Source organism: Dendrobates tinctorius, unplaced genomic scaffold (genome assembly GCF_039654945.1).
Source record: "Dendrobates tinctorius isolate UK_male_01 unplaced genomic scaffold, ASM3965494v1 ptg000022l, whole genome shotgun sequence".
Taxonomy (NCBI): Eukaryota; Metazoa; Chordata; class Amphibia; order Anura; family Dendrobatidae; genus Dendrobates; species Dendrobates tinctorius.
This window is the reverse complement of record NW_027361690.1, coordinates 13701436-13845614: the sequence shown is the minus strand read 5'-3', so window position 1 is coordinate 13845614 and position 144179 is coordinate 13701436. Positions and strand designations below refer to the sequence as shown.

The following is a 144179-nucleotide window of genomic DNA, read 5'->3' as shown; positions in this document are numbered from 1 at the left end:
TCTTGTTATGAATGAGTCACCGTAGGAGGCGAAAACAGAAATACTAGCTAAGTCCAGAAAACCAGAGAAGTTGGCAGCTGTCGGACTGCAGACCCCTGAACCTATCAACAACAACTAGCAGTAGCCGTGGGGGTTCCTACGGTGACCTAGACCCCTCGATCACAGCCGGAGAACTACATAGCCTAAAGACAGAAAGGGAAATCTAAACTGCCCCAGAGCAGACCCCAAAGCAATAGGCAGCCCCCAACATATAACGACGGTGAAGCAAGATGAAAAAACACTCACACAGATAGAAAGATAGGCTGAGCAAATGATGGGGCCCAAGCTAACTAAATAGGACAGGACAGAAAAGCTGCTGTCTGCAATCAGCCAAAACCCTATCAAAACAAGAGCCAACAGCTGATAGGGAAAAAAGCCCTGAAGACGCTAGGCTTCAAAAAGACTATATCAGTACTCAGGTATTTTCTGAAGACAGAGCAAAAAGGAATTCAGCTCACCCCAGCAGAGAATGGCAGAAATCCAGAAAAACAAGGCAAAACAAAACCAAAACACAAATGCAAAAAGCAGAGCAGAAAACTTAGCTTTTGAGGAGCAGGAATCAGACTGGTCTCCTAGAATCCCTCAGAGAGATCACCAGCAAGGCAGAAGGGCGTCGGCTGCCTTATATCCAGTCAGCAATTCCCGTCACCCAGTCATCATCATCCTGCCCAGGTGCTTGGTAATCAGCCTCACTACCTTCCTTCACCAGAAGAGGGAGTTCATCAGACCTCAATGGTGAAGGGGAAAATGAACTCACAACAGCTCTAGTCAGTATGTACAGCAAGGGTGGGGTGATGCAGAGCAGGCAGAGATGACGCCTCAAGCAGGGGACAGCGTTTCTTGTGCAGTTGGGAGTCTGCAGCACATGGTTGATTTCATGCTGCAGTGCCTGAGAAACGACCGCCGCATCGCCCCCATTCTCAACACTGCTGATTATTGGGTGTACACCCTCCTAGATCCTCGCTACCGGGACAACTTACAAAGCCTCATAACACCGTTGAACCGGGAGCGTAAAATGCGGGAGTACCAAGACGCACTGGTGCAGTCCATCATGTTCTCCATTCCACCCGAGAGCAGTGCTGCTAGTGCTTTACAAAGCAGCTCTGTGCGTCGAAGCAGTGGAGGAAGCTCTGCACATAGAGGGAGCAGAGGCAGCGCCTCAGCACAAGGCAAGACCAGTACGTCCCAAATGTGGCAAAGTTTTGTGTGCCCGCCACAAATGTCTACACCATCACAGATGGCTCAAGTCAGCAGGAGCCAACGTCTCCGTCAGATGGTGACAGACTACATGTCTTGCCCTGTCAGTGTACTCCCAGACGGCTCTTCCCCCATCAAGTTTTGGGTCTCTAAGCTGGATACATTGCCAGAGCTTAGCCAGTATGCATTGGAGGTGCTGGCTTGCCCTGCTGCCAGTGTATTATCGGAATGCGTCGTTAGCGCTGCAGGTGGTGTACTAACAGACCGTCGCACGCGACTATCCTCCGATAACGTTGACCGGCTTACTTTTCTGAAAATGAACAAGTCCTGGATCTCGCCAGAATTTGCCAGTCCTCTTCCAGAATAAATAATTGGTTGGCAACAGAATCCAGGTCTCCTGTTGTTTTCATGATTCTACCACCTGAGCTGTAATCCCTGGGCTTCAGCACAGCCAGTTGTTGCTCAGAAGTGCCATCTGCACAGAGAAAAACACTAGCTCCTGTGTTAGTAGGGTTCAGTAACACAAGCTGCTCCCCTGCTGTGTGGACAGCAAAGTCTCCTGCTGCCTCCACATTCAAACTACTACTGATTTTTAACCGTGCTCCACTTAGGCCTCTGGCTCCACTGTCTCTAGTATTTCCCCTGGCCTCCAACCCTTCCAGTTGCTGCTCAGAAGTGGCGTCTGCACAATCCACACTTGTTCCTGTGTTACTGGGGCTCAGTCACGTCAGTTGATCCCCTGCAATGGGAATGTGGACAGAGCAGGAGACATTGCCGGACACACATCAGGGGATCAACTGACGTGACTGAGCCCCAGTAACACAGGAACGAGTGTGGATTGTGCAGACGCCAATTCTGAGCAGCAACTGGCGGGGTTGGAGGCCAGGGGAAATACTAGAGACAGTGGAGCCAGAGGCCTAAGTGGAGCAAGGTTACAATCAGTAGTAGTCTACAACCTATATAAAACTTGCTGCAATTAGGGCTCAGCCTGCTGCATAATTGATCCTAGGCTTCAACACAGCCAGTTGTCGCTCGAAAGTGCCGTCCGCACAGATAAAAACACCAGCTCCTGTGTTAGTGGGGTTCAGTAACGTCAGCAGCTCCCCTGCTGTGTGGACGGCAAAATCTCCTGCTGCCTCCACATTCACACTACATCCGATTTTCTACTTGTTCCAAGTAGGCCTCAGCCTGCTGCATGATTGATCCTGGACTTCAACACAGCCAGTTGTCGCTCGGAAGTGCTGTCCGCACAGAGAAAAACACCAGCTCCTGTGTTAGTGTGGTTCCGTAACGTCAGCTGCTCCCCTGCTGTGTGGACGGCAAAGTCTCCTGCTGCCTCCACATTCACACTACATCCGATTTTCTACTTGTTCCAGGTAGGCCTCAGCCTGCTGCATGATTGATCCTGGGCTTCAACACAGCCAGTTGTCGCTCGGATGTGCTGTCCACACAGAGAAAAACACTAGGTCCTGTGTTAGTGGGGTTCAGTAACGTCAGCTGCTCCCCTGCTGTGTGGACGGCAAAGTCTCCTTCTGCCTCCACATTCACCCTACATCCGATTTTCTACTTGTTCCAAGTAGGCCTCAGCCTGCTGCTTGATTGATCCTGGGCTACAACATAGCCAGTTGTCGCTCGGAAGTGCTGTCCGCACAGAGAAAAACACTAGCTCCTGTGTTAGTGGGGTTCAGTAACGTCAGCTGCTCCCCTGCTGTGTGGATGGCAAAGTCTCCTGCTGCCTCCACATTCACACTACATCCGATTTTCTACTTGCTGCAATTAGGCCTCAGCCTGCTGCATGATTGATCCTGGGCTTCAACACAGCCAGTTGTTGCTCGGAAGTGACGTCTGCACAGAGAGAAACACATGCTCCAGTGTTAGTGGGTTTCGGTAATGCCAGCTGCTCCCCTGCTGTGTGGATGGCAATATCTCCTGCTGCCTCCACATTCAAACTACATCACCTATAAAACTTGCTGCAATTAGGCCTCAGCCTGCTGCATGATTGATCCTGGGCTTCAACACAGCCAGTTGTTGCTCGCAAGGGCCGTCTGCACAGAGAGAAGCACATGCTCCAGTGTTGGTGGAATTCAGTAATGCCAGCTGCTCCCCTGCTGTGTGGATGGCAATATCTCCTGCTGCCTCCACATTCAAACTACATTACCTATAAAACTTGCTGCAATTAGGACTCAGCCTGCTCTATGTCTGATCCTGGGCTTCAACACAGCCAGTTGTTGCTCGGAAGTGCCGTCTGCACAGAGAGAAACACATGCTCCAGTGTTAGTGGGGTTCGGTAATGCCAGCTGCTCCCCTGCTGTGTGGACGGCAATATCTCCTGCTGCCTCCACATTCAAACTACATCACCTATAAAACTTGCTGCAATTAGGCCTCAGCCTGCTGCATGATTGATGCTGGGCTTCAACACAACCAGTTGTTGCTCGGAAGTGTTGTCTGCACAGAGAGAAACACATGCTCCAGTGTTAGTGGGGTTCAGTAATGCCAGCTGCTCCTCTGCTGTGTGGACGGCAATATCTCCTGCTGCCTCCACATTCAAACTAAATCACCTATAAAGCTTGCTGCAATTAGGCCTCAGCCTGCTGCATGATTGATCCTGGGCTTCAACACAGCCAGTTGTTGCTCGGAAGTGCCGTCTGCACAGAGAGAAACACATGCTCCAGTGTTAGTGGGGCTCAGTAATGCCAGCTGCTCCCCTGCTGTGAGGATGGCAATATCTCCTGCTGCCTCCACTTTCACACTACTACTGATTTCAAACTTGCTCCAATTAGGCCACTGGCTCCACTCTGTCTCTAGTATTTCCCCTGGCCTCCAACCCCACCAGTTGCTGCTCAGAAGTGGCGTCTGCACAATCAACACTTGTAACTGTGTTACTGGGGTTCAGTAACGTCAGCTGAACCCCTGATGTGTGTCCGGCAATGTCTCCTGCTCTGTCCACATTCCCACTACCCTGAAGACGACGACCCTGAAGATCTCACCGAAGAAGACCAAAAAGATGACCCTGAAGAAGATGACCAAGAGGACAAAGAACATGAAGACTACCACCAAGATGCAGAACAACAAGACACAGAAGACCAAGAAGCAGAAAAACCAAAAGCAGAAGAACATTAAGCATAAGACTAAAAATCAGAGCAAATGATATTATCTAAATTATAAGCAGAAGAAGACTAAGCAGTGTATGGGGGTGAGTCCGTTCCTCCTCGTGGTGCCCCTGGAAAATGCCTGCTGCTGCAGGCCAAACTGAACGCGGACAAATCCTGTTGTAAATCTTTTGTGACAGGCAGAATGGAAGGTGTAATCTTCAAACTTTTATAGATAACAACTACAGGAATAACTGTCACAAATAAGAATATGATGAAGAAGAAGAATACGAAGAAGATGAAGAAGTAGAATATGAAGAAGAATAATAGTTGAATAAGAAGAATATGAAGAATGTAAAAAAAAAGGAAGAAGGTGAAGAAGAAGATGAATAAGGTGAAGAAGAAGTTGATGAAAAAGATGCTGCTGCTGCTGCTGCTGCTGAGGATCATGAAGGAGAAAGTGTGGGAGAAGTAAAAAAGAAGGTGAAGAGCATGGAAGTAGTGAAACATGCATATCTGACAAAATATAAAAGAGGTTAACATAGTCAATATCTTTGTAACTCTGAACGTCTTAAAAAAAAAATTATTCCTGCTATTCCATTTGATTGGGCTAAACCTCTATGCCTTTAATGTCTCATCCACCTCCCCCAATACATTCTACATTATTCTTAGTTGTTTTTCTTCATGTAGAATTAATCTACAAGGAAAGAAAGGTTTTTTTTTAATTCCGATATTTCGGTCCCATTGACTTGAATGGGACTTCCGGGATCGGAATCGGCGATACCCTATACTTTTTGGATATCGGCCGATTCAATCCGATATTTCTCAATATCGGATGGTATCGCTCAACGCTGGTGAAGAGGTGACTCCGGGATGCTGGCCTTCAGGGCAGAGTGGCAGAGAAAAAGCCATATCTGAGACTGGCTAATAAAAGGAAAAGATTAGTATGGGCAAAGCACCCGATACTTTTTGGACATAGGCCGATCCGATCCGATATTTCTCAATATCGGATGGTATCGCTCAACACTACTAATGATATTTGATGGAACACTGCTGATGACAGATTTTTTTTATTGACAGAATCTGTCAGTGAAAAAAAAATAACTCTGAAATCAGATGCCACTCTCCCCTTAAAGTCTTTCATCTAAAAGAATCGGATCACACTATGCGGACATAATGATCAGGGTTTGATCAGAGTTTAATCAGAATGTAATTTGCAAAATCAACCTGTTTCTCTGTGTTGAGAGAATCTACGTTTGTGTGACTCCGGCCTTACATTGAAAAAAGAAAAAAAATACAAACAGTTAACATAATCATAGAAATAGTCCTGTAAGATATGAATTGTGGCTTTCATGGACCAGACTTGTTTTTGTATTATACCCACAGATTAGATTGCAATCTTGGGAATTTGGAGGCCAAGGAAACAGACAAATACTTTGCATGTTCTTTTATAAATTCCTGATTTTTTTCTATAAACTGACAGAATACATTTCACACTGAAAAAGGCCACTGTCATTAGTAAATTGTTCAAACAAGTGGTTCTGTTTCAAAGTAGCATCCACATTAATGCCAAAACCCAAGATCTCATAGCAGATCATTGTTCACAACACCTCATTTCCCCCATTTCCCACTGCTATAGTGCATCAAGTGCAAATTTCTGCATCAACTGTTGCACATTTAATCATCCTAAATGAATGCCTTCAGGGGTATTTCAGAGTATTGGTACAAAAGGGTATATATGAGCACATCATGTCACCATAAAACCATTCCAGCAAAATACATGCTTCTTTCCTTCTGAGCCCCGTCATGCATCTTGAAAGAAGACATCTACCAACATTGTGGGCATAATCATACTCAAAAGAACCTTCAATAGCACAAACTGAGCACATTATATTGTGTATTATAATAGTATAATTGTAAAAAAAGTGGACATTTTCCAGATTTATAAAGCAAGAGTAGTGAATACCCTCCTAATTATCATGGGCCAATTACATTAAATTCCAGATATTATGTATAAGAGAAGTGCAGACTGATAAGCAGAGGATCGAGTTTGAATAGAATTTCATGCAATTCACAATTTCATGTGAATTTGAACATTTAGAACTTTGATTTGCAGTTTTCAAAATAAAAAAAAATCCCAGCACCAACTCCCTCACTGCTGAATCATCAGAGAAAGAGCTAACGTCATATGGCTTTGGCATTTTTTGTGTGGGTCTCATCATAAGGTCTTGCACTTATGCCATTTTACTGGTTTCATACCTGTCCAGTGATGGTCAATACCTGGGATATCACACCGATTTCCAGTGATGCAGAATTTGCAAGGCCGAGTCATTTACATCTTTAAAATCACAGTTTTTGCCTGGACAGTCTAAGCATAATAAGGGACTTTCAATGTTAGGAGATTAAATTAGCTGCAAATCTAACTTCACAACTTTACTAAAAAAGACCCTTCTACTATTTTCAACATTTTTATTAATAATATTCAGGGTGAGGGGTTGAGTCTAGCCCTATTAAGGCCTCACACACTTCCCTACCTTGATGCGGAGATGGGCACTCTAATATTGCGATATGGTGACCCGCTTCTCATTGACTATCCCTCTCTGACACTATTGGGTAAAATTTATCACCATACAGTATTCCTTTGTCTGGGGTACATAACTGTGATAGCTATCACTCCAAAAAGTGTTTAAAAATGTTTCTGGATTAAATTTCTCAGTCATACAGTATTTCTTTGTCTTGGGTACATTATTTGAATATATAAAATTCAAAATAAAGAGTAAAACATTTTTTGCTGGATTAAATTTATTAGCCATACTTAGTGTTGAGCGAAACCATCCGATACCCTAAAATATCGGATCGGATGGTATCGGCCCGATACGAAAAAAGTATCGGGTATCGCCGATTCCGATACCGGAAGTCCCATTCAAGTCTATGGGACTTCCGGTATCGGAATAAGAAAAACCCTTTTATGTCCTTGTACAGCCTCTCGGGGGTGTGTACGGACCTTCCAGGGGTCTGTGCCGGCCTGCCGGGGGTCTGTGCCGACTGCCCGGGGGTCTGTGCGGACTGCCGGGGGTCTGTACCGGCCTGCCGGGGGGCTGTGCCGGCCTGCCGGTGGTCTGTACCGACTGTCCGGGGGTCTGTGCAGGCTGCGGGGGTCTGTGCAGGCATCGTCCAATGGGACTACAAGTCCCATCGGGCGATGCCTGCTACCATGACGGTGATTGACACATTAGCCAATGATGGGACAGTAGTAGTCCCATCATCCGGCTAATGTGTTGAATGTAAAAAAAAAAAAAAAACATGCTACATACATACTACATGCTACATACATACTACATACATGCTACATACATGTCCCATCATTGGCTAATGTGTCAATCACCATCATGGTAGCAGGCATCGCCCGATGGGACTTGTAGTCCCATCGGACGATGCCTGCACAGACCCCCGCAGCCTGCACAGACCCCCGGACAGTCGACACAGACTACTGGCAGGCCGTCACAGCCCCCCGGCAGGCCGGTACAGACCCCCGGGCAGGCCGGTACAGACCCCCGGGCAGTCGGCACAGACCCCCCGGAAGGCCCGAACTGACATCGCATCATGATGCGCACAGACCGCGCATCATGATGACGTCATTTCGGCAGCCAATCAGAGCCACAACAGTGGCTCATTGCATTATGGGAACTTCTGATTCCGATATCCGATATTGAAAAAATATCGGTACTCGGTATCGGAATTCCGATACAGCGAATATCGTCCGATACCCGATATTTGCAGTATCGGAATGCTCAACACTAGCCATACAGTATTCCGTGATCTGGGGTACATTTTTGTGGTATATAACTGTTAGGGCTGGCGGAATGCACAAAATAATAACATAATAGTAAGGTGCGTTCGCAGCCCGGGGTCCACCGTGAAGGGGTGGTAAACTGCTGCTTAGTAATGACGGAAGTATAAAGCGGTATACAAAAGGTCACACGTGGGCTAATGTCACCCAGTGTGAACAGGGCAAACTCTGTTAACTCACAGAGACGCACTACCGCAGAACATAAATGCCGGAGCCTGTTTAGCTCACAGAGCTCGGCAATGGAGCGCACAGAATGCGGTCACAGAACTCTGCCCCAAGGACACAGGGTCAGAGTCCTTCTAGACCTTCTGAGCTTGCGGCGTCGCACCTGCAGACGCCACTATATACGCTGAATATGGTGGAGTGTCGAGCACGTGCACCGTGGCGTGCAGAGCCACTGCTGGACACTGATGCCAGTCTCAGACTCTGCCTCTATCTACACCTAAGCCTGGGCGCTTAACAGGCTAGGCTGCACAACACATGCATACCAAGGGTAGGGGTTTCTTAAGGAGTCATTCACCAGAGACATTCATACATTCATACATGCATACAACACTCACTCTTCATAGTCTGGTAATGCAGTCTATACTAGTGCATGGCTGAGCGGCCATGCAAACCTTTTATAGCAGCGTCCTTCCGGGACCTTCCTGACCTTCCTGATGGTCCAATCCGAGCTGGAGAAGGACCTGAGCATGTGACCTCCAATCTCCATTGAGAGATCGTCCCACGGGCATGCTCAGTGGACCGAAAGGAGGACTTAGTCCCTGGAGTAGCTCGCTGCTGACCAGCATGCGTTGCTATAGCTGGACCAGAGGTGGCAGAGAGGAATGGGAGACTGCCGAATGCAAGGCTCGGGATTCCTGCTATGCAGCAACAGGAACCCAATGACTAACATATAAGACTCCAAAAAAAGTGATTAAACATTTTGCTAGATTCCATTTTTTACCCATAGAGAATTCCAATGTCTGGGGTACATTACCGTGATATCTATCGCTACAAAAAAGTGTTCAAAACTTTTACAGGGTTACATTTCTTAGCCATATAGTATTCCGTGAACATTTTTGTTATATAAAACATTACAGAAAAAGCATTTAAAAATTTTGTTGGGTTAAATTTCTCACCCCTACAGTATTTGGTTGTCTGGGGTACATTATTGTGATGTCTATCACTCCAAAAAAAGCATTTAAAATTTTTTCTGGGGTACATTTCTGCCGTATATAACACTACAAGAAGTGTTGCATTTTTAATACTTTATTCAATTAGTCAGGAAATGTGCTTAGTGAGCAACAAAGATGGCAGGAGAACACGAGACTCCCGAGGGAGTGACCGGAGATTTATTCGAACTAGATGAACCTGACGCAACAGCAGAGATTGCAGGAGCATGTGATCTGGCCAATTACCTGGAAACACCAATGCCCAAAACCAGGTCACATCCTTTACTGCTGGAGTTCTTGCTGACTGTGGACAGTAAAGCCAGGAACTGGTGAGCAGACTGCGGGACCTAGGCTGGTTGGAAGAGACAAGGAAGTGAGCCAGGACCTGGTGTTATTAGCGGCAGCAGGTGTAGGCTGATGGGGATAGTATTCCCATCTGGTACCCACATTAAATGTGGTCTGGAAAATATCCTATTATAAAGGCTTAGGTGACCACAAAATTCATAAAGTGTTGTTTCTAGAGGAGATCTATGTCTATATCAAGTATCATTCCAGGGTCACATATTGGATATTTCTAAAACCTACAGAAACAAGCCTTTTTCATTTTTCGGACTCACCAATTCAAGTCAATGAGTACTTTAGAATAATCAGATTACAAACAGGATAATACATAGAGCATCCCATTTTTATGGATAAATTGCAATTTTTTAACATCTTGAACTGTATTTTGTCTTGAAACTTTTAATAGCTGCTGATATCTGAAAACCGATGGCACATAAATTGCATACGTATGACAGTACAGATGAAAAATCGTTAATTTTTTCTGGATAAAAATTGGATGATTTTTTTATATTCTTGTGTGAACTAAGCCTTACAAGAATTGTTCAGTTTTTTTTTAAGATTATATGTAATATTATGATTTATTTTTCTAAATCACCCTGAATCATTTAGCAAAATGTCATCAATTTGTCTATATAGGTAAAATGTTTACTAAAGTTGTTAAGCCTGATTCCATGCAAGAGTTTTTTTTTTAGGGTTTTTAGACAATAATAACACGCAAGTACGTATCATTAAGCATTCAAGAATAGAACATGGAAAAGCAATGATGTTGTCTGAGAACAGAATTAATAATTTACTATTGAGGGAATTAAGAGTGAATGAGTTGCACACATAAAAGGCAAATGAAAATGGGAAAAATGAAATAGGACAGGCACTATGAAAGCAGCAAAGAATATTGGTAGGCAAATTTAATTACATAACATCAATATTTTCATTGCAGGATTCAGAATTATAACAATATTATGAATACAAATAATTAGTAAGTGAAAATCCTACATATGAGAGTGTGAATAGGAAGGAAATTTGTAAGATAAAGTTATCACAGATAATTTTTTAAAGGTGTGCATTGTTTTGAGGATGCCAACACGGGAGACATACAATGGAGACAGCTGCTATGGAGTTTAGATAGAGATGTCAGAATCTTAATTTTTGCTATTGGGCTATAGAAACCTGATCGAATACCCATGCAAGACTCTTCTTTATTACTGCATTCCCTTTTAGACAATGACATTTTTCACAGGCAGCATTTGAATGGTTGAACACATACTTCATGAACAACAAGGGCAGATATCGTATATACTCAAGTATAAGCCGAGACACCTTATTTTACCTAAAAAAACTGGGAAAACTTATTGACTCATGTATAAGCCTGGTGTTGTGAGTTCATTTTCCCCTTCATTACTGAGGCCCGAGGAACTCCCTCTTCTGGTAAAGAAAGGTAGTGAGCCTGATTGTCAAACACCTGAGGCTGATGATTGTGACTGGCTGAGTGGAGTTACAGACTGGATATAATGCTGCCGACGCCCTTCTGCCCTGCGGGTGATTTCTCTGTGGGATCCTTGGAGACCAGTCTGAATTCTTGCTCCTCCAAAGCTAAGTTTGCTGCTCGGCCTTTTGCTTTTGTGCTTTGACTTTGTTTTTGCTTTGTTTTTCTGGATTTCTGCCATTCCCTGCTGGGGTGTGCTGAATTCATTTAGCTCTGTCTTCTGAAAATACCTGAGTGCTGATTCAGTTTTTGAAGCCTAGCTGCTTCAGGGCCTTTTTCATATCAGCTGGTTGGCTTTGTCTTTGATAGGGTTTTGGCAGATTGCAGACAGCAGCCTTCCTGTCCTTTCCTATCTAGGTAGTTTTGGGGCCCCGTCTTTGCTCAGTCTATCTTTCTGTCTGTGTTAGTATTTTCATCTTGCTTCACCATCATTATATGTTGGGGGCTGCCTTTTGCTTTGGGGTCTGCTCTGGGGCAGTTTAGATTTCCCCTTTCTTTCTTTAGGCCTATGTATTTCTCCGGCTGTGATCGAGGGGTCTAGGGCATCATAGGAACCCCCCACGGCTACTGCTAGTTGTGTTGATAGGTTCAGGGGTCTGCAATCTGATAGTTGCCAACTTCTCTGGTTTTCTGGACTTAGCTTGTATTTCTGCTTTTGCCTCCTACGGTGACTCATTCATAACAGCCTGGTATGCATTGTCCCCTCATCCCTATCCTGGTATGCATGGCCTCCTCATCCCTATCCTTCTATGCATGGATCCTCAACCCTATCCGTGAATGCATGGCTTCATCCTTATCCTGGTATGCATGACATCATTCTTTTCCTTGTATGCATGGCTCCATCCCTATCCATGTATGCATGGCTCCATCCCTACCCTTGTATGGATGGCTCCATCCCTATCCTTGTATTCATGGCCAATCCCTATTCTCTAATGCATGGCTATCCTGGTTTGATTGGACCCCATCAAAAAACATTAAAAAAATAAACCATTACACTTACCTTCCTGCTCTCCCTCGCAACGTCTTGTTCCGGTGCCAGCAGCTGCTTAATGCTTGTAAGCAGCGCATGGCAAGGACGTCATGCACTGCTCACAAGCAGAGAAAAGCTGCCGGAATGCTCACCACTATTCACGCCGAAACTATGTGCGTGGAGGGCAGTGAATATTAAATAGTGCACACAGTGTCAGCCGCTGGTGGGTCACGTATGCTGCAACTTAAGAGAAATGAATATTCACCTCTCTCCATTCTTTTTATTTGACCCACCCCTCAATGCTAAAGTCCTTGTGTCACAGTGTAAGTTTACATCCTTAAAAGGGTTCCCCTGGTACCTGTTAGTTGGACAGGTTAGCACAAAGCCATTTTTCAAGTAACACGTGATTACAGGGTGGGCCATTTATATGGATACACTTGGGTGGGCCATTTATATGGATAAACCTAAATAAAATGGGAATGGTTAGTGATATCAATTTCCTGTTTGTGGCACATCAGTATATGGGAGGGGAAAACTTTTCAAGATGTGTGGTTACCATGGCAACCATTTTGAAGTCAGCCATTCTGAATTCTAACTTTATAAATGGCCCACCCAGGTGTATCCATATAAATGGCCCACCCTGTACAAGCAAATCCTCAGCACATGGAGCTGTTACATAGTAACATAGTGATGATTCTGTCACACTAAGGTGCGACCCGTCTTAATTGTCTGTGGCCGAATTGTAGCTTTGGCACAAGGTATACGTATACTCGAGAAAAGAATACACAAGACAAGAGGGTATCGTGTCAGTATGATTCTTCTCTGTCTTTAATCAAACGTGTACAGCTTTTATAACAGAATTTGAGCTACATCATCAGTTACATCATGGACATGTTTCCAGTTACTATTTGCTTTTCCCAGGTCGCTACACAATTATTATGTACATTTCTGGGTTACCGTTTACTGCTCCCATATTGCTAAACAATACTTATATACACAAGTATTGTTTTCTAGCTTGGCTTACCCTGGTCCACCCAGTTTATTCAATATTTGATGAAGCTTAGGTGAGTGATACCATACAGAAACAACTCTAAGAAAATATAAGAAAATCAGAAGTATCTTAAAGAAACATGATCCCAATATCCAGCAAAGCGTCCATATAGTGGTACAGTTTTGATTCTTGTATATATTCATGTGCCATATATTCTTCCCTTAACAGTCCCTCCTTTGGAGATATGCAAAATCAAAATCCTAATCTCGTCGAACCTATCGATCTGTCCTCCCGGCCTACCTATCTCAACAATGCTGGAACCTAACTAACTAATCTTCACCGTATATACGAGACGACCCATCTCTAGTAGATGGACCCCCTCCTAACGGACTTTGCACAGGAGGAAGTCAGATCCTGGACTTTCCCTCATTGGCTTGCTTCAAGCAGGCATATTCCGGAGGTGGTGCTTGCATGTTTTCATTGGGACATCTTTCATACAGGGGATCTTCAAAATCGGCATGCATGGTCATCACTGTGGGGTCATCACTGTGGTTTCCATAGTTTTCATCATCATTTTCTTAAGGCATGGCACTATGCAGCATAGAATTAAAGAAAATATGATCAAAGGACATAAAATAACTTTTGCAAACTTAATGGGTCAATAATTGCCTTTATGGCATCCCCAGTGTATTTTATAAACCGTTGTTGATTATTGTATAAATAGTTTATCCGCTTTGCATTCTTATTTGCGGGGATGGTGGGTTTAAACACAACTATTGTCTCGTTCTCGACTTTGAATTTGTCAGGTGCTCCCTGTGTGCCCCCACTGGTATCTATGCTTCTTAGCCAAAATTTACCTTTTGTGTCACCATTTTCCCTCCCAAGTTTAGTACTTGAGCCTAGTACATATAACCCTTGCTCATACTCTGAAGGGTTGTCAATAGTAAGGTACAGAACTATGCATCCCTCCCTGGGGCAGTGGGTGGCAGGGATTGGTAAGCCTGGAAAGGCTCTCTGGCCTTTGAAAGGGGCTTTAGTTAGAGTCATGCGGGATAATAGGCTGGCTCCCCATTTGTCCCTTCGCTCTAAGGCTGGGAGTGGTCGATAACCCCAATCATGTTCACCGGTGTTCCATCCAACAAGAGCCCAATCCTCACAGTTTGACCCTTCCCCCCTTTCAGCAGTAGTGACACAGATGAATTGTGTATTAAACCTGATATGAAACTGTGCCATGGGGCCTGGACATTCTTATTGTGAGACAGTAGTCAAATTGATATGTTACTCTTGGGGTGGAGACATTATACCAGAAAGTCAGTATGCCCTTCTCATGAGTGACTACCCCTTGGTGACTGACTACCCCTTGAGCTAGGAAAAAGGATAAGTGCCAGATGGATGAAGAGTGGCAGCCGCTACTGGACTCTGGATCCGGCATCTCCTTGCAGTGGGAAGCGAGGACCCATGGACTGCTGCGATAGTTGACAGGACTTGGAACAGGCTGTCATCTCTAGGTTCAAGGGTACGTCTGTTGAACCTCTTGGTGATGAGGACTCAGTCACCGGGCAGGATCTGGTGGGCTCCTATGTCCTCAGGATCTGGGATGGATGAAAAGACTCGAAAATGCATTTTAGTCACATGTTTTTAAACTTAGTCTACATATAGGCAATTATACTTGTGCGTGTATGTGACCCAAGGGAAAGACTAAACTCTTATGCTATGACCCCTGTTTCCTGTATAGCATCAAGTATGTAGAGTTTTGTTCGAGGCCTTAAATTTTCCTTGTTCATCCTTAGGCGTATTTCATCCTGTATAACTTCATCTTAGGTCCATTTCTTCTTTTCTTCCTTGGATACTTGTTTCTGGAGTGTTATTCCTTTTCCTCTGTTTCCGTGTAAACCGGTATTACTGCTGCTTCTTTTGCTGTTACTTCAGCTAGTCTGTTGCCCACTGCTTCCCTTGAAGTGTCTCCAGTGTGTGTGCTTTTACTTTTACCACCGCAACTCTTCCTGGCATCAACAAGGACTCCATTAATTCTTAATTCTTGTATGGCTTTGTGGTGTCAGACTGGCGTTCCGTTAGCCGTGATGAAGCCTCTTTCCCTCCAGATTGATCTTGACAGCTTCATGTTGAGTGGACCTCTCGTATGCTTCTGTCAAGGCCCGCAGTCCTGCCTTTGGATGTAGGCAGTGGTTTTGCTGGCAGCAAGTTACTTCTGTGGCTACTGCTATACCAGTGTGCGAACGGCCTTCTTGGTCTGCATACCTTGGTCTAGCCACAAAGAGCATCAGGTCAGGATCTTCCAGGTGTTCTCTTGCCTCATGACAGCAAGACAATCGCGTTCAGCCATTTCAGAGTCGACTACCTCTTCCACTAATGTGTCAGAGATGTGGTTTTCATCCTCCATCTTCCTCCCCCCTTTGGCAGAGGTAGAAGAGTAGCTGGATTATGGACAGCACATCTGGAGATGGTGACGTTGTCCGGGAGCAGAGTAGGGCATTGCAGGCAGAAATATCAGAAGCTTTATCCAGCACAGGTGGGTTGCAAACACGGTTCTCATGCAGGTTTGGACTTCACGAGTCACTTGGTCAGGTTTTGGAGAGTAGAAGCCAGGAGGGCATTGTCTTCCTCCGGGAAGCTGTGTTAGGACTAGAGTTGAGCGATACCAGCCGATACTTGAAAATATCGGATCGGAATGGATCGGCCGATCTTAAAAAAAAGTATCGGTATCGCCGATTCCGATACCGGGAACCAATGCAAGTCAATGGGGCCAAAATATCGGAATTAAAAAAAACCCTTTCTTTCCTTGTAGGTTAATTCTACATGAAGAAAAACAACTAAGAATAATGTAGAATGTATTGTGGGAGGTGGAGGAGACATTAAAGCCATAGAGGTTTAGCCCAATCAAATGGAATAGCAGGAATTAAACTTTTTTTTTTAAAGATGTTAGGAGTTACAAAGATATTGACTATGTTAGCCTCATTTATATTTTGCCAGACATGTATGTCTTCTTCTTCTACTTCCTTTTTTTACATTCTTCTTCTTCTTCTTCTACTTCCTTTTTTTACATTCTTCTTCTTCTTCTACTACTTCCTTTTTTTACATTCTTCTTCTTATTCCTTTTTTTACATTCTTCTTCTTCTTCTTCTACTTCCTTTTTTTACATTCTTCTTCTTCTTCTTCTTCTTCTTCTTCTTCTTCTTCCTTTTCTTACATTCTTCATATTCTTCTTATTCAACAATTATTATTCTACATATTCAGCTTCTTCATCTTCTTCCTATTCTTCTTCATCATATTCTTGTTTGTGTCAGGCATTCCTGTAGTTGTTATCTAGAAAAGTTAGAAGTTTACACCTTCCGTTCTGCCTGTCACAAAAGATTTACAACAGGATTTGTCCGCGTTCAGTTTGGCCTGCAGAAGCAGGCCTTTTCCAGGGGCACCACGAGGAGGAACGGACTCACCCCCATACACTGCTTAGTCTTCTTCTGCTTATAAATAAGATAATATCATTTGCTCAGAGTATTAGTCTTATGCTTAATGTTCTTCTGCTTTGTTTTTTTTATGCTTCTTTGTCTTCTCTCTCTTGTTGTTCTGCATCTTGGTGGTTGTCTTCCTGTTCTTTGTCCTCTTGAACCAGCTGACGGTACTGGCACCCGGAGGGGCAGCAGAAGGAACAAGAGCCAATGGCACTACCGAGGACCAGCTGACGGTGCTGGAACCCGGTTACTAAGCAGGAGGTACCTGTGCTACAAAGCACTACCAAGGACCAGCAGACGTTGCCGGAACTCGGATACCGAGATGGAGGCACCTAGGCCAAAGGCTCTGACGAGAACCAGCTGACGGTGCTGGAACCCGGAGGGGTAGCATAAGCTGCAAGAGCAAATGGAAATAGCGAGGACCAGCTGACAGTGCTGGCACCCGGAGGGGCAGCAGAAGGAATAAGAGCCAATGGCACAACCGAGGACCAGCTGACGGTGCTGGAACCCGGTTACTAAGCAGGAGGTACCTGTGCTACAAAGCACTACCAAGGACCAGCAGACGTTGCCGGAACTCGGATACCGAGATGGAGGCACCTAGGCCAAAGGCTCTGACGAGAACCAGCTGACGGTGCTGGAACCCGGAGGGGTAGCATAAGCTGCAAGAGCAAATGGAAATAGCGAGGACCAGCTGACAGTGCTGGCACCCGGAGGGGCAGCAGAAGGAATAAGAGCCAATGGCACAACCGAGGACCAGCTGACGGTGCTGGAACCCGGTTACTAAGCAGGAGGTACCTGTGCTACAAAGCACTACCAAGGACCAGCAGACGTTGCTGGAACTCGGATACCGAGATGGAGGCACCTAGGCCAAAGGCTCTGATGAGAACCAGCTGACGGTGCTGGAACCCGGAGGGGTATCAGAAGTTACCCCTGAAAAGCAAAGTTGGCATGCCGCAAGCTGGCCGCAGTTACCGAATCACACAGTCCTACAGGGGGTGCTTGTCCTACTGGCACTATGGAACAAACCTTTCTTACCAGAACCCGCAGTCCACATAGGAAGCACCTAAACTGCTGGCACCCTAGCCTCGGCTAACCCAACCGCAACACGACATGGCAACTTGGGGTGGCAAACTGACATTGACACTTCCCGGAAACAGCAGGCAGGGCTGGAACCAAGCTGGGCAGGAGGGAGTACCCGTGCCAAAGTCAGTTATGAGCAGCAACTGGCGATGTTGGAGCCCAGGACAAGCACTTAGCAGGCTGAGGCCTGATGTGCTGTCAATTGGGAGGCAGCAGGACAGATTGCCATCAAAACAGCAGGGGAACAGCTGACGTTACTGAACCCCACAAACACAGGAGCTAGTGTTTTACTCTGTGAAGACGGCACTTCCGAGCAACAACTGGCTGTGTTGAAGCCCAGGGACAAGCACGGAGCAGGCTTAGGCTGCATTGAAGAAATTTTAAGATCGGTTGTAGACTACTAATTTGAACCAAGCTCCACTTAGGCCTGTGGATTCACTGATTTTCGTATTTCCCCTGTCCTCCAACCCCGCCAGTTACAGCTCCGAAGTGGCGTCTGCACAATCCACACTTGTTCCTGTGTTACAGGTGTTCAGTCCGGTCAGTTAATCCCCTGATGTGTGTCCGGCAATGTCGCCTGCTCTGTCCACATTCCGATAATGGGAATGTGGACAGAGCAGGCGACATTGCCGGACACACATCAGGGGATTAACTGATCGGACTGAACACCTGTAACACAGGAACAAGTGTGGATTGTGCAGACGCCACTTCGGAGCTGTAACTGGCAGGGTTGGAGGACAGGGGAAATACGAGAGACAGTGGAGCCACAGGCCTAATTGGAGCACGGTTAAAAATCAGTAGTGGTACGACTGTGTAGGCAGCAGGAGACTTTGCCATCCACACAGCAGGGGATCAGCTGACATTACTGAACCCCACTGAGACACGGGAGCAAGTATCTCTTTCCGTGTGGACGGCACTTCCGAACTACAACTGGCTGTGTTGAAGCCCAGGAAATAGGAGGGTGTAGGCAGAGGCCTACTGTATTTTGAATGAGTTTACAGCAGGAGAGACTGCCATCCACACAGCAGGGGATCAGCTGACGTTACTGAACCCCACTGAGACACGGGAGCAAGTGTCTCTTTCCGTGTGGACGGCACTTCCGAACTACAACTGGCTGTGTTGAAGCCCAGGAAATAGGAGGGTGTAGGCAGAGGCCTACTGTATTTTGAATGAGTTTACAGCAGGAGAGACTGCCATCCACACAGCAGGGGATCAGCTGACGTTACTGAACCCCACTGAGACACGGGAGCAAGTGTCTCTTTCCGTGTGGACGGCACTTCCGAACTACAACTGGCTGTGTTGAAGCCCAGGAAATAGGAGGGTGTAGGCAGAGGCCTACTGTATTTTGAATGAGTTTACAGCAGGAGAGACTGCCATCCACACAGCAGGGGATCAGCTGACGTTACTGAACCCCACTGAGACACGGGAGCAAGTGTCTCTTTCCGTGTGGACGGCACTTCCGAACTACAACTGGCTGTGTTGAAGCCCAGGAAATAGGAGGGTGTAGGCAGAGGCCTACTGAATTTTGAATGAGGTGACAGCAGGAGAGACTGCCATCCACACAGCAGGGGATCAGCTGACGTTACTGAACCCCACTGAGACACGGGAGCAAGTATCTCTTTCCGTGTGGACGGCACTTCCGAACTACAACTGGCTGTGTTGAAGCCCAGGAAATAGGAGGGTGTAGGCAGAGGCCTACTGTATTTTGAATGAGTTTACAGCAGGAGAGACTGCCATCCACACAGCAGGGGATCAGCTGACGTTACTGAACCCCACTGAGACACGGGAGCAAGTATCTCTTTCCGTGTGGACGGCACTTCCGAACTACAACTGGCTGTGTTGAAGCCCAGGAAATAGGAGGGTGTAGGCAGAGGCCTACTGAATTTTGAATGAGGTGACAGCAGGAGAGACTGCCATCCACACAGCAGGGGATCAGCTGACGTTACTGAACCCCACTGAGACACGGGAGCAAGTATCTCTTTCCGTGTGGACGGCACTTCCGAACTACAACTGGCTGTGTTGAAGCCCAGGAAATAGGAGGGTGTAGGCAGAGGCCTACTGTATTTTGAATGAGTTTACAGCAGGAGAGACTGCCATCCACACAGCAGGGGATCAGCTGACGTTACTGAACCCCACTGAGACACGGGAGCAAGTGTCTCTTTCCGTGTGGACGGCACTTCCGAACTACAACTGGCTGTGTTGAAGCGCAGGAAATAGGAGGGTGTAGGCAGAGGCCTACTGTATTTTGAATGAGTTTACAGCAGGAGAGACTGCCATCCACACAGCAGGGGATCAGCTGACGTTACTGAACCCCACTGAGACACGGGAGCAAGTGTCTCTTTCCGTGTGGACGGCACTTCCGAACTACAACTGGCTGTGTTGAAGCCCAGGAAATAGGAGGGTGTAGGCAGAGGCCTACTGTATTTTGAATGAGTTTACAGCAGGAGAGACTGCCATCCACACAGCAGGGGATCAGCTGACGTTACTGAACCCCACTGAGACACGGGAGCAAGTATCTCTTTCCGTGTGGACGGCACTTCCGAACTACAACTGGCTGTGTTGAAGCCCAGGAAATAGGAGGGTGTAGGCAGAGGCCTACTGTATTTTGAATGAGTTTACAGCAGGAGAGACTGCCATCCACACAGCAGGGGATCAGCTGACGTTACTGAACCCCACTGAGACACGGGAGCAAGTATCTCTTTCCGTGTGGACGGCACTTCCGAACTACAACTGGCTGTGTTGAAGCCCAGGAAATAGGAGGGTGTAGGCAGAGGCCTACTGTATTTTGAATGAGTTTACAGCAGGAGAGACTGCCATCCACACAGCAGGGGATCAGCTGACGTTACTGAACCCCACTGAGACACGGGAGCAAGTGTCTCTTTCCGTGTGGACGGCACTTCCGAACTACAACTGGCTGTGTTGAAGCCCAGGAAATAGGAGGGTGTAGGCAGAGGCCTACTGTATTTTGAAAGAGTTTACAGCAGGAGAGACTGCCATCCACACAGCAGGGGATCAGCTGACGTTACTGAACCCCACTGAGACACGGGAGCAAGTATCTCTTTCCGTGTGGACGGCACTTCCGAACTACAACTGGCTGTGTTGAAGCCCAGGAAATAGGAGGGTGTAGGCAGAGGCCTACTGAATTTTGAATGAGGTGACAGCAGGAGAGACTGCCATCCACACAGCAGGGGATCAGCTGACGTTACTGAACCCCACTGAGACACGGGAGCAAGTATCTCTTTCCGTGTGGACGGCACTTCCGAACTACAACTGGCTGTGTTGAAGCCCAGGAAATAGGAGGGTGTAGGCAGAGGCCTACTGTATTTTGAATGAGTTTACAGCAGGAGAGACTGCCATCCACACAGCAGGGGATCAGCTGACGTTACTGAACCCCACTGAGACACGGGAGCAAGTATCTCTTTCCGTGTGGACGGCACTTCCGAACTACAACTGGCTGTGTTGAAGCCCAGGAAATAGGAGGGTGTAGGCAGAGGCCTACTGAATTTTGAATGAGGTGACAGTAGGAGAGACTGCCATCCACACAGCAGGGGATCAGCTGACGTTACTGAACCCCACTGAGACACGGGAGCAAGTATCTCTTTCCGTGTGGACGGCACTTCCGAACTACAACTGGCTGTGTTGAAGCCCAGGAAATAGGAGGGTGTAGGCAGAGGCCTACTGTATTTTGAATGAGTTTACAGCAGGAGAGACTGCCATCCACACAGCAGGGGATCAGCTGACGTTACTGAACCCCACTGAGACACGGGAGCAAGTGTCTCTTTCCGTGTGGACGGCACTTCCGAACTACAACTGGCTGTGTTGAAGCCCAGGAAATAGGAGGGTGTAGGCAGAGGCCTACTGTATTTTGAATGAGTTTACAGCAGGAGAGACTGCCATCCACACAGCAGGGGATCAGCTGACGTTACTGAACCCCACTGAGACACGGGAGCAAGTATCTCTTTCCGTGTGGACGGCACTTCCGAACTACAACTGGCTGTGTTGAAGCCCAGGAAATAGGAGGGTGTAGGCAGAGGCCTACTGTATTTTGAATGAGTTTACAGCAGGAGAGACTGCCATCCACACAGCAGGGGATCAGCTGACGTTACTGAACCCCACTGAGACACGGGAGCAAGTATCTCTTTCCGTGTGGACGGCACTTCCGAACTACAACTGGCTGTGTTGAAGCCCAGGAAATAGGAGGGTGTAGGCAGAGGCCTACTGTATTTTGAATGAGTTTACAGCAGGAGAGACTGCCATCCACACAGCAGGGGATCAGCTGACGTCACTGAACCCCACTGAGACACGGGAGCAAGTGTCTCTTTCCGTGTGGACGGCACTTCCGAACTACAACTGGCTGTGTTGAAGCCCAGGAAATAGGAGGGTGTAGGCAGAGGCCTACTGTATTTTGAATGAGTTTACAGCAGGAGAGACTGCCATCCACACAGCAGGGGATCAGCTGACGTTACTGAACCCCACTGAGACACGGGAGCAAGTATCTCTTTCCGTGTGGACGGCACTTCCGAACTACAACTGGCTGTGTTGAAGCCCAGGAAATAGGAGGGTGTAGGCAGAGGCCTACTGAATTTTGAATGAGGTGACAGCAGGAGAGACTGCCATCCACACAGCAGGGGATCAGCTGACGTTACTGAACCCCACTGAGACACGGGAGCAAGTATCTCTTTCCGTGTGGACGGCACTTCCGAACTACAACTGGCTGTGTTGAAGCCCAGGAAATAGGAGGGTGTAGGCAGAGGCCTACTGTATTTTGAATGAGTTTACAGCAGGAGAGACTGCCATCCACACAGCAGGGGATCAGCTGACGTTACTGAACCCCACTGAGACACGGGAGCAAGTATCTCTTTCCGTGTGGACGGCACTTCCGAACTACAACTGGCTGTGTTGAAGCCCAGGAAATAGGAGGGTGTAGGCAGAGGCCTACTGTCTTTGTAATGCGGAGACAGCAGGAGAGACTGCCATCTCCACAGCAGGGGAACAGCTGGCAGTGCTGAACCCCACTAACACTTGAACGAATGTGTTTGGCTCTGTGGAGACGACACTTCTGAACACCAACTGACGCTGTTGGAGCCCAGGATTAGGCGAGGAGCAGGCTGGGGCCTACTGGATTTTGGCAGGTGAATGCAGCAGGAGACTTGCCATCTCCACAGCAGGGGAACAGCTGGCAGTGCTGAACCCTACTAACACTTGAACGAATGTGTTTGGCTCTGTGGAGACGACACTTCTGAACACCAACTGACGCTGTTGGAGCCCAGGATTAGGCGAGGAGCAGGCTGGGGCCTACTGGATTTTGGCAGGTGAAGGCAGCAGGAGACTTGCCATCTCCACAGCAGGGGAACAGCTGGCAGTGCTGAACCCCACTAACACTTGAACGAATGTGTTTGGCTCTGTGGAGACGACACTTCTGAACACCAACTGACGCTGTTGGAGCCCAGGATTAGGCGAGGAGCAGGCTGGGGCCTACTGGATTTTGGCAGGTGAATGCAGCAGGAGACTTGCCATCTCCACAGCAGGGGAACAGCTGGCAGTGCTGAACCCCACTAACACTTGAACGAATGTGTTTGGCTCTGTGGAGACGACACTTCTGAACACCAACTGACGCTGTTGGAGCCCAGGATTAGGCGAGGAGCAGGCTGGGGCCTACTGGATTTTGGCAGGTGAAGGCAGCAGGAGACTTGCCATCTCCACAGCAGGGGAACAGCTGGCAGTGCTGAACCCCACTAACACTTGAACGAATGTGTTTGGCTCTGTGGAGACGACACTTCTGAACACCAACTGACGCTGTTGGTGCCCAGGATTACGCATGCCGCATGCAGAGGCCAATGGGCAGCGGTTTTTATGGAGGTTGTGGACTACTACTGATTCTAACCATGCTCCACTTAGGCCTCTGGCTCCACTGTCTCTACTATTTACCCTGGCCTCCAACCCCGCCAGCTACATCTCTGAAGTGGCGTCAGCACAATCTACACTTGTTCCTGTGTTACTGGTGCTCAGTCCCATCAGTTGATCCCCTGATGTTTGTCCGGCAAGTTCGCCAGCTCTGTCCTCATTCCCACTACTGGTTATGGGAATGTGGACAGAGCAGGAGACCTTGCCGGACACACATCAGGGGATAAACTGATGGGACTGAGCCACAGGAACACAGGAACAAGTGTAGATTGTGCTGACGCCACTTCAGAGATGTAGATGGCGGGGTTGGAGGTCAGGGGAAATAGTAGAGACAGTGGAGCCAGAGACCTAAGTTGGGCACGGTTAAAAATCAGTAGTGGTTTGAATGTTGATGGAGCTGGTGACTCTGCCGTCCACACAGCAGGGGATCAGCTGGCATTACTGAACCCCAGTAACACAGGAGCTAGTGTGTTTCTCTGTGCAGACGACACATCTGAGCGACAACTGGCTGTGTTGAAGCACAGGGATTATAGTTCAGGTGGTAGAAAAATGAACACACCAGCAGACCTGGATACAGTTGCCAACCACTAATTTAGTCTGTAAGAGGAATGGCAAAGTCTTTGGAGATCCAGGCCTTGTTCATTTTCAGAAAAGTCAGCCGGTCAACATTATCGGAAGATAGTCGCGTGCGACGGTCTGTTAGTACACCACCTGCGGCACTAAAGACACGTTCCGATAATACACTGGCAGCAGGGCAAGCCAGCACCTCCAATGCATACTGGCTAAGCTCTGGCCATGTATCCAGCTTAGAGACCCAAAACTTGAAGGGGGAAGAGCCATCTGGGAGTACAGCGACAGGGCAAGACATGTAGTCTGACACCATCTGACGGAAGCGTTGCCTCCTGCTGACTCGAGGCGTCGCTGATGGTGTAGACAATTGTGGTGGACACACAAAACTTTGCCACATTTGGGCCATAGTGGTCTTGCCTTGTGCTGCGGCACTGCCTCTGCTCCCTCTTTGTGCAGAGTTTCCTCCACTGCCTCGACGCACAGAGCTGCTTTGTAAAGCACTTGCAACAATGCTGTCGGGTGGAATGGAAAACATTATGGACTGCACCAGTGACTCTTCGTACTCCCGCATTTTACGCTCCCGGTTCAACGTTGGTATGAGCCTTTGTACGCTGTCCCGGTAGCGAGGATCTAGGAGGGTGTACACCCAATAATCAGCCGAGACGAGAATGTGGGCGATGCGGCGGTCGTTTCTCAGGCACTGCAGCATGAAATCAACCATGTGCTGCAGACTCCCAACTGCCAAAGAACCGCTGTCCCCTGTTTGAGGCGTGACCTCGACCTGCTCTGCATCACCCCACCCTCGCTGTACATACTGAGTAGAGGTTTGTGTACCTCCCTCCTCTGGAGAGATGTCTTCCTCCTCCATCGACTCCTCCTCATCCTCCTCACAAAGTGTCCCCTGCCTAGGCCTTTGTGAGGAAACACGTAGCGCAGACTGTCCAGAAGCAGATGGCATTTGGGACTCCTCATCCTCCACCTCTTCTGAAACCTCATCCCTTAGTGCTTGCAGTGTTTGTTGAAGCAGGCAGATAAGGGGGACAGTCATGCTGACTAGTGCATCATCTGCACTCGCCATCCGCGTGGATTCATCGAAGGCACGCAAAACGAGGCAGATGTCCTTCATAGAGGCCCACTCAATGGTGCTGAAGTGTGAACGGCGCACAGTGCGACTTGTTTGCGCCTGATGCAGCTGGTACTCCATGACTGCTGCCTGCTGCTCACACAACCGCTCCAACATATGTAACGTTGAATTCCACCGGGTGGGTAGGTCACATATGATGCGATGTTCTGGAAGGCCAAATCGTCGCTGCAGAGCAGCGAGGCGCGATCTTGCCGTGCTGGAACGTCGCAAGTGAGCGCACTCTATGCGGACCTTGTGCAACAGTGCATCAAGATCCGGATAGTCCCTCAGAAAGCTCTGCACGACCAAGTTAAGAACATGTGCCAGACATGGGATGTGTGTGAGGTTGCCTAGGCCAAGAGCTGCCACCAGATTTCGGCCATTGTCACACACTACCAAGCCCGGCTGGAGATTCGCTGGCCCAAACCACACATCGCTCTCCAGCTTGATAGCATTCCAGAGCTCCTGCGCTGTGTGGCTTCGATTCCCCAAAGAAATTAATTTGAGTACAGCCTGTTGACGTTTGGCCACGGCTGTGCTCATATCGGTCGTAACAGGCTCCTGCTCTGCTGTTTCTGAGGAACTTGAGTAGGAGGAGGAGTCTATGTGTACAGACTGGAGTCCTGCAATCCGTGGCGTTGGAAGAACACGTACAGCGCCACTCTCCAGATCCGTACCCGGCTCCACAACATTGACCCAGTGGGCAGTGAGGGAAAGGTATCGTCCCTGTCCATGGTTACTGGTCCACGCATCGGTGGTCAGGTGGACCTTGCTACTAACGGCGTTTAGTAGCGCATGTTTTATTTTGCCCTCAACATGTTTCTGCAGGGCAGGGACGGCTCGCCTGCTGAAATAAAAGCGGCTGGGCACGTTGTATTGGGGGACTGCCAATGCCATTAAGTCCCGGAAGGTGTCAGTGTCCACCAGCCTGAATGACAGCATTTCAACTGCCAGAAGTTTGGCAATGCCAGCATTCAGAGACTGTGCTCGGGGATGGTTTGCCGAGTAAGGGCGCCTTTTATCCCATGCCTGTGCTACCGATGGCTGTGATGGATGGGAACGTGCTGTTATGGGTGGAATCTGACAGGGTCTCCGGACAACAGTGGCAGAGGTTCTTCCTTGGCGATCCTGTGAGGAAGCCGAACCAGCAGTGTGTGAGCTGGAGGAAGAGGGCCCAACACGAACTGAAGAGGTGGTAGGTGGTGCTGTACGTTGGCCTACGTCTTGAGGGTGTCTCTGCAACTCCAACTCGTGCTTGGTGCGCACATGTTTCCACATATTTGTGGTATTGAGGTTGCTGACATTTCTCCCTCTTTTGACTCTCTGATGACACAGCTTGCATTTGACAAAGCAAATGTCATCTGCAACTGTGTCAAAAAAGGACCACGCACTGCAACTCTTGTGAGCGCCCGGTTTGCCTTTGGAAGGAAGAATGCTCCTAACGGGTGCCGAAGTGGAGGGTACAGGCAACCAAGTCTTCCCCCTCCCTCTGCCTCCTGTTTTGGCCGGTAGGGGAATCTCTTCCTCCGAGCTGCTCCCACCACCTTCCTGTTGCTCACGCCATGATGGGTCAAGGACCTCATCATCTTCCCTCCCCTCTTCAAACAGCTGCTTCTCCGGGGTTGTCTCGCCAGCACCGTACGCACCAGAAAGTGGCAACTGAGTCTCGTCATCATCTGATGCGTACTGAGGTGTGCTGACCATAGGCACTGGCCCACTCGCCTCTTCAGATTCAGAGGGACAAAGAAGTTGCGCATCACTGCATACTCCCTCTTCTTCACATTCAGGAATGCTGCTTGGCTGGCCCCCTCTTTCCAAGCCAACAGATTCCGAGAACAGAAGTAGAGATTGTGATGGCTCCTGTCCATGTCTCTCTGACTGCCTGGGCACTTTGGCAGGTGGTGAAGAGACAGATGGTTGCTCTTCGGTGCTCTGACCCTGAGAGGATGCGGAAGTAATTGAAGTCGATGCGTTAGCTGCCATCCATCCGACAACGGCTTCAATTTGTTCCTCCCGCAGCAGTGGGGTACGTTGAGGTCCTACAAAGCTGCGCATAAAGGACTGTTGCCTGCTAAAATTGGGGGATGCTGATCCACTGGTGCCCGCAGCAGGCCCAGAATCCCCACGTCCTCTACCTGTAGAATCCCCACGTCCTCTCCCTGCAGAATCCCCACGTCCTCTCCCTGCTGAAACTCCACGCCCACGCCCACGCCCCCGCGCCTTACTCCCTGCCTTCTTCATCTTGCAAGACTGCTTAAGATAGGCAAAAAAGGACAAAGGGGGGCCTTAGTGTGCTTATTCCTGAACAGCTGGTTACAGGTACAAGAAACACTAATTTTATGAAGTGTGTGTGTGTGGACTAGACTTTAATAGGAGCTGATGTGGCCTACACAAGTTCAAAATGTAGTGTTTGGTGAACTTTTTATGTGGTTTCTTTGTTTGAAACAAACTCAAAGTATGAGAACAAAGAATTGAAACTGATAGTATCACCAACTTTTTGGAGCTATTACAATGCAGGCAGGTAACCTACAATGCAAAAGATGAGGCTCCAAAAAAATTGGGTAATACTAATCTGGCTGCGCCGGCAGGGCACAAGCCAGAAAAAAAGGCTCCTCTATCTACTCCTATATAGTGTTTGCAACCAACCAATGTTGATGGATACGGATGGATGCACACTAATAGGAGAAGAAAAAATGAGCTGCACTCAGAGACAAATATGTGTGAGGCAGTGACGCACGTTGAGCGTCCTACAACCAGACGTAGCTGCAGGACACTCTACTCAGCGTGAGCTGCACTCACACACAGTCAGAGACCTCTCAGACAGCCGTCAACAGTGCAGCTAAGTGGGCACTGGCACTGACAGGCTGCAGAAAGGCTCCGCTGTGTACTCCTATATAGTGTTTGCAACCACCGTAGATGGAGACGGATGGATGCACACTAATAGAAGAAAAAATGAGCTGCACTCAAATAAAAATATGTGTGAGGCAGTGACGCACGCTGAGCGTCCTACAGCCAGACGTAGCTGCAGGACACACTACTCAGCGTGAGCTGCACTCACACACAGTCAGAGACCTCTCAGACAGCCGTGAACAGTGCAGCAAAGTGGACACTAGCACTGAAAGGCTGCAGAAAGGCTCCGCTGTCTACTACTAGTGTTTGCAACCAACGTATATGGATACGGATGGAAGCACACTAGATTGAAATTATTTAAAAAATGCAGCTCAAAAAATAAAAGATGTATGAGGCAGCAGTGATCACACTGGGTGGCCTACAGCCTGACGTGGCTGCAGGACCCACTCCACAGCGTGAGCTGCACTCACACAGCCCTTGCAGACAGCTGTGAAAACAGCGCTGCTAGGGAAAAGCAAGCTACAGTGGTGGTTTATGTAGCCTGGATAAAGCACAATATTGTTTTTAGAATCGCTATTTCTAACTGTCCCTCACAGTCTTCTACAGCAGCCTGTCCCTAACTGAATTCACAGCAGAGTGACCAGAAATGGCGGCTGCGGTGGCTTTTATAGTGCATCATGACATCATTTCGGCAGCCAATCACAGCCATGCCAATAGTTAACATGCCTACATGCCTAACAGGATGTGCCCACACTTCGGAGGATTCCCATTGGCTTAATCAAAGCAAGCAGGCTCATAGCATGATGGGAACTTCCTATTCCGATTCCGATCCCGGAATCCGATATGAAAAAAGTATCGGAATTAAGTATCGGAATTCCGATACCGCTAATATCGGCCGATACCCGATACTTGCGGTATCGGAATGCTCAACACTAGTTAGGACTCCATTTACATGGTCAGGCTTCTTCATGACAAACAGACAAAACAGTTCAGTATAGCGTGGCAGTCCTAGAGCTGTGAAAATGTGATTGCAATTTAGCATATAAAACACACTGATACCTTCTTTGGTTAACCTTAAAATAGTTATAAAAAAGGTTGCATGTGTAGAAGAGCAGTATTGTCTTGGCTGTCTTCAGTCAGGGTCGGAGGTCATCCATATGTATTGTAAAAAAAAAAGTGGCTGTGGGATGTATCCTCTTCCAGGGCTCCAGGACCGTGGTCATGGCTCGGGTGAACATAGAGAGGCTATACTGTGCCCCTTGAGGCATCATAGTCCAAATATATTGCTGGCCCTCGTGTGAAAACAAACAGGTACTGGCTTGCAGCATGTAGAAATAAACTGAAGAAAGCATTGGCCAGGTCAATCACCGTGAACCATAGAAAAATAAATAGAATTGATAAAAACAAAACATAGTGTGTGGGTTTGGTACCATAGATGTGTTCAGTACTATAACTTCATTGACATGTATTATCATGTATTATCCATAACTTCATAGAAATAATTGCAAATTATGAAATGGAGGGTAAATATTGCAATTTCCTTGGCAGCTGGGCTACTGGCTTCTGCCCCACCTTTACAAACTGGATTTTCAGCCTGCCAATATTGAGTCTGGGATCAGTGCCATTAGTTCAACGCCCACATGATCTACAGATGTGTCCTGTAAAAAAAAAAAAAAGAAAAGACTACATACTTCTTCAGCAAGTAGATCAATGTCCCTGATCAATCTTCTGATTGCATCGGGACCCACCAGGAATTTGAGAGGAGTATCCTCAACCTCTGTCTGGGTGAGAGATGTTGTTTCTCCATTGTATTTTTGTGGGGGGGGGGGCGAGCTGTTTACTAGGGTATCTGTCTCCTGGCATTTCCAGGAGTCCTTGCATGTAGTAGATTGTGTATAAAAGTATGAGCTTTGAGGTTTAAAAGATGATGATGATAATTATGTCCCCTCACCATATAACGATAAATACTGTAGATTATCAGTCTGAGCTATTTATTTCCTGTCTCCTCCGGTTCTGTTTACTTATATACCTCCATGTCATATTCATCTTTTTCTTCATTATTCTTTTCATAAATTACATTAATTAATAAAACTATAATGGATGCTGGACAGGATGTAGCACAAGACGTGCCGTCTATATAAATAGTTGGAAAGAAGGTACGGCTCTTTGGGTTGGTCATCTGACAGTCAGAACAAGTCTCACGATATTCTGCATTCTGCGTTTGACAGCTGGCACACGTCCAGTCATCGGGAATGTATATAGAAGTATAAATGAATGTAATGCAGATATTGCAACTGACATCTTCCTGTGTAAATATTTGTTTTGCACAAAATTCAGCAATCTTGTTATATTCCTCTCCTCATGCCTTTTTTCCTAACTTCCTCTGCCATCTTATAAAATGCTTCAGGGTCCTGTAACACCTCATAATACCTGAGGCTGGGACGCTGCTCTCCACTCGTTAACACATTCTTCTATCCCTTCTTATCTAATGCTCCTCCCCTCGTGATCGGAGGGTTTCTTAACGTACATTTTCTTTCTCACTCCACTATGGGTCATATCTGTCTTATAGATATTGACTGACTGCTCCCACCCATTCTATCATCTGAATTCTGAGTATATCTGAAAAACATATGTATGTGGGCGTCTTGAAACAAATTCTCACGGGGTTATGAACAGTTGGATATGTGACTGTAAAAGCTGTATGTACTCCTTATGTCCGAGTAAAGGGGTCTTCAGTGAACATAGTGATGTCTAGCTATCTTGAACACAGTAATATAGGGAATTAACCAACAACTAACACCAGAGTATTTCACAAATCTTGTGTATCCAGAAACTGCGTAGTATAAAAATACCTTATAAATTGTTAAAATTTCTGTTTCCTCAAAACTTTCGCTCAAAAATATTTCAAAGAAAACCATCTCATAGAGAAATATAATAACATTAGAAAACAATAACTAAAAAGTAACAATAGACCTCGGATCTCACAGAGATATCTGTACAAATCAAGCAATTACCATTCAAGTAATTCTCTTTCTACCTGAACCAACTAACCTTATAATTATAGTATGCAGAACAAAACCAGTTTATCCAATTCTCTAATTTCACAACATATATATGTATACACACACAGAATGCATTCAAAAATTTTAACCACATGCTAGTACGCCTCCTGCAAATTATACACACTACAAAAGACAAAAGACAATGAATTTAAAACTGGTACTGACATCAAATACTGCGAATCCTTGACACCAAAACAATTCGCAATTTACCTATCCATATGCCAGCCTGATTTGTAGAGGTGAAAAATCTACACCTGGGCAAACCATACTTTTCAGGGAGAGAGCAATCACTCAGTCACATCAACACGGTAATTGAAATTACCCTTCCACCCATATAACTTATGAACCTATGCTGCAGCTAAAACACCATCATCTTAGCCAGATGATGTCCGGTGGGAAACCCGCAAGAAGTCACCAACCACTTAGAGGTTGGAAAATCACTGAGAGTAATCAAGCCCCTACTCCCACTTGCCCACTGGGAGAGACACAGTTCAGACTTCTGCGATCATCGGTCAAGCCGAGAGCAGGACCGGAACCAGAGTGACAGTGAATTTGCTCAGTACGTCTCCCTATCTATATTTTTTTTTTTTTCCTTTTCAGGCTGGCTGAGGTAACAATCACGTATGCAAACAACCAAAACAGCAAAGCAGAGAGGCAAAGCAGATAAGGCAGACAATTAAACTTTTAGATTACCGTAATTATAAATATGCTTGAAGGGTTACTGTGTGTATACTATAAAACAACTCATTACACTCTATATTTTATATCCTCCGGACTGAATACAGATAATGTAGCGTGATTGTTAAACACTTTGCATTCAGGAAATGCAGCTGAAATAGCAGTCTAACCAGTATGGCAGTATATTCAATATGAGAGCTGCGGACAGGCGTGTCACAACAATGCATCAATACTTCAAACATAAAAAAAACTATTATGAATGTATTCCTTATCCCTTTCACTGTTCTTTTGTTACCAAGGCAACTAGGGCTGGGCTTTTTGTCACTTTAGGTATAGTAAATAGTGGTAATCACCTCTAGATAGGTGGTTGATATTTCAGCAGAGGGGGGAAAAATTAGTAATCACCTCTTTCCTTAAAAATATGTATATGCCGTGTCATTCACGTCACCGGGCCCAGTTTATACTGTGGGCGTATGGCCGGACGTGAGCACCTATATGTGTATATATATACCTATAACTTCTTCGACCTTCTAAGGTCGGAACCAGGGTGATAACCCAGTGGAAACATCCCCTTTATACTCTGCTCTGTTTGTTTCTAGTAGCGCTAGTGCAGTATGAAATAGTTTTTAACAGATACTTGACAGATTCTAGATACACCCTCTGAATTGGTTAGACCGGATAATACACACAGACAATTAAGGAATTATATACCTGACCGGGTCCGTAGGCTCAGGACTTTCAAACGTGGTCAGTTTAAGGGTTCAGAGAAGACAGCCAACTATCTCCTCCCAGCCGGACGTGAATACAGAAGGTTAGGTAAGATGATATATTTTCTCACCAGGTCTCGAGCTGCAGTCTCATCCCGCTGGAAAGACGTCCGTCCTGGGGGGAGATTTTGTTGCGGCTGTGATCATCTGGTATCGTCCTGAGCCCCACGTTGGGCGCCAACTGATGATTCTGTCACACTAAGGTGCGACCCGTCTTAATTGTCTGTGGCCGAATTGTAGCTTTGGCACAAGGTATACGTATACTCGAGAAAAGAATACACAAGACAAGAGGGTATCGTGTCAGTATGATTCTTCTCTGTCTTTAATCAAACGTGTACAGCTTTTATAACTGAATTTGAGCTACATCATCAGTTACATCATGGACATGTTTCCAGTTACTATTTGCTTTTCCCAGGTCGCTACACAATTATTATGTACATTTCTGGGTTACCGTTTACTGCTCCCATATTGCTAAACAATACTTATATACACAAGTATTGTTTTCTAGCTTGGCTTACCCTGGTCCACCCAGTTTATTCAATATTTGATGAAGCTTAGGTGAGTGATACCATACAGAAACAACTCTAAGAAAATATAAGAAAATCAGAAGTATCTTAAAGAAACATGATCCCAATATCCAGCAAAGCGTCCATATAGTGGTACAGTTTTGATTCTTGTATATATTCATGTGCCATATATTCTTCCCTTAACAATAGTAACATAGTTAGTAAGGCCGAAAAAAGACATTAGTCCATCAAGTTCAGCCTATAAAATTCTGTCAGAATAAATCCTCAGATCTACGTCCTTCTAAAGAACCTAACACTAACTGTAAGATACAATATTGTTACACTCCAGGAAGACATCCAGGCCTCTCTTGAACCCTTCGACTGAGTTCGCCATCACCACCTCCTCAGGCAGGGAATTCCAGATTCTCACTGCCCTAACTGTAAAGAATCCTCTTCTATGTTGGTGGAAAAACCTTTTCTCCTCCAGACGCAGAGAATGCCCCCTTGTGACCGTCACCTTCCTTGGTATAAACAGATCCTTGGAGAGATATTTGTATTGTCCCCTTATATACTTATACATGGTTATTAGATCGCCCCTCAGTCATCTTTTTTCTAGACTAAATAATCCTAATTTTGCTAATCTCTCTGGGTATTGTAGTTCCCCCATCCCCTTTATTAATTTTGTTGCCCTCCTTTGTACCCGCTCTAGTTCCATTATATCCTTCCTGAGCACCGGTGCCTAAAACTGTACACAGTACTCCATGTGCAGTCTAACCAGAGATTTGTACAGAGGCAGTATAATGCTCTCATCATGTGTATCCAGACCTCTTTTAATGCACCCCATGATCCTGTTTGCCTTGGCAGCCGCTGCCTGGCACTGGCAGCTCCAGGTAAGTTTATCATTAACTAGGATCTCCAAGTCCGTTTATCATTAACTAGGATCCCCAAGTCCTCCATGTCAGATTTACCCAGTGGTTTACCGTTCAGTGTGTAATGGTGATATTGATTCCTTCTTCCCATGTGTATAACCTGTTTAGCATTGCTCTTGACCTCTTGCAGCAGACACATAGAGAATGAATAGAGGTGATCGGGCATGTGCACTGTCTCTCCATTCTAATAGGGACAAACATTTCCCATTCTGCTGACTGATGACTCCTGCTGATCTATAATGTATGATAATTTATCTTCACTGAAGAACCCCTTTAAGTATTATTGAAATAATCAAATCCAATGCACATTTGCAACAGAATGTGTGTACATGTTTGCAACTAATTAATAAGAAAAATTAAAAATGTTGGAAAAAAATACATAGGAAATATGAGCAAAGTATCTATGAAAAGCAGCCCATTAAGTATGCCACAAAGTTATGTCATTTTTCCTGTTTTACTTCAGTGGAGTTTTTCAGTTGATTCATGTTGCCTGAACCACTGTCAGCATGAGTCAAACTTGAGCTGCAGTATTGAGTAACATGTGTTTAAGGCCTTTTTTACATGTCAGTTATTTTCACACATGATAAAAATAAGTTTAGCAGTGTTTTTGATTAGTTTGGTCAGTTTCATTAGTTTTTTCTGATGGGCCCAAAAAAAAGGTTTTCCATCTGCTATCATTTTGTGAAAAACAGCACACAAATGGCATCCAAGTGCTGTCTAAGTTTTCAAGGACCAATAGACTTGCATTGCTGATTTTCATCTGAAACTTGGATCAAGATCAGACCAGTCTCCATGGATTTGCCCAACAGTTATTTTCTGTGAGAAAATTTGGAACTATCACAAAGACAATCATAGGTACGAGTGATATCTATGAAAAGCACAGATATCACTTGTACGCGAAAAACTGACGTCTGAATTGCACCTTTTTCTTAAATGTTCTGGCATTCTGGATAAAACATACTTTGAAAAGCTACCTAGGTAGTATATGTTTTGGATTATGGTTTCTCCTGTAAGTCATAAGGAGCAGTCGCTGGGAACCTGCCTTGTACTAGTCATCTATGATACATAAGATACATAGTTCCTAGCGGTCTTTTCAAAGTATATTCTCTCTGACAAGCTGCAGCATTTCAGAGTACAACATCCACAACTGCAATAAAGAAGCCAATGTCTTATTGTTGCTGCCTGTATTTCGGGCTGCATGAGTCAGCTGACAGGTTTACATTTAAAGATCAAACTAAATTTTGTTTTTAGAAATTATTGCATATATACTGTATATGCTGCTTGTCACGAATAGCTAATGAAGATAAGTTGTAAGTAAAGAAAAGATTCCATAATATACCCAAACCATAATCCATGCTATAGTGATCCCGTGGGTAGTGGAAACCTTCTCATCTTTGAAAATAGTTGGTAAGAAATTTTAAGTAAAAAATTTAACAAATGCATGTATAAAACCTGTCGAATCTAAAACTCTTATTGTATAATATTTGTTACAGAATGTAATATTTATCCAAGATCCATTTATGTTTTAACTGAAATATGTAGATTGTTGTTGTTAAGGGCTGGGGGAACGCACCAAATATTAAAGATTAAATAATATATAAGGTGCGTTCGCAGCCCAGGGCCCAGAGGTGACCAACTGCAGCTAAAACAATGGGGAGAAGGCATGTAGGAGAGAGCCGGACACCGGTGGGAAAACACTAACCCGGTGCTAACAGGCACGAACCCCTTTACTTCACGAGGCACGTACCAGCCGGCGAACAATCGCAACCTGTTAACGTCACAGGTCATGATAGTGTGAACCACTGCTTAGTACGAGTGCCCTGTCCGCCCTGACGGATGCCACTAACCAGTTTATCAACTGAGCTGGAAAGCGCTCCTAAGGCGCACGGCGTTACTTAGGCGGACGCTGCGGTAGCAGTGGTCCAGAAGGCCTGTACTGGCCGACGCCCAAGGCGCAAGAGGAAGATGATGAGGAACACTGCAGAGCTATGCAGTGTCAGAGCTGCTGTGCTGACTCCAATTCCTAACCCTAACACATGCGTAATATCCAAGGAGGGGAAATTATAATGCATCAGTCACCAGGCTCAATCATCCATTATCACACATACACTAAGTACTATAGCCTCAGAGTCTATCATAGCGCATGGCGGGGCAGCCATGCAAATCTTTTATAGCCGTGCCCTTCTGGGACCTTCCTGATCCTCCTGATGGACCAATCAGAACTGGAGAAGGACCTGAGCATGTGACTCCCGATCCCCAATGCGAGATCATCTCATGAGCATTCTCAGTGGACTGAAGGAAGGACTTAGACCCTGGAGTCTTTTGCTGCTGACCAGGCTGCATTGCCATAACTGGACCAGAGGTAGCAGCAGCAACCAAACCCACAATGCTGGTGTGGGCAGAACGCTGGGATCGTGGAGCCTGCTGAGCAGGCTCCACTGCGGCCGGAGAGGAATGGGAGACCGACAATGGCAAGGCTTGGGATTCCTGCTGTGCAGCGCCTGGAACCCAATGCCTAACAGTTGTATGTGGCAAAATTTGTACAAGATATGTTAAGATCTAATATTAACCTACAAGCCACTTGTCTCGTGAACAGATAAAAGATATTTTTTTCTTCTGTAGGTATAACATATTTGCTTTATGGAATGATGCTAAGCTCATAAGTGTATCTAAACCATTGAACATTGAACTGTACAAAACGCTTTGCTAGAGGTCAGATTTTGCTGTTCGCTGAGATTATGACTCGGTAAATTGTAATGTATTAAGGCTATAAAGTTAATTGCTGCAAGGTACGGTCTATCAAATAAGATGATGGAAAAGGAGTTTAAAGCAGTTTGTTGTTTGTATTTTGGTAAGAAACCAATTTGTCACATTATTGCAAAGGTCTCGTTGCAAAATACATCTTGTTAGTGAAATCTGTGACCAATTTTCTTTCAAATTAACAATTTTAATTTGCTGTTGGCCTTCTTTACATAAGAATTATTCTTACAATGTCAACCAAAAACAAATCCATTTGCGTGATTAATTTGTGTGGACATCTGAAATCAATCCCTAATGGTTTTCATTCACCCCAATTTAAGGAAATATACTGAATTGTCATATGTAATGTTTACAAACAGTCATTTTGATAATCTACTGTTCCTTAATCAGATTCAGCAGATAGGGCAGAAGGTCAAATACTGTTCACACATTACTGAACTAGACATCTGCCGAGGCTTCGGGAGAATTTAATTCTGCACACTAATAAAGCCCACTGGCTGTGAACATGCTTCAGAGACTGTGAAAATGGCTCAGAGCTATCACATTTAGAAAGCAAGTTCTATTGTCAACCAGCCTTGTGAATTACTGGTCTTGAGGGTGCTGCGATCTGCTTTGCATATGTGATATAGAGCTTGTTTCACTTCCAAATCTACGCACTTTATTTAACTACAAACTAATATATCTATTTATAATGGGCTTATTTTTTACAGTTTATTTCACAAAATATAACTTCACTTTCAAATGACAAATTTGAACAGTTTAAAGGAAATTGCTTTTGTATGAATCCCCATATTCTTTGCCAAATAAAGACAAATCATTGACCCTTGTACAGAAGCACGGGAAACATTATTTTCAAATTTCAAATGAATACAGCTGTCTGCATGTTATAATAATGTAGGAAAGGTGACCTGATGGATGGACAGACTTGTCAGAATAGAGAAAGGAAGGTTTGCACAGTTTAGACAGGTGTCAGTTATTACTGTGGGGAAACAGCTAGGAAAGTGTAGTGGACGTGCAGTACCTTGGGTTGACCATTAGAGGGCAGGGAGGAGTGTGAGCATAGGACTTGACATCAGCTTAGGGCTTAAGAAACCGTTGGTCATGGGGGGGCGGAGTTAGAGGGAACCGGGAAAGATATAAATTTGACAGGAGGGTTCCAGAAAGTTCCAGCCCCCAGGGGGAGCTCAAGTGACAAGAAGACTGTGACAGTTGGTGCACTGTGAGAAGACCCAATCCAGGGGGACAGAGGAGAAAGAAAGTCAGGGGGGTGGTCCTGACACAAAGACCGCAATATAGACGAGGCACAGAGGTAAAACATATCGTATTGAGGAAGGCGTCTGACCAGTAAAATTACTGTTGGTTTACGGGCCTATGGCGGCCACAGTGATGGACCTGTCAGGAGCATCAATAAGCGAAGAGGGACGGTACTTACATATACGTCCCCTGGTGAAGAGTACGGTGTGTAATGTGTATTGTAACCGGAGGGCCTTGAAGAGAATTGCGGTGTGCTGAGAGACCGTCAGGTGGACGGCGAGAGAAAAAAACTTGGACCTGTTGCACCCGAAACCTGCCTCCAAATTATCTCTGTTACATCTCTGCGTGGTAGAAGAGGGACCACCCCCCAGTCCGGCCCACCAACCCTACACTTGGTGTAGTCAGCAGGATCAACGCCGCTAATACAATATCTTCTGCAGCAGGCCTGCCTCTGAGGAGTGGAAACGGACTTGGACTGCACTGTGTGGATTATAAACACCTGTGGATTACAAATTACCAACCTGTGAATTACAAATTGGGAGCACTGTGGAGTACCTGTGTTGTCAGCAGAGGATCCGGGGCGGTACCAGGTCTATAGCAAGATGGCGGTGGCGACTAACGGGGGTCCCGCTGTCACCAAAATGCGACGGACAGCGGACCCTGTGTCACCACTATGTCACAGTCCCACCACTGACACGGGTGTATCAGCGGACGGAGGGACGAGACACAATGCCGGCACACGGCTATCACAGGCACAGTTGGGGCTTATCTTAGTTATCCCACCACTGGCACCATGTGACAAAAATATCCAGCAAGCTACTCTCGCTCTACAATTTGCCGCAGGGGGAGTTTAATTTGGATGCTCCACCACTGCTATCAATCTTCCAAGTACTGCGGGGATTTATGTATATCCCACTTTCTCAGTTCCACTTTGGAACTCACAGCTCTCCGGCGCCCCCCTTACCCTCAGGTCAGTCAGGGAACTGCACCTAGGATAATTAGTCGCCGGACGGGCTGCCTGTTGTGAACCGGCAATTAGGCTTCTGCAGTAAGGGAATTATCAATGCTGTGGCCGCAGCCCCTTATTCAGCAATATAAGACCCTTCTGTACTGCCAGCAAGCCGCAATAGCCGTACACAACGTGCTGCCACCAGTCACGGTTACTTAATTCACAGTGTTAAATTAAGAGGGTCCGTGGCAAACCCCTTGAATTAGTAGCGATTATCTAACAAAGGCGTATAGTTCGAGTCTTAGAGCATGGAGACAGATCTAAATAATTATATAATTTATTCCCTGAAAAAGTAGGGCAGTGATTACAGATAAAAGTTGCTATAAAATTGAGACATAAAATATGTACATTAGACAAGTATAAAGCAAAGTGGATGAAAGAAGAAGGTACACTCACATTTAGTCAGTTGTTGTTAGGCATCCCATGTGGCTTAAAGGGGGGTGGAGGCGGAGCTGCACGTCTCCACTCATCTGGGTTCTTCTCAGCACAAGGATTGGAGCTCTTCTGAGCTGGTTTTGCCAGGGAATGCCTTATAGACTTTCCTATGTGACATCACGGAGAGGTGCATTCTGGGTTGATCCCACCTCTCTCATCCAAGTTATGTTTTGGCTACAAAACTTAGATTAGCTATAACTTTATGGGAGAAGCTGGTATGGACTCATCAGTGGTATCATGTTTCCCAGCGTAATGAGCCCATCAAGAAAACATCAAACATCTATGCGATATGACCGTCCATTTGGGAACAAATCATATCTCATGTTCTGGACAGGGTAGAACTTCGAAAGATACGCGGTATCGAAGCTGGGACCGCTCAGGTTACAAAAATATGATTTTCATATCTCTACTTGGTACGGTTTTCGCAGGGCAGGCTCTTAAAGGTTTACTTCTAACTCCTGCTTTCAAACAAAGAGTTTTCCTTTCCCGCACTTTTTTTTCCCTCTTTCAGCTGAGGCTGAGAGAAGCCAAATGGGGTGGCAGGAAGTTGATTTATAACACCTGGGGGGGAAGGGAAGCTGCTGCAGTGTGCAATGTAACTGAGACACTGGCAGGCAGCTTCTTACAAAATGGAGGATTTTTAGCACATTGCAACAGAAAACATATCTTGCAGACATTGTACATCACACCTCCCCCCTTAAGAGGGCGCTAAGGAGGCATTACCTCTCGGTAATCGGCCATGCGCACCTCAGCGGCTTCGCCCCGGCGAGACAACCCATTGGCATTGCCGTTTTCACTGCCCTTCCTGTGTTTTACAGTAAAGTCGTACTGTTGAAGGGCAAGGCTCCAGCGGAGCAACCTTCCATTGGTTCCGGACACTGTGTGCAACCAGCTCAGAGGGTTGTGGTCAGTTACCACCGTGAAGGCGCGCCCGTACAGGTAGGGCTGCAAGCGCTGCAGTGCCCACACCATGGCCAGACACTCCTTCTCGATGGTCGAGTATGCCACTTCCCTCGGCAAAAGTTTCCGGCTCAGATACAACACGGGGTGCTCTTGGTCCCCCAAATCGACCTGGCTAAGCACAGCACCGAGGCCAAACTCGCTGGCGTCGGTCTGTACCAGAAACGGACGACTGCTGTCGACTGCTCTCAACACTGGAGAGTTGCACAGGGCTGCTTTCAAAGCTTGGAAAGCCACCTCACAGTCATCTGTCCAGTTGACTGTTTGGGGTAGCCTCTGCTTGGTGAGGTCAGTCAAGGGTTTGGCAAGGGTGCTATAGTCCTGTACGAACCGCCTATAGTACCCTGCCGTGCCCAAGAAGGACTTCACCTGTTTCTTGGTCCTGGGGGTGGGCCAGGACACGATTGCGTCCACTTATTCTGGCTCTGGACTCATGGAACCCCCGCCTACCCGGTGCCCCAGGTAGTGGACCTTGTGCATGTCTATCTGGCACTTCCCCGGCTTGATGGTCAGGCCTGCCTGGTGAAGATGCTTGAGCACCTCCTGGAGGTGCTGAAGGTGTTCCTCCCAGGTGGAACTGAAGACGGCAATATCGTCTAAGTATGCCACCGCGTACTCCTCCAGTCCCCGAAGCAGGTGGTTGACCATCCGCTGGAAAGTGGCAGGGACATTCTTCATGCCGAAGGGCATGACCGTGGACTCGTACAGTCCAAAGGGGGTGATAAAGGTGGATTTCTCCTGCGCCCCAGGGCTCAGGGGAATCTGCCAGTATCCCCGACTCAAATCCATGATGGATATGTAGTTGGCGTTTGTCAACCGCTCGAGCAGATCCTCGATGCGTGGCATTGGGTGGGCATCAGAGGTTGTGATGGCGTTGAGCCCCCTGTAGTCCACACAGAACCGCGTGGTTCGATCCTTTTTAAACAAAAAGGGAAGATTGGAGGGCACCGCTAAATGAAATCAAATATGGGGGGTTCACCAAAAGCAAGTCAAAAATTGAAACATGAAACTGGAAGGAAAGCGGCTTGCTTATACAATGGGAACACCACAGATATAAATGATATGCACACAATTTTATTGAAAAAATCAACAGACAAGGAAAAGCACAAATTCCATAAAAACATTTAAAAACATGTGCAAACAGAATCATAAACCATGTCATGTAGTACTGACATGATAACCCACCCACATCAAAAAATCCCACAGAAATAGACAAACAACCACATGAAATGTCTAGTATAGCATAATTTGAATGAAGTAGATCCAAAAAAGATCTAAAATGCACAATCCAAAAAAAAAAAAAAAAATGTATGCAGTTGAAAACTATTCACAGCACCATGAAAAATGTGTATGCAAAAACCTTATGGGAAGATGAGGCTGATATGTGTGCACCCCTGGTGTGATTAATAAAAGCATGCAAACCGCATGTTACCAGGAAAGTACAGCCAGTAAAAAATTGAATGCAAAAACCCATATAGGACAAAGGAGCTGGTGACTGGGCACCCCTGGTGTGCTGAGTGAGTACATGTAGACCACAAACAACCAGAAGATGCAAACAATAACCATCAATTATACCAGAACTCCATGGATACACATATAAAAAGCGATGAAAGTGCCTAGTGCCTCTGCGAGATAAGATGGTGGGGGGGAGCAACCCCAGGCGTATCGCCACCAACGAGTGGCTTTCTCAAGGGAGGGATAGAGCGCTAAATCCATGTGTGTGTCGGTCATATTTATATGGTAAGCACATGTGCAGTATAATTAAGTTAACACTTACTGGAGTGAGGCAACGAGAGAAACACATGGCAGTGGCCATCTTGTCAGCATAACATGGCTAGCAATAAAGTTGAGCAGGGTGGTTAGACCACGCATGCGTGGAGAGCATCAAGAAATCAAGCGATTAGATACAGATACAGCCGCGGCCATCTTGTCAATGTCAGACAAGAGGGCAATAAAGTTTGAACAAATGCACAAAGGAAAAAAAAACAAAAAAAAAACCCCAAAACATATGTTTATAGACATTCGCGTAAAATATGCGCCTGCGGCATCTGGAATATAGTTGATTTTTATTGTAAAACAGTAGATACACTCAGTTAATCACCACAGAATGTGCATCTAAATACTGTACGTACTATATACCATATAATGAAATGATCACAATATGCTCTAGATAGAAGCCTGCGCAGACATTTACACATGAAAGTAAGCACACATGCAATGAAGCACATGCCCAAACATCCGTGCAAAATTTTTTGCATCTATAATCCTCAAGCTGAAATCTACCCTAATCAACCAAATGGGCACAATACGCTGCATATAGAAAATGGATATTGATACTATTTTATAATTAGTGGCATATAAACATCTATCAAAAACACAAATATGAAATCAGACGCATAAAAAATCTATAGATATAAATCTGAGTATATCTCCATATGATGAAGTAAACGCATCCACAGTGTATACTCACATGCGTGAGTTGTAAAAAAAAAAACAAAAAAAACAAAAACGCATGCTGCCACATCAAAATGTGTACATGGAGAATGGTGAACTCATTTAGAACAGAGCATTATATGAATAAATATGGTCATAAAGAAGATGAAACCAATAAATATAAGCTCAAGATGGTTACAGACTAAATGATATACAGATATTTTAATTTAAGTAGAAATTTATGCACCACAAATGAAACCTTACATCACTGTGCAAGAGATGAAAATGCACACAAACATGGAAAGCCAATAAATGGCCCATCAAAGGATGGACATGTGACCTCAAGAGTAAAAAGTACTGTGGTCACAAAAGACCGGGAGCATGGTGCTGTGAATAGTCAAAAATGGTGCTGTGAATAGTCAGCCAATGTAAACATGGGCAAGCAATACTCGATCTTAAAACAAAGACACAGCAAACCAAAAAGAAGGAATAGGAAGGGCGGGTCCATGTTGACTTTATACAACAACTTATAGTTGAGATTCATAGTCTTGCAGAAGTTCAAATCACCAGATCAAATATACGTTGTTCCGGACGAAAGATGTAACAAAAACCGGAATCATCATGGGGAGTACTATAAGCCACCTAAAGATGTAGGGGAGAAAAAGAGGAGAATGTAAAGGCATGGTATTATCCATAAAAACCTGAAAATAGAAGCTCCTCATTTAATCCCTGTGGGGCCATACTCCTTAAATTATAGATCCAGCGTGACTCTCTGCGAAGTAGTTCTTTTGTTGGATTACCACCACGAATGCTATTCCTTATTTGAGCTATTACTAACACCCGTAAACCCAAATGTCTGCCTCCATGGTAGTCCAAAAAATGGCTAGCCATAGAGGTTATGGGCTTACCCTTCTCACGGTCCGATCTGGCCTTATTCATGTTTGAAATGTGCTGTTGCACTCTCCGTCTGAGTTCTTGACTGGTTTGTCCTACATAAATTTTAGGGCATTGGCAAATCAAAAGATAGATCACATTTCTAGATTTGCAGTTGGAATAATGCCTCAATTGAATTGTACCTGGAAAGATTGGAAGTGAGACGGTATCAGAGGCAATCATAAATGGGCAGATAGTACATCCACCACAAGGAAACGAACCTGATAGACGATGCCCAGTACCAATCCGTGTTGTTGGTCCTTGATAATGACTGGTGGTCAAATGATCCTTCAGATTCTTAGCTTTTCTGGCTATGTTTTTTGGTCTATCAGAAAGAAAAGGTTTAAGTTTAGGTTCATTCAATAGGATCTCCCAATGTCTATCTAATACCTGATAAATCTCACACCACTGATTATTATAGGGGGTGATCAAATTGATGGTATGAGACGAATTTCGAGACTTGGGTTGAAGCAGTAATGATCTTTCATTGGTCAAGGCTGTCTGATATGCCTGTGAAATTACTCTACGTGGGTAACCCCTTTCCACGAATCGATTAGTTAGATCCCTAGCCCCTTCCTGGAAGTCAGAATTAGTACTGCAATTGCGTCTTACCCTCAAGAATTGTCCTTTGGGTATGTTATTACGCAGATGTTGAGGATGAAAACTAGAAAAGTGTAGTAAACTGATTGTTGCAGTAGCCTTCCGGAAAAGCTTGGTCTGAATTGTATTGCCGGTTTTCATGATTTTCAAATCCAAAAAATCCACTAGTTCATTTGAGAAGGAAGCTGTCAAAGAAATATTAAAAGAATTATCATTAAGTTGCTCCACAAAATGATGACATTCCTCCAATGAACCTGTCCAAAAAAATAGGACATCATCAATGTATCTGAACCATCGAAACACCTTAGATTGAAAAATGGGCAGGAGGCGCACGTGCGTCTCCTCCCACCAACCCAAAAAGAGGTTGGCGTAAGAAGGCGCACAGCACGCCCCCATTGCGGTACCAGATACCTGTTTATAGAAGACCCGGTCAAATACAAAATAGCTATTCGAAAGTACAAAGTACAATAGATCCAACAAAAAAGATTGATGTCTCCGATCACCTGTTATTTGTTTATTCAAGAAATAAGACACAGCCTCGATTCCCTGAGTGTGTCCAATACAAGTGTACAAAGACTCGACGTCCATGGTGACGAGCACAGTGTTGTCAGGCACTACCAAATCCTGAAGTTGTCGAATCAAGTGGGAGGTATCTTGGACAAAAGAATCTAAGGAAATAACAGACGGCTGTAAAAAGTGAGCAACATAAATGCATGGACGTTCAAAAAGACAACCAATGCCGGCCACAATAGGTCTTCCCGGTGGCTCAGAAACAGATTTGTGCACCTTGGGTAATAAATATAAAGTGGGAACAACGGGGTGATTAGTTGTTAGGAAGTTGAACTCACTTTTACTCAAAATGTCATTTTGCTTAGCAAACATGAGTAGTCGATCAAGTTTTGTTTTGAAAATCCCAGTGGGGTCCGATGGTAAAACCTGGTAGCAAGTTCTGTTGTCCAGTTGACGTTTCGCCTCTTTTATATACATTTCATGTGGCCATAAAATGATGTTTCCACCTTTGTCAGCTTCCTTAATAATGAAAGATCTATTAGTCTTAAGCTTGGTTAAGGCCTGTCTCTCCCCAAAACTCAAATTGTCTCCCTGCTTGCTTGTAACATTGAGCTGAGCGATTTCTTTACTAACTACATTATAAAAAATTTGGATGGTTGGAAATAACGCAAAGGATGGTGTAGCTTGTGATGGTAAACGCCAAACTCGATCAGGGGCATTCCCCAAAGCCTCATTTTCCTGTAATAAAGCAAGAAGATCACTAAAGACTTGCCTTTCATCCTGCGGCAATGTATCAATTATTGAGGGTTGGTAATAAAGCATCTTAAAGGTTAATTGCCTACAGAAAAGATATAAGTCTTTAGTGAGGGTAAATCTATCCAAAGTACTCATGGGTGCAAAAGAAAGTCCCCTAGATAACACTGATGTTTCAATATCTGATAAAATATAGTCAGACAAATTGATAACACATAAATTACCTGTAGTCGTTGAGTTCTGGACGAAGTCTATTTCTTCCTGAATTGTCTCAACTGCCTCTTGTAAGTTGGCGACCATTCCTTGTGGCGACGACCCCTCTTTTTGGGGTACGGATCGTTTTCTACGGCCCCTCCTGATGTGCTTTCTTGATCGCTGTTGCCTGACGATAAAAAATCGCTTGTAGAAGAATCGACAGTATTTATTGATTCACTTGGAGCTTGATTTCTCCGATTTCGATCACCACTGTATTTATGGAACCTTTTGTTCCCGTGGTGTGTCCACCTAATCACATGCTTATTATCAAAATCTAATTTATCACGAAGAAATTTCTTTTTCTTTTTAAGTATGATTTCCTTCTCAAAAGCGTCAATGATGTCTTTCAGACGTAACTGAAATGGTTTGACCAAACTAACTTCATCAAAACCAGACAATTGAGTCTCTTTGTCTTTAATTTCCTCTTTAACCTTCACCAACAACTTGCGGTCATGATCAATTAATAAACTGATCAAAATGGATGAACATTTCAAAAGCCCAGACTCCCAAGTTGATTTGAAGTCAGAATCTGCTTCCCAAGCTGGAAATAATTTAATCCGAAGTCCCCTAGGGACAATCCCAAGTTTATTGTACTCCTCTAGACTTTTAATGTTCCACCAAGTTTTCGTTAGTGTTTTATGAAGATTAATAACCTCAGATGACAAGGATTGAAAAGAACTATCCTGTGTTACCACCACTTCACAGCTGCCAAAAATGCCTTCATTCTGACCTCTCCATGCCAACTCCCTAGCCTCAAGATTCATAATGTCAATTAATACAAAAAACACAATGGATAAAATACCCAAATATATATGGGGCGTGCCACTGCTTCAAAAAGAATGTCAGAAGGAAAAAGCCCCCAACTGAGAATGCTGATTGAACAAAGAGGGAAGATTGGAGGGCACCGCTAAATGAAATCAAATATGGGGGGTTCACCAAAAGCAAGTCAAAAATTGAAACATGAAACTGGAAGGAAAGCGGCTTGCTTATACAATGGGAACACCACAGATATAAATGATATGCACACAATTTTATTGAAAAAATCAACACAGACAAGGAAAAGCACAAATTCCATAAAAACATGTGCAAACAGAATCATAAACCATGTCATGTAGTACTGACATGATAACCCACCCACATCAAAAAATCCTACAGAAATAGACAAACAACCACATGAAATGTCTAGTATAGCATAATTTGAATGAAGTAGATCCAAAAAAGATCTAAAATGCACAATCCAAAAAAAAAAAAAAAAAAAATGTATGCAGTTGAAAACTATTCACAGCACCATGAAAAATGTGTATGCAAAAACCTTATGGGAAGATGAGGCTGATATGTGTGCACCCCTGGTGTGATTAGTAAAAGCATGCAAACCGCATGTTACCAGGAAAGAACAGCCAGTAAAAAATTGAATGCAAAAACCCATATAGGACAAAGGAGCTGGTGACTGGGCACCCCTGGTGTGCTGAGTGAGTACATGTAGACCACAAACAACCAGAAGATGCAAACAATAACCATCAATTATACCAGAACTCCATGGATACACATATAAAAAGCGATGAAAGTGCCTAGTGCCTCTGCGAGATAAGATGGTGGGGGGGAGCAACCCCACACGTATCGCCACCAACGAGTGGCTTTCTCAAGGGAGGGATAGAGCGCTAAATCCATGTGTGTGTCGGTCATATTTATATGGTAAGCACATGTGCAGTATAATTAAGTTAACACTTACTGGAGTGAGGCAACGAGAGAAACACATGGCAGTGGCCATCTTGTCAGCGTAACATGGCTAGCAATAAAGTTGAGCAGGGTGGTTAGACCACGCATGCGTGGAGAGCATCAAGAAATCAAGCGATTAGATACAGATACAGCCGCGGCCATCTTGTCAATGTCAGACAAGAGGGCAATAAAGTTTAAACAAATGCACAAAGGAAAAAAAAACAAAAAAAAACAAAAAAAAACCCAAAACATATGTTTATAGACTTTTTACTCTTGAGGTCACATGTCCATCCTTTGATGGGCCATTTATTGGCTTTCCATGTTTGTGTGCATTTTCATCTCTTGCACAGTGATGTAAGGTTTCATTTGTGGTGCATAAATTTCTACTTAAATTAAAATATCTGTATATCATTTAGTCTGTAACCATCTTGAGCTTATATTTATTGGTTTCATCTTCTTTGTGACCATATTTATTCATATAATGCTCTGTTCTAAATGAGTTCACCATTCTCCATGTGGCAGCATGCTTTTTTTTTTTTTTTACAACTCACGCATATGAGTATACACTGTGGATGCGTTTACTTCATCATATGGAGATATACTCAGATTTATATCTATAGATTTTTTATGCGTCTGATTTCATATTTGTGTTTTTGATAGATGTTTATATGCCACTAATTATAAAATAGTATCAATATCCATTTTCTATATGCAGCGTATTGTGCCCATTTGGTTGATTAGGGTAGATTTCAGCTTGAGGATTATAGATGCAAAAAATTTTGCACGGATGTTTGGGCATGTGCTTCATTGCATGTGTGCTTACTTTCATGTGTAAATGTCTGCGCAGGCTTCTATCTAGAGCATATTGTGATCATTTCATTATATATGGTATATAGTACGTACAGTATTTAGATGCACATTCTGTGGTGATTAACTGAGTGTATCTACTGTTTTACAATAAAAATCAACTATATTCCAGATGCCGCAGGCGCATATTTTACGCGAATGTCTATAAACATATGTTTTGGGGGTTTTTTTTGTTTTTTTTTTTGTTTTTTTTTCCTTTGTGCATTTGTTCAAACTTTATTGCCCTCTTGTCTGACATTGACAAGATGGCCGCGGCTGTATCTGTATCTAATCGCTTGATTTCTTGATGCTCTCCACGCATGCGTGGTCTAACCACCCTGCTCAACTTTATTGCTAGCCATGTTATGCTGACAAGATGGCCACTGCCATGTGTTTCTCTCCTTGCCTCACTCCAGTAAGTGTTAACTTAATTATACTGCACATGTGCTTACCATATAAATATGACCGACACACACATGGATTTAGCGCTCTATCCCTCCCTTGAGAAAGCCACTCGTTGGTGGCGATACGCGTGGGGTTGCTCCCCCCCACCATCTTATCTCGCAGAGGCACTAGGCACTTTCATCGCTTTTTATATGTGTATCCATGGAGTTCTGGTATAATTGATGGTTATTGTTTGCATCTTCTGGTTGTTTGTGGTCTACATGTACTCACTCAGCACACCAGGGGTGCCCAGTCACCAGCTCCTTTGTCCTATATGGGTTTTTGCATTCAATTTTTTACTGGCTGTACTTTCCTGGTAACATGCGGTTTGCATGCTTTTATTAATCACACCAGGGGTGCACACATATCAGCCTCATCTTCCCATAAGGTTTTTGCATACACATTTTTCATGGTGCTGTGAATAGTTTTCAACTGCATACATTTTTTTTTTTTTTTTTTGGATTGTGCATTTTAGATCTTTTTTGGATCTACTTCATTCAAATTATGCCATACTATACATTTCATGTGGTTGTTTGTCTATTTCTGTGGGATTTTTTGATGTGGGTGGGTTATCATGTCAGTACTACATGACATGGTTTATGATTCTGTTTGCACATGTTTTTATGGAATTTGTGCTTTTCCTTGTCTGTTGATTTTTTCAATAAAATTGTGTGCATATCATTTATATCTGTGGTGTTCCCATTGTATAAGCAAGCCGCTTTCCTTCCAGTTTCATGTTCGATCCTTTTTAGGCACGAGGACTACAGGTGAAGCCCACGCGCTTTTTGACCGTCGAATCACCCCCAGCCTTAACATCTCATTGATCTCTTGGCGCATGACTTGTTGCACCGTCTCAGAGATCCGATAAGGTGTTCGCCGTAATGGGGCGTGATTCCCGGTGTCCACCTCATGAACCGCTAACTCCGTCCTCCCCGGTTGGTTGGTGAACACGGGCCGGAAGAGTTCCAGGGTGGCCATCAACTGCAACCGCTGGGACACGGTGAGCGAACCACTTATCTCCATGTCCTCAATGGACCCATCAGCCTTGGCTTGGGCCAACATGTCCAGGAGGGGATCTTCCTCCCCATCCTCGGGCAGGTTGCAGACCGGTAGGACGCAAGCTTCACGTTCGTAGTGCGCCTTCAGCATGTTGACGTGAAAGGCCTTGCACCTACCCCGAGCATGGTCAAGCGTGACCACGTAGGTGACCGGGTTGAGCTGTTGGTGGACGACGTACGGGCCTTCCCAGGCTGCCTGAAGCTTATCCATTGGTACAGGGACCAGCACCCACACCTTTTGACCCACCTGGTAGGTCCGCTCCCGGGCGTTCTGGTCGTACCAGCGCTTCTGGTCAGCCTGAGCCTGCGTCATGTTGTCATGCACCAACTGCGTCAAGGTCTGCATCTTGTCACGGAAGCGCATGACATAATCCACGATGGACACTTCTGTGGGGTTTGGCTCATCTTCCCAGGATTCTCTTATCAACCCAAGGGGTCCCCAGACTCGCCTGCCATACAGGAGCTCGAAGGGGGAGAACCCGGTCGAGGCCTGCGGAACTTCTCTGTAAGCGAACAGCAGGTGTGGGAGGTACCGCTCCCAGTCGCGCCCTTGGGTCTCAACCAGTATGCAGAGCATCTGTTTGAGGGTACCGTTGAAACGTTCACACAAACCATTAGTCTGTGGGTGATACGGACTCGATACCAGGTGCGTCACCTGCATTTTCTCACAGAGAGCCTCCATTAGGCGAGACATGAATTGGGGCCCTTGATCGGTAAGCATCTCCCTGGGAAATCCTACTCTTGAAAAGATGGTCACCAGTGCGTCAGCCACCTTATCTGCCCTGGTTGAAGACAGAGCTACTGCCTCTGGGTACCGGGTAGCGTAGTCTACCACGGTGAGAATGTATCGCTTTCCGGAGCTGCTGGGGACGGACAGCGGGCCTACAATGTCCACCGCGATTCTCTGGAAAGGCTCCTCTATCACCGGAAAAGGAATAAGGGGAGCCTTAAGAGTAGGCCCCGCCTTACCCACTTTTTGACAGGTGGCACAGGAGCGGCAGTAGTGTGTTACATCTGTCCCCATCTTGGGCCAATAGAAGTGTTGAGACAGCCGTGCCTTTGTTTTGCCGATCCCCAAGTGTCCAGCGAGTGGAATCTCATGGGCAATCCGCAACAACTCAGTTCTGAACTGATAGGGGACGACCAACTGTCTTTCCCTCAACCACTCCTTTTTAGGATCTCCGGGTACTGTCTCCCGGTACAACCTTCCTCGTTCCCAGAACACCCTCTCCTTATCAGACTCGGAGGTGGGCGTCTCGGCGAGACCTCTCAATTTCTCCAGGCTGGCATCTGAGTGCAGAGCAGCCTGGAACTCCATGCTGGAGGCTGCCAGAAGTGACGTCAGGGTACCTCCTTTACTGGGACCCTCTGGAACCGGCTCTGGGTTCACCTCTGGTTCAGTCTCTCCTGTAGCAGCAGAGGGTCCAGAAGACAGTGCGTTACCTGCGATCTGGGCACTCTGACTGCGTGTGACAGCTGCTATGTACGCTGCCTCCCTGGGGATTTCTACAGACCCACCAGCCGGTGCTGCCCTGGGCTCTACCTCCCCATCCACCCCCAACACTTCAGGAGCAGGGCTACTTATGGGCCAGTTACCTTCCTCGGTGGCACTGGTCAGCTGCATGACATTACCTTCCTCATGGTCCCCATGCACCCCCCCATTTCCTTGAGCACCATTGTTTGCTCCTGCCAGGGGTTCCTCAGCCGTCTCACTCCGCAGAGTGACGGGGCTGAGCACCTCAGTACCTGTGGACACATCTACCGTTTCAAAGAAAGGGTTAACGGGTTCAGTCGGCACAGATACATCAACATCATCGTCATCCTTCCTAGGAGAAGAATGGTTATCAGTTTGCTTTGGCACATTCACATCGGCATCAGCATCATACCTGGGGAAAGAATGGTTGTTAGTTGCATCATTACTCATCAAGGCATTAGCAGGTAACACATTCAGTTTCCCATCATCAACATCATCAGGGTTAATGTTACCCTTATTATCAGTTTGGGGAAGGGTGTCAGGGACATAGTATGCAACCATCCTCCCCAAGTCAGTCCCCAATAAAACATCAGTGGGCAAATTTTCAGACACTCCCAGCTCCCTCAACCCGCTCCCGGCACCCCAATCAAGAAAGACCCGGGCCACTGGCAAGGGACAACGGGTGCCTCCAATCCCGGTGACAGTCAGGGTTTTCCCCTCAACAAACTCTTCAGGGGCCGCCAGTCCAGGACGGATGAGGGTTCGTTCAGCCCCGGTGTCCTTGAGGGCTGTAGCAAGACGGGCCCCTACCTGAACAGGTTGAACGTTGTCGTCAGCCCTCCCAACCACACTTCCCACCAAAAGAACAAAGGCGTTGGGCCCGGGGGCCTTGGCTGGGGGGTTCTTTGGCCTATTCGGACAGGCGTAAAAGAAGTGACCAGTGGCAGTGGTGACACAGGCGAGTGTCAGTAGCCGGCCTGTTGTTGGCAACAGGGACAGGGCCTCCTGAGGGACGGCTAGCTGGGGCACTGGGGTTGGGTGCAGGCTTACCCCCTTTCCAGCTGGTAGCGACTGGCCTCCGTGTCTCGGGCTTCCGGTTGGCCTCGTAGTTGTCGGCGATCTGCGCCGCTTTGTCCGCGTTCGTTGGTTCGCGGTCCAGGATGAACTGTCGGACCTCAGCTGGGCAGAGATGGAGGAACTGGTCTTTGATCATCAGGTCCCGTAGCTGCTCAAAGGATTCAACGGACAGTCCATGGATCCACTGGTCAAAGTGGGTCCTGAGTCCTTGCACCACATCACTGTAGCTATCGTGTGGGCCACGTTGGAGGTGCCGGAACTTCTTTAGGTATACCTCAGGTGTCAGCCGGTATTTGGCGATCAGCGCCTGCTTTATGGCATCATAGTCGTCATCGGCTTCTGGCAGAAGAGAAGCAAATGCCTCCAGGGCTTTGTTTTTAGCCCTGGGGTCAAGTACCTTGCCCATTGTTCTCTAGGCAGCTGGTACTGTCTGAAGGCTTTCTCAAAGGCTCGCAGAAACGTGTCCAAGTCCCCGTCCTTTTCCATCACGGGAAAATGCTCTGGCCGGGGTTTAGGAGTCTGGAGGCTGCTGGGCTCACCGCTTCGGGCTGTGGGGGCATTCCCACCCCGCTGGAGTACCTCCAGTTCATGGGCCCTCTGCGCCTGGCGCTCGGCTCTCTCAGCCTCTGCTCGGCTCTCAGCTCTCTCAGCCTGGGCTTGACGCTCGGCTTGGGCCTCCTGCCAATATTGCTGGATCAGCCTCACCCGCCCATCACTGTCTTTGGCGGGGAGTTCGTCCAAGGCCATTTGCAGATAGGGGTCCAACCCGTTCTGGTTGAATGTGGGGCCAGCGCTCAGGAGTGGAGCCTCCGCTGCAGCCCCATTGCCACTTGGGCCAACTTCTGCGCTCGCTGGATTCTGGTCGTTGTCCAGCTGCACTAGATCTGCGATCATTTGAGCTCTGTTTTTGTTCGTGGCGTCAAGGCCTTGGTACGTGCATAACCCAGCAAGAACTTCCTTTGTCTGCCGTTTGTACCAAGGTTCTCCTTTTTCCGCCATGGTTGCCAAATAAAAGATAGAAAAGAAAAATGGAGAAAAAGGGAGGGAATACTTGCAAGTACACACTAATGTCTCAGGACTAGTAACCACTGAGTCTGTTCTCCAAAACCTATGATGCAGGATTCCCGCAGGAACCGTGCAGGTTTTTAGTGAGAGGAATGATTGCTCAAACCAAATCACTAATGCTCTAGGATTATCCCACTGCTCTGCCATCAATATGTGACGAACGACCCACCTCCGTTCGTCCAAATACGGAGGCGACTAACGGGGGTCCCGCTGCCACCAAAACGCGACGGACAGCGGACCCTGTGTCACCACTATGTCACAGTCCCACCACTGACATGGGTGTATCAGCGGACGGAGGGACGAGACACAATGCCGGCACACGGCTATCACAGGCACAGTTGGGGCTTATCTTAGTTATCCCACCACTGGCACCATGTGACAAAAATATCCAGCAAGCTACTCTCGCTCTACAATTTGCCGCAGTGGGAGTTTAATTTGGATGCCCCACCACTGCTATCAATCTTCCAAGTACTGCGGGGATTTATGTATATCCCACTTTCTCAGTTCCACTTTGGAACTCGCAGCTCTCCGGCGCCCCCTTACCCTCAGGTCAGTCAGGGAACTGCACCTAGGATAATTAGTCGCCGGACGGGCTGCCTGTTGTGAACCGGCAATTAGGCTTCTGCAGTAAGGGAATTATCAATGCTGTGGCCGCAGCCCCTTATTCAGCAATATAAGACCCTTCTGTACTGCCAGCAAGCCGCAATAGCCGTACACAACGTGCTGCCACCAGTCACGGTTACTTAATTCACAGTGTTAAATTAAGAGGGTCCGTGGCAAACCCCTTGAATTAGTAGCGATTATCTAACAAAGGCGTATAGTTCGAGTCTTAGAGCATGGAGACAGATCTAAATAATTATATCATTTATTCCCCGAAAAAGTAGGGCAGTGATTACAGATAAAAGTTGCTATAAAATTGAGACATAAAATATGTACATTAGACAAGTATAAAGCAAAGTGGATGAAAGAAGAAGGTACACTCACATATAGTCAGTTGTTGTTAGGCATCCCATGTGGCTTTAAGGGGGGTGGAGGCGGAGCTGCACGTCTCCACTCATCTGGGTTCTGCTCAGCACAAGGATTGGAGCTCTTCTGAGCTGGTTTTGCCAGGGAATGCCTTATAGACTTTCCTATGTGACATCACGGAGAGGTGCATTCTGGGTTGATCCCACCTCTCTCATCCAAGTTATGTTTTGGCTACAAAACTTAGATTAGCTATAACTTTATGGGAGAAGCTGGTATGGACTCATCAGTGGTATCATGTGTCCCAGCGTAATGAGCCCATCAAGAAAACATCAAACATCTATGCGATATGACCGTCCATTTGGGAACAAATCATATCTCATATTCTGGACAGGGTAGAACTTCGAAAGATACGCGGTATCGAAGCTGGGACCGCTCAGGTTACAAAAATATGATTTTCATATCTCTACTTGGTACGGTTTTCGCAGGGTAGGCTCTTAAAGGTTTACTTCTAACTCCTGCTTTCAAACAAAGAGTTTTCCTATCCCGCACTTTTTTTTCCCTCTTTCAGCTGAGGCTGAGAGAAGCCAAATGGGGTGGCAGGAAGTTGATTTATAACACCTGGGGGGAAGGGAAGCTGCTGCAGTGTGCAATGTAACTGAGACACTGGCAGGCAGCTTCTTACAAAATGGAGGATTTTTAGCACATTGCAACAGAAAACATATCTTGCAGACATTGTACATCACACCCACTATCTATGCGGAGCTGAGTGGGGCCTCCATTCCCAGCCCCGAGCACCCCACCCAGTGATGCCATGCCCGGTGTCGCCGGTGCCGAGCCTGTGTCCAGAAGATGCTGTTGGGTCCCCCCTGCAAGTGGTGACATCCTCCCCGAAACCAGCTGTTACTCCGGTCATGACGGCTCCGGCTGCAGCTCCGGATGCAGTTCACCCTGCGGCAGTGGTTATGCCGGCATTGGAACTGGCTGCGGCCTGTTTGTCAGGCCCTGTGGCCCAACATCCGGAAAACCTGCCTGCCCCTATCTGCCATTCGGCCCCAGCGGCTTCTGGGCCGCCGACATCACCAGCCGCCTCTGCCCTGTTTTTGTCCCCGGCTAAGTCCCGCCCACCGGACTCTCGGGCTCACACAGGACCCTCCGCTTGGGTCGCAGAAGTGGTGAAAAAGAAGAAAGCCAGGGAGCAGGAAGTATGGAACATGCTTCATGCAAAGGGGGAGGCTGGCATGGCGGCGACATGATCTATGGGACGGCTCGTGTATATGAATATACCCAGGGGGTATGGGTTCATACGCGATCTGGCTACCGGCCAGAAGGTTTGTCTTAATTTGTCCTCTATTCGTCACGGCCGGGCTCTACACGAGGGGGACTTGGTGTCGTACTTCAAAGACTACTGTACCCGCAGCTACTACGCGGTAGCTGTGATTGCTGAGTCCGAAGGTCACGAGCCCCCCCGTAGAAAGAACTCACAGGACACTCCTTACATCCTGGGAGCTCCATGGCTGTGGGGCCCCTTGCTGCCGGCCACTAGGAGGTGGCTTTAACTTTCAAAATTTCGTTGCACCGTTGTGCAAATCACAAGGACAGTTTGCGTCCAAGTTAATGAAAAAAAGTTTAATATAAAAATTGAAGTTTTTGTGTGTTAAGCCACACAAAAGCGGGGATGTAAGGAGAGAGGAAGTGTCCATGTTAAAGGAAGGGGAAGAAGGAGAAAATCTGTTATGTTCATATTATTTATATGTTGGTTTTAACAAGCAATAGTAAAAAGAAAAAAAAATGTACAAAATGGGCTACTTGTGATATTATAGAGTTGTTCTGATGTATGGTATGCACAAGAAAATGCGACAGGTCCGGGTAAGAGAGGGTCTGAGCGACCAAAGGGAAGTGTGAGATCCAAAGGGGTCTATGTGTTGAGAAGGTCTGGGAGACCGAGATGCCGACTATGACGTGTAACCAGAAGAAAGGCAAAGAGATGGAAGACGTGAGAAAGACAGTCGTCCTAGGTCAGGTCGCTGACACCACGGACACCCCTGAAGGAAGAAGGTGGACACCGACAATGATCTGGTTGGTGTAAGGCCTCGATCATGGCGTACCGGATAGTGGAAGGTGACAGAAGGGGAGAGTAGGGGAAGGTACACGCCGGAAAGAGAATCCAGGTGTACCTAGCCCAATTTGAAAGACCTTGTCATGTGGCGTGCGCGCTGGCGAGTAGCAGTAGGCTGCTCGGAGCATGGTGCTCCCGGTTTGGTTCGGCCCCCGCGGGTAGTGGGTTTGGCCCAACAGCTGGTCCGACAACAGAAGGTAGGGTAAGCTTCAGAATGACGAAGGCAGGGATTACGATTGTCGAGGATGACAATAGACAAAGGAAGGGGGAGTGTAGGAAAGGTGACTTGACGGACGGACGGACTTGTCAGAATAGAGAAAGGAAGGTTTGCACAGTTTAGACAGGTGTCAGTTATTACAGTGGGGAAACAGCTAGGAAAGTGTAGTGGAAATGCATGACCTTGGGTTGACCATTAGAGGGCTGGGAGGAGTGTGAGCATAGGACTTGACATCAGCTTAGGGCTTAAGAAACCGTTGGTCATGGGGGGCGGAGTTAGAGGGAACCGGGAAAGATATAAATTTGACAGGAGGGTTCCAGGAAGTTCCAGTCCCCAGGGGGAGCTCAAGTGACAAGAAGACTGTGACAGTTGGTGCACTGTGAGGAGACCCAAACCAGGGGGACTGAGGAGAAAGAAAGTCAGGGGGGTGGTCCTGACACGAAGACCGCAATATAGACGAGGCACAGAGGTAAAACATACCATATTGAGAAAGACGTCTGACCAGTAAAATTACTGTTGGTTTACTGGCCTAAGGCGGCCACAGTGACGGACCTGTCAGGAGCATCAATAAGCGAAGAGGGACGGTACGTACATATACGTCCCCTGGTGAAGAGTACGGTGTGTAATGTGTATTGTAACCGGAGGGCCTTGAAGAGAATTGTGGTGTGCTGAGAGGCCGTTAGGTGGACGGCGAGAGAATAAAACTTGGACCTGTTGCTCCAGAAACCTGCCTCCAAATTGTCTCTGTTACGTCTCTGCGCGGTAGAAGAGGGACCACCCCCCAGTCCGGCACACCAACCCTACAATAACATAGTAACATGGTCATAGGGCTACAGATTACAGACTATTGTAAAACTGATCAACAAGTGTCCAAAATCTAATGCAAAGGGCACTTCACGTAATAGCATAAAAAAATTCCCATATACCGCTAAATAGGACAACGAAGAGATCCCAAACATTATAAAAACAATATACACGCTACTTGAAAGAAACTGGCGGCGAAACGCGCTTCGGCGTGAGGGGACGCCAGGAGCACCTACTTTATTTATTGGTAAATACTATCTTACTTACCTGTCTGTTCACATTGATCTTTGGCATAGATAACTGATGGAAATTGGGATTTTCCTTCCTGGTTATGATCTTATTGTGTTACCATACACTTAGGTCTTTTTGCTAGCCTCGGATCTCACTCAGTCTTGCAACCTGCTTTTGGGGCACCATATCTTGTGCTACATATATTATGTCATTGAATACTGTATAATTATGCACTATAAGGTATTCAGGCATGGGTATATTTATCTGATTGTATTATTGGTTTTTTATACTACTATATAATAGCTCATTGGAGCATTGGTAAATTAATTTATTTTCTATATTTTTATACCGGCATATGAATAGTTTTTGTAGCATTATTAGATATGCTTTATATTATGTTATATTTATAACATCTTTATCTGTTTATTATTGTGGTTGCCCCTTTTTGTACCATTGTGTGCTCTATCATCTCCTATAAGGCATTTTGCTTTTTTGCTTTTTCATTGTGTGTATTTTAACTTGATTATGAAATAAATATTGTTTTTATAACGTGTGGGATCTCTTCGTTGTCCTACATAGCGGTATATGGGAATTTTTTGATGCTATTGGAAAACTGACTAAGCTCTTATAAAGGCAAAGATTACATATTAAAAAACTAGAGAGAATAATACATGGATCTCCACAAAATCTAAATGCAAGGTACAGACTCAATAAAGAATCAAGCAAATTCAAATGCCCCTAAAACGCATATAATATGCAGGCATTGGTAAAATTCAACAACCTAGATATCTGACATGAGAATTATTGCAAGTGAGACTTGCAAAAGTATATAAAAATGCAATGGTTAAAGCCTCAAACATTATAGCTTGCATAATGAAAATAACTGCTATGAAGCAAGCAGTGCAATGGTGCATATCGCTAAATGGCTGTGTATTGTAATAATAGAGACAGGTCAGTGTGGCCAAAGATCAAAACATTAATAATGTTGATCACTACATTTGACCATAATGATGGGAATATACAGGGTAGAGGAAAATCTCAGGTATTCGTCATGTATTAGGCTCTTATTTGTGGCACAATGGAGGACATTTTTAATTGTGTTTTGGGGAGCCAATAGGGTGACAGATGGAGTGATCTGCCTCTTTCACACACCTTACATGCAGCTGTGGCTGTTAATGGCAGCATGTAAGGAGAAATTTGAACCACTACAAATCCTGACAGTGCTCAATCCCCTCTTCTATTTCTTTGTTAGCAGGGAAAATTAAATATTTTTAGACAGCAGGAGCTGCGGAACCACAATTCAATGGAGAATATTCACGGTCATTTCATGTCCTAATGGAAATGTGAAAAGGATGTGAGAAGCAGTGATGTGGCAAGAAGTGGTAATGACATATACTGTCAATTATACAGGTTACAGAAGAATATAATTAAAAGGAGTATTGACTTCAAACAAAGTTTACTACTGATATTTATTTGTCACTACTAGTGATGAGCGAGTATACTCGTTGCTCGGGTTTTCCCGAGCATGCTCAGGTGTCTGCCGAGTATTTTGGCGTGCTCCGAGATTTAGTTTTTGTAGACACAGCTGCATGATTTGCGGCTGCTAGACAGGCTGAATACATGTGTGGAATGCCTGTTTGTTAGGGAATCCCCACAAGTATTCAGGCTGTCTAGTAGCCGCAAATCATGCAGCTGTGTCTACAAAAACTAAATCTCCGAGCACGCCAAAATAATAGGAGGACACCCGAGCATGCTTAGGAAGACCCAAGCAACGAGTAGACTTGCTCATCATTAGTCACTATCAAATCACCATTCTTAAAGGCTTTGTATACTTTTGATATGCAAAAAAATATATTTTTACATGTTTGTAGCTAGTTAAAAAATGCACTGAGATACAATCTTAAATCTTTATTATTCTTCTGACCTCATAATCTCCAGGCTGTGTTAAGCTCCAAGCTTTAGTTTGCTCCATATATGAGAGTCTCCGTATTAGCAATACATCTGGATTGTGTCTCTGTTTATCCAATATGCTGTTTTCACTGGCACATGGATCAGCATAGCTCAAATATTGTACTATATTTGCTTTACTGCTTATCTCTAGATGAGGATGCACATAAGGATGCACTTTCTCTACAGGGAATATTTTCCTCAGCGCTGTTGTTTTTGACTCCTTGCTTCCTCAGCATTCGCTCTGATGAAGGTGTTAGGGTTGCGGTTCGCACTAAATATAAAATATAAAGAAGTGCAATCTCAACCCAGGGTCCACCGTGCAGAAATGGCAAACTGCTGCTCAGTAATGGCGGAGTGCAAACTAAACACCGGCGGGTAACCACTGACCCGGTGTATAAAGGGGCGAACTCTCTTACTTCACAGAGCTCGCTGGCACAAATGCCAGAGCTTGTTAACTCCACAGGACTTGGCAAATGGAGCGCTAATGTAGAGTCTCAGGACTCTGCTCCCAGGACACAAGGATAGAGTCCCTCTCTACTCACTAGCGTGCGGCACCGCAACTGCATTGCCAGCAAAATGGAAATATTTAAAAACAAGCGTGCAAGTGTGCACAGTGCCGCTCAGGCGGACATCGCAAATCTCCCCGGATTGGGCAGATAAGCGCACAGGTTGCGCACGGCGCTGCACAGGTGGTGGCTGTCACTTGCCACGGTATGATAGTGTCCGGCAGAGGGTGACACCATCAGACGCTAGTGTGTGCTGAGTACTAGGAGCACAGTGGCGTGAGCATAGCCACCTGTTGTCGCTGACTCTAACTCAGACTCCCTAACATAAACACAATCAGAGGGAGGGAGTCTTAATGAGTCAATCACCAGATACATGCATCCATCATCATAGACACAAATAGCAATGAGAGTCTATAATAGCACATGGCCAAGTGGCCATGCGACCCTTTTATAGCAGTGTCCTTTCAGGACCTTCCTGATGGTCCAATCGGAACAGCCACAGGACCTGAGCATGTGACCCCTGAACTCCAATGGGAGGTTAAGCCACAGGCATGCTCAGTGGAGGAAAAAGGGACTTTGTCCCAGGAGCTGCTCACCGCTGGCTAGTGCAGGCTGCTATAGCTGAACCAGAGATGGCAGCAGCAACCAACCTAACAGCACTAGCCTGAGCAAGATGCCGTGAATGGCGTCTTTGTTGAGCTGGCTCCTTTGCAGCTGGGACTGAATTGGAGACTGCAGAAGGCAAGGCTCGGGATTCCTCCTGTGCAGAGGGAGAAACCTGACGCCTAGCAGAAGGTCAGTGTTAAAGCGTTACTCTGTTAGGATTGATTTCCTTAATAAATATTCATATTCTTCAGTACTGAATACAAGAGTGCCAGGTTTTGTTTCTACATGATTAAGGAGTGGCATCCTATATTACCACCTTGTTGATAGTGAATTGCATCTTCATTCATAACACTGAGAGAAGGGTAGAGGAGAGCCTAGAAGGTCAACAGAAGTAGGTATGGAATACTGTACATCATATAACACTTGCAGACTACAGCAAAATGGTAGAACAATGTTTGGAGACTAAAAAAGCAAACGAGCAATAAAACAAAATCTGTGCCAAACTGTCCATGGCCTTTACTATAAAATAAATTATTAGTCTTTTCTTAACAAGGTGTCACATAGCTGCTAATATTAATTTTCCTGTTTCTGGTTGATGTATGACACGTTTTTAGAATAATTTATGATGTTTATGTAAAGCAACATAAAAATATGTACTTAGTCTGATATCTTATAAAAATAATGTGTTTCTGCAATATCTATGCAATGAAATAAAAGAGAGCTACTGTTTTATCTAATATATAAAGCTCAAGTGTGTGTATGTATGTATGTATGAGTGTATATCCGGGATTGGCATCCGCACCGTCGCAGCTACAGCCACAAAATTTGGCACAGTCACACGTCTGGACCCCGAGAGTGTCCTAAGCTATGTTGTGAGGCGAACTTTTAACCCTGCATGCTCCAATTCACCAAACAATTTTGCCCCTATCTACATAATGGGGAAAAAGTGTGTTTATCAAGCCCCGCCCCTCATTATGATGTCATAATGGTTGCCATGGCGACGCTGATGTCATCATAGGTTGCAAGCCCCGCCGCTCATTATGATGTCATTATAGTTGACTATGGGATGGAGGATGTGTGATGGGTATATGGGCACTGGACTATGGGATGGAGGATATGTATGATGGGTATATGGACACGGGACTATGGGATGAAGGATATGTATGATGGGTATATGGGCACGGGACTATGGGATGGAGGAAATGTATGATGAGTATATGGGCATGGGACTATGAGATGAGGGATGTGTGATGGGTATATGGGCACTCTACTATGGGATGGCGAATATGTTTGATGGGTATATGGGCATGGGACTATGGGATGGAGGATGTGTGATGGGTATATGGGCACTCGACTATGGGATGGAGGACATGTATGATGGGTATATGGGTACGGGCCTATGGGATTGTGGATATGTATGATGGGTATATGGGCATGGGACTATGGGATGGAGGATAATTATAATTTGCTATAACTAACCACAGTTAGTTACTATGCCCGGGCAGCGCCAGGCTCTTCAGCTAGTTATGTATAAAGTTATAAAATTTATATTATGTATCACATATAAAATAAAGAATACAATATTTTTCAGCAAAATAAAAATGTAACCATCTACTTCCTCTCTTAGGAGACTGATATACTATTATTTTCACATCCTGTTTTTTCTTTTCATCCTAAAATTACCCATCTCTTCTTTGTGCATGGGGAAGAAAAATTACATTACGTTTTGCATGCATGCAGGCTTTGGTTGTTTAGCTGAAAAGAACATCTGTGGAAAATAAACATTAGCTTTGGCTCTTTGGCAAAATATGTAAAAGTATAGCTTAAGCTTCTTTATATCCTTGAGTAAGAAAAACTTTTGTCTTTTGGCTTATTTTAGATAATATTTGTACCTACAGATGCTTTAATAATTAACCCCTTTACTCCCAAGGTTGGTTTGAATGTTAATGCCCAGGCCAATTTTTACCATTCTGACCACTGTCCCTTTATGAGGTAATAACTCTGGAATGCTTCCATGGATCCTGGTGATTCTGACACTGTTTTCTCGTGAAATATTGTACTTCATGTTAGTGGTAAAATTTCATTGATATAACTTGCGTTTATTTGTGAAACAAACGGAAATTTGGCGAAAATTTTGAAAATTTTGCAATTTTCCAACTTTGAATTTTTTGCCCTTAAATCACAGAGATACGGCACACAAAAAACTTAATAACTAACATTTCCCACATGTTTCCTTTACTTCAGCACAATTTTGGAACCAAAATTTTTTGTTTGTTAGGAAGTTATAAGGGTTAAAAGTTGACCAGTGATTTCTCCTTTTTACAACACTATTTTATTTTTAGGGACCACATCACATTTGAAGTCACTTTGAGTCTAAATGATAGAAAATACCCAAAAGTGACACCATTCTAAAAACTGCACCCCTCAAGGTGCTCAAAACCACATTCAAGAAGTTTATTAACCCTTCAGGTGCTTCACAGGAATTTTTTGAATGAACATTTAACTTTTTTTCACAAAAAATTACTTCAGGTCCAATTTTTTTTTATTTTACCAAGGGTAACAGGAGAAATTAGACTGCAAAAGTTATTGTGCAATTGGTCTTGAGTACACTGATACCTGATATGTGGGGGGGAACCACTGTTTCGGCGCATGGCAGAGCTCAGAAGGGAAAGGCCGTTTGACTTTTTCAATGCAAAATTGGCTGGATTTGAGATTGGGCACCATGTCACGTTTGGAGAGCCCCTGATGTGTCTGAACAGTGGAAACCCCCCACAAGTGACCCCATTTTGGAAACTAGACCCCCAAGGAACGTATCTAGATGTATGGTGAGAACTTTGAACCCCCAGGGGCTTCACAGAAGTTTATAACGTACAGCCGTACAATTAAAAAATCATATTTTTTCCACAAAAATGATCTTTTCACCCCCAATTTTTATTTTCTCAAGGGAAACAGGTCCCCAAAAGTTTTTGTGCAATTTGTCCTGAGTACGCTGATACCCCATATGTGGGGGTAAACCACTATTTGGGTGCATCACGAAACAATCACTGACCTCAGGGAGACCAGTCAAAGAAAACACTGCGGCAGCCGGCAAAGGCGCTCAATCACAGTGAAATCCTAGGTGTATTGCTCCCTGGGAAATACTGCCAGCTGCTGCAGTGTTTTCTTTGACTGGTCTCCCTGAGGTCAGTGATTGTTTTGTGATGTTGGTCTACTAGGCATTGCTCCCACCTAGCCAGAATCCTACTCCACACTGATGAGGGGCAACACCCCGAAACAGCTGTCTGGATGGATACGGGTCGGTCAAATTAAAAAAACGCTGACTTTCGCTAAAGTCTGGTTTCGCCAATTGAAACCCGACCATAGCGTGATGTCGGCCATGAGGTCACCGATCAGAGTGCCAAATTCGCATTTCAAATAATGCTTCCAGCGCCTTTTCTCAGCCAATGATGGAGGACGCACATTGTGGGCAACGCGATGACATGCGCAGCGGCCACCACCATCTTAGAGAAGGGCATTGAAGTGATTGGCTGGCTTTGTGTGGCGTCACATTGGGTACAAAAGGCCGTGACCACCGACCGCCATCTTACTTCTGCCGATCTTACAATAGGGAGAGGTGCTGCTGCTGATTCTGAACAGGGAGAGCGTTAAGCAGGGAAGAAGAAAAAAAATTGCTTCTGCTTCTAGCGCTTTTCACTGTACAGTTAGTGTGCAGTGAAAGGGGAGGATTTTTGTTGTGTGCAGCAGCCCTGGTGGTGATTAGGCTGCCTTTTAAGGCTACCTGCTAGCTGCATTGCTGTATGCACACTGCTGTTCAAACTGCTTTTTTCAAAGCACTCCAACTTTTATTATTTTGTTCTGGTGAGTTACTGAGCATTCATTTTTTCACACCGTATAGCGGTGAACGCTCCTCACACACTACCATGTAACGGCTGGTATCACGGACAAATAGAAGCTATCTGGGTGTGACTCTGGAAAAACAAGCTGAGGGTTTTATCATTTTTCCAGACCTACACCTTATAGAGCTGTCCACTTTTCAAACAGTTTCGCATATCTGCTGTTTGATGACGGTCAAAACTAGACAGAGACAGTGTGTGTCAGTCTGTATGCAAATAGACGGAGATTGACAATTTTCCACACAGACACAGTATAGCGGTGTACGCTCCTCACACACTACCGTGTACTGCCTAGTACCACGGACAAATAGAAGCTATCTGTGTGTGACTCTGGAAAATCAAGCCAAGGAGATTTTCCATTTTTCCAGACCTACACCTTAGAGAGCTGTCCGCTTTTCAAACAGCTTCATATATCTGCTGTTTGAAACGGTCAAAACTAGACAGAGACAGCGTGTGTCAGTCCATATAAAATTAGACTGAGATTGACAATTTGCCATACACACTGTCATGATCCATGCTGGATCATGTCAGATAAAAGCACTGGTAACCATTTTTTTTCTCTCTAAGCTTTGTGCTTAGAGATAGTTTTGCCCCCGGTGGCCAGTATGGTCATTGCACTGGTGTTTTTAGAGATAGTTTTGCCCCCGGTGGTGGTTAGTGTAATTGCATGGGAATCACCAACAGGTGTGTTTACTCAATAAAGGTGTGTCAGTTGTGCTCACTCACGTTGGTGATATTGTTGGTCTTTTCCAACCATCCTGGGTGAAGCTAGGAGCTGAGGAGAGTCCAGGGCAGCTGAGTCTGAGTCCTGGAGTGGCAGCTATGGTGTCAGCGAGGAGTTCGTGTAAAGCATGGTGGAGTGGCAGCTATGGTGTCAGTGAAGAATTCTTGCAAAGCTTGGTGGAGTGGAAGCTGTGGTGTAGAGCTGCACTCAGTTGCTGGACTCTGTTGCTGGAAGCTGCACTCAAGTGCTGGACTCCGTTGCTGGACAGTTGCACTCAGGTGCTGGACACTGTTGCTGGACATCTGCACTCAGGTGCTGGACTCTGTTGCTCCAAGGCGGCACTCGGGTGCTGGATGCTGTCGCTGTAAAGCTGCACCCAGGTGTTGGACATGGTGGGAGGAATATGCACTCAGGTGTTGGACTCTGTTGCCAGGAGCAAGTGCATCAGAGCAAAGCTAAGTGTTTCCCTGTTTGTCACTTTTCCTCATGGTGGTGTTAGTACAGTGGTGGGGCCAGTGCCTGCACCACCCAGCTCCCTAGTAAGGAATAGGTGTAGGGTGTGCTAGGGTGACAGGTATCCTGATTGGCAACAGGTGAGGAGCCTGTATAGGGAACATTAGGAGTGTTAGGGACTCTGACTCAGGGGAGCGCAGGAGGCCTCCACGTCCCCCATTCCCTATCGCAGGGCACACCATTGTAAATATTTCCCTATCCCTTGTGTCTTGTTGTATTAGTTACCGGCCTGCGAGCCGCGTCATACTGGACAATTACACGTGCCATTTCCTGTTGTATTAGTTACTGGCCTGCTGGTCGTGTCACACAGGACGGGGCACGTGACATTATCACAAACCATACTTTTTTTTTTCTGGTGAGCTTTGGGCCATGTTCAGACCTGTGAGCAATTGCTGCTGTGCCTCACTGAGGTGAGTGAGGAGCTGCATGGTGTGTTGAAGCAGTTACAGCAGCAGTAGTCATGGTCTGGGGCCTCCCTTCTGGCTCAACCAGATATTCAAATTGCGTCTCTGGCAAAAATGCCCCCTAGAGTCCCTGCTGGGGAGCGGGACTTGCACATACATGCGGACGCACCCAGGCAGGTGGGAGGAGTTGGTGTCCCCATGGTGCTGTCTGTGGTTCCCCGACGTGAAGGGGCGCGTCCCTGTAGTGAGCAGACTGGTGATATGGTCCGCGGGGCTCACACCAAATCTTCCATACCACCGAAGAAGCCGCTCCCTCCCGGTCGTGTGGAGGAAGGCCACCAAGGAGTGTATTTTTCCTCCATATCCCAGGCCCCTCCCTCTCTGGTGTGAGAAGCAGGTGCGCTGCGGGGGAGTAGGGGCAAGTCTCTACCCTCGCCATTAGCCAACTCTGGAGGTGCAGACCTTGTGGTGGAAAGGGTTGGGGGGTGGTGTACCCCTTGGTGGAGTGCGGGGGTGTGAGTGTGGTGACACAGGGGGATGCCACTGCTGTCAATCCCAGAGAGAGTTCCCCGAATATTGACAAACGAATGTGTGGCAATAAACGTTCAGGTCCATACCTGTGTGTGAACTAGTGTGTATGGGTCCCACCAAAAAAAAACATCTAGTGGAAGTGTGTTGTGGAGTCTTACCAGCTCACATCAAACATACACATATATAACTCGTTCCCCAGGATGGCGTTTTGGAGATGTGTGGTGCCTCCAGAACTTATATTGCCAATACCAACGGTGCCTCCACCACCAAGCTCCCTAGGAAGGAATAGGTGTAGGGTGTGCTAGGGTGACAGGTATCCTGATCGGCGACAGGTGAGGAGCCTGTATAGGGAACATTAGGAGTGTTAGGGACTCTGACTCAGGGGAGTGCAGGAGGTCTCCATGTCCCCCATTCCCTATCGCAGGGCCCACCGTTGTAAATGTTTCCCTATCCCTTGTGTCTTGTTGTATTAGTTACCGGCCTGTGAGCCACGTCACACTGGACAATTATACGTGCCGTGTCCTCTTGTATTAGTTACCGGCCTGCTGGCCGTGTCACACAGGACGGCGCACGTGACACACACACCGTATAACGGTGTACACGCCTCACACACTACCGTGTACCGGCTGGTATCACGGACAAATAGAAGCTATCTGGGTGTGACTCTGGAAAAACAAGCCGAGGAGTTTTTCCATTTTTCCAGACCTACACCTTATAGAGCTGTCCGCTTTTCAAACAGTTTCGTATATCTTCTGTTTGATCACTGTCAAAACTAGACAGAGACAGCGTGTGTCAGTCCATATAAAAATAGACCGAAATTGACAATTTTCCATACAGACACCGTATAGCGGTGTACATTCCTCACACACTACCGTGTACCGCGTTGTATCACGGACAAATAGAAGCTATCTGTGTGTGATTCTGGAAAAACAAGCTGAGGAGATTTTCCATTTTTCCAGACCTACACCTTAGACAGCTGTCCACTTTTCAAACAGTTTCGTATATCTGCTGTTTGATCATGGTCAAAACTAGCCAGAGACAGCGTGTGTCAGTCCGTATAAAAATAGACCAAGATTGACAATTTTCCATACAGACACCGTATAGCGGTGTACGTTCCTCACACACTTCCATGTACCGCGTTGTATCACGGACAAATAGAAGCTATCTGTGTGTGACTCTGGAAAAACAAGCCAAGGTGATTTTCCATTTTTTCCAGACCTACACCTTAGACAGATGTCCGCTTTTCAAACAGTTTGGTATATCTGCTGTTTGATCACGGTCAAAACTAGACAGAGACAGCGTGTGTCAGTCTCTATAAAAATAGACGGAGATTGACAATTTTCCGTACACTCACCATTTAGAGCTGTCCGATTCTCAAACAGTATTGTATATCTGCTGTTCGCATTACAGTCACATCTATACAGAGTCAGCGTGTGTGTGTGACACTCTGTAAATACATATACGGAGATTGTTAGTTACACAAAAAACGTATACAGCTGTACACTTCTGATACAGTTCCGTATATCTGCTTGTTGGATTACGGTCAAATACATACTGTGTTAGCGTCTGTGAATAGCAAAATATATACGTAGATTTAATTTTTTTAATACACCTTACACCGGTGGACGCTCCTCATACAGTACCATCTCTCTGCTGGTATTTTTGGTACATTTTCCCAAATATGAGGAAGTATGGTGGAAGAGTCCACGGACGTGGGAAGGGGGGCGCAGCTGGTACTGATGGTGGTGGTGCATCGGCTGGTTCTGGCAAAAGCACAATAGCAGCTAAGGCAGGAGGTGTTGAGCCTGTGTCATCGTCTGGCCCAAGAAGGCCTGTAAGGTTTCCTCTTCTTGGATTAGGAAAACCGCTGTTAAAGCAGGAGCATAAGGAACAGGATTTGGCTTACATTGCCGAAACAGCCACAAGCTCTATTGCCTCCTCTTCTGAACGTTCGAAACCTGCAAGAACGGAGTCGTCAGTGCAGGGTTCTGGTCAGGAAAAACACCTTTCCTTGTGTCCTTCACCTCCACCAAAAGTTAAGGATGCGGCACCCACACTTCAGATCACTCTATGGAGCTCTTTTCACATACCATGCCTGGGTTATCCAGTCAAATCCTGAATTCCCCAGTCCAAGATGAATCTCACATGGAGTGCACTGATGCACAGCCACTGCTAGATAATTCTGCTGGTACATTGACCAAGAGCACTACATTGCCCTTGCAGTCTATTGAGCCAGAATATGACCCTGATGAAACTCAGGTGCCCCTTCCTGCATACTATACCACCTTACACGGTGACACAGAGGAAGGTAAAGAGGAAGGTGCAGATGACTTTGAAGAGGAGGTGATGGATGACCCAGTTCTTGACCCGGATTGGTATCTATTGGGGGAGGATGGTGGCGCTGGCAATAGTTCAGATAAGGAGAAGGATCTGCAGCAGGCATTGACATTGCAGCAGCGGTTATCTGGCAGGCCTGTAGCTGTCCAAAAACGTTGACCAAAAACTAAAAGAGTTGCAGGACAGCTTGGCCAGACGGTCAACTTAGCACAGCGTGCAAGGCTAGAAAATGTATACCATAGTAGGAAGAGTGCAGTGTGGCACTTCTTTGTCCAAAATCCTACTGATGAGGCAAAGGTTACTTGTAAGAAGTGCGGAAGGACCTTTAGCCGAGGTAAACAACTCAGAAATTTGAATACCAGTTGCATGCTTAGACATTTAATCAACATGCACTTGCAAGCGTGGATGGACTACAAAATCTCAGGTAGGACAAGTGCACCTCCTCCGACTGAAGGTAGCCAGCAATGCTCCATCGCTTCCCCCACTGTAAGACCACCGCCACCATTAAGCACACCACCAGCACTAAATGTGGAGTTGTTGTCGCAAGGCCAAAGCACTCAGGGAATCACAATGCAACACAACACTGAATCTAGGCCATCACCACCAATACCATCACCAACCCCCACTCACTCTGTCCGGTCCTCCGCTACTTCCCCCATATGCAGCTCTCCAGTCCAGCTCACCCTACCAGACATTCTGAGTAGGACAAGAAAGTACTCATCCTCTCATCCGCGTACACTGCGTTTGATTGCCTACATTGCCAAACTAATCTCATTAGAGATGATGCCCTACCGCTGTCCCACGCTATGACCTACCCAGTCGGCACTTCTTTTCTCGAAAAGCCATCCCTGCCCTCCACTGGCATGTGAAAGACTGCATTGTCCATGCACTAAAACAGTCAGTGAGTGGAAAGGTACACCTCACAACAGATGCATGGACCAGTAGGCATGGCAAGGGCCATTACGTGTCCATCACTGCGCACTGGGTTAATGTGGTGGATGCAGGCTCCACAGGGGACAGCGGTGGTGGAACAGAGCTGCCTAGCCCATGGTATAGGAAACAGTTGGCTGTAGGCGTTCGACCCTCCTCCTCCTCCTCCATCAGCAAAAGCTTGTCCATAGAGCGCAGTCGCACGAGCACTCCATCCGCAGCTGGCAGTGTTGCACACGACGTGTCCCACTATCGAACAGGTAGTGGTAAGCGTCAGCAGGCTGTGTTAAAGATGATGTCTTTGGGCGACAGACCCACCGCGGAGGTACTGGCCGACTACTTGCAGCGATAAACTGAGTCATGACTGGGCATGGCAAGGTAGTCAGTGATAACGGCCGTAATTTTGTGGCAGCCATAGCCCGTGCAAAACTCATACACATACCTTGCCTCGCTCACACATTGAACATGGTGGTGCAGTGCTTCCTTAATAATTATTCGGGTATTAACATCCCTGCTACATAAGGTGCGAAGACGGTGCTCGCACATCCATCGCTCACACGTCCACTCCACTCGTATGCAGAAGCTGCAGCGATTGATCCAACTCCCCAAGCACCGCCTAATCATAAACGATGCAACAAGGTGGAACTCCACCCTGCACATGGTTGAAAGGCTGTGTGAACAGAGGCAGGCTGGAATGCATTTGTGGGAGGATACACGGGCAGGCAGTTTGAGGGAAGACATGGAATTGTCGGGTGTGCAGTGGTCAAAGCTGAAAGACCTCTGTAAAGTCCTTCAGTGTTTTGAGGAATGCACACGGCTGGTAAGCGCAGACAACGCCATCATAAGCATGAGCATCCCACTTATGCGTCTGCTCATGCAAAGTTTAACGCACATTAAGGATCAGGCGTCTGCAGCGGAGGAAGAGGGGAAGGGAAGCCTTGATGACAGTCAGCCATTGTCTGGTCAGGGAACTGTCCTGGACGAGGTGGAGGAAGAAGAGGAAGAGGAGGAGGAGGATGAGGGAGATGATTATTTTGGGCAGGAGGATGCATCTCAGGGGGCAAGAGAACATGTGGGCGTGCCAAGGTCAGATACAGTGTTTGTTCGTGACTGTAGGGATGTGGATTTGCCAGAAAGTGCTCCTCCACCCAGCAGTGGCAGTGCAGCATTGACACCTGGAACACTGGCCCACATGTGCGATTATGCCTTGCGGATCCTAAAAAGGTACCCCCGCATTGCCAAAATGATGAGGGATGACGACTACTGGCTGGCCAGCATCCTCGATCCACGCTACAAAGGCAAATTACACAAAATCATGCCACAGGAGAACCTAGAGATAATATTGGCTGACAAACAAGCAACTCTGGTAAACCGTTTGCTTGAGGCTTTCCCAGCACACAGCAGCAGTGCTGGTTCTCCCACAACCCGCAGTGGGCACAATGGAAGAGGTGTTCGTGTTGCACACAGCCGAAGTGGCATTGGAGTCAAGGGTTTAATGACCATGTGCATCGATTAAAAGTGACAGGAGACAGCAGTTATCAACTATGGTTACAAACTACTTCTCTTCCCATATCAATGTTCTCCCTCACAGGTCATTCCCCTTTGACTATTGGGCCTCTAAACTGGACACCCGGCCTGAATTGGCACAATATGCCTTACAGGAGCTCGCTTGCCCTGCTGCTAGTGTGCTATCTGAAAGAGTCTTCAGTGCTGCTGGGTCAATCCTGACAGAAAAAAGGAACCGTCTGTCGACCCAAAATGTTGATGATCTACCCTTCATTAAAATGAACCATGCATGGGTTTCAAATGATTTTGTCCGACCTTCCCCTGATGACACATAGGTTGCCAGAAAACTGCCTCGCTTTTGGCCTCCTCTTCCTCGGAGTTGCCCAATTCCGCCCTTTGCAGCAGCTGAATGTCCAGCCAACACATCAACATATGCCATATTTTAAACCTCCCTAACTGGGCTGCCCACCCCCCCAAGGGCTGGGGTCACCACATGGTGCACCCAGGCAAGTGCTGTTGCTCTGAACAGGTGGATGGGCCCACTGATGGCCGACGGCACTGGCACAGGGCCCCTCATAGTACAATACAGTGTTTCTGATGGTGGGGGGAACACTCACCATCAGACACACCAGCATACTATGAGGGGCCCTGTGCAAGTACTATCGACCACGAATGTGCCCCCCTGCTTAGTCATGGCCACAGCACTTGCAAGTTGTAATACTTACCTCTCCCTGCTCCACCGCTATGTAGTCTGGGCAGTTAAATCCTTCACAGGGACGGCCAATAGAAATTTGGGGTATTGATCGAGGATGGTTAAGATGTAGCTATGGCCTGTCCTGCTGGCCTCTACCTTCAGATGATCAATGGCTACCATTTGTAATGGACGTCAACTTACAGAAGCAGTGGTGCCTTATGATCACCTTTCACAGTTGTGATAGTCACATACGTGTGACATTCCTGCCACCATTTTTTAATGTCTCCTCTCATGCCAATCCAATACAATCACCTATGGCCTGTGGCTTCTGTCTTTTGCACTCCAGAATGACCAGACACATCATGATAGGCAGTGAGGACCATGTCTATATCTCTCCCTGTGATCACAATTTGATGGAGATAAGTAATGGAGATGTGATCCACGCTACTTCGATAATGCAATCTTTTCTTCACAAAGAACCGTTTTCGCTGTCTCCACAGACACAGTAATTGAGGGTCTGCATCTCCTCTGCAACACCTACCGGGATGTTTTCCCGCGATGAGTAATTCCCAAATTTCTGCTAACACTCGACTTTCCGTCTGTACTTGTATCCATGTAGTTTCCAGTAGCGGAGAGTCTGGACTGGCTTACTGCGATTGAAATATATACGAAGATTTAAAAGTACCACAACACTGTATACTGTTGTACGCTTGGACTACCTTTCCCTTTTTCTACTTTTTAAATTCTGGTGTAATACATAGTGAGCCTGTGAGTGTCTGTGTCTGACGCCGAAAGTATAGACGGAAATTTACAATTACCCCTAGACTGGATACACCTGCTATGTGTTGATACAGTACCTTTGTTCAAAATTTTATATTACGGTTAGAGTTGAGCGATACCAGCCGATACTTGAAAATATCGGATCGGAATGGATCGGCCGATCTTAAAAAAAGGTATCGGTATCGCCGATTCCGATACCGGGAACCAATGCAAGTCAATGGGGCCAAAATATCGGAATTAAAAAAAACCCTTTCTTTCCTTGTAGGTTAATTCTACATGAAGAAAAACAACTAAGAATAATGTAGAATGTATTGTGGGAGGTGGAGGAGACATTAAAGCCATAGAGGTTTAGCCCAATCAAATGGAATAGCAGGAATTAAACTTTTTTTTTAAAGATGTTAGGAGTTACAAAGATATTGACTATGTTAGCCTCATTTATATTTTGCCAGACATGTATGTCTTCTTCTTCTTTCTTCTTTCTTCTTCTTTCTTATTCTTCTTCCTTTTTTTACCTTCTTCTTCTTATTATTCCTTTTTTTACATTCTTCTTCTTCTTCTTCTTCCTTTTTTTACATTCTTCTACTTCCTTTTTTTACCTTCTTCTTCTTCTTCTTATTCCTTTTTTTACATTCTTCTTCTTCTTCCTTTTTTTACATTCTTCTACTTCCTTTTTTTACATTCTTCTTCTTCTTCCTTTTTTTACATTCTTCTTCTTATTCCTTTTTTTACATTCTTCTTCTTCTTCCTTTTTTAAATTCTTCTACTTCCTTTTTTTACATTCTTCTTCTTCTTCTTCCTTTTCTTACATTCTTCATATTCTTCTTATTCAACAATTATTATTCTACATATTCAACTTCTTCATCTTCTTCCTATTCTTCTTCATCATATTCTTGTTTGTGTCAGGCATTCCTGTAGTTGTTATCTAGAAAAGTTAGAAGTTTACACCTTCCGTTCTGCCTGTCACAAAAGATTTACAACAGGATTTGTCCGCGTTCAGTTTGGCCTGCAGCAGCAGGCCTTTTCCAGGGGCACCACGAGGAGGAACGGACTCACCCCCATACACTGCTTAGTCTTCTTCTGCTTATAAATAAGATAATATCATTTGCTCAGAGTATTAGTCTTATGCTTAATGTTCTTCTGCTTAGTTTTTTTTATGCTTCTTTGTCTTCTCTCTCTTGTTGTTCTGCATCTTGGTGGTTGTCTTCCTGTTCTTTGTCCTCTTGAACCAGCTGACGGTACTGGCACCTGGAGGGGCAGCAGAAGGAACAAGAGCCAATGGCACTACCGAGGACCAGCTGACGGTGCTGGAACCCGGTTACTAAGCAGGAGGTACCTGTGCTACAAAGCACTACCAAGGACCAGCAGACGTTGCCGGAACTCGGATACCGAGATGGAGGCACCTAGGCCAAAGGCTCTGACGAGAACCAGCTGACGGTGCTGGAACCCGGAGGGGTAGCATAAGCTGCAAGAGCAAATGGAAATAGCGAGGACCAGCTGACAGTGCTGGCACCCAGAGGGGCAGCAGAAGGAATAAGAGCCAATGGCACAACCGAGGACCAGCTGACGGTGCTGGAACCCGGTTACTAAGCAGGAGGTACCTGTGCTACAAAGCACTACCAAGGACCAGCAGATGTTGCCGGAACTCGGATACCGAGATGGAGGCACCTAGGCCAAAGGCTCTGACGAGAACCAGCTGACGGTGCTGGAACCCGGAGGGGTAGCATAAGCTGCAAGAGCAAATGGAAATAGCGAGGACCAGCTGACAGTGCTGGCACCCGGAGGGGCAGCAGAAGGAATAAGAGCCAATGGCACAACCGAGGACCAGCTGACGGTGCTGGAACCCGGTTACTAAGCAGGAGGTACCTGTGCTACAAAGCACTACCAAGGACCAGCAGACGTTGCCGGAACTCGGATACCGAGATGGAGGCACCTAGGCCAAAGGCTCTGACGAGAACCAGCTGACGGTGCTGGAACCCGGAGGGGTATCAGAAGTTACCCCTGAAAAGCAAAGTTGGCATGCCGCAAGCTGGCCGCAGTTACCGAATCACACAGTCCTACAGGGGGTGCTTGTCCTACTGGCACTATGGAACAAGCCTTTCTTACCAGAACCCGCAGTCCACATAGGAAGCACCTAAACTGCTGGCACCCTAGCCTCGGCTAACCCAACCGCAACACGACATGGCAACTTGGGGTGGCAAACTGACATTGACACTTCCCGGAAACAGCAGGCAGGGCTGGAACCAAGCTGGGCAGGAGGGAGTACCCGTGCCAAAGTCAGTTATGAGCAGCAACTGGCGATGTTGGAGCCCAGGACAAGCACTTAGCAGGCTGAGGCCTGATGTGCTGTCAATTGGGAGGCAGCAGGACAGATTGCCATCAAAACAGCAGGGGAACAGCTGACGTTACTGAACCCCACAAACACAGGAGCTAGTGTTTTACTCTGTGAAGACGGCACTTCCGAGCAACAACTGGCTGTGTTGAAGCCCAGGGACAAGCACGGAGCAGGCTGAGGCTGCATTGAAGAAATTTTAAGATCGGTTGTAGACTACTAATTTGAACCAAGCTCCACTTAGGCCTGTGGCTTCACTGATTTTCGTATTTCCCCTGTCCTCCAACCCCGCCAGTTACAGCTCCGAAGTGGCGTCTGCACAATCCACACTTGTTCCTGTGTTACAGGTGTTCAGTCCGGTCAGTTAATCCCCTGATGTGTGTCCGGCAATGTCGCCTGCTCTGTCCACATTCCCATAATGGAAGCTGCCAGAGCTGCCACCAGATTTCGGCCATTTTAACACACTACCAAGCCTGGCTGGAGATTCGCTGGTAGAAACCACAGGTCGCTCTCCTGCTTGATGGCATTCCAGAGTTCCTGCACTGTGTGGCTTCGATTCCCCAAAGAAATTAATTTGAGTGCAGCCTGTTGACGTTTGGCCACGGCTGTGCTCATATCGGTCGTAACAGGCTCCTGCTCTGCTGTTTCTGAGGAACTTGAGTAGGAGGAGGAGTCTATGTGTACAGACTGGAGTCCTGCAATCCGTGGCGTTGGAAGAACACGTACAGCGCCACTCTCCAGATCCGTACCCGGCTCCACAACATTGACCCAGTGGGCAGTGAGGGAAAGGTATCGTCCCTGTCCATGGTTACTGGTCCACCCATCGGTGGTCAGGTGGACCTTGCTACTAACGGCGTTTAGTAGCGCATGTTTTATTTTGCCCTCAACATGTTTCTGCAGGGCAGGGACGGCTCGCCTGCTGAAATAAAAGCGGCTGGGCACGTTGTATTGGGGGACTGCCAATGCCATTAAGTCCCAGAAGGTGTCAGTGTCCACCAGCCTGAATGACAGCATTTCAACTGCCAGAAGTTTGGCAATGCCAGCATTCAGAGACTGTGCTCGGGGATGGTTTGCCGAGTAAGGGCGCCTTTTATCCCATGCCTGTGCTACCGATGGCTGTGATGGATGGGAACGTGCTGCTATGGGTGTAATCTGACAGGGTCTCCGGACAACAGTGGCAGAGGTTCTTCCTTGGCGATCCTGTGAGGAAGCCGAACCAGCAGTGTGTGAGCTGGAGGAAGAGGGCCCAACACGAACTGAAGAGGTGGTAGGTGGTGCTGTACGTTGGCCTACGTCTTCAGGGTGTCTCTGCAACTCCAACTCGTGCTTGGTGCGCACATGTTTCCACATATTTGTGGTATTGAGGTTGCTGACATTTCTCCCTCTTTTGACTCTCTGATGACACAGCTTGCATTTGACAAAGCAAATGTCATCTGCAACTGTGTCAAAAAAGGACCACGCACTGCAACTCTTGTGAGCGCCCGGTTTGCCTTTGGAAGGAGGAATGCTCCTAACGGGTGCCGAAGTGGAGGGTACAGGCAACCAAGTCTTCCCCCTCCCTCTGCCTCCTGTTTTGGCCGGTAGGGGAATCTCTTCCTCCGAGCTGCTCCCACCACCTTCCTGTTGCTCACGCCATGATGGGTCAAGGACCTCATCATCTTCCCTCCCCTCTTCAAACAGCTGCTTCTCCGGGGTTGTCTCGCCAGCACCGTATGCACCAGAAAGTGGCAACTGAGTCTCATCATCATCTGATGCATACTGAGGTGTGCTGACCATAGGCACTGGCCCACTCGCCTCTTCAGATTCAGAGGGACAAAGAAGTTGCGCATCACTGCATACTCCCTCTTCTTCACATTCAGGAATGCTGCTTGGCTGGCCCCCTATTTCCAAGCCAACAGATTCCGAGAACAGAAGTAGAGACTGTGATGGCTCCTGTCCATGTCTCTCTGACTGCCTGGGCACTTTGGCAGGTGGTGAAGAGACAGATGGTTGCTCTTCGGTGCTCTGACCCTGAGAGGATGCGGAAGTAATTGAAGTCGATGCGTTAGCTGCCATCCATCCGACAACGGCTTCAATTTGTTCCTCCCGCAGCAGTGGGGTACGTTGAGGTCCTACAAAGCTGCGCATAAAGGACTGTTGCCTGCTAAAACTGGGGGATGCTGATCCACTGGTGCCCGCAGCAGGCCCAGAATCCCCACGTCCTCTACCTGTAGAATCCCCACGTCCTCTCCCTGCAGAATCCCCACGTCCTCTCCCTGCTGAAACTCCACGCCCACGCCCACGCCCACGCCCACGCGCCTTACTCCCTGCCTTCTTCATCTTGCAAGACTGCTTAAGATAGGCAAAAAAGTACAAAGGGGGGCCTTAGTGTGCTTATTCCTGAACAGCTGGTTACAGGTACAAGAAACACTAATTTTATGAAGTGTGTGTGGACTAGACTTTAATAGGAGCTGATGTGGCCTACACAAGTTCCAAATGTAGTGTTTGGTGAACTTTTTTTGTGGTTTCTTTGTTGGAAACAAACTCAAAGTATGTGAACAAAGAATTGAAACTGATAGTATCACCAACTTTTTGGAGCTATTACAATGCAGGCAGGTAACCTACAATGCAAAAGATGAGGCTCCCAAAAAATTGGGTAATACTAATCTGGCTGCGCCGGCAGGGCACAAGCCAGAAAAAAAGGCTCCTCTATCTACTCCTATATAGTGTTTGCAACCAACCAATGTTGATGGATACGGATGGATGCACACTAATAGGTGAAGAAAAAATGAGCTGCACTCAAAGACAAATATGTGTGAGGCAGTGACGCACGTTGAGCGTCCTACAACCAGACGTAGCTGCAGGACACTCTACTCAGCGTGAGCTGCACTCACACACAGTCAGAGGCCTCTCAGACAGCCGTCAACAGTGCAGCTAAGTGGGCACTGGCACTGACAGGCTGCAGAAAGGCTCCGCTGTGTACTCCTATATAGTGTTTGCAACCACCGTAGATGGAGATGGATGGATGCACACTAATAGAAGAAAAAATGAGCTGCACTCAAATAAAAATATGTGTGAGGCACTGACGCACGCTGAGCGTCCTACAGCCAGACGTAGCTGCAGGACACACTACTCAGCGTGAGCTGCACTCACACACAGTCAGAGACCTCTCAGACAGCCGTGAACAGTGCAGCAAAGTGGACACTAGCACTGAAAGGCTGCAGAAAGGCTCCGCTGTCTACTACTAGTGTTTGCAACCAACGTATATGGATACGGATGGAAGCACACTAGATTGAAATTATGTAAAAAATGCAGCTCAAAAAATAAAAGATGTATGAGGCAGCAGTGATCACACTGGGTGGCCTACAGCCTGACGTGGCTGCAGGACCCGCTCCACAGCGTGAGCTGCACTCACACAGCCCTTGCAGACAGCTGTGAACACTGCTGCTAGGGCAAAGAAGGCTACAGTGGTGGTTTATGTAGCCTGGGTAAAGCACTAGATGTTTGGTGGAATCGCTATTTCTAACTGTCCCTCACAGTCTTCTACAGCAGCCTGTCCCTAACTGAATTCACAGCAGAGTGACCAGAAATGGCGGCTGCGGTGGCTTTTATAGTGCATCATGACATCATTTCGGCAGCCAATCACAGCCATGCCAATAGTTAACATGCCTACATGCCTAACAGGATGTGCCCACACTTCGGAGGATTCCCATTGGCTTAATCAAAGCAAGCAGGCTCATAGCATGATGGGAACTTCCGATTCCGATTCCGGAATCCGATATGACAAAAGTATCGGAACTAAGTATCGGAATTCCGATACCGCTAATATCGGCCGATACCCGATACTTGCGGTATCGGAATGCTCAACACTAATTATGGTATCATCCATAGTGAGTGAGCGTGTGTGGATTACACCTTCTAAATATACGGTGAATCGGAGGTACCAATTATTACTCTATACTCGATACAGCTTGTATCTTATTATACAATACCTTTGTTCGACATTTAGTATTATGGTCAAATCCATGCTGAGTAAGCGTCTGAGAGTGACTTCAGGACTACTGTATGTATACAGAGATCTCAGTTGTACCCTACAATATATATACTTGCTATCTTGTTATCCAGTACCTTTTATACAACATTTTTTATTATGGTCAAACCCAGACTGAGTGACCGTCTGAGGTTGACTCCGGAAATATATACCGAGATTTCAAATTTGGCCAACACTGTATACAGCTGTACGCTTCTGATACAGTAACCTTTTTAGCTATTTAGATTCTGGTGTAATCCATAATGAGCCTGTGAACATCTGTCTGTTACTCAGGCAATATATTAGGAGCTTTAAGATTACCCCAACACTGTATACAGCTGTATGCTTGTGTTACATTACCCATTTACAGCTTTCCATATGCTTGTGTAATCCATACTGGACCTGACAGCATTTGTGTCTGCCTTCTGAAATGTATACAGAGATTCAGAATGTTTACACTATACTATATATACCTTGTATCTGGTGATACTGTACCCTTTGTCAACTTTTTATTTTATTGGGTAATCCATACTGAGCCTGTGAGCGTCTATGTATGAATCATGAAATATATATGGAGATTTATTGTTATCCCTAGACGGTATAGAGCTGTATGCTTCTGATACAGTACCATGTATCTGCTGGTATTTTGGGTCCATTTTCCAAAACATGAGGAAGTATGGTGGAAGAGAATGCGGACGTGGGCATGGGGGGGCCACCTTGCACTGATGGTGGTGGTGGTGCATCTGCTGGTAGTGCCAAAAACACAATAGCAGTTAAGGCAGGAGGTGTTGAGCCTGCGTCATGGTGTAGCTCTGGATGGCCTGAAACGCTCCGTTTTCTGGGACTAGGTAGACTACTTTTAAAGCCGGAGCATCAGGAACTGTTTTTGGCTTATATTGCTGAAACAGCCTCCAGCTCTATAACCTCCTCTTCTGAAGTTTCAAAAAATGCAAGCACTGAGTCGTCAGTGCAGGCTTCTGGTCAGGAGCAACCACTTTCCTTGTGTCCTTCACCCACACCAAAAGTGATGGATGCAGCAGCACACACTTCAGATTACTCAGTGGAGCTCTTTTCACATACCATGCCTGGGTTAATTAAAAATGGGGCCCATTATATACTGGAGAATTCCAAATGGGGGACATCAGACACTGGAGCAGCATTTACGGGGCCCATTATATGCTGGAGCATTAGAACTGGGGCCCATTATATGTGGAGCATTACACACTGGAGCATCATCCATGAGGCCCATCATATACTGGAGCATTATAAATGGGGCAGATCAGACACTGGAGCAGCATCTATGGGGCACATGATACTCTGGAGCATTAGAAATGGGGCTCATTATATATGGAGCATTATTAGGGCCCATCATACACAGAAGCATCATCCATAAGGCCCATCATATACTGGAGCATTATAAATGGGGCAGATCAGACACTGGAGCAGCATCTATAGGGCACATGATACACTGGAACATTAGAAATGGGGCCCATTACATATGGAGCATTATTACGGCCCATCATACACTGGAGCATCATCCATGAGGCCCATCATATACTGGAGCATTCCAGATTGGGGACATCAGACACTGGAGCAGCATTTAAGGGGCCCGTTATACACTAGAGCATGAGAAATGGGTCCAATTATATATGGAGCATTATTAGGGACCATTATACACTGGAGCATCATCCATGAGGCCCATCATATACTGGAGCACTATAAATGGGGCAGATCAGACACTGGAGCAGCATCTATGGGCACATGTTACACTGGAGAATAAGAAATGGGGCCCATTAAATATGGATCATTATTAGGGCCCATTATATACTGGAGCATCATCAATGAGGCCCATCATATACTGGAGCATTCCAGATTGAGGACATCAGACACTGGAGCAGCATTTATGGGGCCCATTATACACTGGAGCATGAGGAATGGGGCCCATTATATATGGAGCATTATTAGGGACCATCATACACTGGAGCATCATCCATGAGGCCCATCATATACTGGTGAATTATAAATGGGGCAGATCAGACACTGGAGCAGCATCTATGGAGCACATGATACACTGGAGCATTAGAAATGGGGCCCATTATATATGGAGCATTATTAGGGCCCATCATACACTGGAGCATCATCCATGAGGCCCATCATATACTGGAGCATTCCAGATTGGGGACATCAGACACTGGAGCAGCATTTACGGGGCCCATTATACACTGGAGCATGAGAAATGGGACCCATTATATATGGAGCGTTATTAGGGCCCATCATACACTAGAGCATCATCCATGAGGACCATCATATACTGGAGCATTCCAGATTGGGGACATCAGACACTGGAGCAGCATTTACGGGGCCCATTATACACTGGAGCATTAGAATTGGGGCCCATTATATATGGAGCATTATTAGGGCCCATTATACACTGGAACATCATCCATGAGGCCCATCATATATTGGAGCATTATAAATGGGGCAGATCAGACACTGGAGCAGCATGTATGGGGCACATGATACACTGGAGCATTAGAAACGGGGCCCATTATATATGGAGCATTATTAGGGCCCATCATACACTGGAGCATCATCCATGAGGCCCATCATATACTGGCGCATTCCAGATTGGGGACATCAGACACTGGAGCAGCATTTACGGGGCCCATTATACACTGGAGCATTAGAAATGGGGCCCATTATATATGGAGCATTATTAGGGTCCATTATACACTGGAGCATCATCAATGAGGCCCATCATATATTGGAGCATTATAAATGAGGCAGATCAGACACTGGAGCAGCATGTATTGGGCACATGGTACACTGGAGCATTAGAAAAGGGGCCCATTATATATGGAGCATTATTAGGGCCCATTATACACTGGAGCATCATCCATGAGGCCCATCATATACTGTAGCATTCCAGATTGGGGACATCAGACACTGGAGCAGCATTTACAGGGCCCATTATACACTGGAGCATTAGAAATGGGGCCCATTATATATGGAGCATTATTAGGGCCCATCATACACTGGAGCATCATCCGTGAGGCCCATCATATACTGGAGCATTATAAATGGGGCAGATCAGACACTGGGGCAGCATCTATGGGGCACATGATACACTGGAGCATTAGAAATGGGGCCCATTAAATATGGAGCATTATTAGGGCCCATCATACACTGGAGCATCATCCATGAGGCCCATCATATTGTGTAGCATTCTAGATTGGGGATATCAGACACTGGAGCAGCATTTACGGGGCCCATTATACACTGGAGCATTAGAAATGGGGCCCATTATATATGGAGCATTTTTAGGGCCCATCATACACTGGAGCCTCATCCATGAGGCCCATCATATCCTGGAGCATTATAAATGGGGCAGATCAGACACTGGAGCAGCATCTATTGGGCACATGATACACTGGAGCATTAGAAATGGAATCCATTATATATGGAGCATTATTAGGGCCCATAATACACTGGAGCATCGTTCATGAGGCCCATCATATACAGGAGCATTATGTGGTGCTCATCATACACTGTATGGAACATTATATGTGACCAATTATTCTGTATGGAGAAATATATGGGCCTCATTATTCTGTATGGCGCACAATGTGGTTGCCATAATACTGTATGGAGTAATATACTGTCCTTTTTTTGAGCTATTATACAATTTAAAATAGATCAGTCATGTCATGTAAGCAGTGAAGTATTTGTCATTGTACTTTACCTATATTTCTGTGCCGTATCGGACTATCATGAGTTGTGGTATGTGTTAAACGGGCGCACTGACACTTTTTGGCCCAGGGCACATGAAAACCTGGAGCCAGCCCTACCCCCCCACAACTTTAGCCAAATAAGCCCCAGTTTTCAATGCGTAACTATTATTATGAATTATATTAAGGTTGACAAGCTTCAGTAATAAGAATTGATGTTTTTGGCATTGAAATGGGCACTGTAGGTGTGTTTACTGTCCTCCACTCCCTGCCGACTTTGCTTCCCCTTTGACTTGCTTTGGGTCGTGTTTTAGTCGGCCTCCGACTTTTCCCTATAGTCGGCCGATTTCGTTAGACCCGACTTTTGCGAAAGTCCGGTTTCATGAAACCCGACTCGACCCTAAAAAAGGCAAAGTCGCTTATCTCTACCGACAAGCATTTTGGAGATGGCATTCAACAATTATCCTCTTCTGCTCACAAAGCCTAGCCAGAATGTACAGTGTGAAGTTCCAGCGTGTGGACACATCGAATAACAGTCATTAAACTGGAACTTGTATGCGCTGCTGCAACACTGCCAGAGCTAAAAAGGGCACTGATGCTGCGTAAATTGACCAGAAGGTCTTGCAAGGTTTTCAGAACACTGAACTATTAAATTGAGCACGTGGGCCAAGCATGGTATGTGTGTGAGCTTCCCAACGTTCACAACCACCACCAGATTACTGCCATTATTACACAAGACCATGCCTGGTTGTAGGTTCAGCGGCGAGAGCCACAGATCTTTTTGGTCTGTTATACCTTTCAATAACTCTGCCACTGTGTGTGGTTTGTCTTCTAGACAAATTAGTTTCTGTAGAGCTTGTTGACACTTCGCTGAGGCAATGCTGCAGAATTTTCAGGTTTCGGATGATGTGGACAATGTGCTCTTAAATGCCAATTCAGAGATAGAGGATGAAGAGGAGCAAAAGGGTACGCAGGAACTAGCACAAAAGAAAACGGAATGCAGCACAGCCCCTGTGTACTCCGTGATAACAAGTACCGCACAAACGTGACTACTGAGAGACGCCTATCTCAAATAGACCGGGTGCACATCCACAAAAAGTCTATAGTTTTGCAGCATACATATGTGAAAAAAGAGAGTAGATGGCACTCACCTTCTTAAAATTCCAATGCTTTATTCGGACATCTTAAAATAACAGAGGCAGGAGATGGACTTGTAGAAGCGCACACTCGCGTGAAACAGCTGTCGTCCTGATTTTGTATCCAGCACAATAACTCTTCTGCCTCTGATATTTTAAGATGTCCAAATAAAGCATTGGAGTTTTAAGACAGTGAGTGCAATCTGCTCTCTTTTTTTCACATATGTATGGTGTGAAGGAACTAGTCTAGCAGGAGAAGGAAATCCTGATAGAAGAAGGTCCAGCAATCCTCGGTTCTGGTAGCACATTTACATTGCCAGGGTAGGACTTGACCTTGGCCTCCACAATGTTTACAGTGTGCCGTCAGTGAAATGTAGTGCCCCTGGTCACAAGCACTTGTCATGTGTCGGTTTTTAAGTAGACAACCCCAGTAAATGTTTTGGTTAGGGAACGTGTGATGTTCCTGGACATTGTGCTGATACAATGCTGGGATGCCACCCTGGGACAAAGAGTGTGTCATGATCCAGGTTGGATCTGACAGATTAAAAGCGCAAAGTAACCTTTTTTTTCCCTTTGGCTGTGTGCCAAGGTTTGGCTTTTGCCCCCGGTGGCCATTAGTATTATTGCACTGTGGTGTCTTTTGTTCTAAATTTGCTCCCCGGTGGTGGTGTGCGTCATTGCACTTGGTTACTTTAGTTTGTGCATGCAATTATGTAACAGGTGTGATTGCTCTATAAGAGAGTGTCAGGTGTGTCAATCACGGTTGTTGATAGTCCTCAGTTACATGCAAGCCTGGGTGAAGGATGGAGCTGAAAGAGAGTCCCGGGTAGCTCAGTGAGAGTCCTGGAGTGGCAGCTATGGTGTCTGCAAGGAATTTTTGCATGGCTTGGTGGAGTGGCAGCTGTGGTGTAGAGCTGCTCTCATGATGCTGGATTCGGTTGCTGGAAAACTGGACTCAACATGCTGGACTCTTAAGCGGAAAGCTGGACTTTTATACTGGACTCTGTTTTCTGGACAGCTGCACGGAAGTGGTGGACTCTGTTTGCTCCAAGGCTGCACTATGGTGTTGGACCCGGTCGGAGGAAAAGATGCACGCAGGTGGTTGGGCTCTATTGCTGGGAACGTAAGCAACAGAGCAAAGCTAAGTGGTATTCCCCTGTTTTGTCTTTTTTCCTTATGTGTGTTTAGTGCAGTGGTGGGATTAGTTTCCGCACCGTCCACTTCACTAGTCAGGGTTTAGGTGGAGGGCGAGCTAGGGTTTAAAGGTATCCTGAGCGGTGCCCGGTGCGGAACCGGCCTAGGGAACGTTAGGAGTGTAGAGACACTGACTCAGGGGAGTGCAGGAGGTCTCCACTTTCCAATTCCCTATCGCAGGGCCACCATTGTTATTGTTACCCAGGTTTCCCCTTTATTGTTTAAATTCGCCTTACTGGAGGCAGAGTTTCCAGATTGACGTGTTACGTGTATTACCTAAATTTGCCTGTTGGAGGCGGCATATCCAGCTGCACGTGTTATTATTTAAATTCGCCCAACTGGAGGCGGTGTATCCAGGGTCACGCTTGTCATTTAAATCCGCCCTGCTGGAGGCTCTGTGTCCAGCCACGTGTGACCATGACAGAGTGGTGGCTGGGTACTAAGTACACTGTGCTGGGACAATGATTTATAAGTGCCTGATGATGGTGCCTGAGAATGGGCAAGGACAAGTACAGGACAGGAGACATCTATGCCAGTGTCATGGACAGAAGATTGGAAAGCGCATATCACAGGGGAAAAGGCAGTGGTATTACCCCCTGGTACCAATTGTGGACCCCGGCGTTTGGCCCACCAAGTAGGGTGTTTATATGACATGTGTGTGATCATGTTGTTGGTACTTAGGATTTTACTGGTCAAGCCCCTGCTGATCTTAACATAGATAAAGTTGCAAATGACCATTTTCTTTTTCATAGAACTCTATTTTAACTCCTGCAGGACCAAGCCATTTTGTAGGTTAATAACCAGGTCTTAATTTTTAAATCGGACCACCGTCAATTTATGTGCTTATAACTCTGGAAGGCTTCAACGGATTCCGCTGATTCTGAGGTTTTTTCTTGACATATTGTACTTCATGTTAGTGGTAAAATTTCTTTGATATGACTTGCATTCAATTATGAAAAAAGCGGAAATTTGGTGAAAATTTTTAAAATTTTGCAATTTTCAAATTTAAATTTTTATGCCCTTAAATTAGAGAGATATGTCACAAAAAATAGATAATAGGTAACATTTACCACATGTCTACTTTACATCAGCACCATTTTGGAACCAAATTTTTTTTTGTTAGTAAGTTATAAGGGTTAAAAGTTGACCAGCGATTTCTCATTTTTCCAACAAAATTTACAAAACCATTTTTTTTTGGGGACCACCTCACATTTGAAGTGAGTTTGGGGGGTCAACATAACAGAAAATACCCAAAAGTGACAACATTCTAAAAACTGCACCCCTCAAGGGGTTCAAAACCACATTCAATAAGTTAATTACCGTATATACTCGAATATAAGCCGAGATTTTCAGCCCGTTTTTTTGGGCTGAAAGTCCCCCTCTCGGCTTATATTCGAGTCATATACACCGGGGGGTCAGAGGGGGAGGGGGGGCGGGGGTGTCAGGTCATACTTACCCGTCCTGACGCTGTCTCTTGAGCCCCCAGCTTCTCCCCGTGCTCTCTCTTCCTGCCTTCAGCGGTCACGTGGTGCCGCTCATTAAAACTCATGAATATGAGTGCAATTTGTCCTGAGTACGCTGATACCCCATTTGTGGGGGGGAACCACTGTTTGGGTGCATGGGAGAGATCGGAAGAGAAGGAGCGCCATTTTGGAATGCAGACTTTTGATGGAATGGTCTGCGGGCGTCATGTTGCGTTTGCAGAGCCCCTGATGGGCCTAAACAGTAGAAACCCCCCACAAGTGACCCTATTTTAGAAACTAGACCCCCAACGAGCTTATCTAGATGTGTGGTGAGCACTTTGAACCCCCTATTGGTACACAGAAGTTTATATCGTAGTCGTGAAAATAAAAAAATCATATTTTTTTCCACAAAATGATCTTTTTGCCTCCAAATTTTTATTTTCACAAAGGTAACAGGAGAAATTAGATCCCAAAAGTTGTTGTGCAATTTGTCCTGATTATGCTGATTCCCCATATGTAGAGGTAAACCACTGTGATCGCCTCATGCGGTATAAGTGATTAGGACACTTTATTCCTTGGGTCGGTGCGATTACAGCGATACCAGATTTATACCCTTTTTTCAAGTTTAGCTTCTGTCACAAACTAAAAGAGCCTTTTTTTGTAAGAATTTTTTGTAAGAAATTTTTACAACGCCATATTTTGAGAGCTAAGATTTTTCCTATATTTCGGCCGACAGAGTCGTGTGTGGGCTTGTTTTTTGCGGGACAAGCTGATGTTTTTATTGGTACCATTTTTGGACACCACATAATTTTTTTCATTGCTTTCTATTCCGATTTTTGTGGAGGCAGAATGAACAAAAATCAGCAATTCAGGAATAGTTTTGTTTCCTCCATTCTGAGTGTGGTAAAATTGGTAAGGCAGCTTTTTTCTTCTAGTCACTACAAATACAATAATACCTCATTTATATTTTTTTATATTTTGCTGTTTTTTACACAATAAAAACTTTTATAGAAAAAATAATTATTTTTGCATCACTTTATTCTGAGAGCTAAAACTTTTTTTATTCTTTCGCTGATGATGCTGCATGGTGGCTTGTTATTTGCGTGACAAGATGACTTTTCAGCGGTACCATGTTTATTTATATCCGTCTTTTTGATCGCATGTTATTGCACTTTTTCCAAGGGGTATGATGATACCGCTTGGAAAAAGTATAAATTGCTACATTTTTGTGCTTTTTTTATGGCGTTCACTGAAGGGGTTAACTAGGGTGACGCTTTTATAGATGGGATTTTTACGGACGCGGCGATACCAAATATGTGTATTTTTTGTTTATTTTATTTTTTTACATAAAATTGTGTATTTTTTGGGGAATTATTTTTTATTATTTTAGTTATTTTTTTTACATATTTTTTTACATATTTTTTTTAATTTTTTTTTTATCTTGTCCCTTTATGGGACCTTCACTTTTTATCTTTGATTTGCAGGTATAATACATTGCAATGCTCCAGCATTGCAATGTATTATATTTATGCAGAAAGCTTCTGAGACCATGGTGTGAGCATGGTCTCAGAAGCTTTCCGTAGCTGGATGACCCAGGGGTTGTCATGACAACCCCGGGTCATCATGGCTGAGATTGGGCCACACGATTATATCGTGGGGATGCCGATCTGAGGCAGAGGGAGCCCCCGACCCTCTGCCTCCCCCACTGAATGCTGCGATTGCACTCGATCGCAGCACTCAGGGGGTTAACAGTCAGGGGCGGGCACGGACGCCGCTCCTGGCTCTAAGTGCAGGAAGCTCAGCCACTGCAGCGCTGAGATCCTGCACTTATTGGTCAGGAGATGCTAAAATTTCATCATCTCCTGCCCGATCGCACTGTGTTGGGTCAGTCAGATTGACTGACCAATCACAGCGCTCTGGGTGCAGGGACCAACTGCAAGGGTCCCCGCACCTCTTGCCGTGCCTGTCAGTTGTCAGCCGTGAAACAGTAGCCTGCCTTTTTACCACCGATCACAGCTGCTGGCTCATGATGTCATCTGACAGCATGGGAACCGCAGCTCTCTGACCGTTGGTAATAATCTTACCTATGATCAGAGGCAGCATTTGCTGCACTGTCATGTCGAAGACAGCGTGGCAAACAATGGATGTTCATCTAAATGTGGTCCAGGTTCGGGTACTGTTCTGGTACCTGAACTGAACATTTTTTAACATGGAGAACCAGAACATCCAGGGGTTCGTCCATCACTATACAAGAGAGATTCTGGCCATGACCAGGCCTCAAAGGTCACAGTGAGTCATGATGTCAAGACATTATCACATGCTATAACCTAACAGGCTGGTGTATTGTGAAGTCACAGTGTTTGGCGTGGCATGACTTCTGAGGCCAGATTACCAGAAGTCCTGTTCCAGACTGAAAACATTGGTGTATGACTGTGAAAAAAAGAGGCCCTAAGGACTTGATGGTGTGCAGAAAAGGTAGCAGAGTTGTCAGGAAAGGTTTGCAGTGAGGTGAATATTGTGGTGTATTTGACTAGCCTGCTTCCTGGCTTATCCATGTGTAGTGACTGGCATCACAGTAGCATGGTGATGTCATGATATGCACTGCACATCAGATACAAAGAAAGCTGATCATAACCTAAGGAAAAAACAGAGGCAAAGTTATGTCACAGTCTGAGGTCAGAATTCCAGCAAGGTAGTGGATCAAGACAAAGGGGCAAGGCAAATGGATGGTCAAAGGAAAATCCAGTGTCGGGGAACAGAGATCAGAATATAAGAACTCAGGGCACAGAGCAAATACACCTCTCTTGATCAAAGCTAGAACTGGCAGTAATTAGAGGTAGAAAGCCAGCTAAATAGCCAGGTAACTACTAACCGGAGACACATGGAAGAAACTTATGCAATTTTCAAACTTTGAATTTTTATACCCTTAAGGCTGGTTTCACATTAGCGCTTTTTAAGCGCACGCACGGCCGGGGGTAGCTCCGCCCCCGAGCCGGCTCTCTGCCTGGCGTGCCTGCCCCTTGCTTGTAGCGCCGCCTCCTAGCGGACATCGGTGCCTGCGATCGGCGCACCCTATCTTTAGCATAGGGTGCGCAGATCATGCGCAGGCCGTGCGCTAGTTGCGCTTTGACCTGCGCTGCGCACTTTTGACGGTTCGATTTTGGCGCGCACGGCGCACCGTCAAAAGTGCGCAGCGCAGGTCAAAGCGCAACTAGCGCAGGGCCTGCGCACGATCTGCGCACCCTATGCTAAAGAAAGGGTGCGCCGATCACAGGCGCCGCTGTCCGCTAGGAGGCGGCGCTACAAGCAAGGGGCGGGCACGCCGGGCAGAGAGCCGGCTCGGGGGCGGAGCTACCCCCGGCCGTGCATGCGCTTAAAAAGCGCTAATGTGAAACCAGCCTAAATTAGAGAGATGTGTCACACAAAATAGTTAAAAAAATAAATTTCCCACGTGTCTACTTTATATCAGTACAATTTTTGAATCAACATTTTTTTTGTTAGGAAGTTACAACGGTTAACAGTTGACCAGCGATTTATCTTTTTTCCAACAAAATTTGCAAATCATATTTTTTAGGAGCCACCTCACATTTGAAGTGACTTTGAGGGGTCTATATGACAGAAAATGCGCAAAAGTGACACCATTCTAAAAACTGGCCCCCTGAATCTGGTCAAAACCACATTCAAGTTGTTTATTAATCCTTCAGGTGCAAAACAGGAATTTTTGAAATGTGGAGAAAAAAATGAACATTTCACTTTTATTCACAAAAATTGAGTTTAGATCAATTTTTGTTATTTTTACAAAGGTCTCAGGAAAAAATTGATCACAAAATTTGTTGTGCAATTTCTCCTGAGCATGCTGATACTCTATATGTGGGGAAAACTACTGTTTGTGTGCATGGCAGAGCTCAGAAGGGAAGGAGCTCCATATGAGTTTTTGAATGCACAATTTGCTGAAACAATTAGCAGATGCCAAGTCGCTTTTGGAGAGCCCCTGATCTGTCTAAAGAGTGGAAACCCCCCACAAATGACACCATTTTGGAAACTAGACCCCTCAGGGAACTGATCTAGAAACATTTTCCCCACAAAAATGTATTTTAGCCCCAAATTTTTCATTTCAAAAAGGGTAACAAGAGAAATGGCTCCATACAATGTTTGTGCAATTACTCCTGAGTATGCTGACACCTCATATGTGAGAGAAAACTACTGCTTGGGTGCACAGCAGGACTTGAAAGGAATGTATCATTTGACCCCCAAGTGTCCCCATTTTGAAAACTATAACCCTCAAGGAATGTATTTAGATGTGTGGTGAGCACATTGAACCCCCAGGTGCTTCACAGAAGTTTATAACGTTGAGCCATGAAAATAATAAAATCAATTTCCCCACGTGTAGGAGGATCCTCAGAGCCTGATTGAGCAAGCATGTGTGGGTGTGGTCTAAGGCGCATCAGATTCCTTGGGGAAAGTTGCCACCTCTCTAGAAATTCAAATACCTCATATGGAGTATTGGGGGTGTGTGCTTGCATCAATCAGGATCTGAAAAGATCCTCAAATACATAGCCTCACCTCATGGGGAAGGGACTGAAGATAATGGTCCAGGCTGTGTGAGAACGCCTCCTCCCCATCATCACTATTCACTCGAGCAAGATAGATGGGGACCCCTGTGTCCACATTTGTACGGGTATGTTGGCCAGGGATCTGGCGCCTTCTTCTACCTCGTCGGGATGGTACAGCAGGCTGGGGGGAGCCCTCTAGGTGGCCAGTTGGGCTGCTGCTGTTGTTGCCCTGATCATCCTGTATGGTGGGTGCTGCTGCAGCAGATGGTCCTGCTTGTGGCTGTGGTCCTGGTGGTGGGGTTTGTGGTGCAGGTCCAGATCCAAGGGCAGGCGCAGGGCGAGCAGGAGAGGAAACTTGGCCCATGCTTCTTGGAGGGGGAGAAGATGGGCCAGCCACCTCTTCCCCTCCAGCAACAGGATCTATGATGGGCTCTGTATCTGACCCAGTTTACCTTTCTGTAAGGTTAGACTGAGTTCTGTTATGAAATATAAAATGGGCAAAAAAAAAATTGGTTTGGGCCTGGAAAGGATCTGTGTAATGTGGTGTCAGTTTTCTACTTATGGTCTCAGATCCAGAATTTGAGCGAGGAAGGAGAGGCGATCATAGTAGACATATTTTCACTTGGTGTGGCCCGCATCTCCACTCCTGGCCCGCTGCTGATGTTCCCGCCTGTGTTGGTCGCGGATGCAGCGCCAGCATCTCATCAGATCTTCAACTGCAATGTAACAGAAAATATTCTACATTTCACATATTTGCAAAACAACCTTTACAAAAAGTAGCATAGTCATGTGGCCTAGTAGGGTGTGATTTCTACCCAGGAAGCCATATATAATTGGGGCAACCAGGCCAGATACACAGGGTCACAATAGCTCAGGGGACAAGTAACAACTCTAAAGTTGGTTGCCTAGGCATTATGAGGAGCTTGTGGACAGGGACCAATTATGTCAGGGTAAAACAATGGGTCAAATATGAATCTACAGGCCTCAAGAGGCAAAAAGGCCAAGCACAGGAAGGGGGGGCTACTTCCAAAATCCTTTTTTGATGTGAGGTAACCTTCAACCCTTTTTTTTAATTGTACTTACTCATTTGCTGCTGCTCCTCACATGGCCGATCACCAAAATCGTGGAACATCTGGCGAAATATGCGCCTCCATGTCACCTCCTTTCTTGCCCGGTCGGCATAATGGGCATCACGTTGGTCCCAGATTTCCGGGAGCTCATGCACTAGAACAATCAGCATCTTCACATTCAGGTAGTAGGGTGCCATGATGCTGTACTCCGTGGAGGCATACTTCCTGGATGTCTGGAGCACTTTTTGAGCTAATTAGCATGTCTAAGCTTCCTGATAATTGGTTGGTCCATTTCCTGTCACCTGCCAAAGTCGTACGTATTTCTCACAAGTCACACGTGTGGTCCGTGTGTAATGCGTTGTTTTTGCGCACCCATATACTTGCAATAGCGTACTACGGGCGTAGTACGCTGACAATCGCAGCATGCTGCGATTGGCAAAGGCTGTAAAATATGCGCAAGAAAAATACGGCTGATGGGAGCTACCCTATAGAGAATCATTGGTCCATGTGCAATGCTTGGTTTTTACGCCTCTCACTCATCCTTATTTCTCTCTAGTGTGACCCCGGCCTTATAGTTGAGGGTTCCATGACACACTGAGAGAGCCCCCGAGTTGCCAGAAGAGCAGAACCCGTATAACTGATTCCTTTTTACGCACTACACCTCTCAACATGTTTATCTAGGGGTGCAGTGTTCATATTGACACCACGGGTATGTCACATAATTTTATACCTTTAGGATGCGAAGAAAAAATAACAGAATATTTATCACAAAAATTTTGTTTTAGCCCCAGATTCTATATTTTCACACAAGAAGTGGATAAAAATGGCACCATAGTTTGTCCCACAATTTTTACTGAACGTGGCAATACTCCATATGTAGCTGTACAGTACTGCTTAGCCATATGACGAGGGACAGAGCGCTATTTGCCTCCTGAGCACAGATTTTCTTAGAACGACTTGCAGACTCCATACACAGAGCCCTTAATTACTAGAGGAGCAAAATCCCCCCTCAAGTGACGTAATTTTGGAAATTATACCCCTTTGGGAATTTATCAACATGTGTTTTGACGATTTTGAATGTATGGGGGTTTTCCAGAAACAAACAGCAGTGGATGTTGATAAGTGAAAATTTCAAACTTCCGTTGTAGTGACCAGTACGTTGTAGAGACCAGTACGTTATGCCCAGCTCACACTTCGGGAGACAAACACCTGTTAATTAGGTGGGCTCTCATCACTACAGAAATGGCAAATGTGGAATCTATGGGCTCATGCACACAGTCAGTATTTGGTGAGTTTTTTTACCCCAGTATTTGTAAGCCAAAACCAGGAGTGGGTGAGAAATACAGAAAGGGTGCAAATGTTTTTATTATGCTTTTCCTCTGACCGTTCCACTCCTGATTTTGGCTTACAAATACTGGGGTAAAAAACTCACCAAATACTCAATGTATACTCAGAAGGAAGGGAGGCATTTGAATTTGGGAACGCAAAGTTTTCTGAATTTCTTTTGAGGGGCAAGGAGCCATTTTGCTTGTCCAGAGCCTTTGTACTACCAGTAACGTGGAAGCTCTCTATATTTCCATTGACAGATGATGGCCCTGAGTGGGGACTTGCTTTTTTCGGAATTTAGTTGAAGCTATTGTTATGAACATCCAAGGACAGAGGGGGTGTTATCCCTCTGCTGGCTCATGAAATAATACAGTAGATTAATTTTATTAATACAGATTATCATACCTGTACTTTTGTCAAATTATTGGACTTAGATCCGAAAGGGGCAACTCTATAAGCAGACACACTAACAGAGAACCAAATGAGTTCAAAAATGCCCAAATTATACCATTATATAGTCATCAATTAAGTACACTCAGAGCTTTATCTTGTGCAAAAAGGTATAAATATTTTATTTAAAAAATTCCATCCTCTAAAACATCAGTAAAGACGAAATATGAGACACAAATAGTGGAGAACAATATGACCAAACCACCCGACCTCAGTATATGGTACCATGACTAGATGGACGATTTATCGATGGCTCTCTGGAAAGGGTTAAAGGAAAAAGAGCACCCTCCAATTCCTAATCAGGCACTTGGGTTAAACTACCTATCTAAATATATACCACATTACAGTGCCATGAATATGGAAGATTTTTATTACTACGTACAAGGCTCAGTGGCACACCAATTAACCCTAAGATGCTAAGTCCTGCGCTCCCATCAACGGACCACTAGTTCACATATAGCAAAGATGGTTTTCTTACCCATAGTGGTGGTCGGGGGGTCCCGCCAATACCCCTATGTGTTTAACACACAAGGGCTTCCTCGGGGGACTGTATGGCAAGTAACAAGGCTGAGGGATCTTTTATAAGGGTCATTACATCAGTGTAATTTAGAAAATACGTGCGCGCGGCCATTTACATCCGGTGCATGCGCAGTGGACACGGCAAACCTGCCACGTCACTTCCGGCCATCCCGGAAGTCGACACACGTTAGAGTCAGCATGGTAACCAAGGGGATCCAACGCTGTGCCGACGCCGTGAGGATGCCTTTCATAACGCGGCAGGCGTGTACACCGCGCACGCGCACAGCACTGCCGCCATTGCTGTTCAAGGCACTAATAGACATAAGCGCCGCCATTATTATTTATGGCAAAGCATAACATGTATTATGCGGCAACAAAGAGCAATGAATATACAGTCAATTAGTCACATTAATGAAAGCATCTGTGCCAACAAAAATACAATATACATCAGAATTTTTTTTTTTTTTAAATTACACCAATTTATGATATTAACATACATATATATAATATGCACAGCGACCCTCAGAGATGATTTTCTTTTTTCTTATTTTCTCAATAGAATAGGTCCCAATCTTCAAAGCTTGGTAGTATATATACGCCTTCAAAGGTCAAAATTAAAAGTTCATATTTACTCAGACTGATAAAAATAAAAAATGGAAAATATATGCATTAAAAACAACCCAACAACCAATTAAAAACAAAGAAACCAAAGACAAATTCACTATATTATTTGAGAAATGGTGAAAAAGTTACTTTTTCGTTAAGGCCATATGGGGCCATTGTATCCAGCAAGACAATCCATCGACATTCTAATTGGGCTAGAATTTTTTTCATATCACCGCCCCAAATGCCACAGTGGACACGTCTATACCCCATACTTGTAAACCGGATGCATTCGAGTCATGGTATAATTTAAAATGCTTGGGGATAGTTTTAAGGATAGATATATCACAAATTTCCCTTGAGGCCATAATGTCCCTGACGTGTTCTCGAGTCCTCACACGCAGCTCACGTGATGTATACCTTACTTTTCTAAAGGAAAATTAGTTGGTTGTATTACCTGGACCACCAGGATCAATCAACAGGCATTACAGCAGATCATTCTTGATTTTCTTCTCAAGGAATTTGCAATAACAATGTGATTTTTTTTAAAGTTTCCAATAAACACAATATTTGAAATAGTGTTTATTCTCTTAGATGCCTATCTGCAATGAAGTTTGATGGGTGGATAGCTATTACTGCTCATAGTTTTGAATAATCGTGGAAAGCTATTCTAATGACTTTTCTCTTGTCTATAATCCTGTATAAATATGTCTGTCAAATTGAAACACATACTTTAGTTAATTACATACTAATTATAACATTGTGGAATGGTTGCACTGCAGCAACTGCGTAATTATAGAGCAAAAATGCACAGAACAGTTATTGGACTGAACACTGACTTATTATTGCAAGTCTCATGATCATTGTTGGTAATTGCCATCAGTCACTTAACACTGCCAGTCTTACAATGTACCACATAGCATGGTTATTTTAGTTAACTGCATCATAATATTCCAAATACAACAGTGAATAGAAAACGTAGATTTCATGCAGCTTCAATACAGATTTTAATTTTAAGGTTTTGGTGAAGCTTTCCTCACAAACTACAAAAATTTCAAAATAAGAAGGAAAATGAAAGGCACTAATCACTGGCGCATTATTTTGTGCATAATTGTTCCAAGGTCATATGAGAATACAAAGTGAATATGTTATGTGCACACCATTAGGTTCAGATAGGGGCGGGACAGGTCTCATGAAATCTTTGGAACTCTGGGGGAACTGTTACTCAGGGTGACCATGTACTGCAGCTTCCTCAGGCACAAGATGGATCCACTTGTTCACACAGATGCAACTAATAGAATCCTCATGAACATGAACCGTGTAGTTTAATGTCACAGCACATTCAGTACAATTCATGTCTCTTAAGCACAGGCTTTATAACAGTACAGCTGCTTCTTAGAGGCACATTGACTAACAGTCTCTTTGGTTAGCACAGTTCAGCACACATCAAGACTCTACAAAGGCAGAGCAGTACACAGCATTTCTTCTAGCACAGTGAGATGGGGCAGAGGGTTTGCTGAGGGACATTATCTCTGTAACACAACTTCTTATAGTACTTATCGTCCTGCTCCTGATAGACTTTCTCAAGTCGCAGTATAGGGATTGGCCCAGCTCCACTCTGTAATGGAATCCTGTGCCCCTATGGTTCACTTGCCTGAACTTATTTTAGAGACAGATCATAAATCACTCATCCCTCTGGGCTGCTGCCAGAATGTAAAGAAGTTTCTCACAATCCCCCTGGAGCTCTGCTAACCACTCCCTGTCTCCTGTGACTGTGTTAACCCCTCTAGTTGCTGGATGCTTTTGAAGCAACAGCAGTTAGCACTGTTTCTGCATGTGACACTCGTCCATCCTTTTTGAATGTCATCCTCGACATTTGCCTCAATTGATTGATCTGACCAATTCTAAGTTAGACGGAGACCTAGAGAGGCGTACAAGCCACAGTGTCTTGCACCCAGTGTGCAATATGGTGGAGGATTGGTGATGATCTGGGGATGCTTCAGCAAGGCTGGAATTGGGCAGGTTAATCTTTGCGAAGGACGTATGAATCAAGCCACATACAAGGTTATCCTGGAAAAACAGTTGATTCCTTCTGCTCAAGAAATGTTCCCCAACTCTGAGGACTGTTTTTTTGCAGCAGGACAATGCGCCATGCCACACAGCTAGGTCAATCAATGTGTGGATGGAGGACCACCACATCAAATCTCTGTCATGGCCAGCCCAATCTTCAGACCTGAACCCCATTGAAAACCTCTGGAATGTAATCAAGAGGAAACTGGATAGTCATAAGCCAGCAAATCCAGAACTGCTTACATTTTTGTACCAGTAGAGGCATAACGTCACCCAAAAGCAGTGTGAAAGAATGGTGGAAAGCATGCCAGACACATGAAAGTTGTGATTAAAAATCATGGTTATTCCACAAAATATTGATTTGTGAACTCTTCCTGAGTTAAAACATTAGTATTGTTGTTTCTAAATGATTATGAACTTGTTTTCTTAGCATTATTTGAGGTCTGCATTTTTGTTATTTTGACCATTTCTCATTTTCTGAAAATAAATAAAAAATGTATTGCTTGGAAATTCGAAGACATGTTGTCAGTAGTTTATAGAATAAAAGAGCAATTTACATTTTACTCAAAAATATACCTATAAAGAGAAAAATTAGGACAGACTGAAAATGTTGCAGTGGTCTCTTAATTTTTGCCAGAGCTGTAAAACACTCAAAAAAGTGAAAACATTTTTTGCCGGGTTACATTTCTCACCCATACAGTATTCCTTGGTTTGGGGTATATTACTGAGATATCCAGTACTCCAAAAAGCTTAAAAATTTTTTTACTTTGTTAAATTTCTCTCCCATACTGTATTCAGTGGTCTGGGGTACATTACTGAGATATCCAGTATTCCAAAAAAAGCATTAAAAAAAGTTTATTGGTTCAATTACTCAACCAAACAGTATTCCATGTTGTCGGGTACATTTCTGTGATATCTAACACTTCGTAAAAGAGTTTAGACATTTTTCAGGCTTCAATTCCTCATCCATACAGTATTACTGTATGTGGTCTGTAATATTTAACATTTCCAAAATGATTTGGAAATTTTTCTTCACCCATTTCCACATTCTTACAGTATTACTTTTAGGGATGAGCCAATATTTCAATATTCAGTTCTGATTAAGATGGCCAAATTTGCAATATTCACCTAATTATTCTTCGAATACTCTCCGAACATAGCCGAACACCACTGGAGTCAATGGGAGGCAAAAAACAAACACACTCACAACACCATCACACATTCCCAAAAGCAGTCAAAACACATCAAAGTAGGAGCAGACACCAGGAAAGTGGCCTAAAATTCACCCACAGTTCAAACTTTAGAATGGCATGGCAGCAATCACCATGTATGAGGTATTAAGGTCTAGGCCAGCATGTACAGCTTTGAATTTGAACTTCAAATTAAAATGACGTGGGTGAGGGATCAGTGTAGGCCTGCTGTGCTAGAAGCCCTGATGCCACATGCAATAGATCAACCTGCTTTGATACTCAGCCACACTCAGGTGGCACAAATTGCAGTTTTGTAGACTACTATTGTCAGAAAAATACTAAGGATAGTAACATGGGTAGTTGATCAAAGGCAGTGGAGGCCTGCCGGTCTTAGAGGCCTACTGCTACAGGCAACAAAAATGATGGAGACCCAAACAGGAGTCTACACATTTCCAAAAAATAGTGGCAGACACCAACAAAGTGGCATCAATTTCACTAGAGTATAAATAGGTTAACAGGGAGCAATATCTCTTCCTCTATAGCCAACAGAGAGGAGCGCTACTGTACACAGTAGTACACCAATCCAACAAACAAGGCAACACAAACAAGGTTTAAAGTACTGCAGTGCGCAGCCCTGACCTTTCCCGGCACCTGCGCACTGCAGTACTCTGCAGGAACACAACAGGAAGCAAGGAAGAGGATGCCATTGCTAGAAGATGGGAGGCACCGGACCCGGACCGCGACACCCATCGGACCGGACCGCACCCCGGGTGAGTATAATATAACTTGCTTTTCTTACTTTCAGGTTACATCGGGGGCTTATCTACAGCATTACAGAATGCTGTTGATAATCCCCTGATGGAGGTGGCCGCATCTCATAGGGCAATAATGAGGTCACAGATTCCCATTAACAAAAAACTCCATGCATACAAAAAATTCACTCATATATAACAGAGGAATGCACCGGGGTGTTAAGGTAGAGGAATAAACCAAAATAGAGAAGGATAAGGAATTACTACACATACAAACCAAGCAACAGTCACTAATAACTACTCCAACTCTCCTTCTCCTAAGAACTCCTCTCCCTCTGGTAGCCATGCAACCATAAAGCTAGCTTTGACAAGGATTTGTATCAAAGCCTAGATTATAAAAGGGAGAAGGAGTGGAAAACTGAGCTCAGCTGTGAGCACAGGGATTTACAACATGGCCGATTAACCTCTATTCTGCCAGAAGTAATAAACACATTTAAAATGAAGATGAAATGCTTCTTCTCAGCAGCAGAGTAGGAGCAATCAGACTCTGCAGTCTTCAGGCTCCACACTGTCATGGTGACCCCAAGACATTACCCCCTCTTCTATGAGGGACCTCTGGAACCTCAGGTCCAGACCTATCGGGTTGTGCCACGTGAAAAGCCCGGACCAGTCTGACTGCATGAACATCAGATGCTTTTACCCACATCCTCTCCTCAGGACCATACCCCCTCCAATGTACTAGATACTGAAGCAACCGACGAACAAGATGAGAATTCAAGATCTTTGCAATGTGAAACTCCAAATTTCCATCAACAATGACATTAGATGGTGGTAGAGGTGATGGTACTGAAGATGCAACATATTTTTTGAGGAATGATGAAATACATTATGAATCTTAAAGGTAGGCGGAAAATCAAGGCAAATCGCTATGGGATCGATGATGGCTATGATTTTATAAGGATTGAAAAACTAGGGGACCAGTTTCCAAGACAATGACATTAGGTGGTGGCAGAGGTGATGGTACTGAAGATGCAACATATTTTTTGAGGAATGATGAAATACATAATGAATCTTAAAGGTAGGCGGTAAATCAAGGCAAAATGTTATGGGATAGATGATGGCTATGATTTTATAAGGATTGAAAAACCTGGGACCAGTTTCCAAGACGGAACCTTCTGCTTAATGTTCCTACAGTAGAGAACAGCCATACCAAGTCACCAACATACAGGTCCGGACCCACCAAAAGTCTCTTTTTACATCTCATGACGAAGCCCATCTATTTCTCCATACAGAATCATTGGTCCCATATAATGTTTGAAACAGTATATGATGAGCTCCACATAATGCTACAGTATATGTTGGTCCCCATGGATGAAGCTCCACTGTCTTATGGGCCCAAATAATGCTCCAAACATAATGGGCCCCATTTCTAATGCTCTAGTGTATAATTGGCCCTGTAAATGCTGCTCCAGTGTCTGATGTCCACCTTTGGAATGTTCCAGTGTATGGTGGGCCCCATCTATCATTCTCCAGAGTATAGTGCTCCCCAAAAATTGCTGTCCCAACATTGAAAACAATCAAATAAGTCTCCTCGCTAGGGAATCCCTGTACTTGTCTGGATTCCTCGTAGTCCCCATCTTCCATCTCACTGCACAGTATTTCAACTTTGCAAGTGCTGTGATCCTGAGCAAGCAGGGGGGGCCCACTCATTGGCGACGGCACTGGCACAGGGCCCCTGATAGTATGGTGGTGTGTCTGATGGCGGGTGGGCCGAACCTGCACTTTCATCTGCAGCTTCCTCTTTGTCACCGTGTAAGATGGAACTGTATATGGGAAGGGTAACCTGAGTTTCATCAGGGTCAGATTCAGGTCGTGTAGCGTGCGAGGGGAATGTAGTGGTCTGGGTCAATATACCAGCAGATTCATCGAGCAGTGGCTGGGCATCAGTGCACTTGTGTCGCCCCCAGGAGTACGGTCGCCACAGTGGCATTACCTTCTTCCTAGGGAGTGTGATGTCATGCTTGGGAGCAACGAACGATGTCTCTAGCAGGTTAACTGATTGGGCGGCGTTATTCCCACGAGTCATGACCCTCCAAACAGCGTTCATGAAGGCAAAGTGTTTGTTTTACGTGGGCAATATGGTTGCAAAGCTGAACCTTAAAGGAATGTCCAGAAGGGCACCACCAGGAGTGGAGCCTACGGTTAAATTTGACTCCACCTGGGAAACCTCAACCATGCCAGCTACAGAACAGATGCACACATTGCAAGCTTAATTCCGTTAACGAACGAGACTCCGTCATGCCCCACGGTCCGAGCCCGGCTTACTAGAGGGACACGTGAGGCTCTGGCACATGAGATTGGCCAATAACTGGTGTGTCATGCCCTTACATGTCCGTGGCTGCATGTGCACTACACTGAAAAGGCCAGCGTTTGTCGCTTACAGGTGCAGATAACCCGCTGAACAACGTTAGTGATGGGGATCACTGATTACAATTATTACCCGCGAACAATGATTTCCCAGTAAGTGCAGGTCAACCGCAGTTCCGGAATTAGGCCTAACCGTCATTCCTGAAAAAATGAAAAACTTACGTGTGCAAACCACAGGTGCTGTAGCTTGCTTAACAGCTCGCCAGCCGTTCTCACGCCCAGTATGGATTACACGTGATTGCACAAAGGTGAGAAAGGGTACCGTATCCCCAGATAACATGTATGGATAGCGTACACATTCAAAATATATGTTGTGGGGATGTGGCTCGCTTAGGTGCAGCGGGAGACAAATATGAGACAGGTTCTTCAACAGTGCTTGCGGTTTATTCACGGCATAAACGCACAAGGCAGCGTAACACCAAACAAATAGCCTTTTAGCTCAGGCAAAATAACACAAAATGTCCGTAGTTGTAGACTCAGAGCAGGAGTCTCAGCACACATGGGAGGCTTAGTCCTCCCCACACACAACTCCCTGGTTCAGGAGCAGGCCACATTATAAGGCTGTAGCCACACCCACAAACTCAGCAGCTGACTGGTCACCTGACTGTGACCTCACCACAGGTCCTTCAAACAACCACAATAATAATATCTGGTACGCTTTACTTATGCCTTACATTATAGAGACAAGCCATTTATGAGGCACATATCTCCCATCAATTACACGACCCTTAGCCCTGCCACATACCTCCCCCCTCTGCCTAAAGCCGTGGGGCTTGGCACTTTCACCTACCAGGCAAGGGATTCTGGAGAGGGCATCGGCATTCCCATGTAGCTTCCCGGCCCTATGCTCTACATGGAAGCTGAAGTCTTGTAGGGCTAAGAACCAGCGGGTGACCCTAGCATTCTTGCCCTTTGTTTCCCTCATCCACCTGAGTGGGGCATGGTCGGATATTAATCTAAACTTCCGTCCCACCAGGTAGTACCGTAATGTGTCCACTGCCCATTTTATGGCCAAACACTCCTTCTCTACAACTGAGTAATTTCTCTCACAAGGAGTCAACTTCCTACTCAAGTAGAGAACAGGATGCTCCTCCCCACGTATCTCTTGGGAGAGGACTGCTCCTATCCCGACATCTGAGGCATCTGTCTGGAGGACAAATTCACGTTTAAAGTCTGGGGCCACCAAAACGGGTTGCTTGCAAAGAGCTCCCTTCATTTCTTGGAAGGCTGACTCTGCTTCTTCGGACCAGCTGACCATCACTGACTTCGTCCCCTTAAGCAGATCAGTTAGAGGTGCTGCCATTGTGGTGAAGTTTGGGATGAACCTCCTGTAATATCCCACAATCCCCAGGAAAGCTTTAACTTGCTTCTTTGACAGAGGTCTCGGCCATGTCTGAATTGCTTCCACTTTATTGATTTGGGGTTTGATCTCGCCACGCCCCACTACATATCCTAGGTACTTGGCTTCTTCTCTCCCCAAGGCACACTTCTTTGGGTTTATTGTAAACCCCGCCTCTCTTAGAGCATCAATCACTGCTTGGACCTTCTCCAGGTGAGTCTCCCAGTCCGGAGTAAAGATGACGATATCATCTAGATATGCGGCAGCATATAGCTTATGAGGCGCAAGGATTCTATCCATCACCCTCTGGAAGGTTGCTGGAGCTCCCTGTAGGCCAAACGGCATCCGGACATACTGGAAGCACCCGTCTGGTGTGGAGAATGCCGTCTTCTCCTTGGCTTCCTGTGCCATGGGAATCTGCCAATATCCCTTTGTCAGATCCAAAGTGGTTATGTATCTGGCCGGTCCAAGTCTCTCGATGAGCTCATCAACACGTGGCATGGGATAAGCGTCGAACTTGGAGACCTCATTCAGCTTTCGGTAATCGTTGCAGAACCTCCATTCACCATCAGGTTTTGGGACCAGGACAATCGGGCTCGACCAGCCGCTCTTGGATTCCTCAATGACCCCGAGCTTCAACATACGCTGCACCTCCTTGGAGATTACCTCTCGCCGGGCCTCAGGAATACGATAGGGTTTCACGTTCACCCGCACATGTGGCTCGGTCAGAATTTCGTGCTCCACCACCTTCGTGCTCCCCGGCAACTCTGAGAACAGGTCGCGGTTTTTCTGGAGTAACTCCCGGCACTGCTGTTTCTGGGCCTTCGACAGAGTCTCCGCTATGGTAACAGCTCCAACCTCCCCTTCTAGGTTGCCCAGCAAGCACGGAGTTACCCCTGGCTCTCTATCTTGCCATGGCTTGATAAGGTTAATATGGTAAACCTGGTATAATGATTACCTATAACCTTATTCTTCATAAGAAATTGTACGTGATGGATAAACTGTTTACTGCACCCAGTTGGACATTGAAACTACACGTCCACATGTTAGGTAGATACTGGGGCCATGAATACTTAGTAAGACAGGTTAATGAGGCTAATGGAGCTATAACTGTCATGAGGATAGATTAATGAGAATAATATTGGGGTCTTGTGTAATTTACCCAAGACCTATTAAAACTTTCAGCACGTCTACACAAATACTAATAATTAACAGCCGAGTACAATCTGATTGGTTAACGAATATGAATATGATTGGTTGGAACCATTTATGCTTACTGTTGAATGATCAATTGTCCAATGAAATGTGATGATGTAATGTTACCGCCTACTCAAATGAGCATATAAGCTACCTAATTAAATCAGGAAATGGGGGAACATCCTGCAGATACATACCCTGTCTCTGTGTGTGTTTGTTCTCCGCTACTCGAGTAGGCCTCAGACCAAAATCTGGCAACCTTCCAGCATATCGATCTCCCATTGAGAGATAAACATCAAATCACAAACCCATCAGTGGCGTCCCATTGGGCGGGCTGGTTACAACAGAAGACCCCAGTATCCTGAAATCCGGCACCCGCAGACTGAAGGCCTAGAGGACACACAGATCAAAATCACCGGTGAAGGTAAGAGCCATTGATTCTTACAAATTCTGTGTCTCCCCTCTGCTACATGCTCTGAACCGGCTCTTGGGGTACAGTATAGTCTGTCTTCTTAAATACCAGCGCTAAGAACCGTAGAATATCCTTGTGATACATAATACGTATGCTGGAGGGAGAAACCTAAAAGCTGCTACGTATGATTGCGCATGAATGATTGAACCAACCTTGAGGGTACTAGGAATTCTTTACTGTGTTTTTGCCCCTTGGGAGCGTCTCTCCATGGTAACTGGCTTGCCAGGATTCATGTGAGGACACGTCTCTGGCGGCATACGCATAAAGAAGGCTGCGTACGTCCTCTTGGAGAGTGCTAGAGGTACTATTACGGTGTTGAAACGCCGGTTACAGACAGGATAGGTCTATCCACCTTCTATTCTGTCTGATACGCACAAACTGCCCCCTAATGGTGCTAAAGAACTTTGAGGTAGTAGGGATTACATTAGCCTGCATACTAATGATAGCTTTAGTCTTCTGGTTGATAAATAAGATCTCTGAGTATACAAGGCTCAGCAGGTTTAGTTGAGGGAAAAGATTTTTACTGGGCTAATAAGAAAATTTGGGTCATATTAGTCTGCCTACAGTTAATTGGATTTGCTCTCTGGTATATATAGGTTTATTATAACTGTAGAGAAGTGCCATCTCATACTGAGTACGTAGAGATTTAGTGTTAGGTGACCAGGTGGGTCACGAGGTCTGGCCAGACCACTAAATAGTTAACCTTCTTATCAAGGTTCCCATGGGTTTGATGCCTATCAACTGATCAGTTTCAGTTTAGGACACGCAAGTTCAAACAGTGAGCGGGAACCTCTTATAACAACGGGACGCAGTCTATGTATCGAATTCGCGCAGTGCAGTCGGCATGGATATTGCTAAGCAGGAGTGATAATGAAGTATACTTGTTGAGATGTGGGCACACAGTAACAGCGTATATTAAGAGAATAAGTGAATAGCAACCAGAGAAAGAGGCAGATAGAGAGATATGGTCTAGGTGCGGCCTGTACATTGAGTTAGCGAAGTGCAGTCAGTACGGGTCCGCAAGCCATAGGCATTTTACACTTTAGGACAAGCCAGGACTATTTTTAGCCCCCAATACAGTCAAGTATCAACCAGAAAACATAGATAGGATTTTTAGCAGGAGCACCAGGAGGTAATAAGCTTAAGGAGTTAACAGTTTACTGAATCTGTGTGAAGGAATGTGAATGACCTTTGAGACTCTCTGCTGATAAGTGGAAGCGCATGATCTCATGTGTGAAATTCTGTGTGAATGAGAGCTCACTGTAGGTTCTGTCTGCAGACTGCGATTTTCAAAAGAAAATCTGATGCAAATCATGTCTTGTATGGCAGATGGATATTTGCTGGGACAGTCCCAGGTACGAATGTGAAGAAATTCCATTACATACAGCAAACTGGTGGAGGGTGCTGTTAGCATTAAACACGCATATCCCTTTAAGTAATGCGTTGAAAGGTCACACGTTACGAGACCTGAGGCTTGGTGAACAGTTTATATTGCAAAGCCCAGACGGACAAGTTTTCCACAATAGACGGTTCCGTGTCAGGAATCGAGGAGGCACCTGTTGAGTGGTTTAAACTGTGGGTTGTATTGCTTGCCGTGTGTGTGTGTGTGTGTGTGCCAGATATTCCATGAGAAAATGTCGTGCCCTAATTGCACATTTGGATTAATGTTGATTATATCTCCTGAAGGTTGGAGAATTGTCAAAATTATACCAGGAGGGTATATCCAACTGCTCACTGGTTTTGGATTTCTGTCAGACAGATTTCCAGAGTATAAAGTATTTAGGCTCAATGTGCATGGTATTCCTGCAACTCCCTGGGTCGACGGAATTTCATTAAGTGACATAGAAAATTATAATCTTGTCAGATGTCCATTAAATAATGGGCAGCCAGAGATGTACCTGGTTGAAGCGCAGCTTGCAGCTTTGCTCACTGGATTCACATTATAGCATAATACGTATTTGTAGAAGGTGTACAGCTAGTTTTTCTTAATGTCAAGTTTTTTTTTTTTTTTTAGAATGCATGTTGAAAAGGAAAAAAAAAAAAGGAGAGGCAGATGGTTCAAGGTACAACGTTGCCTTTGACTTGAAGCAGTGTTAGATATCCATGGAAGGCAATTGTCAGGTAGTAAAGATAAGGAATGCTTTTAGTATGTGTTAGGGAAAAAAAAAAAAAAATAGGAACTCCCGTTATATGTGTAATGGAAATCCACCACTCTGCCCCCTATTCGGTATTAATATGGTGATTTCCAAAGGGGGGGAGAAGAGAGGAGAGTCAGCTATTTTTAAATATTTTTAATCCATAAAGGTATCTCTCATTAATCTGGATTTTGAGTTTTTCTTTACGGAAGGTCCAAGAACCTGGTTGTATGGCGATCACACAGCATGAGATAGTAGAAAGCAGAACCACTCCTCCCTCATAACTCTACAGGGGAGGTGGAGTTGACGGCACTCATTGAGGCGTTTAGGGGGCTTTAAGGTAAGCAAGACACCACATATACAAGTCATTGTTTTCAGGTGAACCCACAACTGCAGCCCCATATGGGGAGGAAAGGTCTTTTCTTACATCAACAGGCCCTGGAAGAGGTTGCCATAGTGGAAGTGAGGGTACATATGAGAAGGAACCCGTGGAGCACGAAGCAAACAAAGTGGCTGGGAATCAGCCAGAAGACCAAGGTACTGGGAGACCCCTGAGGCGCCTCCACTGGTCATGGTGAGCATTAAAGATAACCAGTTAGACTTAAGTATCTTACAGGCTCTGACTCGGTCACCAACCGGGGAAGAGACTGAAGTCTGGTCGGAAGCTGGAGCTCAGAACCGTGGATGGTGGGACTGTGGGTATGTTTGCCAAAATCCTTGCACCATGTGATGGCTCATGACTCAACGCACGTGAGTGAAGACAAAAACTATGTGCTCTGAAGAAAGATGCTGGGTCCACCTGTTTAGCTTTACATTAACATAGATTATATGCGCACAACACAGATAGACTAGAAAGATGCCATAGACATACACGTGCGCCTGGGCCCTCCTATCCGTTTCAATGACTGCAGATTGACTTCATACAGGCTGCCCAAGGTAAGATGTATGAAGTATGTGCTCGTGTGTGTTGATCTCTTTTCAGGGGACTGGAGGCCTTCCTGATGTCAGAAGCTACCACAACTGAGGTACTCTTTTGTCCACATAGATGTTGTGACTATTTGACAACCCCTGCAGTAGGTCCGGAGTCCAAAAGGGACTCCCATTTGTGTATAAATAAGTTTTTGATTCTATTTTAGTTAATCCAGACATTGGTTGCTGACCAAAAGACACGAAGACCACTGGAGCCACTGGTTGATGGTCCCCACTAAGCCACATCCGTAGAGTTAAACGGAAGACCGGTCTACACAAGCTACTATGAGGTCCTGGAGTGGAAGAATATGGGTCCTGTCCCTGATGATGTTGGCAGCTTTACTGCAAGAAGGACAAATGGACGAGACACTTCAGAATAGCACATCAGTAACCTTGTGGTTTGACACCAAGGCAGCAACAGCTACATTTAGGGTGGACTTGTGTCAGATAGTGAAGTGTCAATGGAATCTTAAATTTGGGAAGAAGAGTAGCAACCCCAATTATAAATACCTAACAGGAGTTGAAGGGGCGGTGGTATATATCTGTGTAACTAGACCTGGAAATGAGAACTGTAATTCTTGGTCAGATGCAGCTTGGAACACGGGAACTTCATGGGGGTATAAGCCAGAGGAAGCCATGACTCGTGTTAGTTCATCAGGAAAGCCTCTCCTCAAGAGGATGAATATTGCTGTACCCATTCCAAAATGGGGTTGTGATCCAGAGGTTTTGGACTGGAGATTCTCTTGCAATCCTCTCCTTATAACACTGGATGAACCCTCTCTTGGAGATGAAGGTCTCTATGTATTGGGACTGTATACCCCAGGTAGACAGGTTCAGCAGGGAACATTTTGGTTAAAAGCTGTTCCTGCACAGGACAAGGAACAAGAGGAGGACAAACCCCAAAGGTCAGGAGAAATGTTGGATGTTGATGGAATTGGAAAATTAGGCTATGAGGAGAAATTAGCCGTAGAAACAGGCTACACAGAGAGGAATGAATGGTTGCTATGGATGAAGTATACTACAGAGCAAAATAACAAAACTGATTGTATTGCATGTGCAACCGCTAGGCCCCATTTAGGGACTATTCCCCTCAGATATTCAGAACAGGATCAAGTAGACTTACAGTGTATTCTAGCTTTGTATAATGCCACATATGACCCTAGTGATAATGTTCTGTGTCAATCTCTATCAGTCCGGTATCCAATTGCAAAAATTGATCAGGTACCACCTAGAGTTTATGCATATCCAGGTGACTACACTTGCTTCCTGAGAACAGGACCAGGAAGATGGGTAGGAAATCTAACTTCAGAGTTTTGTCACAACACCATCCCAATAAATACAGATACAGGAGGGTTTAAAGCCAGTTGGTTTCAAAACCAAACTATAGCAAGGAGTGACATATGGTGGTTATGTGGAGATATGAAATTAAGGCCTAGGTTGCCACCAGGTTGGGTTGGCAGCTGTGCTCTAGTTCAAGTGCTCATGCCATTTAAAATAATTTCATCAGAAGAGATTAAAGGAGGTGGAATGAATGTTGAAACCCTACACAGAAATAGGAGGTCAGTACCTGCTGGGTCCTTTGATCCTAGAGTTTATATAGACAATATAGGGGTACCCAGAGGGGTACCTGATGAGTACAAGGCCAGGAACCAGATAGCAGCAGGTTTTGAATCAATTTTCTTTTGGTGGGTGACAATTAATAAAAATGTGGATTGGATAAATTATATTTATTATAATCAGCAAAGGTTTATAAATTACACAAGGGATGCAGTAAAAGGGATAGCTGAACAATTAGGCCCAACTTCTTTAATGACACATCAGAATAGGATGGCTTTGGATATGTTGCTAGCGGAAAAAGGGGGCGTGTGCAAGATGTTTGGAACGTTTTGCTGTACCTTCATCCCCAATAACAAGTCCAGATGGGAGTATCACCAAGGCGTTGGAGGGTCTTACATCCCTGTCCGAAGAATTGGCAGAAAATTCGGGTATCAACAATCCCTTCATGGACTGGTTGGAATCCTGGTTCGGTAGATGGAGTCATCTTGTGTCCAGCCTCCTCATCTCTCTGGCAGTAGTAGCAGCAGTACTTGTGACCTGTGGATGCTGCTGCATACCATGTATCAGAGGACTACTTCAAAGATTGATTGATGCGACTATTACTAAAACTATGTACATTACATTGAAACCTTACAATAATGATTATGAGCAAATGGTTTGAGGTTGAGAATTAGATATGATCTCCCTTTCCCTATGGGGAATTCGGCAGAAGAAGGGTTAGGAAGTCCGACACTGGCATTAGGCCTTTGAATGTACCTATATGTGAATGGTAGAGTCATATCTGTTCTCAAAAGGGGGGACTGACAGGGAATTCTATATGTCCTTTTAATATCAATGTATTTCTGGGGTCTTACATGCATACTCTGTATATGAAAATGCTGTCTCATGATAATGAATACCTATAACCTTATTCTTCATAAGAAATTGTACGTGATGGATAAACTGTTTACTGCACCCAGTTGGACATTGAAACTACACGTCCACATGTTAGGTAGATACTGGGGCCATGAATACTTAGTAAGACAGGTTAATGAGGCTAATGGAGCTATAACTGTCATGAGGATAGATTAATGAGAATAATATTGGGGTCTTGTGTAATTTACCCAAGACCTATTAAAACTTTCAGCACGTCTACACAAATACTAATAATTAACAGCCGAGTACAATCTGATTGGTTAACGAATATGAATATGATTGGTTGGAACCATTTATGCTTACTGTTGAATGATCAATTGTCCAATGAAATGTGATGATGTAATGTTACCGCCTACTCAAATGAGCATATAAGCTACCTAATTAAATCAGGAAATGGGGGAACATCCTGCAGATACATACCCTGTCTCTGTGTGTGTTTGTTCTCCGCTACTCGAGTAGGCCTCAGACCAAAATCTGGCAACCTTCCAGCATATCGATCTCCCATTGAGAGATAAACATCAAATCACAAACCCATCAGCTTCCGTCTTCCGGGTTGGTGGATCTTGTAGTTTACGTCTCCCAGCTTCTCCACCACCTCATATGGCCCTTGCCACTTGGCCAAGAACTTACTTTCCACCGTCGGGATTAGCACGAGAACTCGGTCTCCCGGATTGAACTGCCTCACTCTGGCTGACCGGTTGTAGACCCTGGCCTGAGCCTCTTGTGCCTGGCGGAGATGTTCTTTAACAATGGGCATCACCTTCGCAACCCTCTGCTGCATCAGTGCCACATGCTCAATGACGCTTCTGTGGGGCGTGACTTCGGCTTCCCAGGTTTCCTTGGCTATATCTAGGAGACCTCGTGGATGCCGGCCGTACAGAAGCTCGAAGGGGGAGAACCCCGTGGAGGCCTGGGGAACTTCACGGATAGAAAACAGTAAATACGGTAGGAGACAATCTCAGTCTCTACCATCTTCCTCTATGACTTTTCTCAGCATGCTCTTCAGTGTCTTGTTAAACCTCTCAACAAGGCCATCTGACTGCGGATGGTACACTGAAGTCCTTAACTGGGAAATTTGCAAGATTCTGCACAATTCTCTCATCACTTTGCTCATAAAAGGTGTCCCCTGGTCGGTCAGAATCTCCTTCGGCAAACCCGTCCGGGAAAACACATGGACCAGCTCACGGGCTATACTCTTCGCGGAGGAGTTTCTCAGGGGAATGGCCTCAGGATAGCGTGTGGCATAGTCCAGGATGACTAATATATACTGATGCCCCCAAGCTGATTTAACTAAGGGACCAACCAAGTCCATGGCAATTCTCTCAAATGGCACCTCAATAATGGGCAGTGGCACAAGAGGGTTCCGAAAATGAGATGTGGGGGCAGTTAACTGACATGTCGGGCAGGACCTGCAATAGTTTACTATTTCCCGGTGACACCCAGGCCAATAGAACCTCTGTACAACCCGTTCCTGGGTTTTTTCCACCCCCAGGTGTCCCCCCAAGATGTGTGAATGGGCCATGTCCAACACTTTTCGTCTATAGGGGCCAGGTACTATTAACTGCTCTGCCACCTCCTCCCTTATTTTCGTGACCCGGTACAACAATTCCCCACTCAACATAAAATGGGGAAACCTTGTGTCTGCTCCTGGCTCTTGTGCAACCCCAATAATGACGGTAACATTGTTAAAGGCTTCCCTTAGTGTGGGGTCCCTATGTTGGGCAGTCCCAAAATTCTCCCCGGCCACCCCTAACTCCGGGATGTCAGGTACAGGGGACCCTTCCTCTTCATCCCCAACAAGGACACATAAAGGAAAGTCATCTGCCTCTGGTGGTGGCGATACCTCAGTGGGTTGGATTGGTTCCCTGCTCTTGCTAGCACACTCAGAACCCCTCCCCCACAGATCCCAAAACAGACAGAAATCCCGGCCAATAATTATGGGATGCAACAAGTCTCGAACAACACCAACTTCATGTGACTCGGTGCCATGCGCCGTTTCAATCTTCACCCTAGCCATAGGGTAGTCCTTTGCATCGCCATGTATGCACCGAACACCAATCTTTTTACCCGGGAGTATGTTTAGAGGAAAACTGGCCCTCACAAGGGTCACCAAGCTCCCGGAGTCCAGAAGCGCCATTACTGCTCGACCGTTCACCTTCACGGGACACGCTTGTGGCCCCTTGTTAGGTAGCGAGTTCACACTGCAAGCTGGATATGCGTAGTATGAACTACGGCGTCCCATGCTGCAGTCCATCTGCTCGGTGGTCTGGGGACAACGGGCCGCTATATGTCCTGGCTCATGACATTTCCAGCAAATAACACCCGAGAGGACCTTGGGCACCGCCTCCCCCACCCCTTTTGACCTTGGACGCACCGCGCCTTTTTGTGACTTCGCCCCCTGCTGGGACCCCCAATACGGAATGGGCAGCTTCCCCAGGGAACCTTCCATCCCCTGGTATCTCTCGACCAGCCCAACCAGTTCATCAGCATTTTGGGGATCACCCTGGGCAACCCAAGTCTGTAGAGGTCTCGGCAGGGAATGCACAAACCGATCCATCACAAACTCGCTCTACCATCTGTGCCGGGGAAGCCGACTCTGGCTGCAGCCATTTCTGGACCAGGTGCAACAAGTCAAACATTTGGGAGCGCGGGGGTTTGTCCCGGTGATAGGCCCAACGATGCACTCTCTGTGCCCTGGTAGTCATTGTTACCCCCAAGCGGGCGAGAATTTCCGCTTTTAATTTGGGATACTCTCTGGCATCTTGTACTGTCAGGTCAAAGTATGCCTTCTGGGGCTCCCCCGTTAGGTATGGGGCCAGTACCTCCGCCCACCGCTCTGGCTGAAGTTTTTCCCTCTCAGCCACCCTTTCAAACACCGTCAGGAAGGCCTCAACATCATCCTCAGGGGTCATTTTCTGTAATGCGCGTCTTACCGCCTTCTCGACGTCGGTGGCATCAGCCCGACCTGGCGTTGGGGCGCTCGTCCTGCCCTCCTGGATGGCGGTTGCCAGAAGCTGCATCTGCTGCCGTTGTTCCTGCTGGCTCTGCTGGAACTGCTGCCGCTGCTCCTGCTGGCCTTGCTGGATCTGCTGTAACAACAGCTTGTTGGTTTCCTGCTGCAGTGCCTGGGACTGGACCAGGTGTTTCAGCAGGTCCTCCATGATTCCCGGCAGTACTTGTTGCCCCGCTGCAAACTTCACCCAGGACATGCAGCAACTGTCTCAAGTCTCTGCTGGGACCGCTGCCTGCACGTGTACCACCAATTGTGGGGATGTGGCTCGCTTAGGTGCAGCGGGAGACAAATATGAGACAGGTTCTTCAACAGTGCTTGCGGTTTATTCACTGCATAAACGCACAAGGCAGCGTAACACCAAACAAATAGCCTTTTAGCTCAGGCAAAATAACACAAAATGTCCGTAGTTGTAGACTCAGAGCAGGAGTCTCAGCACACATGGGAGGCTTAGTCCTCCCCACACACAACTCCCTGGTTCAGGAGCAGGCCACATTATAAGGCTGTAGCCACACCCACAAACTCAGCAGCTGACTGGTCACCTGACTGTGACCTCACCACAGGTCCTTCAAACAACCACAATAATAATATCTGGTACGCTTTACTTATGCCTTACATTATAGAGACAAGCCATTTATGAGGCACATATCTCCCATCAATTACACGACCCTTAGCCCTGCCACAATGTCTATACATCAGGAGGCAGGCTCAGACGGTGTTAGGCCCAGTATGGATTGCACGTGATTGCACAAAGGTTAGAAAGGGTACCGTATCCCCAGAAAACATGTATGGATAGCGTACACATTCAAAATATATGTCTATACATCAGGAGGCAGGCTCAGACGGTATTAGGCCCAGTATGGATTGCACGTGATTGCACAAAGGTTAGAAAGGGTACCGTTTCCCCGGATAACATGTATGGATAGCGTACACATTCAAAATATATGTCTATACATCAGGAGGCAGGCTCAGACGGTGTTAGGCCCAGTATGGATTGCACGTGATTGCACAAAGGTTAGAAAGGGTACCGTTTCCCCAGATAACATGTATGGATAGCGTACACATTCAAAATATATGTCTATACATCAGGAGGCAGGCTCAGACGGTGTTAGGCCCAGTATGGATTGCACGTGATTGCACAAAGGTTAGAAAGGGTACCGTATCCCCAGATAACATGTATGGATAGCGTACACATTCAAAATATATGTCTATACATCAGGAGGCAGGCTCAGACGGTGTTAGGCCCAGTATGGATTGCTCGTGATTGCACAAAGGTTAGAAAGGGTACCGTTTCCCTGGATAACATGTATGGATAGCGTACACATTCAAAATATATGTCTATACATCAGGAGGCAGGCTCAGACGGTGTTAGGCCCAGTATGGATTGCACGTGATTGCACAAAGGTTAGAAAGGGTACCGTTTCCCCAGATAACATGTATGGATAGCGTACACATTCAAAATATATGTCTATACATCAGGAGGCAGGCTCAGACGGTGTTAGGCCCAGTATGGATTGCACGTGATTGCACAAAGGTTAGAAAGGGTACCGTTTCGCCGGATAACATGTATGGATAGCGTACACATTCAAAATATATGTCTATACATCAGGAGGCAGGCTCAGACGGTGTCAGGCACAGTATGGATTTGACGGCCCAGACTACACAGCGGAGGAGCTGGGAGAGGTAAAGATTGCAAATGCTGGGGCCCTGCCCAAGCAAGGGGGGCCCACTCGTGGGCATCGGTACTGGCACTGGGCCCCTCATAGTACGGCGGTGTGTCTGACGGCGGGTGTGCACCACCACCGTCAGAGACACTTGATTGCACTATGAAGGACCCTGTACCAGTGCCCGCGCCCAAGAGTCGGCCTACCCACCTGTACAGGGCAACGGCACTCGCACGGTGTCGTGCGCTAGGTGGTGACCCCGGCCATGGGGGGGGAGGCAGCACAGTTAGGGAGTTTTAGAAAGTGGCATATGTTGATGTTGGACATTCAGCTGATGCAAAAGGTGAAATAGGTCAAGTCCCAGGAAGAGGTGGACCAAAGCAAGCCATTTTTCTGTCACCCTATGTGTCATCAGGGGAAGGTGGGACAAAATCCTTGGAAACCCACGCGTGGTTCATTTTAATGAAGGTTAGATCATCCACATTTTGGGTTGACAGACGGGTCCTTTTTTCTGTCAGGATTGATCCAGCTGCACTGAAGACTCTTTCCGATAGCACACTTGTAGCTGGGCAAGCGAGCTCCTGTAAGGCATATTGTGCCAATTCAGGCCAGGTGTCCAGTTTAGCGGCCCAATAGTCAATGGGGAATGACCTGTGTGGGAGAACATCGATATGGGAGGAAAAGTAGTTTGTAACCATAGTTGACAACTGCTGTCTCCTGTCACTTTCCATCGATGCAGTATTACCAGTTGTGTGAGCGGTACTTGAAAAATCAGTCCACAACATTGTCATGAAACCCCTGTCTCCAACGCCACTTCTGCTGTGTGCACCACGAACACCTCTGCCAAGCTGCCCCCGGCCCGTACGGCTCGTGTGAGAACCATCACCGCTGCTGTGTGCTGGGAATGCCTCAAGCAACCAATTTACCAGAGTTGCTTGTTTATTAGCCAATATTAGGTCAAGGTTCTCCTGTGGCATGATGTTTTGTAATTTGCCTTTATAGCGTGGATCCAGGATGCTGGCCAACCAGTAGTCATCATCGTTCATCATTTTGGCAATGCGTGGGTCCCTTTTTAGGATCTGCAAGGCATAATCTGACATGTGGGCCAATGTTCCCGGTGTCAATGATGCACTGCGAGTTCTGGTTGGAGGAGCACTTTCTGGCAAATCCACATCCCTCCAGTCACGCACAAACCCTGTACCAGACCTTGCCACGCCAACATTTTCACTTGCCCCACGAGATGCATCCTCCTCCCCTAAGTAATCATCCCCATCATCCTCCTCCTCCTCCTCTTCTTCTTCCACCTCGTCCAGGAGAGGTCCCTGAGCAGACAATGGCTGAATGTCATCAAGGATTCCCTCCTCCTCTTCCTCCTCATCAACATTGGCTGCAGACGCCTGCTCCTTAAGGTGCGTCAAAGTTTGCATGAGCAGACGCATAAGTGGGATGCTCATGCTTAGGATGGCGTCGTCTGTGCTTACCAGCCGTGTGCATTCCTCAAAACACTGAAGGACTTTACAGAGGTCTTTCAGCTTCGACCACTGCACACCTGTCAACTCCATGTCTGCTCTCAAAGTGCCTGGCCGGGTATCCTCCCACAAATGCATTATGGCCTGCCTCTGCTCGCACAGCCGCTCCACCATGTGCAGGGTGGAGTTCCACCTTGTTGCAATGTCGATAATGAGGCGGTGGTTGGGAAGGTGGAGCAATCGCTGCAGCTTCTGCATACGAACGGAGTGTACAGGCGACCGGCGGATGTGCGCGCACAGTCTTCGCACCTTCTGGAGCAGGGCTGTTAACTCCGGATAATTTTTGAGGAAGCACTGCACCACCAGGTTCAAGGTGTGAGCCAAGCAAGGTATATGGCTGAGTTTTGAAAGGGCTATGGCTGCCACAAAATTACGGCTGTTATCACTAACTACCTTGCCTGCCTCAAGATGTACACTGCCCAGCCATGACTCAGTTTGTCGCTTCAAGTACTCGGCCAGCACCTCGGCGGTGTGTCTGTTGCCCAAACACATCATCTGCAACACAGCCTGCTGACACTTTCCACTAGCTGCTCGATAGGGGGACACATCGTGTGCAACAGTGGCAGCTGCAGATGGAGTGCTCGTACGACTGCGCTCTGTGGACGAGCTTTCGCTTCTGGAGGAGGAGGAGGAGGAGGGTCGAACGCCTACAGCCAACTGTTTCCTATACCGTGGGCTAGGCAGCACTGTCCCACCACCGCTGTCCCCTGTGGACCCTGCATCCACCACATTAACCCAGTGCGCAGTGATGGACACGTAACGGCCCTGGCCATGCCGACTGGACCATGCATCAGTTGTGAGGTGCACCTTTCTGCTCACTGACTGCTTGAGTGCATGGACAATGCGGTCTTTCACATGATGGTGGAGGGCTGGGATGGCTTTGCGAGAGAAGAAGTGGCGACTGGGTAGGTCATAGCGTGGTACTGCATCGGCTGTGCTTTCCACCAACCGAAAGGGCATCATCTCAAACGAGATTAGTTTGGCAATGTGGGCGTTCAAACCCAGTGTACGCGGATGAGAGACTGAGTACTTTCTTGACCTACTCATAGTGTCTGGGAGGGTGAGCTGGACTTGAGAGCTGCATATGGTGGAAGTAGCGGTGGACAGGGCGGACTGAGAGAGGGTTGATGATGGTGATGGAGTTGGTGTTCTTTCTGATGGCCTAGAATCAGTCTTTCGTTGATATAACAGTGGGATTCCCTGACTGCTGTGGCCTTGCAACGACACCTCAACATTTGCTGCTGTGCTAACCGGTGGGCTTACAGTGGGGGAAACAATGTAGCGTTGCTGACTACCTTCGTTGTGATCAGTTGCACATGTGGCACTTGAGGTTTTGGTGTTGTGTCCACGCTTGCAAGTGCATGCTGGTTAAATGTCTAAGCATGCAACTGGTATTCAAATTTTTCAGATTGGCCTGATCATGAGGATTTTGGTCAAAAAAGTGCCACACTGCACTCTTCCTACTTTGGCAGACATTTTGCGGCCTAGCATGCTGTGATCTTTTGACCCTCTGGACAAGCTGTCCAGCAACTCTTTTGATGTTTGGAACATGTCTTTGGAGTGCTCCGGGCCTGCCAGATAACAGCTGTTGCGATGTCGATGTCTGCTGTGGATGCTCCTCATCTGAGCTATTGGAAGCAGCACCCTCTTCCCCCAATGGATGCCAATCTGGGTCAACAACTGGGTCATCCATCACCTCCTCTTCTATGTCATGTGCACCTTCCTCTGTGTCACCGTGTATGGTGGTATAGTGTGCGGGAAGGGGCACCTGAGTCTCATCAGGGTCAGAATCTGGCTCTGTACACTGCGAGGACAATGTAGTGCTCTGAGTGAATGTACCAGCAGAATCATCCATCAGCGGCTGTGCATCAGTGCACTCCATGTCAGATTCATCTTGGCCTGGGTAATTCACCATTTCACTTGATAATCCAGGCATGGTATGTGAAAACAGCTCCATGGAGTAATCAGTAGTATGGCCTGCGTCATCCTTCAATCTTGGTTGGGGTGAAGGACACAAGGAAAGGTGTGGTTCATGAACATGAGCCTCCAATGACGACTCAGTGCTTTTACTTTTTACAACTGAAGAAGAGGAGGCGATAGAGCTGGAGGCTGAGTCAGCAATGTGAGACAAAACTTTTTCCTGATGCTCTGGCTTTAAAAGCGGTTTGCCAACTCCTAGAAAACTAAGCGTTCGAGGCCTTATGTAGCCAGACAATGACGCAGGCTCAACACCTCCTGCATTCGGTCCTATTTTGCTCTTGCCACTACCATCAGATCCACCACCAACACCATCATTACCAGCTGCCAACCCCCGCCCAATTCCACGGCCTCTTCCACCAGCCTTCCTCATTTTTGGTAGAAATGTAGACAAAATCCAACAAACTATATAGTAATGTAAAACAAGGTGCAAGGTGTCTATAGGACAGGGGAGATTTTGAATTTCTGCAGACACTTGTGGACACTGGACACTTTTGGATTGTGTGAGGCCCACTGATATCTGAGTGCTATGTCACAGGCTCGATGGCACAGCTGTGACAAAAGTGACGAGAGGATAAGGGAGATTTTGAATTTCTGCAGACACTTGTGGACACTGGACACTTTTGGATTGTGTGAGGGCCACTGATATCTGAGCGCTATGTCACAGGCTCGATGGCACAGCTGTGACCAAAGTGACTAGAGGATAAGGGAGATTTTGAATTTCTGCAGACACTTGTGGACACTGGACACTTTTGGATTGTGTGAGGCCCAATGAATATCTGAGCGCTATGTGACAGGCTCGATGGCACAGCTGTGACCAAAGTGACTAGAGGATAAGGGAGATTTTGAATTTCTGCATACACTTGTAGACACTGGACACTTTTGGATTGCGTGAGGCCCACTGATATCTGAGCGCTATGTCACAGGCTCGATGGCACAGCTGTGACAAAAGTGACGAGAGGATAAGGGAGATTTTGAATTTCTGCACACACTTGTGGACACTGGACACTTTTGGATTGTGTGAGACCCAATGAATATCTGAGCGCTATGTGACAGGCTCGATGGCACAGCTGTGACCAAAGTGACTAGAGGATAAGGGAGATTTTGAATTTCTGCACACACTTGTGGACACTGGACACTTTTGGATTGTGTGAGGCCCAATGAATATCTGAGCGCTATGTGACAGGCTCGATGGCACAGCTGTGACCAAAGTGACTAGAGGATAAGGGAGATTTTGAATTTCTGCACACACTTGTGGACACTGGACACTTTTGGATTGTGTGAGGCCCAATGAATATCTGAGCACTATGTGACAGGCTCGATGGCACAGCTGTGACCAAAGTGACTAGAGGATAAGGGAGATTTTGAATTTCTGCAGACACTTGTGGACACTGGACACTTTTGGATTGTGTGAGGGCCACTGATATCTGAGCGCTATGTCACAGGCTCGATGGCACAGCTGTGACAAAAGTGACGAGAGGATAAGGGAGATTTTGAATTTCTGCAGACACTTGTGGACACTGGACACTTTTGGATTGTGTGAGGCCCACTGATATCTGAGCGCTATGTCACAGGCTCGATGGCACAACTGTGACAAAAGTGACTAGAGGATAAAGGAGATTGGATTGCTTTTAAAAAAGCAGTTTGCAGAGCAGTGGGTAAACAGCAATGCCAGCCTGTCAGGAAGCCTTAAAAGGCAGCCCAACAACCAACACCACTGATACACCACAATATAGCCTCCCCTTGCACTGCACACACAGTGACTGGTGTGTTGTGCAGGCCAAATCGCTAGCAGCAGAAGCAGTTTTTTTTTCTTCTCAGCAGGAAAAAAAAAAAAAATTGGGATTGCTTTTAAAAAAGCAGTTTGCGGAGCAGTGGGTAAACAGCAATGCAGGAATGTCAGGAAGCCTTAGAAGGCAGCCCAACAACCAACACCACTGATACACCACTATATAGCCTCCCCTTGCACTGCACACACAGTGACTGGTGTGTTGTACAGGCCAAATCGCTAGCAGCAGAAGCAGTTTTTTTTTCTTCTCAGCAGGACAAAAAAAAAAATTGGGATTGCTTTTAAAAAAGCAGTTTGCGGAGCAGTGGGTAAACAGCAATGCAGGAATGTCAGGAAGCCTTAGAAGGCAGCCCAACAACCAACACCACTGATACACCACTATATAGCCTCCCCTTGCACTGCACACACAGTGACTGGTGTGTTGTGCAGGCCAAATTGCTAGCAGCAGAAGCAGTTTTTTTGTCTTCTTCCCTGCCTAACGCTCTCCCTACAGAATCAGCAGCAACCTCTCCCTATACTGAGATCGGCAGAAGTAAGTTGCCGGTCGGCGTGCACGCCCTTTTATACCCCCTGTGACGCCCACCAAAGCAAGCCAATCACTTGCATGCCCTTCTGAAAGATGGTGGTGACCCCTGCCTATGTCATCACGTTGCCCACAGTGTCCGTGGATCCTGATTGGCTGAAAAAGAGCGCAAAACAAACTTTTGAAACGCGACTTTGGCGCGTAAGTCGCTGACCTCGTGGCCGACCTCATCCTAGGGTCGGGTTTCGTTTCATGAAACCCGACTTTGCCAAAAGTCGGCGACTTTTGAAATTTTTCGACCCGTTTCGCTCAACTCTAGCGATTACCATTAAATTAACTAAACTGAGGATGGAATCTATATGCCCCCAAAAATAAGAACTTACTGATCAATTCCTGACAACGAATATTTACAGCGAATTCAGCTAATAGTAAATAAGTAACCCAGTCCTCCTGACTTTCAGATACAAAACACCTGAGATACGTCTCTAGATTCTGATTAACCTGTTCCATCTGCCCATTTGACTGTGGGTGAAATGCAGAAGAAAATGACAAATGGATCCCAAGATGGGTGCAACATGCCCTCCAAAACTTGGAGACAGACTGCACTCCCCCCTGATAAGAATCAATATCAGTCAGGATTCCATTTAATCTAATTATTTCCTTAACGAAAACTTGCGGCAAGGATTTGGCATTCAATAAAGCTGGTAAAGCGATATAATGAGACATTTTACTGAATCTATCCACCACAACAAGAATTACAGTATTACCCGTCGAGTAGGTCCGTGATAAAATTGACCAACAAGTGAATCCAAGGTATGCTGAAAATCTCCAATGGTTGGAGAACCCCTGACCGAGCATGAGATTTCTTAGAACACGCGCATACAATGCAGGTGGCTACATGCTCCTGGACATCCTGATGAGCACCTGGCCACTAAAAGCACCAAGTAAGCAGATTAGCAGTGGCTTTATTACCAGGATGTCCGTCCAATTCTGAATCGTGATGTTTTCTGAGGACTCTAAGATGGAGATTAACAGGAACAAACAGTTTACCAAGTGGACAGGCAGCAGGGACGTCCTCCTGAGCATCAATAACCTCTCTTTCTAGATCTGAGCATATAGACGCAATATACACCACTTTTTGAAGAATAGCTACTGGTTCACACTTATTTCCTTCCCCAGGAAAGCAATGGGATAAGGCATCTGCCTTAATGTTTTTGTTTCCCGGCCTATATGTGACAAAAAGTTAAACCTGGTAAAGAACAATGCCCATTTGCCTGTCAAGGTGTTAGACATTTCATCGATTCCAAGTGTACCAGATTCTTATAATCCGTGATTACCAAAACTGGTTGAACCACTTCCTCCAAAAATGACGCCAGTCTTCAAAAGCCCATTTGATAGCTAAGAGTTTCCTGTTACCAATGTCATAATTGTTCTCAGCTGGTGACAGTTTTTTTTAGAAAAATAAGCACATGGCTGCCATTTACCAGGAGACGCGCCCTGCAACAATACAGACCCCACTCTCACCTTAGATGCATCAACCTCAACGATCAAAGGCTGAGAGACGTAAGGCTGTATAAGAATCAGCACAGAAGAAAAATACCTCTACAACTTATCAAATGCCTCCCTGGCAGGACTGGACCACTTGGAGAAGTCCGTCCTCTTCCTGGTCATACAGTTGTGGCAAAAAGTATTGACACCCCTGCAATTCTGTCAGCTAATACTCAGTTTTTTCCTGAAAATGATTGCAAACACAAATTCTTTGGTATTATTATCTTCATTTAATTTGTCTTAAATGAAAAAACACAAAAAGAATAGTCCTAAAGCTAAATTGGATATAATTCCACACCAAACATAAAAAAGAGGGTGGACAAAAGTATTGGCACTGTTCGAAAAATCATGTGATGCTTCTCTAATTTGTGTAATTAACAGCACCTGTAACTTACCTGTGGCACCTAACAGGTGTTGGCAATAACTAAATCACACTTGCAGCCAGTTGTCATGGATTAAAGTTGACTCAACCTCTGTCCTGTGTCCTTGTGTGTACCACATTGAGCATGGAGAAAAGAAAGAAGATCAAAGAACTGTCTGAGGACTTGAGAAACCAAATTGTGAGGAAGCATGAGCAATCTCAAGGCTGCAAGTCCATCTCCAAAGACCTAAATGTTCCTGTGTCTACCGTGCGCAGTGTCATCAAGAAGTTTAAAGCCCATGGCACTGTGGCTAACCTCCCTAGATGTGGACGGAAAAGAAAAATTGACAAGAGATTTCAATGCAAGAGTGTGAGGATGTTGGATAAAGAACCTCGACTAACATCCAAACAAGTTCACGCTGCCCTGCAGTCCGAGGGTACAACAGTGTCAACCCGTACTATCCGTCGGCGTCTGAATGAAAAGGGACTGTATGGTAGGAGACCAAGGAAGACCCCACTTCTTACCACGAGACATAAAAAAGTCAGGCTGGAGTTTGCCAAAACTTACCTGAAAAAGCCTAAAATGTTTTGGAAGAATGTTCTCTGGTCAGATGAGACAAAAGTAGAGCTTTTTGGGCAAAGGCATCAACATAAAGTTTACAGGAGAAAAAATAGGCATTCAAAGAAAAGAACACGGTCCCTACAGTCAAACATGGCAGAGGTTCCCTGATGTTTTGGGGTTGCTTTGCTGCCTCTGGCACTGGACTGCTTGACCGTGTGCATGGCATTATGAAGTCTGAAGACTACCAACAAATTTTGCAGCATAATGTAGGGCCCAGTGTGAGAAAGCTGGGTCTCCCTCAGAGGTCATGGGTCTTCCAGCAGGACAATGACCCAAAACACACTTCAAAAAGCACTAGAAAATGGTTTGAGAGAAAGCACTGGAGACTTCTAAGGTGGCCAGCAATGAGTCCAGACCTGAATCCCATAGAACACCTGTGGAGAGATCTAAAAATGGCAGATTGGAGAAGGCACCCTTCAAATATCAGGGACCTGGAGCAGTTTGCCAAAGAAGAATGGTCTAAAATTCCAGCAGAGCATTGTAAGAAACTCATTGATGGTTACCGGAAGCGGTTGGTCGCAGTTATTTTGGCTAAAGGTTGTGCAACCAAGTATTAGGCTGAGGGTGCCAATACTTTTGTCTGGCCCATTTTTGGAGTTTTGTGTGAAATGATCAATGTTTTGCTTTTTGCTTCATTCTCTTTTGTGTTTTTACATTTAAGACAAATTAAATGAAGATAATAATACCAAAGAATTTGTGTTTGCAATCATTTTCAGGAAGAAACTGAATATTATCTGACAGAATTGCAGGGGTGTCAATACTTTTGGCCACAACTGTATCTGTCAGAGGTTTGGCTACCACTGAAAAGTTCTTTATGAGCTTACGGTAGTAGTTGGAGAAGCCTAAAAACCTTTATAACGCCTTCAAATCCTCCGGATGATCCCAATTCATTTCGGCCCGGAATTTCATCAGATCCATGTGAAAACCGGTGGAAGACAACACATATCCTTGGAAAGGGATCTCCACAACCGAGAACATATAGTTCTCTGGTTTCACATATAATTTATTGTCTCGGAGTATAGTTGTGCTCAAAAGTTTACATACCCCAGCAGAATTTTTGCTTTCTTGGCCTTTTTTTCACAGAATATGAATAATAACTAGTGTTGAGCATTCCGATACTGCAAATCGGTATCGGCCGATATTCGCTGTATCGGAATTCCGATACCGAGTACCGATATTTTTACAATATCGAATACCGGAATCGGAAGTTCCCATAATGCAATGAGCCAGTGTTGTGGCTGTGATTGGCTGCTGAAATGATGTCATCATGATGCACGTTCTGTGCGCATCATGATGCGAGGTTTGTGCGGGCCTGCCGGGGGTCTGTGCGGGCCTGCCGGGGGTCTGTACGGGCTGCCGGGGTTCTGTACGGGCCTGCCGGGGGTCTGTGCGGGCCTGTCGGGGGTCTGTGCGGGCCTACCGGGGGTCTGTGTGGGCCTGCTGGGGGGTCTGTACGGGCCTGCCGGGGGTCTGTACGGGCCTGCCGGGGGTCTGTGCGGGCTGCCGGGTGTCTATGCGGGCCTGCCGGGGGTTGTGTGTGTGTGCAGGCGTCGTCCGATGGGACTACAAGTCCCATCGGGCTATGTCTGTTACAATGACAGTGATTGACACATTAGCCAATGATGGGACAGTAGTAGTCCCAACATCCGGCTAATGTGTTGAATGTAAAAAAAAAGCAAAAAAAAAACATACATACTAAATACATACTACATATATACTACATTCATACAACATACATACATACTACATACTACATACACACTACATATATACTACATTCATGCAACATACATACTACATACATATACTACATGCATTTCCTGTGTGAACACTGCCACATGCGGATTATTTTTTCTGAACTGGTGTACCACACGGCCAATCCCTGATTGTAGGCTGGCTGTTTCATTTGGTATTTATGCACCTGTGCAGCTGCCATTTTACTTGGGTCCGCTGCACCCTGCATTAGTGCAAAAGCATTTTGGCCTGTCTGGTTTGTATCTGAATTTTTTGGAGGATTTTTTCCTCTTTTTGAGGTTTTCATATTAGAGTAGGACTGACAAGTGTAAGGAACTTTGACGCAGTTTGTCAGCTTCCGTATTAAGGCCTTAATATCAACCAATACCTTACATATATTGATATGTTTTTTATGCACTTATTATGTTTTTTTCAGGGTGCATTTGGGCCCAAATGGTTCTGCAATCCTGTGGCCTCTGTTCACACGGAATGCATTCTAGTTGGCACTGGGCAGCCCCCCTTTATGGTGTTTCTAAGAGGTTGTGAGCCAGAAGCCCTGCATTCCCTGTGTGAACACTGCCATGTGCAGATTATTTTTTCTGCACTTGTGTACCACACGGCCAATCCCTGATTGTAGGCTGGCTGTTTCATTTGGTATTTATGCACCTGTGCAGTTGCCATTTTACTTGGGTCTGCTGCACCATGCATTAGTGCAAATGCATTTTGGCCTGTCTGGTTTGTATCTGAATTTTTTTGAGGATTTTTTCCTCTTTTTGAGGTTTTCAAGAAAATGACAAATGAACCTTAAGTCTGTCACAAAAGGCATGCCAAAATCAAGCCACAAGCTGTGGTCCCCTATCGGAGTCAATGTCCGTGGGAACACCATGGAGTCTGACAATCTCTTTCACAAATGCCCTGGCAAATGTCTTAGCGCAGGGTATTTTATTGAACGGGACCAGATGACACATCTTACTAAACCAGTCCACTACAACCCAGATGACAGAAAAACCGTCAGAGACTGGCAGGTCAGTGATAAAATCCATTGCAAGGTGCGTCCATGGGGAACTAGGAACCTCTAACGGGCACAGCAACCCTGCCGCTGGAACATGAGAAGCCTTAGATCTAGCGCACACGGTACACTGATGCACCCACTTGACGATTTCTCTTAGCCACCCCGGCCACCAGAAACTCCGACCAATTGACTTTCTAGTTTTGAAAATCCCTGGTTGACCCGCCAAACGAGACTCATGACATTCAGTAAACAAAGCTCTCCTCAGGGTTTTAGGCACAAATAATTTCCCATAAGGAGTGTTAGTTGCTGCATCCTGGGCTTTAAGAATGCTATTTTCCAACTCAGAACCTAATTCTACCACCACCACCCCTTTCTGCAAAATAGTTTCCTCCTTTCCAGTATTAACCGCTGGGGAGAAACTTCGAGACAAAGCATCGGCTTTAACATTCTTTGTCCCAGGGATATATGTCACAGAGAATTGGAACTGGGCAAAAAACAATGCCCACCTAACTTGATGAGCATTCAAATGTTTAGCAGCATTCAGATAGATTAGATTGTTATGAACAGTAAAGGCTTGTATAGTATGTCTAGCACCCTCGAAAAAATGTTGCCAATGCTCAAATGCAAACTAAATAGCCAGCAATTCTCAGTTCCCAACATCGTAGTTGAGCTCCGCCTCCGAAAATTTCTTAGAAAAGAACGCACAGGGATGTACCCCATCCTCTCCCTCTTGTGACAGAACAGCCCCCACTCCTACTGATGAGGCATCCACCTCTACCAGAAAGGGCTTAGTCTCATCTGTCTGGATCAAAACAGGAGCAGAGCTAAACTTCTCCTTGAGATGCTCAAAGGCCTTAACAGACTCGGGGGACCATTGGACAGTATTGGAACCCTTCTTATTCAGATCAGTAAGGGGTTTGGTGATAACAGAAAGATTCTTTATGAATTTTCTGTAATAACTAGCAAACCCCAAGAACCTCTGAATTGACTTCAAGCATTCAGGTCTAGGCCACTCCAATACCACCTGAACGTTCACCAAGTCCATCTCAAACCCATCACTGGAAACAATGTACCCCAAAAACTAATTTTCTGTACCGCAAACTCGCATTTCTCCAGTTTAGCAAAGAATGTGTTTTCTCTCAAAATCTGCAGAACCTCGCGGACTCTCTGCCAATGCGACTCCAGATCAGGCAAGTAGATCAAAATATCATCCAAATAAATGATAACACTCATACCGATCAACGGCCTCAGAATGTCGTTGATGAAATTTTGAAAGAACGCCGGATCATTTGTAAGGCAGAAAGGCATTACTAGACACTCAAAATGACCTTCTGGGGTATTAAAGGCAGCATTCCATTCATTGCCTTCTTTAATCCGCAGCAAATTATATGCCCCACGGCGATCAGTCTTAGAGAACCACTTGGCTCCAACTAATTGGTTAAACAAATCCGGAATTAGCTGCAAGGGGTAAGGATTGCGCACAGTGGTCTTATTAATCTCCCTGAAATAAAGACACGGCCTAAGGCCCCCATCTTTTTTTTAATAATAAAGAATCCCACAGCGACAGGGGACTTGGAGGGTCTTATATGACCAGCAGCAAGACTAGTCTACAGGGATTCCTTTAAGGCCTCCCTCTCGGGAATCGTCAGATTAAATAAATGTCTCTTAGGGAGAGTAGCACCTGGGACGAACTCAGTAGCGCAATCGTAATCTCTATGCAGTGGTAGAGCTTGTGACTCAACTTCAGAAAATACTTTCCAGAATTCCTGAATGGCTTCAGGTAACTCATTTTTCACAACAGCAGCGATATGTACACTACCGTTCTAAGGTTTGGGGTCACCCAGACAATTTTGTGCTTTCCACGAAAACTCATACTTTTATTAATCAAATGAGTTGCCAAATGAATTGAAAATCTAGTCCAGACATTGACAAGATTTGGAAAAAAGATTTTTATTTGAAATAATAATTTTCTCCTTCAAACTTTGATTTCGTCAAAGAATGCTCCCTTTGCAGCAATTACAGCATTGCAGACCTTTGGCATTCTAGCAGTTAATTTGATGAGGTAATCTGGAGAAATTTCACCCCATGCTTCCAGAAAGCCCCTCCCACAAGTTGGTTTGGCTTGATGGGTATTTTTGCATACCATATGGTCAAGCTGCTACCACAACAGCTCAATGGGTTTGAGATTTGGTGACTGCGCTGGCCACTCCATTACAGATAGAATACCAGCTGCCTGCTTCTTCCCTAAATAGTTCTTGCATAATTTGGAGGTGTGCTTTGCCCATATTAATCTTTTCCTTTTATTAGCCAGTCTCAGATATGGCTTTTTCTCTGCCACTGTGCCCTGAAGGCCAGCATCCCGGAGTCACCTCTTCACTAGTGTTGAGCGACACCATCCGATATTGAGAAATATCGGATCGGATTGGATTGGCTGATATCCAAAAAGTATCGGGTATTGCCGATTCCGATCCCTGAAGTTCCATTCAAGTCAATGGGACCGAAATATCGGAATTAAAAAAACTCCTTTCTTTCCTTGTAGGTTAATTCTACATGAAGAAAAACAACTAAGAATAATGTAGAATGTATTGGGGGAGGTGGAGGAGACATTAAAGGCATAGAGGTTTAACCCAATCAAATGGAATAGCAGGAATAATTTTTTTTTTTAAAGACGTTCGGAGTTACAAAGATATTGACTATGTTAACCTCTTTTATATTTTGTCAGATATGTATGTTTCACTACTTCCATGCTCTTCACCTTCTTTTTTACTTCTCCCACACTTTCTCCTTCATGATCCTCAGCAGCAGCATCTTTTTAATCAACTTCTTCTTCACCTTATTCATCTTCTTCTTCTTCACCTTCTTCCTATTATTCTTTTTATTTACATTCTTCATATTCTTCTTATTCAACTATTATTCTTCTTCATATTCTACTTCTTCATCTTCTTCCTATTCTTCTTCTTCATCATATTCTTATTTGTGACAGTCATTCCTGTAATTGTTTTCTATAAGAGTTTGAAGATTACACCTTCCATTCTGCCTGTCACAAAAGATTTACAACAGGATTTGTCCGCGTTCAGTTTGGCCTGCAGCAGCAGGCATTTTCCAGGGGCACCACGAGGAGGAACGGACTCACCCCCATACACTGCTTAGGCTAGTTTCACACTTGCTTTTTTTTGCAGCGCGTTTTTCCCGCAAAAAAAGCATTAAAAAACGCATACAAATGCATACAAACGCTGCGTTTTTTTCAAGCATTTTTATGCGCATGCAGGAAAAAAACGCAGCGTTTTTGCGCGTTTGTATGCGTTTTTTGTGCGTTTGCGTTTTTTTACAGATTTTGGAAAAACCCCACAAAAATGAAAAAGCAACCATTCAACAACACACAAGACCAATGGGACTTCATTGTGGGTGTGGTATGTTAATATATAGACCCTGTCTACAGTATTCTTCACATTTGCTTGATTCTTCTCGTGACCATGGATCTGCGCTGGAAGAGTTTTCACTTCAACTTGGATTTGGACATCGCGATGGCTCAGGCGTATGCAGTTGCTTGCCATGAACAAAGGAAGAGAGAGAGGCAGCGAAGACGGCGGCGTATGTGGATACATCCGATTGTTGAACTCCGGGAGAGCCGTGGGGCATACCACACCCTCTACAGCGAGCTACAGGCAAACCCGGAGAAATTTACAGATTATATCAGGATGTCCCACGAAAGTTTCATGGATTTGCTTGCTCGTGTCCAACAATCCATCCGGAGACAGGACACACAGCTCCGTCGTGCGATTCCTCCTGAGGAACGGCTACTGGTGACATTACGGTATGTTTTAAAAACCAAGGGGTGCGGTCTGATGGTTTTTTTTTAAATTTAGTATTCAAAACCGTGGGTAATTAGTTTTCGTGAATGTACTAATATTTTATTTTATAGTTTTTTAAAATAATATACATAAATATTAATTTTACTTCTTTGTCTGTTCACAGATTCCTGGCGACTGGAGAAACCCTATCTTCACTACACTTCCAGTACCGTATTGGAATCTCTACCTTGTCTGGAATTGTTGCTGACACCTGCCGGGCTCTCTGGAATGTTCTTTGCCCAGAATTTATGCCCCTGCCCACCGCTGAAAAGTGGATGGAAATTGCTGACAAATTCTGGACAGTATGCAATTTTCCCAACTGTTTGGGAGCTGTTGATGGTAAACACATACGGATCATCAAACCCCAAAGAACGGGATCTGAGTACTATAATTACAAAAAGTACTTTTCAATAGTACTCATTGCGATTGCGGATGCCGGATGTATGTTTGTAGCAGTGGACATTGGAGCATTTGGCCGTGGTAATGACTCACAGGCTTTTAAAAACTCAGACATGGGCCTGAGGTTGTATGGCAACCAATTTAATTTCCCTATGCCACGGCCTCTTCCTCACACCGAAGCTCCGCCACTGCCCTTTGTAATGGTTGGCGATGAGGCTTTTCAAATGTGCGGAAACTTACTGAAACCCTACTCCAGCCAGGACTTGGACCACACCAAAAAAATATTTAATTACAGGCTGACCAGGGCCAGAAGAACTGTCGAGTGTGCTTTTGGGATTCTTGTTTCCAGATGGCGAATTCTGGGCACGGCCATTAATCTTAAACTTGAAACAGTCGATGAGGTGGTGAAGGCCTGTGTGGTTCTACATAACTTTGTGATGGCTAAAGAGCACCCGACCTTTGAACTGGACGATGATGCTCCTAACCCATTGCCTGAATTCACTCAGCACACTCTCAGGTCATCCATTGAAGTTGGCCAAATGAGGGACCAATTTGCGGCCTACTTTATTTCTGATGTAGGACGGGTGCACTGGCAAGATGAAATGGTGTAATGTTTTTGTTTGTTTATGGTAATAAAAAACCTTATTTGATACCATTACTGAGTGCACTATATTTTTGAAACTCCAATTTAATAAAAAACTTCCCATGTATAACTGAATTTTTTGATGTTCACACACCTGGGCAGGTAAATACACATATGAGTTAAAATGCAGCATTGCTAGTCTGCGTGAAATATATTGGAACGAGCAAAGCTGCAGGCCATGAATCAGGAAACCATTTTTTTTCAAGAGAAAATTGTGCAACTAGTTGAAAACAAAGTATGTGATTTTCTCAAAACACAACCCTCAAAACCCAACCCCAATGAAAGTCCATAGGGAATACAAGTCAGCATTGAGTGGATGAATGTAATCTGCTCCATTCCAACTTACAAGTTATTACACTAGGCCTTTGAATGACTATACTAGGCCGTGGTATTTCAAATATGAGTATAGTAGGCCTTGGGCCTACTAGTATAGTCATATGTGAAATACCACGGCCTAGTATAGTCATACCAAGGCCTACTGTAATAACTCGATTTTTAACAACTAGCATCTTTTTTCACAAAAAACAAACTGGTGAAACTAGAAAGAAACTTATTTTTAAGACAAGTTTCAACAGTTTGTTTTTCATGAAACCAGATTCTAGTTGGTAAAACTAGAGTTATTACACTAGGCCTTGGAATGACTATACTAGGCCGTGGTATTTCAAATATGAGTATAGTAGGCCTTGGGCCTACTAGTATAGTCATATGTGAAATACCACGGCCTAGTATAGTCATACCAAGGCCTACTGTAATAACTCGATTTTTAACAACTAGCATCTTGTTTCACAAAAAACAAACTGGTGAAACTAGAAAGAAACTTATTTTTAAGACAAGTTTCAACAGTTTGTTTTTCATGAAACCAGATCCAAGTTGGTAAAACTCGAGTTATTACACTAGGCCTTGGTATGACTATACTAGTCCGTGTTATTTCACATATGACTATACTAGGCCTTGGGTTGGTTTTTAACATGTATTTACCCATCAGTGTGTGTGAGCGGCGCAAACAACATTAATGAAACTTAGTAATGGTGAACCACAAATGTAAATTTATTTTTTATCACAAAAATAAACCAAAAAATTATTTTTTCCGGCGTTTGGGGGCAGATGGTTTCAATTTGGGGGTGTGCAGGGAATATGCAACACTTGCTGTTGAAGACGGTGTTTGAGGGGAAGGGGCAACAAAACTTGTGGGGGAAGGTAGTCCAGTTAAGGGAATCAAACTAGGAACACTTGGAGGAGAGGAAATCTGTTCAGGTACATTAGTTGTAATGGCATGTCGCCGTAGGCTTGTGTGCCTGGACCGACTTTGGCCCAATGCCCGCCTTGATGGATTTCGCCTTGAAGTAGGGGCAAATATTGAGTGTAGGTCCCCCGTCTGCAGGTGTGGCTGCTGCTGCTGCTGAGGTGGCGGCTGCTGCTGCTGAGGTGGCGGCTGCTGCTGAGGTGGCGGCTGCTGCTGAGGTGGCTGCTGCTGCTGAGGTGGTTGCAGCTGCTGCTGAGGTGGTTGCAGCTGCTGCTGAGGTGGCTGCTGCTGCTGAGGTGGCTGCTGCTGCTGAGGTGGCTGCTGATGAGGTGGCTGGAGCTGCTGCTGAGGTGGCTGCTGCTGCTGCTCTTCGTTGTCAGTGCTCGTCCTTGCAGGAGGACTGGTGGCGGCAGTGATGGTCCAGGTTTGCAGAGTGGTGGTGGCAGGGCTACTACACGTTGTTGTAGCGGCAGGGCTGTTCCATGTTTGCCTAGTGGTGGCTGAGCTCCACGCATGCATGGGAGTGGCGGTGGTGCTCCAGACAGGAGCAGCGCTTGCCATGGTGGTGTCGGTGAAGTGACCAGCTGCACTCAGACTTGTGGTGGTGTAACGGTGGGTGTCCTGGCTTTGAATAGAGGTGTCCGTGCAGTGGTATGCAGCACAAGTCGGTAGTGAGGTGAAGCGAGTCAATGGTGGCACAGGTGGAAAGGACACCAGTGACTGCTGACCGTACCGATTATGCTGCATAGCCTGCAAGAAAGCATTGTTGCAGGCCTGCAGCACATTCAGCTGTTGATCAGGACTAAGGTGTTCCGCCATGCCCTTTTCAATCTTACTAAAAAAATGGTGTGCTGGTCTGTTGAGGTCGGCCTCCAGACGGTCAAGGCGCTGTTCTACAGAATTGAAGCGGTGTTCAAAGTGGTTAAAACCACGTTCCATGAGTGCAAAACCGCTTTCAACTCTGTCGGACAGTGACTTGAGGCTGGAATTAAATGTCTCGCTCAAATGCATAAACTCGGGCAAGACATTCCTGTCCAAGGCCCTCTGCCGCTGGCGGGTAGTGCACGCATAACCAGTGGCAGAGACCTGGGACAGGGGAACACCTGATGGCCCAGCTTCCTGGTCACCAGCTGTGTGTGTGGTTGACCTGCAAGGTGCTTCCTGGCTGTCGGATGGCTGGGACGGGTCAGAGGACGTCCGAGGAAGGACCGCTCCAGGGCCAGGTTGCAGGGTGCTGCTCCAGGTGCTGTTGAAGAAAGGAAAATCATTACTACCATGCCTTTACAAGAAGCATCAGCTGTGGATTAGAAAAACACAGATTAATAAAAATAAAAACCCAAAATTTATAATACTTACGATCTCGTGGCAAGGACCGGTCTTAGGAACTGCAACGCGTTATAGTGACGGTATCTAGTTCTGGTCCTTGACGCAGATCCACTGCGAACCTGGCCCTCAGCACGAACATCACTGTTGAAGTGGTCCTTGATCGAACGCCAACGTGTTCGGACTTTGTCCACTGTTGATAAAAAAAAACAGTGCCGTCAAGGACAACAGTCACTGCAGCACAATGTAGCAATACAATACTCAAAGCAGTCACTGTAGACCCCGATGACACTGTTGGGTTTCCTGCTAGAATACACCTAGCACGAAACCCAATAGTGCCGTCAAGGACAACAGTCACTGCGGCACAATGTAGCAATACAATACTCAAAGCAGTCACTGTAGACCCCGATGACACTGTTGGGTTTCCTGCTAGAATGCGCCTAGCACGAAACCCAACAGTGCCGTCAAGGACAACAGTCACTGCGGCACAATGTAGCAATACAATACTCAAAGCAGTCACTGTAGACCCCGATGACACTGTTGGGTTTCCTGCTAGAATACGCCTAGCACGAAACCCAACAGTGCCGTCAAGGACAACAGTCACTGCAGCACAATGTAGCAATACAATACTCAAAGCAGTCACTGTAGACCCCGATGACACTGTTGGGTTTCCTGCTAGAATACGCCTAGCACGACACCCAACAGTGCCGTCAAGGACAACAGTCACTGCGGCACAATGTAGCAATACAATACTCAAAGCAGTCACTGTAGACCCCGATGACACTGTTGGGTTTCCTGCTAGAATACGCCTAGCACGAAACCCAACAGTGCCGTCAAGGACAACAGTCACTGCGGCACAATGTAGCAATACAATACTCAAAGCAGTCACTGTAGACCCCGATGACACTGTTGGGTTTCCTGCTAGAATACGCCTAGCACGAAACCCAACAGTGCCGTCAAGGACAACAGTCACTGCGGCACAATGTAGCAATACAATACTCAAAGCAGTCACTGTAGACCCCGATGACACTGTTGGGTTTCCTGCTAGAATACACCTAGCACGAAACCCAACAGTGCCGTCAAGGACAACAGTCACTGAGGCACAATACAGAGCAGGGAAATACTCACTAAACGCCTTTTTGGAGGATGCTGTGGCGCTGTCCCAGCCATCCATCAACGCTGCGGCCACCTCATTCCATAGCCGCCGGGTCACCACAATGTCCTTGTGCAGCCGGTCACGGCTGTCCCACAATGGCGAACGCTCCTGGACCAGGCTGATGAGCTGCTCATTATCCAGGTAGACGTCTTCATCCCGTTGTGGAACCTAGACAAAACACATTCATTAGAATAATCAAATTTAAATTGAATAAAAAGTTACAAAAAAAGAAACATAAAAAAGTAAAAATAGAAGATAAAAAATAAAGAACATTACAAATCATTTGATACTTACATTCCGTATCACCACCGGGACTTGGCTTCGCTGCTCCTGCTCTTCGCCCTCACTAGTCCCGTCCACAGAAGATGATGATGAAGATGTCTAAAAAAAATTGGAAAAAACGTAAGAGATTTGGAGAAGCAGCAGATATACTTACCAGATGCATGAAAATAATCACCTCACGGTCTGCTTGCGCCAATTCCTGCCGCGATGGGGAATACTCTGATTCTGAAGACATACTGCATGTAAAAATAATAAAAATCATTAGTACATACATAATTTAAAAGGACAGGCATATAATGTAATATACTCACATTCTTCGCTGATATAATGGGTTCTTGGTTGACTGTCTGCTCTTCAATCTGTCAGTGTAGTAGTGGCAGAGTTTTGGCAGGCACCTCCTTTATATAGACTTTTTTTTTTTGACTTTAGAAGATTATAACTAGGACAACAAGTGGACACCACCAAAAAAACGCAGCGCTAAAAAAACGCATACCTGCGCATGCCAGTGCGCACGTATGCGCATCCATAGGCTATAATGGCCATTTTTAGCGCAAAACGTGCGCATACATGCGATTTTTTCAAGGGCCAAAAAATGCAACATGCTGCATCTGGAAAATACCAACGCACACCCCAAAAAAACGCAGCGCATGAAAATCGCATACATGCGCTTACCAGCGAGCAGGTATGCGCACCCATGTTAAATATAGGGGAAAAAACGCATGCGCACATATGCGTTTTTTTCCAGCGCTAAAAAACGCAAATGTGAAACCAGCCTTAGTCTTCTTCTGCTTATAATTTAGATAATATCATTTGCTCTGATTTTTAGTCTTATGCTTAATGTTCTTCTGCTTTTGTTTTTTCTGCTTCTAGGTCTTCTGTCTCTTGTTGTTCTGCATCTTGGTGGTTGTCTTCATGCTCTTTGTCCTCTTGGTCATCTTCTTCAGGGTCATCTTTTTGGTCTTCTTCGGTGTGGTCTTCAGGGTCGTCGTCTTCAGGGTCGTCGTCAGGGAGATCCAGAGTGAGATCCAAAAACCATTTCCACAAGCTCGAACTTGGAAAAGTAGCAGAAAGTACAAGAAGGCTGAGGAACTGCTGAGAACCCGCTGACGGTACTGGAACCCGGATGGTTAGCAGAAGGAACAAGAGCAAATGGAACTAGCGAGGACCAGCTGATGGTGCTGGAACCCGGAGGGGCAGCAGAAGGAACAAGAGCCAATGGCACAACCGTGGACCAGCTGACGGTGCTGGAACACGGTTACTAAGCAGGAGGTACCTGTGCTACAAAGCACTACCAAGGACCAGCAGACATTGCTGGAACTCGGATACCGAGAAGGAGGCACCTAGGCCAAAGGCACTGCCGAGAACCAGCTGACGGTGCTGGAACCCGGATGGGTAGCAGAAGCTGCAAGAGCAAATGGAACTAGCGAGGACCAGCTGATGGTGCTGGAACCCGGAGGGGCAGCAGAAGGAACAAGAGCCAATGGCACAACCGTGGACCAGCTGACGGTGCTGTAACATGGTTACTAAGCAGGAGGTACCTGTGCTACAAAGCACTACCAAGGACCAGCAGACATTGCTGGAACTCGGATACCGAGAAGGAGGCACCTATGCCAAAGGCACTGCCGAGAACCAGCTGACGGTGCTGGAACACGGATGGGTAGCAGAAGGTACCCATGAAAAACAAAGTTATAAGGCCGCGAGCCGGCTGCAGTTACCGAAACCCACAGTCCTACAGGGGGTGCTTGTCCTATTGGCACTACGGAACCAGCCTTTATTACCAGAACTCGCAGCCCACAGAGGAAGCACCTAAACTGCAGGCACCATAGACTCGGCTATCCCGACCGCAGCACGACAGGACAACGAGTTGGTGGCAAAGTGACGTTGACACTACCCGGAAACAGCAGGCATGCTGGAACCAGGCTGGGCAGGAGGGAGTACCCGTGCCAAAGACACTGCCGAGAACCAGCTGACGGTGCTGGAACCCGGAGGGGCAGCAGAAGGAACAAGAGCCTATGGCACAACCGAAGACCAGCTGACGGTGCTGGAACACGGTTACTAAGCAGGAGGTACCTGTGCTACAAAGCACTATCAAGGACCAGCAGACGTTGCTGGAACTCGGATACCGAGAAGGAGGCACCTCAGTCAAAGGCACTGCCGAGAACCAGCTGACGGTGCTTGTACCTGAAGGGGCAGCAGAAGGAACAAGAGCCAATGGCACAACCGAGGACCAGTTGACGGTGCTGGAACCCGGTTACTAAGCAGGAGGTACCTGTGCTAGAAAGCACTACCAAGGACCAGCAGATGTTGCTGGAACTCGGAAACCGAGAATCATAGAATCATAGAATCGTAAAGTTGGAAGGGACCTCCTGGGCCATCTGGTCCAACCCCCTGCTCAAAGCAGGATTCGCTAAATCATCCCAGTCAGATGTCTGTCTAGCCTCTGTTTGAAGACTTCCATTGAAGGAGAACTCACCACTTCTCGTGGCAGCTTGTTCCACTCATTGATCACTCTAACTGTCAAAAAGTTTTTTCTAATATCTAATCTGTGTCTCCTCCCATTCAGTTTCATCCCATTGCTTCTAGTCTTTCCTTGTGCAAATGAGAATAAAGTTGATCCTTCTACAATGTGACAGCCCTTTAGATATTTGTAGACAGCTATTAAGTCTCCTCTCAGTCTTCTCTTTTGCAAACTAAACATTCCCAAATCCTGCAACCTTTCCTCATAAGACAGGGTTTGCAGACCGGTCACCATTCTGGTCGCTCTTTTCTGAACTTCCTCCAGTTTGTTGATGTCTTTTTTAAAATGTGGTGCCCAAAACTGGACACAATATTCCAGATGAGGTCTGACCAAGAGGAGTAGAGGGAAATACTGACTTCACGTGATCTAGACTGTATGCTTCTGTTAATACATCTTAGAATTGCATTTGCCTTTTTTGCTGCTGCATCACACTGTTAACTCATATTCAGTCTGTGATCTATCAGTATACCCAAGTCTTTTTCACATGTGCTGTTGCTTAGCCCTATTCCTCCCATTCTGTATATGCTTTTTTCATTTTTATTGCCCAGATGTAGTACTTTGCATTTTTCCCTGTTAAAAACCATTCTGTTAGTTGCTGCCCACTTCTCCAGTTTATTTATATCTTTTTGAATCCTCACTCTCTCTTCTCTAGTATTAGCTATCCCTCCTAGCTTTGTGTCATCAGCAAATTTAATCAGTTTACCCTCAATTCCTTCATCTAAATCGTTGATAAAGATGTTGAACAATACAGGGCCCAGGACAGAGCCCTGTGGTACCCCACTTGAGACATTCTTCCAACTGGATGTGCAGCCATTTACAACCACTCTTTGGGTCCGATCACTAAGCCAGTTGTGAATCCACCTAACAGTTGCCTTGTCCATTCCATACTTAGTCATTTTTTCAAAATGGATTGTATGAGATACTTTGTCAAAAGCTTTGCTGAAGTCAAGATATACTATATCTACAGCATTTCCTTGATCCACCCAATCAGTGATTCCGTCATAGAAGGAAATTAAGTTAGTCTGACATGACTTATTAGTTACAAACCCATGCTGACTCTGTTTAATCACTTCATTCTTATCCAGGTACTGACATACATGTTGTTTAATAATTTGTTCAAAGATCTTTCCTGGTATAGAAGTCAGACTCACCGGCCTATAGTTGCCTGGGTCCACCTTCTTCCCCTTTTTGAAGATAGGAACAACATTTGCTCTTCTCCAGTCTTCTGGGACTTTTCCTGTTCTCCAAGAATTTTCAAAGATTATGGAGAGGGGTTCAAAAATTTCTTCTGCTATCTCCTTCAGTACTCTGGGGTGTAATTCATCTGGACCTGGAGACTTGAACTCATTTAGGTTAGCTAAGTGTTTCCTCACTATCTTTCTGTTTATAGATATCCTGGAGTCTTCTATTCCCTTAATAGGACAGTGAAGAACAGTTGATGTTACATTTCCTTTCTGAGAGATAACAGATGCAAAGTAGGAATTTAAAAGTTCGGCCTTCTCAACATCCTGTCTTACCATTTCATCATTTTCATCCTGTAAAAATCCTATAGCATCTTTGACTTTTCTTTTACTTTTGACATATCCCCAAAATCCTTTATTATTTCTTTTGACATCTCTTGCAAGCCTCAATTCATTTTCAGCTTTAGATAATCTGATTTGTGCCCTGCAGGTTCTGCAGACAGCATTATATTCTTCTTTAGATATGCCTCCCTCTTTCCATTTTATAAACATTTGTTTCTTCCTTTTTAGCATGTGCTTAAGTTCTGTGTTCATCCTTCCTGGTTTCCTTAAATGCTTCCTATGGTTCCCTCTTTCGGAATTGTAACAATTGTGCTTTGAGAATTTTATTTTTCAAGATTTCCCATCCTTCCTGGACATTTTTTGTCTTTAAGGATATCCAGCCATTGGATCCCTCCAATTCTCTTTCTGAATCCCTTAAAATCTGCCTTTCACTACTAGGAATGGGAATGTGGACAGAGCAGGAGACTTTGCCGAACACACATCAGGGGATCAACTGACGTGGCTGAGCCCCAGGAACACAGGAACAAGTGTGGATTGTGCAGATGCCACTTCTGAGCAGCAACTGGCGGGGTTGGAGGCCAGGGGAAATACTAGAGACAGTGGAGCCAGAGGCCTAAGTGGAGCATGGTTAAAAATCAGTAGTAGTTTGAATGTGGAGGCTGCAGGAGACTTTGCCGTCCACACAGCAGGGGAGCAGCTGGAGTTACTGAACCCTGCTAACACAGGAGCTAGTGTTTTTCTCTGTGCAGACGGCACTTCTGAGCAACAGCTAGCTGTGTTGAAGCCCAGGGATTACAGTTCAGGTGGTAGAAACATGAAAACAACTGGAGACCTGGATACTGTTGCCAACCAATTATTTATTCTGGAAGAGGACTGGCAAATTCTGGCGAGATCCAGGCCTTGTTCATTTCCAGAAAAGTAAGCCGGTCAACATTATCGGAGAATAGTCGCGTTCGACGGTTTGTTAGTACACCACCTGCGGCACTAAAGACGCGTTCCGATAATACAGTGGCAGCAGGGCAAGCCAGCACCTCCAATGCATACTGGCTAAGCTCTGGCCATGTATCCAGCTTAGAGACCCAAAACTTGAAGGGGGAAGAGCCGTCTGGGAGTACACTGACAGGGCAAGACATGTAGTCTGTCACCATCTGACGGAAACGTTGCCTCCTGCTGACTGGAGCCGTCTGTGATGGTGTAGACATTTGTGGCGGGCACACAAAACTTTGCCACATTTGGGCCACACTGGTCTTGCTTTGTGCTGAGTCGCTGCCTCTGCTCCCTCTTTGAGCAGAGCTTCCTCCACTGCCTCGACGCACAGAGCTGCTTTGTAAAGCACTAGCAGCACTGCTCTCGGGTGTAATGGAGAACATGATGGACTGCACCAGTGTGTCTTGGTACTCCCGCATTTTACGCTCCCGGTTCAACGGTGTTATGAGGCTTTGTAAGTTGTCCCGGTAGCGAGGATCTAGGAGGGTGTAAACCCAATAATCAGCCGTGATGAGAATGTGGGCGATGCGGTGGTCGTTTCTCAGGTACTGCAGCATGAAATCAACCATGTGCTACGGACTCCCAACTGCCCAAGAAATGCTGTCCCCTGCTTGAGGCGTCATCTCTGCCTGCTCTGCATCACCCCACCCTCGCTGCACATACTGACTAGAGCAATGTGTACCTTCCTCCTCTGGAGAGATGTCTTCCTCCTCCATTGACTCCTCCTCATCCTCCTCACAAAGTGTCCCCTGCCTAGGCCTTTGTGAGGAACCACGTAGCGCAGACTGTCCAGAAGCAGATGGCATTTGTGACTCCTCATCCTCCACCTCTTCCAAAACGTCATCCCTTAGTGCTTGCAGTGTTTTTTGAAGCAGGCAGATAAGGGGGACAGTCATGCTGACTAGTGCATCATCTACACTCGCCATCCACGTGGAATCATCGAAGGCACGCAAAACGAGTCAGATGTCCTTCACAGAGGCCCACTCAGTGGTGCTGAAGTGTGACCGGCGCACAGTGCGACTTGTTTGCGCCTGATGCAGCTGGTACTCCATTACTGCTGCCTGCTGCTCACACAACCGCTCCAACATATGTAACGTTGAATTCCAGCTGGTGGGTAGGTCACATATGATGCAATGTTCCAGAAAGCGTAATCGGCGCTTCAGAGCTGCAATGCGCGATCTTGCCGTGCTGGAACGTCGCAAGTGAGCACACTCTATGTGGACCTTGTGCAGCAGTGCATCAAGATCCAGATAGTCCCTCAGAAAGCTCTGCACGACCAAGTTCAGCACATGTGCCAGACATGGTATGTGAGTGAGGTTGCCTAGGCCCAGAGCTGCCACCAGATTTCAGGCAATTGTCACAAACTACCAAGCCTGGCTGGAGATTCGCTGGCAGAAATCACACGTCGCTCTCCTGCTTGATGGCATTCCAGAGCTCCTGCGCTGCGTGGCTTCGATTCACCAAAGAAATTAATTTCAGTATTGCCTGTTGACGTTTGGCCACGGCTGTTTTCATATCGGTCGTTACAGGCTCCTGCAGCGCTGATTCTGAGGAACTGGAGTATGAGGAGGAGTCAGTGTTTACAGACTGGATTCCTGCAATCCTTGGAGTTGGCAGAACACGTACAGCGCCACTCTCAAGATCTGTACCCGGCTCCACAACATTGACCCAATGTGTAGTGAGGGAAAGGTATCATCACTGTCCATGGTTACTGGTCCACGCATCGGTGGTCAGGTGGACCTTGCTACTGACGGCGTTTAGTAGCGCATGTTTAATTTTTCCCTCCACATGCTTTTGCAGGGAAGGGACGGCTTGCCTGCTGAAATAATAGCGGCTTGCACGATGTATTGTGGGACTGCCAATGCCATGAAGTTCCCGAAGGTGTCAGTCTCCACCAGCCTGAATGAGAGCATTTCAAGGGCCAGTAATTTGGCAATGCCAGCATTCAGTGCCTGTGCTCGGGGATGGTTTGCCGAGTATGGCCTCCTTTTCTCCCATGCCTGTGCTACCGATGGCTATAGCGTGGCCTGGGAGTGTGAGGATGAACGGGAACGTGGTGCTGTGGGTGGAATGTCACTGGGTCTCTGGACAACAGTGCCAGAGGTTCTTCCATGGCGATCCTGTGAGGAAGCCGAACCAGCTGTGTGTGAGCTGGAGGAAGAAGCTACAACACGAGCTGAATAGGTGGTAGGTGGTGTTGTAGGTTGGCCTACGTCTTCAGTGTGGCTCTGTAACTCGACCACGTGCTTCATCCAAAAATGTTTCCACATATTTGTGGTATTGAGGTTGCTGACGTTTTTCCCTCTTTTGACTTTCTGATGACACAGCTTGCATTTGACAAAGAAAATGTCATCTGCAACTGTGTCAAAAAAGGACTACGCATTGCAAGTCTTGGGAGCGCCCGTTTTGGCTTTTGGAAGAGGAATGCTCCTAACGGGTGCTGAAGTGGAGGCTACAGGTAACCAATTCTGCCCCCTCCCTCTCCCTCCTGTTTTGGCCATTCGGGAAATCTCTTCCTCAGAGCTGCTCCCACCACCTTCCTGTTCCTCACGCCATGATGGGTCAAGGACCTCATCATCTACACTCCCCTCTTCAAACACCTGCTTCTCCTGGGTTGTCTCGCCAGCACCGTACGCACCAGAAAGTGGCAACTGAGTCTCGTCATCATCTGATGCGTACTGAGGTGTGCTGAACATAGGCACTGGCCCACCCGCCTCTTCAGATTCAGAGGGACAAAGCAGTTGCGCATCACTGCATACTCCCTCTTCTTCACATTCTTGAATGCTGCTTGGCTGGCCCACTCTTTCCAAGCCAACAGATTCAGAGAACAGACGTAGAGACTGTGATGGCTCCTGTCCAGGGCTCTCTGACAGCCTGGGCACTTTGGCAGGTGGTGAAGAGACAGATGGTTGCTCTACAGTGCTCTGGCCCTGAGAGGACGTGGAAGTCATTGAAGTCGATGCGTTAGCTGCCATCCATCCGACAACGGCTTCAATTTGTTCCTCCCGCAGCAGTGGGGTACGGCGAGGTCCTACAAAGCTGCGCATAAAGGACTGTTGCCTGTTAAAACTGGGGGATGCTGACTCACTGGTGCCCGCAGCAGGCACAGAACCCCCATGTCCTCTGCTTGCAGAATCCCGTCCTCTCCCTGCTGAAACTCCACGCCCACGCCCACGTGCCTTACTCCCTGCCTTCTTCATCTTGGTAGACTGATAAAGATAGGCAGAAAAGTACAAAGGGGGAGCTTAGTGTGCTTATTCCTGAACAGCTGCTAACAGGTATAAGAAACACTAACTTTATAAAGTTTGTGTGTGGACTACACTTTAATATGAGCTAATGTGGCCTACACAACTGTCAAATGGAGTGTTTGGTGAACTTCATTTTGTTTTTGTTTTTTCAAAAAAACAAAAAGGATGTGACCAAAGATTTGAAAGCGATAGTATCACAAACTTTTTGGAGCTATTACAATGCAGGAAGGTAGCCTACAATGCAAAAGATGAGGCTCCAAAAAATAGGGTAATACTAATCTGGCTGTGGCGGAAGGGCACAAGCCAGAAAAAAGGCTCCTCTATCTACTCCTATATAGTGTTTGCAACTAACCAATGTAGATGGATACGGATGGATACACACTAATAGGAGAATGAAAAATGAGCTGCAATAAAACCAAAATATGTATGAGGCAGTGACGTACGCTGAACGGCCTACAACCAGACATAACTGTAGGACACACTACAGTGT

The 144179-nt window shown here is 45.9% G+C and overlaps 1 long non-coding RNA gene across 1 annotated transcript; it reads left to right on the top strand.

The window, feature by feature from the left end:
• Positions 1-29548: 29548 nt before the first annotated feature.
• On the top strand, positions 29549-111166 carry LOC141084049 (uncharacterized). Its single transcript, XR_012230915.1, has 2 exons — positions 29549-29897; positions 108443-111166. It is a non-coding gene; the product is annotated as an uncharacterized lncRNA (long non-coding RNA).
• Positions 111167-144179: the final 33013 nt, after the last annotated feature.